At 38.4% G+C, this 144179-nt stretch overlaps 3 protein-coding genes across 5 annotated transcripts; 1 reads left to right on the forward strand and 2 right to left on the reverse strand.

Moving 5' to 3' along the window:
• Positions 1-22072: 22072 nt before the first annotated feature.
• Positions 22073-34577, forward strand: LOC145996870 (uncharacterized). 2 transcript variants are annotated; one of them, XM_083133417.1, is made up of 4 exons: positions 22073-22581; positions 24083-24186; positions 30190-30317; positions 34042-34577. In XM_083133417.1, exons 1-4 carry the CDS (start codon positions 22161-22163, stop codon positions 34205-34207), a joined length of 819 nt encoding a protein of 272 aa, XP_082989543.1. In that variant the 5' UTR covers positions 22073-22160; the 3' UTR covers positions 34208-34577. The 2 variants fall into 2 exon arrangements, with proteins under 2 accessions (XP_082989543.1, XP_082989544.1); XM_083133418.1 differs by having other exon boundaries at positions 24086-24186.
• A 728-nt stretch (positions 34578-35305) lies between these two features.
• On the reverse strand, positions 35306-35959 carry LOC145996690 (uncharacterized). The gene has a single exon (XM_083133209.1). It carries the CDS (start codon positions 35957-35959, stop codon positions 35306-35308), a length of 654 nt encoding a protein of 217 aa, XP_082989335.1.
• A 2997-nt stretch (positions 35960-38956) lies between these two features.
• Positions 38957-113361, reverse strand: LOC145997164 (WD repeat-containing protein 48). 2 transcript variants are annotated; one of them, XM_083133843.1, is made up of 13 exons: positions 113118-113361; positions 103951-104167; positions 101627-101839; positions 93907-94047; positions 91617-91771; positions 86892-87077; positions 76348-76536; positions 70987-71094; positions 63343-63445; positions 54479-54641; positions 47666-47857; positions 45793-45988; positions 38957-39843 (listed from the first exon to the last, which is right to left on the reverse strand). In XM_083133843.1, the coding sequence occupies exons 1-13, from the start codon at positions 113163-113165 to the stop codon at positions 39751-39753; spliced, it is 2004 nt and encodes a 667-aa protein (XP_082989969.1). In that variant the 5' UTR covers positions 113166-113361; the 3' UTR covers positions 38957-39750. The 2 variants fall into 2 exon arrangements, with proteins under 2 accessions (XP_082989969.1, XP_082989968.1); XM_083133842.1 differs by having other exon boundaries at positions 38958-39843; positions 47666-47872.
• Positions 113362-144179: the final 30818 nt, after the last annotated feature.

Below are 144179 nucleotides of genomic sequence, written 5' to 3' on the forward strand. Positions count from 1 at the left end.
TAGAGATGTTGGATGTACAATGCTGATAATTTGAGAGTTGTGTAAAGTAAACTAAAAACTGCCAAAATAATAATAATAATTTGTGGTTCTGTGGTGCAAAGTCGAAATTTTTCTAAATACTGTACTTTCTATCCCAGAACACAAAACATGTGCAAGTGCAAGGTAAATTAGAACAGAGCAATGTTACGATATTGCTACATGATGTTGCTACACGACATGACAATATAAATATATAAGAATTAAGAAATGAAAAATTCAAATACTTACCACAATACAGTAATAATAATAATAAAATATCTTTATTGAGCGGGCGAGTTTCAGCCTACGCTGTTCTCTCGCGAATGCATTTCGTAAGGCATTGAAGTCCCGTAGAAGAAGGTTCCATGCTTTCTCCTTATTCTTTTGTCTTATGCCGTCAGTTCTTTTTTAAGATTATTATTTCTTTACACCCTACTACATCCTTGTACTCGTCGATAAGGTTGATCAGTACATTTCTCAAATTCAGATAAGTTTGCAGCCCGAATTACTTTCTTCTCCTACACGTTGATACTTTAACACATCACACTATTCGGTGGGGTTCTTGATTGTCATTTGTTTTAGCCAACCAATCAGGTATAGCCTTACAAATTAATCTCGGATCATTTGAACGGAATCTCTTGAACGTCGTTTTTCGTTGGTGCAATGCAAATCTTTAAACCAAGTTCATTTAGAGTGGATCAAAATTGATCCCGCTCATCTGAACTTCGAAATAATCGGCGTTGGTGCACTCGGCCATCACCCCTCCCTTGCCTCTCCCGCATCTTTGCTACCCTCTGTGGGTTCCATTTTCCAAGAAGTTTGGGTCTAGCAGTCTATTCGGTTTGCTTTGTTTGTGCTACCAACAATGTCTTTGTCGAAACCAAGTGGTAGTAAACGAAAAATTTCTGATGAACATCGTAGTTTTCAAGAGAAATGGGAGTTGGAGTACTTTTGTTGTGAAGTGAAATATAAAATTGTTTGCTTGGTGTGCAGATCAACCATTAGTGTACCTAAGTTATATAATGTCAAACGTTATTATGAGCAACACAGAGCTACATACAACCAATACGACGGATTAACGAGGCAAGACAAGCTGAGAGAGTTGAAGGCAGGATTAAAACAACAACAAGGTATGTTTACTAAAGTAGCTCAAGAAAGCGAAGCTGCGGTACGCGCAAGCTACGCATTGTCGGAGTTGATAGCTAAACACTCAAAACCTTTTGCCGAAGGCGAGTTTATTAAACGGTGCTTGGTAAAAGCTGCTGAAATAGTTAATCCCGAAAGTGTAAAAGCTTTTCAAGGCATTTCACTATCCCGCAACACGGTTGCTGAAAGAGTAACCGAACTGGCCTGTGATTTGAGTGATCAAATTAAAACAAAATTGTCAAATTTCATTGCTTATTCCATCGCTTGTGATGAGAGTACAGACATCGGTGGTGTAGCTCACTTAGCTCTGTTTCTTCGTGCTTGTGATGAGGAGTTCAACATTTTTGAGGAGCTATTGGACATTGTACCGTTGCATGACACTACTACCGGTGAGGATATATTTATTGCTGTTCGTGAACTTTTGCGGAAGTATGATTTACCTCTGTCAAAGTTATCCTGTGTAGCTACGGATGGTGCCCCTTCAATGACGGGAAAAAACAATGGTTTTGTAACAAAACTGCAAAACGAATTTCGTGAAACCTGCGATAAACACATGTTCCATCATGTGCATTGCATCATTCACCAAGAGGTCTTGTGTTCAAAAGTAATCAACATGGAAAGTGTGATGAAGCTAGTGAAAAAAGCTATCAACTTCATAAGATCCCGTGGCTTAAACCAGCAACAATTTTCTGCTTTCCTAGCAGATTTATAAAGCGAATATTCTGGAGTGCCCTACTACACAGAAGTGCGCTGACTATCGTGTTCTATGGTTCTTGAAAGATTCTGGAACTTGAAAGATGAAATATGTCAATTTTTGGAAATGAAAGAACAAGATACCAGCCTTTTTTCGCAACCAACATGGTTACAAGATCTTTCCTTTCTTGTTGATATAACTAAACACTTGTCAGATTTAAATTTGAAACTGCAAGGAAAAGATCAATTAATCACCAACATGAATGATCAAGTCAAAACATTCGAGCGTAAGTTATTGCTTTGGGAAAAACAGTTAAGAAACGAAGACTTGACACACTTTCCAACTTGTTCTAAATACAGATCAAGTTCAAAGGACCCTGTTTTGTACAAAAAGTACGCCGAAAAAATTCAGCTTTTGAATACTGAATTCGGGAAAAGGTTCCACGATGTTAGTTCTTTCGAAGACGAGATCTCCTTGTTTTCAGCCCTGTTTACGACTGACGTAGAAAAAGTGGCAGCACATTTGCAGATGGAAGTAATTGAAATTCAGTGCGACTCAACTTTGAAACAAAAGTACAGCGAAGTGAGTATCCCTGACTTTTACAAGTACTTGCCTGTACGTTTTCCAGAAACCCGCAAATTTGCGTGTGAAATAATTTCCATGTTCGGTAGCACTTACCAGTGTGAAAAACTTTTCTCACTCGTGAAAGGAAACAAGTCACCAACGAGATCCAGATTATCAGACGTTCATCTTAGCTGTGTTCTGAAAGTAGCTGCTTTAAATAAGATGTCTCCTGATATTGATAAGTTGGTGGCAGAAAAAAGATGCCAGCTGTCAGGCAAGAAGCAATGATCAAGTTTCAATGAATGTTCAATATACTTTATTAAGTGTTATGTTAGTCATTCTTTAAAATAAAGTATTAAAGAAATAATTATTTTTTTCCGTGCGGCCCGCCCTATCGAACACTACTGACTATTTGGCCCAGTTCAGATTTTGAGTTTGACATGCCTGGTTTAGAGTTATGTCACACAATGAGGCAGAAAGGAAATCAAAATAAAGACCTTTCAGCAGCTGCTTGCAATGGTTGAAACATTGAAAATTGTCTTTTAAGAACTTCATAAGCTTTGTGTTATTGAAATCTACATACCTCCATCAACGGCTGCTTGACGCAAATCAAGTGTTACTGTTACTTTCATAATCGAATTGGTAACGAGGGTTTGAGTGCTCTGTCTATTCTGTCCTGTGAGAAGGAGCTTGCAAAATCTTTAGATTTAATCAAGGTTGCAGCTGCCCATAAAAAAAGACGTATACTATCGTAGCTTCTTGCTGTGGTTATTTTCTTATTTGAAAAATAATTACTAGCACTCTTTACATAGAAAGAGTTACATGTAGTATTTATACGTACAGTGGGATCCAAGAGTATTACCGAGCAAATTGTCAATGACTATTTCCATTAATTTTTTTCTTATATCCCATGTGTTTTAAAGCAATGTATTTTTATCTATGCTGGTTCAGAAGTTGTCAACAGCTTGTTTTGAGTTTTCTTTTAATTCTTGAAGCTCTTATTGGGTCAAATAAAGTGCACGAACATGCTGATGGACTATTTGCACGATAATACTGATGGATCCCACTGTACATCCAGCGAGTTAATAACTGTAGTTTCTATGGTGTATTTTGTACAGTGGGATCCATGAGTAATACTGTGCAAATTGTCCATGACTATTTTCAGTAATTTTTCTATCACATCCTATGTGTTTTTAAGCGATGGATATTTATGTATTCTGGTGCAGAAGTTGTCAACAGCTTGTTTTGAGTTTTGTATGAATTCTTGAAGCTGTTATTGGGTCAAATAAAGTACACGAACATGGTGATGGACAATTTGCACGGTAATACTCATGGATCCCACTGTACTGTTCACATGAATAGTAAGTCTCTGATATTATTCCACTAAACAATGGCTTAGGAAAAGATAACAATATAATTATTTGCATTTTATTTAACATAAAAAGATTCATGTCTAAAAGTACTTTTGTATATGATGGAACAAAATGCAACATCTCAGTGATTTATCTTTGGATCTAACTATAAAATGTGTCACTGGTAAATTACACCGTAGTAAAATATCAAGTAAACACTTTTACCCGGTATTAGTTAGCCGCAAGAATTTGACTACGAAATCTGTAGCCCCCTCACACACTGGCGCCGTCCCTGGTCATTTGTCTGTGTGTTTTAGTGGAGTTACAATGTTTCATATGAAATACAGCACGTGTGTTGTTAATTTAACTGCAATTAGCCTATGTTACATTTTACTGAGTTAATACAGCGTAGTGTAGTGTAATGTAGTGTAGTGCACTGTTCCTGGATGGAGATATGGATAAAACATAGCAGTTGTACTATATCCGTATTAATGCAGTTTTATGTTTAATACAGTGTGTTATTTCATTGGTGTATTTTTCTTTATTATTATATTCTGGTTAATCCAAATTTTGGATAACTCGATTTTTTTTCGTAGCTCCTTGGAGATCGAATTAAGAAGAGTCCACTGTATTAAGTTTATGAAGATGAAATCCATGAGCATTCATTATCACTCTAGGAAAGTTTTTCTTGTGATTGTGACATTATTTATTATATATATAAAGAAAGTAAACAATTAGGCGCTGCAGTCGAAGTGCAATTCGAAATATTTTTGCTCCCAGTCAGACTTTGAGCGAGACTCAGGATCTGTCCGAAAGGTACAAAGTACAGACCTGAAGTATATTAGTCTTGACTGAAGTGACGTCACCTAGTACAGTTCGAAAGCGTCAAGTACAGAAGTACACAAGTGCACAACTCGCAGCACAGATCGTTGCTGATTAGTGATTAGATCACGCGATTTCCGCACTCGTTGTGCATTTGTTTAAAATCACGGAGGTAGAAAGCCAGCAACACAGGTTAAATATACGTTATGAGCCAGAAGTTGTTGTTGGTTAAAGTTATTCTAATGTGTGAAAATGTATGTGTAAGAACATTTGAAAATGCTATGTGATTTCTATGGTGAAAAAAGGTGCTTAAAACGCGGAGGAAACAACGTGTCCTCAGTTTTATCTACTGATCGTATTTGGCGCTGCAGTCGAAGTGCAATGTCCGGATTGGCAAGTGCTCCGTCCCGTTCTCTCCCGTTGCTTCCGTCTGCTGTCGAAGTTGTCCGAATCTACATCTCCCCTTCCAGTACGGTTGTCACTTTTCTCGGTAGGTGTCACCCACCGCAGTCTGGGGCGCAGGCGCACAGGATGGAATGGCCAATGCTATAATAATAATAATTCCCTTTATTACATTATTACATTACATACTGAATTTGCATTATCATATAATTTAGACAATTATCAACTATAAACAACAATCATACACAAATATACAGCTATTCAATACATGTAATAAGGGGGGGAACCCCCGAAGTAAGCCCGGCTCCTCCCGCCTACATTCGAGGGTATGGTCTTATTGTCCTGGTTCCTAAAAATATACCAGGACGTCAGTTGCTCCGAATTTGACGGTTCCCCCGACTTTATTTCCTCTATTTATTACTATTTGCATTTTAAAATAGGTATAATAATAATAAATTGTAATGTTATACAGGGAATATATACATGATATAATTGATGTATACAATACTTTATGTGATATTATTTCTGTTCTGGAATCCAGAACAGATGACATTACATTACATAACAATATTAATAATATTATTTTAACAACATCATGAAGAACATCCTCAATAACATTCTCGATAACGTTTCCCTGGCAGTGAGACAAGCATGCATAAAATTGGAGTCGCAGAAGATTCCGTTCCGGCATTCCAGAGCGGTTTGATGTACAAGATTATTTTCCTCATCAAATCCACAGAACCCAACTCACAAGTCCAGAACCCCAGTCTGGCATACCAGAGCAGGGAGCCCAAAGAAAGGCCGCATCCTGCGCCCACACTGATTGTTATTCATTAATTAGAAAGAAGAGATAAAATTAAAATTTTGGAGTGTGATATTTGTATTTGTATTTGAATTCTTTAGGGTCGTTACCGCCGCGTGCACAACTGCTGATCTGGCACACGTCCATGCAAGAGTGCAGCGTCTGCATTCCAGGGAGGGGACAAGGAGCAATGTCCGTGTGAAGAAAGATGCTTTATTGTCGTTGCTTCTCTACATTATAAAATGGCATCCTATCACGCCCGTCTCACTACCAGGGGTCATAACTTTTTGTTTTATTACATTATTATTTAATTATTTAATCAATGTAACGGGAGTGATTAATGTTTATGAAACTAAAAATATCCCTTTATTACCTTCACCTGTTAAAATTATATATGTTTAAAGTACAAGAAATATAAACATTAATATATTACATAAGAAAAATAGAATATGTTTAACCATGCTAAGCGTACAACTTGTGTAAGTTAATTGAACGCAATGAACATATTAGATGTTGTTAAATTATAATCTTAAATTGTAATTCTAATCTCAGTCCCGAGCTCAACTTCCAGGGAGTCCACTGGCTTCCAGCGGTGATTCATTTATTTGATCTAATTTGATCAGATAAGCTTTCTTAAGTAAATTAAAAATCTCCAGAAGGGAAGCTCCCGGGATGTCAGTTTCTTGTTTTGGGATTTATTTTTTTATTTTTTTTTAAATTAATTTTTTAAATTTGTTTCTTTAGCATTTTTTGGTCCTCCCTGGGGATCGAGCTGAGATCATTTACTTAACACTGCTGTTCCTCCTAACGCCGTTCCATCCGTCTCATGTACTTCCTGTGTCGCTCCCCAGGCGTGCGGGGTGGGTGGATTTTTCTTCTCTCGGCCGCCTCCTTCGTCCAGCGGCGACATCGCAGCAGCGACGCCCCGACGCACCCTCCGGCGACTCCTCTTCGGGGAGGGGCTCGGGAGGGGGCGCAGGGATTCCTCTCCTCGGATTCCTTCTTGGTGTTTCGGCGGGGGCTGGGCGGGGCAGGGGGGCAAAAGGTCGCCGGCGATTATCTCGCATGAATATCTTCAGCTCCGCATGGGACACCGTGTCTGCCAGAGCATTTAGTTTATCAAAATGTGGACTCCTTAGCAGATTGTAGACGTCCGTGTGGGGAAGTTCCCGCCTCGCTGCGATGATAATTTCGTCCGAAGCTTGGCAGAAAAATACCTTGTGCTCTGGGGTGTCGATTTCCGTCGTGCAGGACCTGCAGAGATCGTTGTCTCGTCTCTCCGTTTTTAAAAGATGGGTGCCGTATGGGCCGTGGCCCGTGAGAAAATGGATCAAGCCCCTTGAGAACCCCTTGTTTTTATGCACCAAAGGCTCGTTCGTGTTCGGCATGAACTGGTAGAGTCTCCTACCCTTCTCGGAAGAGCTCCATTCCCTCTGCCAATCCTCTCTTACTCTATGCTTTATGTCACGGAATGTTGGGTAGAAGTTTCCTAGGATCTCGGTTATCTTTCTTTCGTTGCCCTTCCTGAAAAAGTAGGAAAGGGCCCGGAGCTTTATAATGTAATCCAACGGCAAGGTGCCCGTTACTGTGAGCAAGGCTTCGGTAGATGTTGTTCTGAACGCCCCGGTTAGCCTGAGCAGAACCTTTCTCTGCGACGATCTGAGTCTATACACGTATGTCGATTTCCCCAGGGATGTCGATGCCCACGCAGATGCACCATACGATACTATCGAGTCATAAATGGAGACCAAGTACGTTTTCCAGGTTGAGGGTGGCAGATGGAATTTGTTGGAGGCTATCGTGGCCACCTTGTTCATTATTAGTTCTGCTTTAGAGGTAATGGTTTCGATGTGCCTCTTGAAAAGCAGCCCCTCGTAGAGAGTGACTCCGAGATATTTTACTTCCTTCACTCTTTTGACGGAATTATTATTTATCTTAATTGTAGGGTTTCTGTTAAAACTTAATTTTCCTTTTAGTAAAACATAGTTGGTTTTATTCGCAGAAAGATCCAATTTGGCTTTGTTACACCATTGCGTCAATCTATTAAGAGCAGTAGAAGTGCGTGATTCAATCTCCCGTCTGGAATTTCCAGTTATCACCAGCAATAAGTCATCTGCATACGCAATACACTTGTGTACTACCTGTAGGCCCTTCATGACTTGGAGACATGGTTCGAAATTAGCATTCCACAAGTGTGGACCGAGGACCGATCCCTGTGGGCATCCTTTAGATGTAAGTTTGTTGATTTTTCCTTCTGGAAGAGATAAAAACACTCTCCTGTCGGTGAGGTAGTCAAGTAAGATAGTGTACAGTGTCCCAGGACAGTCCAAGTTCCGCAAAGTTTGGAAGAGGTGGGGCCACCAGAGGTTGTCGAAGGCCCCCGATATATCCGCCAGCACCGCCACTGCATATTTCTCATCAACCAAGCCAATCGTGTTTAATAGATTGTTTATAGCGTCTTCGGTAGATCTGCCTTTCGTGAAGCCGAATTGAATGTCTGAGCTGTTTGTTAAAGCTGTGAATTCCAAAAGTCTTTTAGTCAGTAATTTTTCGAATATTTTTCCCAATATGTTGATAAGACAGATCGGTCTGTACGACTTGGGGTGCGTTTCCTCTTTTTTCCCGTCTTTTTTAATAATAATAAGTTCAGATTCCTTCCAAATTTTCGGAAATTCCTTAACAATGAGACATTGATTGTACAGAGACATTAGGAAAGGGGCGATTGCCGGGGTTGCCATTTTAATGATTTCGGCAGGAATTTTGTCTGGACCCGGTGATTTTTTGCTTCTTGTGGCCGTGATTACAGTTATGACCTCCTCCACGCTGAAGGGAAGGAGGGGTCTGTTGTTGTTTTTTTCTTTATAATTACTTCTGATGTATTTACGGGTGTCGTTATCTTCATTTACGTTATCATCGGGAAGTAGAGTGTTAAGTAGCAATTCCGCTGTGTCTTGCAGGTCCTTGGTGTAGGTGCCGTCCTCTTTCTGCAGAGTTGTAAAACCAGTTCCAATCTTTATCTTGTCCATTGCAACCCTATAGGGGAGTCCCCATTTGTCATTTTTTAATTTTGATTCGACAAAGCGTTTCCAGCTATTGGTTTTAAAGTTCTTCAGCTCGGCTTCGTATCTGCTCTTGGCCCTCCTGTAGAGATCTAAGTGTATTACCCTCAGAGCGTGTATTCGCGTCCTCTGGTACAGCTTACGCGCTTTCTTCATGACTTGGTTTAGGTTTTTAAGTTTTTTGGGCCAGAGCTTACCAGATTGTCTCCCGCTGGACGATAATTTCGGGGTTGATTGATCTATTGCATTTTTTAGTTCTTCTGTCACGTATTTTGCCCATTCATGCACGGTCTTTGTAAAGTCCACCTGCGGTGGGAGATTTATTGCTTGCATAAGAAGCCTATGATTAGTTTTTCTCCAGTCGTACGTATTTTCGGCATTGCTTGTGGGTTCGTTGATGTCGGTTAATAAACAGAAGGTGATTATGTTATGGTCACTCGTGGTTTCCATGTCGAAGACCTTCCACTCTCGCACTTTTCCTGAGAGTTTGTTGTTTGATAAAGTGATGTCTATGTTGCTGGACGCCCCCGCTCTTCCCCTGTACGTTGGCGGATTTCCAGGAGCATTTTCGACAAAGAGGTTGTGGCTCGCAATAAAATCTTCCATCAACTCTCCGTTAGGATCCGTTGTGTCGCCGTGCCACCAAGGGGAGGAAGAGTTCGCATCCGCAGTTATCAGTAATTTGTGGTTGTTGTAGGCATCGCATGCTTCCCCAATCTTGTCAAGAAAAATTTCGAGGTTAGTGCTGAATTGACAATAGCTATTTATAAGGATGAACGTAAAGTTTTCTAGGGAGAGTTGTACACAATTAATGTGCGAGTTCGAAAATTGAGCGATTTTGGTTGGAATGATGTTCTTGTTCATTAAAATTATAGCAGCTTGTGGTTTCTCGCTGTCATGTAATACTTTTATTCCTGACGGTACGTATGGTATTTTACTATTAATAGTATACGGTTCTTGAATGGACAGAATATCAATTTTATTTATATTTGCGAATTCAAATATTTCCTGGGTAGCTAGTTTTGCACCATTGAGGTTGGCCTGTAAGACTCTTATTTGGCCGTTCATGGATGCCTGACGATCTGGTAACATTGCGGCCATTCTTTATGGTGGATAAACGCGACTCTTCCGTACGCCCTTGCGAAGTCAGCATAAATATCTTCCAGCTCGAAGGGCACTTCCCTTCGTGAGAAAACCTTGTCAAGGAGTTCAAAGAGTTCATTTTCCGTAATTGGTATGTTATTCGACGCTAGAGTTATTTTGTCTATTGCCTCCGGATATGGAAAAGTAATGTTTCTGCCGTTCTTATGTTTATATCTGATTATTAGTCTCAGTGCGGTTGCCAGGTTATCTTTCTGTTCCAGCCGACTGAGGCGTAAAGACGTTTCGAAATCTTTATATATTGTATCTGGATTTATGTTATTGAAAGTGACTTCCGGTGTAGGTGGGTTTAGGAGTGTCGGTTTGCAAAAATTAGGGTATTTACTGGAAGGTTGGAACTCAGGAGCGTTGGGGTTGAGGTTCTTTTCTGAAGCAGAGGTTGTGTTTACGAGGTTTGTTCGCGGAAGTTCTGAGGGGGTGGGCTCCAGGTGCAGTTGCGCAAGGATGTTTGTTGGCGAGGGAGGGGAGGGAGTAGTCCTTTTGAGTTTAGGAGAATAGTAGATAGTGTGAGGTCTCTCGGGTGATTCCGATGGGGAATCGGGTGGGGTCATAAGCAGAGTTAAAAGATTGTTTGTATTAGGTTCATGGACTGGTGAGGCACAAACTGGTGATGGCGGGGTGGATGAGGAAAGTGGAGAATAACTGTGTGGCATTTCCGAGTAGGATGACTCCGGGGAGCCATATGGGGGGTTAAGTGTGGGGAAAATGCAAGGCAATGCGGTGAAAACGCTCATGGGTAGTCCGGGAATGTTTCGACTAATTATTTGGTAAGGTAGTCTCGCTGGAGGGGTGGATTGATTGTTGGTTAGGTAAAAATTTGATAATGGATTGTTATTGCAGTGAGTATTGCAATGCTCTGAGTTAAGTATTGTCGATTTTAGCAGGTTAATAATTAGATCGTCAATCGGTTTCTCTTCTTTAGTAGCTAAGATTAGTTTCCATTCTCTTATCTTTCTTTCTCTGTATGCTGCCGCCCTTGCTGCATCGCGGCGAACGCGACAGGGTGTTTTCCTGTTCTTGGCCCTGGATGACTGTTTGGAGTTTGTCTTATGGTCCATAATCGGTTCTTTCAATTAGTCTTTGTAAATGAATGTTATATGTGGGGCAGTCTTTGCCGTCACATTCTTTTTTCCTTCTGAGGCAGGGTATACACTTCTTTGGTTCTTCGATCCTGGGGCACTTATTTCTGGTATGCCCCTCGCAAGCACAGTGAGTGCAGATTTCGTTGTCCTTGCAGTTTTTGCTTACGTGTCCTAAATTTCCACATTTATGGCAGCTTGACACGGCAATGTAGTCTTTTATAGACAATGACTGGAAGGATATGAAAACCTGGCCTGTTTTTAGTAGGATCTTTCTTAAGTCAGGGGTAGCTTCGAATACGCAATGACAATTTGCCCTGTTGCGTGGTCCTGTTTTAAATCTGAGATTAAACTTTTTCATGTAGTCCTCCCATGATATATGATTCTCTAAATTCAACAAGAAAATCTCCTCATAAAGCTCCGTTTCGGATTTATTTGAAGGGACATCGTAGACAATGAGAAGCGGATTTCTCTTTTTAGGAAATTCGGCCCTGATCTTGAGTTTGGCAAGTTCGCGATGATTTATTATCTTCTCTGCTTCTTCTCTGGTCTCCGTTTCCACTATAAGCATTTTGTTAGTCGTCCGCATTTGCTTTATTTTAATACCATCCCTTGGGGGGTTAATTGCCTTTGTAAATACCTCCTGCACCTTTTTTGAATCTTTTGTTCGATTCTCATCTGATATGAAGACAGTGTGCTTGGGTTTCTGCACTGTCTTCTGTATTTGTGCAGTTTTCCCAGATTGTGTTACCGCCGGTTGGGCCAGCGTTTGAGCGTAGGAGGGTTTGGAGTCTGCTTTGGCAGTGCTTTGCAGAATGTCGCATGCTGTTTTTAGAGACTTGTTCTCCGCCACTGTGTCTTGGTGTACCTGAGCCATTTTAGCAACTATTTCCAGAATAGATGTCTTATTCTCTGATGCGATGTTCCTGTCTTTGGTTATCATCAGGTTTAGCTCTAGTGACAGTTTAATGAAGAGTCCAAGCTGTATATCCGCAGTATCTGGAATATTTTCCATTATGGGGTTCATTGTATCCAATTCCCTTCCCTTTGCCCTTGTAATTACGGGGGGTGGGGGGCTGGACTGGGGGCCGCCCCCTATCTGCTGGTTTCTCTTCTTTCTTGGGTCCTCTAATGTTTCCTGGGAGCGCAGTCTTTTATTAACTACTGTTGTTTGTGAGTGGAGGCCAGACCGATCTGAGACTGGACCGCCAATTTGGAAGGATGGAGTATCATTTTCTCTTGTTTTATTCTGTGTGGGGGTTTTCCGATTTGATTCCCCTTCTTGGGGCATTCGGAATTGTTTTTCGCTAAACAGGTGTGTAATTTTACTGAAATATATTGTCTGCGATTATAAGTTCAAAGTTTATTTTTCATTGTGGTGTCGACGGTTTGCTGACTGTTCCGAAAAGTCACCGCGTGGGAAAACTCGGAGGATAGTTCTCATAAAGCAAATTGTTTATAAAAGCTCAATACTTACGGCTTCCTGGAGAGCTGGCTTCCAGATCTCCACACAACACCAAAAACAAAACAATCACCACACACACCGCACTAACTCCCGGCACTTTTGGACACACGAAACATTTGTTCCAACTTGATTTAAACGGACGAAGACAGAGCTCGCGCGCGAGACGTCTTCTTCCTAGCGCGTCACTCAGCGAATCAATGCTATACCGCATTTGTTACAACCTGTCCCGGTTCCCGCGCTAGCTGATGGCTGGCTTTTCTCGGTGCTGGGGAAAGTCAAAGCCAGGCAGCCAATTAAAATACGCAACGTGGCAACAGCGTCTACGTAGGCGCCTCTCTTCTGGCTTCCATTCGCTCCTCGCTGTCCAGCAGACGATTTTTTCCTCGTTTCTCATTGGCACCGAAACTGTGGAGCGGACAACGGGACAGGTTCTAACAAACGCGGTATAGTTGGAGCGTGCATCTGTCGCCTCATTCGCGTCTCCCCTCCGACGCCATGTCTGCCGCCAATGGAGTCCATTAGTGGTGACGTCACAAGCAGACGACGAGCTGGAGAACTGAGTCTACACAACGAGAAAATGTGTTTTCTTCGTATCCAATTCAATGCTATTTTCCTTCGGAAGGGATAGCTTTAATTATTACTACAGCAGTTATGAAACAAAATTATGATGCGTATCGTACATCAATGTAAAGATGAGATTTCGGAGAATACGACTATATATCACACATACCTCATAGAGAATAAAGTAAGGAATAACCGGAGTAAGAAAATCATGTATTTTCATAACATCTCAGTTCCGAGCACAGGCCAAGCCGACCGTAGTGCCGCCACCGGAAAAGTTTGGCAATAAACAGCCCCTTTCGAAAGACTTTCACTTGCAGCCCACGACACGACTTTAAGAGCCCGTATCGCCGCTGGTGATGATACCTAAAAAATAGGTTCTTGCGTCGACGTTCTGTGCTCGAACAGTCAAGTGTGTCGCATTTAAATTTTACTGAGTTAAAGATCAAATATGAAATTTGTTATGTCGTTAAGCCTTTTTTTAAATACATTATTTATTACGTAGTTTTTCTTATCTCAATTTCGTAAAATTCACTTGCTCGCCAAATGTATGTAATAACTTAAATCAACATTTTAAAGCCCAAGATAGCTTCAACTGTTCTTCTACAGCAAAGAAATGAAACTGATCTTACAGAATTTTCTTTAGAATGTCTGTAGTTTCTCGACGTACAGAGCAATGTATGTAAATTTTAACTTCGACTTTTCTAAGCTGGTCGCGCTAGCCGTTTCCCCCTCTGTACCGCTGGCGCTCCTATTGAACCCCCCTTCTCACTCCTCGGCTGTCCCTTTTTTCTTTCACAATCGGCTTTCCCTTCCTCAAGTGGCAAGAAAACCGCATGCTGAGAGCTAGGAAAAGAAAAAAGAAGGCAGGGAAAGGTTTTGGGGGAAAATCAATGGTTTGGGCGATGCTTGTAAACAGTTCTTCACTACGCTATATCCTAATACTAAATCACGATGGGTTTGTAGTGCAATGACAACAGTGAAGGACGATGGATTTCCCCAGTATATTGTTCACAAATGGGAAGGGCTGATTGCACAGACTGAAGTACACCTTTACAAAAGGTTTGCCCGCGAAAGAAAAATTGTGCCAAATTATAACTTTTTTTTGTGAGAACACGATAGTCCATTACCAAGGGATTTTTTTAGGGGGAAGGTGACTGTAGGTAAATATTGTGTAAATTCTATCTGGTGGTGGATTATCAACCAGTCACGCAAATGAATGACTTTTTAGCTGTCGATCATAAATAAGTTCAATGAACGTTCATTGTCAGTTTGAGATATTTCTGAGGGTCAATGGTAAAAAAATACTTGATGATCTGTTATGGAAATAGTGCTATTTTTAAACATTTTGAAAGTCCGTTCAATTTAATTTTGATTTGACTCCTTTCATGATTTGTAAGTAGGGGGATAAAATATATTTACTTACTACTTGACTGCGTTATTTTTTCACCAATTACATATATATATTACAGTCAGACCCAAGGATAAATCGCAACATAAGATAGTTCTGTGTCATCATATACAAAAGTACTTTTAGGCATAGGTCTTATGTAAAATAAAATACATTAATTATGTTGTTTTTTCTTTTCCAAAGACATTATTTAGTGGAATAATATGACAGACTTACTATTGATAATGACCATACAAAACACACCATAAAAATTGCATTCACTTTCAACTTTCTGGGTCCGGCCACCGTGGGGGAGTGGTTAGAACTAGGGATGGCCAAACGGATCCGGATCCGGATACAAAAGCTACGGATCCGGATCCAAAAGTTACGGATCCGGATCCGGATCCAAAAGTTACGGATCCGGATCCGAAAATTCCGGATCCGGATCCGGGTCTGAAAGTTTCGGTTCTGGATCCGGATCCGGGTCTGAAAGTTTCGGATCTGGATCCGGATCCGAGAGTTTCGTATCTCAATCCCATTATAATATTATCACACCTTAAAAGGTATTATGATCTTCGATTACAAAGAAATTTTTCGTTAGTCCTACAAGAATTTTTTTCAAGTGGTGTTCCTAAAATACTTTGCTACGCATCGGCTAACACACTCGTGCACAAATGTCAGAGGTGTAAATGCCTTTGAAACGAATATGTATTCATTCGAATGTATTGGAAATGAAAACACACATAAATGTGAGACATTCCATTCCAGGATGAAACCTTTAACATATACCAAGATAGAAATGTTATACAAAAATTATACAATTGTTCTACAGTTACAGTTTTACAAACTAAAATAAAACATTACAATATATGCAGTGTTAAATAATTACAAAGTGTAAGACTAACAAGGGAGGTTATCTAAGTGTCCCCCTACGATTTCCATGAAACTTGGCAGTATAGTGGGGCCCAAAGGAAGAATTACGTGTTTTTTTTTTTTGTTTCAGCTAAAATACGGTTTTAGGGGGCAAAATCCCCTCAAATGTCAAGATGAGGACAAATTGAAGTGAGGATCTGACCCCTGTTTCCCCCTCTGATTTCCATGATACTTGGCAGGTGTGTGTATAAACGGGCCCAAATGAAGAAATAGTGTTTTTTTTGTTTCAGCTAAAAAACGGTTTTATGGGGCAAAACCCCCTCAAATGTCAAGATGAGGACAAATTGAAGTGAGGATCTGACCCCTGTGTCCCTCCGATTTCCATAAAACTTGGCAGGTGTATAGTGGGGCCCAATGGAAGAAATGCGTGTTTTATTTTTTCAGCTAAAAAAAACTGTTTTAGGGGGCAAAATCCCCTCAAATGTCAAGATGAGGACAAATTGAAGTAAGAATCGGACCCCTGTGTCCCCCTCCGATTTCCATGATACTTGGCAGGTGTGTGTATAAACGGGCCCAAATGAAGATACACGTGTTTTTTTGTTTCAGTTAAAAAACGGTTTTAGGGGGCAACCCCCCCCCCCCCCAAATGTCAGTATGAGGACAAATTTAAGTGTGCATTTGACTTATGTGTCGCCCTCCGATTTCCATGAAACTTGGCAGATGTATAGTGGGCCCCAAAAGAAGAAATACGTGTTTCTTTGTTTCGGCAAAAAAATTGTTCTAGGGGGCAACCTCCTCTCAAATGTCAAGATGAGGACAAATTGAAGTGGGGATCTGACTCCTGTGTTCCCCTCCGATTTCCATGAAACGTGGCAGGTGTATAGAGGGGCCCAAAGGAAGAATTACATGTTTTTTTTGTTTCAGCTAAAAACTGTTTTAGGGGGCAAAATCCCCTCAAATGTCAAGATGAGGACAAATTGAAGTAAGAATCTGACCCCTGTGTCCTCATCCGATTTTCATGAAACTTGGCAGGTGTATAGAGAGGCCTTATGCCCCCTGTTTCTTCCTATGCCATATTTACGTAGTTTCGGGGTCAGATCCCCACTTCAATTTCTCCTCATCTTGACATTTGAGGGTTGGGGCCTCTATACACCTGCCAAGTTTCATGGAAATCGGAGGGGGAGACTTAAGACCTCCCTTGTAAGTGTATTAATTAATTACAAATCGCGCACGCGCGCACACACACTCTATATATATATATACATAAGCACATTCTTACTTTCCAAAGAAGCGCATGTGGGATGGCAAAACGGACCCGGATCCGGATCTGGCCATCCCTAGTTAGAACATCGCGCTACGACGCCAGGGCTCCTGGGTTCGAATTCCGGCTTGGGCGCGGATGACTGTGAGTGTCCATTCATCAATTTCATCAATTCATCACTCGTCCCTATCTTCGCAAATTGGCCAAAAGTGGCACAAAAAGCGAAGTAAAATGAAGAAAATCAATCAATCAATCAACTTTCTGGATATACGACAAATAACACTATGTAATGTAACACTATTTCTGTATAGGCCTAAGGAATTTTAGGCGTGCTCAGATCCTCCGACTATGGGGAGCAAGGGCCTTGATAAAAGTTAGCTTACGAAATAAAACCCTCATTCCATCTAACTGTTTTTATTACATTGATGGGCACAAAACACGGTCGTGTGTGTCCCGACGCACCTAAAATCACTTTATTAGATGAATTTCAACTTCAGTGGCACCATTGTTCTCTGCTGGCGCTTTATTTTCCATCTCTGTCGTTCAAAGACTAATTTACGTATAAACGTGGATTAGTACCGCAAATTCAAAACAACTACACATAATTTATTCATGTGCAATATATGGACAATTTATTCTGCAGACACATACAGATAATACAACTAAAGAATAAAATATGTGGAGGTGTTAATAAGAAATTTGCTAGTTGGAGAGTCCAATTACATGGGAAGTAATACACTACCCTTCCCCTACGTAGTTACTTGGAACTTTCGTCAGTTTGAAAATAGTATTTACTTTTATTTCTATAAAGCATAAAAGCATAATGTTGTTTAAGAAGGGTTATAAGATTCCTCTGCACTAAATTTCTAAGTGAGACTATTAAGCAACTTCTCCCTCACCCCCTCATTTACGCAGCGTATGCAAAGAGTGTGAATACTTTTTTGCTGAAAATGGAAAATGAACCACAGCAACAGTGGCCGCGGTGGCGTCTGACTACCATGCTAAAGGTCCCGGGTTCGATCCCCGGCCGGTTCAAATCCGGGAACTTTTCTAACGATGGAAGCGGCCCCGGCGCCCACCCAGCGTCGAATAACATGGGTACCTGGGGAAACCTGGGGGGTAAAGGCGGTCAGGGGCGTGGTGCTGATCACATCACCCCCACTCACGACCGGATGAAGAAAGTGTGGGGCGTTACCCCCACACCCCCTATACGCCTTCATGGCGTCGTGCTATGCACAGAGGAGCACTTTACCTTAACCACAGCAACAAACTAATGAAATACGTCTGTTTTTATGAACAGCTGCAGAATTATCTACAAACTTGTTGAAAATCACAATTTTGCTAGCTTGTATTCATTGGACAAAATACGAAGAGCCAGGGATGGCGCTACAAAGAGGTTAGGGGGGGATGAAACCCCCACAACAGATCTAAGCTCCCTTTAGCCCCAGATTTTTATAGTACGGTAGACACCTTGCGATCGAAAATTAAAGAAGTAGAAGCTATCTTACGTAATATTTTCCATTATAACACTTCCCTTAGGGCAAGGCCATTGCAATGATCAAGTACATTTCCTGCTTTTATAAGATCGCAAGATTATTACAACGTGTTGCACGTAAAATCGTGGTTGGAGGTAGCAGCTGCAGATCTGCATGGATCAACAACGGACATTGATTATTTAATACGTACTAAGTGATTGTTAAATCACAAGTCTCCAAACTTGCCAAAAAAAATTGCAGATACTCTGCTGCCTATCTGGTAGGTGGATGTGTTCAGTGGCTGTGGGATTGCTGTTTGGTTGTTGGAGGGTCAAACGATGATGATAATACGATGCCTACGAAGCTAAATGTTAACAATTATTATCCTATGTAAATCATGTCACTATTTTTGGAACGAGTGTGAAAAAATATTTTTTATAAGTTGGAGGATGTTACCAATTCTATTGCGAAGGTAACACTGAGAGAACCAACATATTTTCAGTGCAAATTTAACCTACACTAGGAGACAAAAGCATTGACTATCAATATCATTGACATAAATCAACGGATACAGTTGCAGCTCTCGCACTGGGCAGATGTGATTAGTAGTGAAAATAACTACCAATAGTTTTATATGTGTTTCACATCTGATTCTTCTCCATGGAATAGAAATTGGCCACTCTGCATAAATTATTTTCCAACGTCATAAATAATAATTTATTAACATGAAGACCTAGGCTTACAAGGAATAAAACTGCCCAAGCTTGCTTATTTTTGCACTAAATTGCAATGTTTAGTTGCACAAAGGCTAATCGGGACCAAACCTACAGCCTATAGTGGAATTCGAGATACTTAATTAAATGTGCCTAACCGTGGATCGAACTCGTGACCCCTCGATTACAAAGCATCATTATTACCGCTAACCGAGGCGGGGAGGTTCACTTATAATCTTTCTAATTCTTAATATTTAAGAGTTAGGTAGTTTCTGGAGTCTTTTAATTCCTTAATGTCGTATTTTTGCCTCTCGGATGTTTTCAATAACGATGTAACGATGAAAGGATTGAGAAAACATCGCTGACAATTATGTTCATTGCAAATACTCGAATGAGAAACTACAATCAGAAAAGCTGCCCCCGTGGCGGAGTGGTTAGCACATCGCGCTACGACGCCAGACGTCCTGGGTTCAAATCCCAGCTTGGGTTGGGTGTCCCTTCATCAATTTCATCACTCATCCCCCATCTTCGCAATAAGCCAAAAGTGACAGAAAAGCAATGTAAAGTAAACTAAATCAATCAATCACTACAAACCGAAAAATAAACTTGACGGTTCTTGAGATGTTGAACGTCCTCCAACTTTCAAAAATTCATTTTTCACACCTATTCCGGAAATTGGAAACACCATTTGTAGAGGATAATGATTGTACACATTTAACTCTATATATAACCTATAGAACCAAATAACAATCTCACAGCCACTGAATAAATCCACCTACCAGGTAGGCAGCAAAATATCATGTCAATATCGTGACAAGTTTGGCGACTCATGATTTAACAATTTCTTAGTATCAAATGATCAGTGGCCGTTGTTGATCCAGACAGATAAGCAGTTGCCCTGCCCTTTCACTATTTTAGAACACATCGTAATAAGGTAACATCTTCCTCAAGTAGAAAATGTACTTGAGCATTGTAATGACCTTTTATGAAAGTTTTATCGAAATGCGTCTACTGTACAATAAGACAATATTATACTCTAAAAGGAAATGGCGCAACCACAAGAAGACAGGGGGGCATTGCCCTTTTTGCCTTTTTCCAACCTTGGACGGAAATCAATTATAGGGGGTTGGCATACATTGAAGTAAAAGAAAGCAAGACTAGCAGAATCTACTAGTAGGAGGACAAAAGGATACTCAAGACGGAATTAGTTTTCACGTCCATCTTGCATTATTTCTTACAGATTGCCAGGATCACCTGCAGGGGGCACAGAGGGGCAATTGTCCCCTCGACTTTAAATTTTATACAAATATAAAATACATTTCTTAAAATTTTCTTTCTCGCTTCGCTCGCGGTACCTGCTTTTCTTGCAGTCTTGTCAACTTCCGAACCGTAGCTAGGAAGTAGCGGGAGTTGGTCCTTGGAGCCTAACAATCTGATTGAGAAAAATTGTAAAAGAGAATACCATGGCGTCCCATGAAATGTTTTGTGCCCTATTAAATCGATACTGCTTTCAACTTTCAAAAATTTGGATCGAAAAATTTTCTTGCACGCTTCGCTCGCAGTTTGCCAGTTGCTGCTATAACAGTTTGGTTTGGAGGAAAACGAGGGCTCACATTTCAGAGACAATTTATATAATTTTTGCCGTTGGTTTGTTAAGGGGCGGATGAATAGATTACGTAACGTATTTAAATAATATGTTAATACCTAGGTATATATATACTGTATATATAATATACACACGAATACACACACACACACACACACACACACACACACACACACACACACACACACATATATATATATATATATATATATATATATATATATATCACATCAATGCAAAAAAATAAAACTGAGATAAAATGAGTTTTTTCTTTCCCGATCTGACTTAATTTTCAAGGTTCTTTCCCCCCCCCCCTTATCAGAGGGTCTGCGCACGCCTATGATGTTGGTACCTTCTTCTAATAATAAAAACAAGTTAAAATAACAGTAATATTAAATTAATAATATTAAAATATTAATTAATATTGTTATCACATGAATGGGAAAAGACGGCATAAGAATAGGAATATAACAGCACGCATTCATTATCTAGCTCATAAATAGTTAAGATCGCTTCAATTTGTATAAAAACAACTGACCTGGCAAGGTGATTGTGAAACAGATAAGGAATTGAATATTTATTGAATAACGAAAAAGGATGTTAGATCCATTTGACGAAAAGTAAAGCTCTTAATTTAATATTTAAGCATATTACTTAGGTAGTGGTGTGCTTAAATCTTCTTTGATACAGTCATCCAAAGTTGTATGACCCCAGTGTAATCCTTCCCTTACAATAAGTTTGACGGAAATACACCTCTCTCGATTATACGACAGATGCTAAACAAAACAAGCATATTTATATTATTTAATTTTAGTACTTCGTAAGTCTCTCGTGGAAGAGTCGGACTTCCTGGACCCCGCCTCCCCTAAATAGTCCTTGGCTCTATTACATGTAAGTTGTATTGCGATGTTCGTCAATGTGTGTTTTTCTTCTTTCAGACACTCGGAAAAAGTGTTGTCTTGTTACAGAAAATCTCTCGGAGTTATAAACGTGCGGGCTCAAAAGAAAGTTCTGTTATGGTCACAGTCTGACCTTCCAGGCTGGGTGGGGGTGGGGGGTGAGTAGCGGAAAGGGAACCTTGTCTTCTGTTTCTTTCGACAGAGCAACCCTCCCGCCAGTAAAGTCTCAAAAGGTCTCCACATGCAATGGATTTGCGTTCGAAGGGGGAAATGGAATCAATATTGGTAAGACTAGGAAGAAAATTTGACATCTGTCCGGTGCTTTTTTCGAGTGACGCTGATACGGGCTCTTAAGACCGCACTGCAAGACCATTCAGACGAATTACGTGGCAGGAGCAAATTTGACGCTTATTCTTACTGCTGACATGTGCGTGGCAGCAGACTCGGCCAAGATAATTGTCGAGTGACTTTGTTATGCAGCAGTGGACGATTAGCAACTAAGCAAAATATAAATTTTCATGACTGATCTCGCACGCACTCGGCTCCTCATTTCTTATTTCGATATTTCCAATTATTAGCATTCTTCCACCCTTTCCATGGATTAATTTATTTCAAATTGATGAATAAATACATTATATGTGTGAGAATATATATATGCAAGTGTAATTGCAAATATGTACGCCTACATATCGAATTGTAGTAAAATTAGATTACCATTGGGACAGCAGACGCAAAACAGACAACACATGCACAGCTGATTCTCAAACTTTTTTTCTTTCTTGTTTTTACTAAAATATAAGTATGGTGATTTTATAGTGATGGACTCATCGCAGCTGAAGATGCCGAAGGATTTACATGTGAAAATAATACAGTTACCTTCGGATTACTGCATGACAAAAGTTGAAAATACCACGAAAGAAGTAAAGTCTTCCATACTCAAGACACGCGGAAAGAAACAACACAGTGTTGATGTCAGCACAAAAGTCGATAAAGGTGCCTGTAAAGAAATAAACAGTGATGATGTTACAGCAGAAATAATGGAATGTATGAGCGAGAATGTTGAACACAACGACAGAAAACTATGCTCTACGGATTATTTCCAGTCAAATGATGTAATAAACTGTTTTTCAAATAGACCAGTAGAAATTATACTAGCTCAAAAATCACATGCTGATGGTCAGGACAGCACAAGCAATGAAACCCGCATAGCACAGAATGAGAGTTATAATACAGCCGCAAGTAAGTGATGTCATTAAATAGTTTCTACATAGAACGGTAAAGATTCAGAATGTTTCATGATTTTTCGTAAGTTTCAAAAGAAATTGTCTGTAACTCGTTTGTTCTGTAATTGGTGACATTCGTACTTACTTATTCTGGGTACTTGTTTACTATCCTTCGGACACATTTATTTATTTTTACATAATAAACTACTTACCGTAATAAGTTCCTGTAGCATTGTCGAACATCGGGAAGGTGTTTTGTGTGATGTGGGAATGTTTCATAGCTGAAATTCATGTTTGTTGAAAATTAATTCTCCGACGGAGAATAGCCCCACGAACCAATGGCACGTGGATAGGTTAGTTCTGTTAGGTTAGGAAACATAGTTAAAATTTGGTGTCGTGTTAGTATCAGGATCTAGAAATTGGAAATAATTGCGAACCATTGGCGCTAGCCCCACGAACCATTGGTGCGTGGTTAGGGTAACAGTTTCATACATCGGAGACACATTTCTTCATTTTTACAGAAGAAACTACTTACGGAAATGAGTTTCTCTAAGGTTTCCAACGTTCGTCGAGGTATTTTTTTTCATCGTGGAATCTATTTGACCTGGAAATCATGTATTTTTCAAGAGAAATATCTCACCGACGCACAATTGCCATTGCTTTAATTTGCTTTCCCTATGTGAACCAGATGTTGCATACGTTTGATGACTTAACCCCGTGTCATTGTTTCCAACCCCCCCCCTTTTTTAACTATGCTTGCCTAACCCAACCAAACCTAACCTACCTTATCGGAAATGGTTCATGGGGCTATCCGTGAATGGTTCGTGGGTCACATGTGACGAACACGATAGTAGGTATTTTTCGGTGAAGAAGGTTGGAAACACTGCATACTCACAATGTTAGTTAAGCTGTGCACACCATATTGTGTGTTAAGGAAGCGAAAAAAGGAATAAGAAAAATTACTCTCTATGTGAAAAATTGTGTTTGTTTTCGTGTAAAATGCATACTGGCACCTTGAACTATGTTCTGTAATACACAATTGTTAAGTACGAACCATGCGAAACACAAAATATCCGATTTTAATGTGCCTCCGATCTATGAAACTGGTACCACAAATTTCATACGTGCTCACCATACCTCATGCTACTAGCTTTTTTTAAAAAATGACAAAGATTACGGTACAAAACCAGTTGATGAATTGAAGACAGGCATTGGATGAGAATGCACCCAAATACCGAACGAAATGTTTCTTGATGTTTGCGATTCAATCGCTTGGGTTTCCAACAGTGCCTGGACCAAAACTGTCATCAGTTCAAAAACAGGCAATGTCAAAGATAATTCTTCATGTCCGTAGGTTCTTTCAAAATTTTGAAATTGAACTATATCTTTAAAAAAAAACACTAGCATTATGATCATTCAAAGTGTGCATAATTTTATTGGGACACCCTGTATATTTAATTCAATTTTACAATTTGTATCTGCTGACTATATGAAACTAATACAGATTTCCTTTTTAGTAGATATACCCTATGAAGAAAATGACATTGAAATTCCACTTGATGTGGCACTGGAGACCATAATATCTCAAAGCAAAGAGAATTCAGACTCAGAGGATTATAAAGTAAGTACAAGTGCAGTATTCATATTTTGTACTGTAAATACAGGCATAATTAAAATTCTGATCTCCGGGAAATGGCTCAAATTCGTTTATTTTCTTATTTTTCACATTCGTACTTAACTATTCTGCATTGCTAAGGATTCTTGAATGTGGGATTTCGCTTTTTTTCACGAAAATAGTTCCAATTTTTCACATATCGAATAATTATTGTTCGTTCCTTTTTCGCTTGCGTTACACACAATATGGCGGGCAAATCTTGACTAGCGTCTATGATCAGTGGATATGCAGTGTTTCCAACCTTCTTCACCGAATAATACCTACTTTCGTGTTACTGATTTTGTATTTTTTTCCAGTTTGAAAACCCCACGAACCATTCGAATAGCCCCGCGAACCATTCACGGATAGCCCCACAAACCATGCACGGCAAGGTTAGGTTAGGTAAGGCAAACATAGTTAAAATTGTCATCTTCTTGCAAAACAACGGCGTGGTTGGAATCACTGACCAGGGGTTACGTCATCAAACGCATGGAACATCTGGTTCACGTAGTCCAAGATAATGGATGCAAGGGCTTTTGTGCATCGGAGATACATTAATGTTGAAAAATACATGATTTACCAACCGAATAAATTGAAGGAAGGGAGAAAACATTCCTCAACCTTTCAAAGGTCTACAGAAACTCAGTTCCGTAAGTAATTTATCCTGTAAAATTGAAGAAATACCCTTCCCGGAGATCAGAATTTTACCAACAGCCTTGTTTGATGATATGAACAAGTGACGTTCGGCATTCATTGCACTGTCTACAGCATTGCCACACTGTTCCTTCGTTAGTTGCAGAGCATTAGTTGTTGCTTCGTTGAACCATGGCATTGCGGACTTTGATTAGAGGTAAGTTTGGCAACGGTGTATGAGCATTCTAGAATAATGGCATTTTGCGGAGTGAGGAAGCTGGTGCTACAAAACTTATATTTTGTGAAAATATATGCTCATTGGGAAAATATTTAACTCATATCCTCACGAAACTATTTCCGGCAAGGTTAGGGTTAGAAAGTTTCTTGATTTTCGTTAATATTTGGTAGATTAACTAATTTTGGCCTTCTGATTGGTACAGTAACACTAGAAGCGCCAGGATTATTTACTACCTAGAAGCTCCACCTCCGGTCAAAATGACCGGTATTTAAAATTTGACCATTTCTCAAAATGGCTATTGCCAATAATCATCTTATTACTAATAAAACAAAATATTTTCTAAAAAAAATACAAAAATATAATGAAACCTAGCGATTTTTATTTTCCATGCATTAATTACAACAATAAATATTAATTTTCTTCAAGGAAATAAGTTTCGGTCATGAAATTTCACATATTACATTTTTTTCATTTCAGTACCTTTTCTACACCAGAAACACATTTTCCACAAACATATTTGTTGCACATTGAACAAATGTCACTTGTTTTGTTTTCATTGCACAATACCACCTGGCATTGGTGTCTCTTTCTGGAAACAGAGCCAGTTACATTCCGTGCATGTGATATTGATGTTGACAATATTTTATTGGGCTTTGCATTCAAATGTTCTTCTCTCAGTTCCTCAGCTAATTCTATCAAAAAGTTATGTCTCGTAACGTTCCACCCCGTGACTGCCTTGTAAACTACCCATGCATTTATTGCTGCCAGATCTAAGATATTGTAAAACACATGTACCGGCCATCTACGTGATGAAGCACGGACTGAATATTTGCGTGCCATTTGATCAACAACATCAACACCGCATTTAGTTTTGTTGTAATACTTGATTGTTTCTGGGAGTTTCTTCTGGCTTTGCAAATCTACTTCTACATGTGAATGCACGGAGCTTAGGAGTAGAACATTTTTGTTCGGTTTAGCTTGGTATGCACACAATGTAATGTCCCCCTTTTTAAGCAAACATGTTTCATACACTTGTGTTCTAATGTTCACAATTTCGTTAGGAATCTCCTTTCTATTTTTCTTCATACATAGTGCCAATTAGGCTTGTCTTCTTCTCCTTTGGCTTCTCAGCGAATTTTAGCGATGTGAAATAATTGTAAGTATTTACATTTCTACTCGCATTTAGATAAGGTGAAGTAATTCTCAATACAACATTTTCAGGTACAGTAACATTATTATTCCTTGATTCATCTTTCCCAAGGTATGGAAAGGCATTGCACATGTATTTGGAATGTACCTCCACTAGCATCCAAAATGTTATACAAAATTTTTCTGGTTTGTTTGGCATGTACTGTGTAAATCTACACCTCGCTTTCGAAGGAAACAATTGTTCGTCAACTGTCAGATTTTCCCCCATGAGTGACCCCTGAGGACACATTGTCTAGAAAACATGCTTACAAACTGCAGTGTTGAAACGAAACTGAGTCCTCACTTTCTCCTTCTTATCAGCTTCGACAATATGCCAACATATATGGGCGAGTCCAAAAGAGGAAGGAAGAATAGGGTTGGAAATTGTAAGTGCAACGTTCCAATCCAGAAGTGGTTTTCCATTGAAATACATTAGTGGTCAAAATGACCGGCAACGGCGCTGCTAGGTAGAAACACAAATATTTCCATTAGTGTTATTTTTTTTGTAAATAACACATGGCAGTAATAATGTAATGCAAATTTTAGGAAAAGTCACAAAATTTCAATGCACGAAGAAAAAGGTTTCTGTACAAAGTAGATACTGCAATTTGAAAAACTGTCAAATTGACCGGCTTGGCGCTTCTAGTGTTAAGAATGTGTAGCCGCATGAACCATGCACGGTTAAAATTTTGTTCGTTAAACAGTGCGATTCAGCTTTCAAAAAAAAAAAAAAAAAAAAAAAAAAAAAAAAAAAAAAAAAAAAAAAATCTCAACTTACATCAGCTTTTTTCGCAATTTAGAAGGCCAAATTAGTTAGTATACCAAATATTAATGAAATTGGAGACATTCTGTATATTCTGCATTCGCTCCCAGGGTGTTAAAGGTCCAGCAATCCATACATTCTAATGGGTTCTGCAACAGGATCGCAACCTTTTTTCTCACACAATTTAAATTCGGTCCAAGTTGCATATTGTTTCATGGAAAAAAGTTCCTGGACTGCATTTAAATTCATCTGGGAGATAACGTTCCTGGACCAAATTGAAATATTTTAGAGCGAATGCAGAATATAGAGAATGTCTCCAATTTCCTTAATATTTGGTATACTAACTAAATTTGGCCTTCTAATCACGAATCTGTTGTTAAAATTCAGGGGTCACATCTGGAAATCGTGAAAAAAGCTGATGTAAGTTGAGATTTTTTTTTTTAAAGCTGAATCCCATTGTTTTACAAACAAAATTTTAACTAAGCTTGCCTAACCTAACCTTACCGGAAATGGTTCTTGGGGCTACCTGTGCATGTTTCTTGCAGCTACCCGTTCATAATGTACTGATCAGAAGGCGAAAATTAGTTAATCTACCAAATATTAACGAAATTCAAGATACTTTCTTACCCTAACCTTGCCAGAAAATGTTTTGTGGGGATATCAGTTAAATCTTTTCCTAATGAGCACATATTGTAACAAAATATAAGTTTTGTAGTACTATCTTCTTCACTGCACTCACTCCGCAAAATGCCATTTTTCTAGAAGACCGCTCGAACACAGTTGCCAAACCTACCTCTAATCAAAGTCTGCATTCCACGTGCTCTTCTACCTCGTCCTTCTCATTGTAGTCATCTTAAGTAACAAATGAACAGTGTGGCAACGCTGTAGACAGCTCAACAAATGTCGAACATCACTTGTTCATATCATCAAACATGGTTGTTAAGTTTATGTATGGAGAATGATTGCGGTAATGAAGAACGTAATTTTGCAACATATATAGACATAAGTGTACAATTTTTTCAAGTGACCCCCAAATCTTAACTCCAGACACGTTACCAGGACTGCATTTATTTTGCAATATAAGAAGTAGGAAAGGAATTGGAGACATTCTCTATATTGTGCATTCATACCAATATGTTACAGTTGAAAACTTTCTTTACGGTCCAGAACCCATTTACGCTTGCTTATTTTCTCTCCTGGACCGGAATTGAATTTATTTAAAATTTCCGGACCTTTAATAACCCTGTCTTCGACTATATTTATGCACTTGTCCCAGTATTTCATCAGTGCCTGGAAACCACGTGAATAGAAAATATGTCTCTACACTGGAGCCAGAATTGGAGGACTATAGATTTTCACTTCAGTTTCTAGTTCGACACCATTGTTTGCCATTCTTTATAACTAGTTTTTCAGTACTATTTTTTTCAAACATTTCGTTTTTATTTTAGCCTCCTCTTTAACGAAATATATGCCTATAATTATTCCTTCATTGTGCTTTTAACTTGATTTGAAGTTTGTAGGTCACGTGAACTATCCAGTTTTTGACAGAAGCGTTCCTTTGACAGAAGCGTTACGTTGTTGCCATGTATTCAAGGGATCCCGGTTCGATTCCCGATGGAGGCACATGCCACAGTGGTTTGGATCCCACTTTAAGCTGTAGATCCGGTCCTGATTAGGCCATATGTGCATAAAGTGGACTTAAAAACAAAAACTCAAACTCAGGTTAATTTAATAGCGCCCATAACTGTCTATTTTTTTTTATTTTTTTTTTTTTTAGTGGCTATAAGTGCCTAAAATGTTTCAAAACAGGGACCAAATAAAATTCAACTGTGAAAAGTATGTTTTGTGCCTTTTTCGTTTAGCTTTCCTCACAGGTAGATTCAGAGAGCGCGGCAAGGTGCTTCCCCTCCTTTTGATTACTAGAACTTAAGAATAAATATTCAATAATATAATAACCTGTTGTTCAACAGTCCGTGAGGGGCCTGGACCTACGTACCGACTGCCAGTCTCACTCCCACCTGCCGAGGTGGACGATCATCCAGCCAGTTACAAGCTGACATGTGGTCAGCACGACAACCCCCCATCCTTGATGTAGGTTTCCATTACCAGGTTATGCTACTCGTCCGTAGCTCCCCAATTTCCTCACGATAGTGGGTAGTCAGCGGTAACATAGGCTGAAATCTCAGGAGAAAAGTTGTTAGCTCTCCCCAGGAGACTCGAACCTGCGTGCGTCTCATAGCCTGAGCCCAAAAATTACGCCTTTGACTGCATGGCCACAGTGTGGGACAAATATTCAATAAGCATGAGAATAAAGAGAAATCACCTCCTTGATGTCATCTTCAATGTGCCTTAACAAGAAACCCATCCATCAGTGCTTTTTACCCCATATCTGCCGCTGTAATCAAGTACATTCAATGGTTAACTACAATTCCAATACTGAATTTCGAGTTTCGAATCCTGGCCCAGGCATGACTTCGTTTGTTATTGCCCCATCATCAAGAATGCAGAACAATAGTTGTTATAGCTTTTCTATTATTTTTTCTGTTTTTGAAAATGAATAAATACAATACTGTAAAAAAAATTGTACAATTATTATGCAATTCTGTGCATGCATTATTAAATTACAGCCGTTAATGTTATGACAGTATTAAATATTTGATGAGAGAATCTTAATTCCTTTCCTTATTCACAATGTACAAAGTCAATGCCTATTATATGCCTTTTTTATTTGTAGTGCTCATTTTACACATTTTACTGCCTTTTTGCCTACCTATTTGGGCATATTTTTGGGGGTGTAAAAGGGGCACCCAAATGTCAACCTCACTTCCACATAGTACAGCCTGGCCTGCATTTTGCAGACTTACGAGGCTCTGGCATCTGGATCCATGGTCAGTATAATCCTGTGTGGTGCTTGTGTTGCATGCTGTCCATATGGGTTTGTCATTGTCCTTTAATCAATTTTATCATATCACCATTCATTCTCATCTTTTGCGATTAACCAAAAGTGGCAGAAAAGCTAAGTAAAATAGAACAAATCAATCATATTTTAGCAGTTTTTACTGTCTATAAATCCAAGCTCTAGTTATAAGGTAGATATGCTTTGCATTTGTGTGAAAAGTAATTTTCATTTCCTTCTATCCAATTTTAGCCTGTCCAAGTGAACTACATAAATGTGAACCCCATGACATTGAAAATGTTGCTAGAACATGACGAAAGACTGAAGAGAGAGAGAGAAAGACTTATCAAGAGGAAACAGAGGGAGAATGAGATCTACAGGTGACAGCTTTCTTCGTTCATCCTGATTAGTTTTAACATTTGAGTGAATGACAGATAGGCAGGCAGTCAGCAGAAAGGTTCAGGCAAAGTGTATGGAAATCCAATGAATTGCATCTGAACCCTGTTGCGAAGTCTTCATCCCTGTGTATTGCAAGGGAGAGAGAGAGGGGGGGGGGGAAGAAGAAATACCCAACAGTTCTTAATACAGTTTGCTTTTTGTGTGTGATACATTGGCTTGATTTGGTCAAAATACAATACACAGGGTGTAATATACATCAAATACAACACTTTCTATGATGTCCGGTTTGGTAAAAGCATTCCCGGTCTCCAATCATAGTAAACAACAAATAACCCATGATGCAACAGTTCTTAAGGGCCTTGGCCTGCTCACTCACTGCATTCTTAAGGGCCTTGGCCTGCTCACCCACTGCCAGCCTCACTCCCACATGCCTCAGCAAGAGGTGGGCAACCATCCAACCAGTTTCAGAATGATGTGTTGTCAGCACGACAAACCTCTAATTCTTCATGTAGGATTCTATGACCAGGTCATGAGATTTTGGCCTGCGTATGGGACCGATGGCCACCCACCATCGTGGGGAAATTGGGGAGCTACGGATGAGTAGAATAACCCAGTCATGAAAACCTGCAACGAAGACTGGGGATTCATCGTGCTGACATGTTAACCCAAAACTGGTGGATGATCTCCCACCATGGCACGTGGGAGTGAGGTCGGTAGGTAGACCCTGGCCCTCACAGACCGTTGTACCACGGTTGTTATCATCATGCTTTGTTTCATCTAATCATCATCCATCTATTAGTTTTTTAAAGAAGTTAAAGAGGAGTGGCATTTAATAACTAAATACAACATGTTCAGCTTTTTGTGTTCAATCTATCATGAATTTCTTCAGTTTCAATATGTTTCTGTTACCAAGGTTAACAATAACGTGACGAGGAGACCGAAAAACAATGGAAAATACATACATGATTTAAATATTTCTTCCAAGGAGTGGTCATTCCCAAGGTCCGTAAAGACTTTCTCCTACCCTGCTTGAATAGGTCTGACCATAACAGCACCTTTTCCACGAGGGGCGGGGATCGTAAATTTGTGATGTCACCACGGAAGCAACCTTCCCCTCTGTCTTGACAAATTCATTTGAAAACAACGACGAGGTGTCAATATTTTCCAATAGTTACAACAAAATATTTGACTCATTATATGGTTTATTTTATTTCTGTGGTATGGCAAGGACACAGGCACTTATCTAGATATATATTTCGGGAAGGGTTCTTGAACGTTGGTCAATTGTATCACATATAATAGTATAATATATATCACACAAAAATGTCTTGGTATTACAATATCTGCCAATAATACTATGCTAAAAGACAAAGAATAGCCAGCTCTATGGCCGAGTGCGTAAAGGGTCGACTTTTGATCTTGCCACCGAAGTTCCCGGGTTCGAATCCCGGCCTGGGCAATGGGCATGCATGTTCTTCATCAATTTCATCCAATCACTCATCGTCACGATTAGCCAAAAGTGGCAGAAAAGCGATAAAATAACTAAGTAGAAAGAAATAGATAAAGAATAGGAATATGTAATACTTGTTATGGATGATTTGTGAATAGAGGCAGAGAACTGCGGTGATTAAGTCGGTAGGGCATCTGACTGCTACGAAACCCAAGATTATTATTATTATTGATTGATTGATATGCTTTATTTTACTTCGCTTTTTGTGCCATTTATGGCTAATTTGCGATTGGGGTTTAGTGATGACGTGATGAATGGACACTCAGAAACAACCATTACCCGGCTGGGATTCGAACCCTGGACCCCTGGCGTAGTAGCACGATGTGCTAACCACTCTGGCATGGGGGCCAGCTATTAGTATTATTATTAGTATTATCACATATTGTTCGTCGTATTCTTGAATATGTTAATGAATTATGGTTTCTGACAGCCATCAGTCACCTTCAAATAGTTGCATCAGTTCAAAAACTTTTTATCAGGTTATTATGCACAATGTTTAAAAAAAAATAATATGACCAACATTACTCTGAATGGTTAACACATTTGAATATGTTTACGTTAGAAGAAAGAAGGAAAGTTAAAAGGATAAATTTTGTACAGAAGATCTTAACTTTCCAAATTGAAAGTGAATATATTTTTTAATAATATATCTTATAAAATTCCCAGATATTCCCATAGGTATATCTCAATTCTTACATGTCTAAATAAAGCCAGACGTTTAGTAGCTGATCCTGTTGAAACCTATAATTTGAATTTATGATAATGTATAAGATTGTAGGATCCACTGTATTATTTTATAATTATGTATTCAATTCTGTAATTTTGTATAACCAATTTTCACCTGGTTGTAAAATCGTGCTCATCACTTAAATAATAATAATTATTATTATTATTATTATATTATTGAATCCAAAGTAAATATATAAACACAAGATCTATCACATCTGTCATTTCAGGAAATTAGGTACTCAATTACAACTTAAACTTATAGCACTGACCGAAATGTATTTTTTTTCTACATTTTCGAACCAACCACCGACAAGAGTAAAATTTAGTTCAAGATCTTTCTCCTTCCTCGTTACCCATTGTTTACAAAGTGTAACAAAGAATGTACTTTTATGTCGCAGCAGGAACAGAGTTCCGACAACAAACAGAGTTCCGGAGCATTCCGGCTCACTGGTCATACTGTAATTAAGTATTTTGCTTATTAAATTTTAGTACTTGGCAACTTTTCCGGGGGAGCTTGACCCCCAGACCCCTCCCTCTAATACGACTTTGCATACAAAAATTTCAACAACAATTGCATACATATAGGTCTGTATACTAATTGAAAAAAATTGTGCCTCCAATGCGCTTCCATGTAAAAAGACTGGCGAAGGAAGGCAAGCGCTTCCGCGATGATGTCAGAGAATTCTCGACCGCGGGGGTTGTTAGATAGCCCAGTTATGGTGGGACCTTCTCAGGCAGGGAGGAAGACTACGGACCTTGGTCATTTCCTATGCGAGACAATAAACTCGTATGCCGTTGCTTACTTTTACATGACATGCAGCTTGAGTCACATAGGAAAAGCCATGGGCAACACTTACTGTGGCGCATAAAACCAGAGTAGCACCTCCTGATTTTCACTGTCATTTTGAAACAGGATATGGATGAAAAAAATGAGCGGCAGTGATGCTTTCAACACTGAAATTTCAGCTCTATGGTTGCAACCTTTTCTCTTTCAGTCTAAAAATTGACATATAACATTTCATCATCTAATTGTCATATCGGTGTGTGAGATACAATACCAATGATAGCAGCACAGAATCTTCAGACACAGAAGATGAAATTTCATACTTCACAACACGGTAGTAAATTTTCTCAAGCATAATATTTTGACTATAATTCACATATCAATAACAAATAATGTGGTTTTCTTTTCAGACCGGAAAAATGTTCGCTAACATGTCACAAAGAAAGGATGTGCGTTGATTTAGATTATATTAAATTCTAACATATATTCATGCATCCTAATTTTGCACCAAAGCCAGTTTAGTAATAAATGATCTTTAAGTACCGGTAATACTGACACAATTAAATAATAAAAAAAGCCTTACATAATGGCCACACCCCACTTTTTCATTTAAAAATATTGGCATAACATCTGCGACTATTTATGCGGTGAAATACATCATCCTATATTCATCTCTTCGCAGGAACAAGGAGAGAGAAATCAACAGACTGAAAATGCAGAAGAGAAGACAAGATGAAAGATATGCATCTGCAGAGAGAGCAAGAGAGAGAGAACGCAAGAGGAGGGTGAGAATGCAAGCGCGATTGCAGCAAATGGAAATCAAGAGTGCCGTCAAAGAAGAAAGCTGAAGGAAGCACTGAAAATTATTATTTGCACGTCACCAATTTTATTTGCCCTGTGTGTACACAGAATCCAGGTCAAATAACTTTTTTAACTTGCATGTTTGTGTTCTAAACTTCTGTTGAACAGTTGAATTGAACTGAAATATTAGCATAGGACAAATATATCTACTTTTTTTTTAAAATATATATTTAAAAAAAGATATTGAATTAGTTTTATACTTCCATGATGCATATTAAATCTTATTTTAAAAATGAAAAAACACATTTTATTTTTAGTGTATTTTAAGAGAAACATTAAATTATCATTTTTTGTTTAGCTTTCTCACGTGTTATGATGTTCCAGATTCTATTTCTTTTAATCATTCTTCATGTTAGAACTGAACTTTTTAAAAATATATTTATTTGTTGTGTGTATATGTAAATATTCACTGTATATATCTTTGTACTGATTTTAAGAGCCGTAATAAAATATATAATACTTTTTATTTTTGCAGTTACTAACATTCTTGGTTCCAATCATAGGTGTATTTGGTATCAAAATATTCATCTATCGGTGTAATCTAAATATACAGTTTGCCATATACAGGGTGGCGCACGAAATGATACCCCATTTGTTTTTAGTGTAAAAACTTTAGTAAGCAACATTTTTCAAAAAAACATACATTGCAGTGAACATAGCAATGTGGAAAAATGTTTCAATGCAAAACATGCTCAATATGACCACCATTGCACTGCACAACTGTAGTCAAAAACAGTTAGGTTATTGATCACCCTCCGACACATGTCTTCTGTAATTTCAGTGAAAGCTTGCGTAATTAATGTTCTCAAATCCATGAGATTTTCTGGATGTTTTGGAAAAATCCTTTCCTTCAGGAAATAGTCACAGGGATTAAGGTCTGGACTATTGGGAGGCCAATACTGACCACCATTAAAGCGTTCTGGAAACCTGTTTGAAATGATGCGGAAGTTGAAGATCTCGTGCAAGAAATCCAAGACCACATTGGCAGTATGTGGTCTTGCACCATCCTGCATAAACCATTGTGTGTTAAATGGCAAATCCTTCACAAGAAGCTGAGGAATAAATTGATTACGAAGCATGTCCAGTTAACGCTCACTGTTAACATTTTCATCGAAAAAGAATGGTCCAATGAATCCATGCATTGAAATAGCAGCCCACACTGTAATCCTGGGAGAATGGCTTTCCTTTTGATGGAGCACTTGCGGATTGTCGGTAGCCCAAAATTGCATATTTTGTGTATTCGCCACTCCGTCCAAGTGAAAGTGAGCCTCATCCGAAAACCACGTATTGTTGATAACATCCATATGTCCCTCGGCCCATTCAGCGAATACCAGTCTCAGCTGAATCTTTTCTGGTGTCAGTTTCTGCACAACTGTTATTTTATAGGGGTACAGGTGAAGATCACTTTTGAGAATTCTTTGCAGAGAGCATCTCGATATATCCAGTTGGGTAGCTGCTTTTCTACAGGACTTACTGGGGCTTCTTTGCATAGCGACCCGTACACTTTCGATGTTTTCTGGCGTACGGACACTATTCACTCGCGGCTGTTTCGGTTCCAGTAATGTCCCTTGAACCCACAATTGTTCATGGAGTTTGTGAATTGTTCTCTTGCTTGGAGCCCAACATGTGTTGAATTGGGCACGGAAACATCCCTTTGCACCAACAATGCTTTTGGTTTCCACGAACAACAACACTATTGCTGCACGATGTTCTGGCATGAGCCTTCCTTTGTCAGCCATGCCGCTACACCGGACTGCTAGGGCCACGGTGAAGATTCAGTGAACTACAGCCTCTGGCAGTAAATCTCCATGGATTAAGGTTTCCTAGGAAAAAAATATTTTAAAATTAATACATAAATATTAATTTAATTCAAAAAGTAAATGGGGTATCATTTTGTGCACCACCCTATATGATGGCTGATGAACCCATGGCACACAGTGGAGAGCCATGTGGCTGTAACAGCCAATCCACATCCATTGTATTGAAGCTGCTTTTAGGAAAGAATCATTATAGCTTTTCTTCCTCCACCTGCATGGCTATCATATGTGACAAGCTGTATAGTGCAGGACCAGTTTATATACACACTACTTTATGAGCTTCTTCAATCACAAGATATTCTGCTGGCTTGGTTGCTGAGCAAATTACATGTTGACTTCTGGACTCGCCACCAAAGTTCCAGGGTTCGAATCCCAGCCTGGGATTCCTCATTGTTGCAGTTAGTCAAAAGTGGCAGAAAAGCAAGGGTTCAAGCTTTACAGGTGCATTTAAGTTGGTGCCACTTAATATTATCACAGAGAAATTATGTGCTTTTCAGTTATACAATGCGATGTACCACTTAATTATAAATGTATTTTGCAACACACATCCAGTTACACTGGTCGACAATTGCTAAGGAACAAACATGTTTTGACCAATAACTTTTGACTACGTGATCAGGGTGCAACAAGTGAACAATATATATATATACAGGTATAAGTTAAGGTTTATTGAGAAAAGATGACGGGGATTCCCCATCAACCAAAGAAACAGGACGTCATAAAGCAAAACCAGCAAAACAAAGTGAGGAAAGCACATGAATCTCGATTTGGCATGTATGGAGTGAGTCCAGAGGAAATCAGTATGGCGTGTGGCCATCGTGGACTGCACAGCAAGCTGCACACCTGTTCGGCATGCTGTCGATGAGAGCGTTCAAGAGCACGAGGGGTATATTGTCCCATTCTTCCTGAAGTGCAGTTTTCAGCTCCTGGAGGGTCCGGGGTGGGGGATTCCTTAGTGCAACCCACCTTCCGAGAGCATCCCACGCCCGTTCGATGGGATTGAGATCTGGTGAATATGCAGGCCAGTCCATGCGGGTGATGTTTTCTCTTTCCAGTGTCTCTGTCACTTGGACAGTTCTGTGTGGACGTGCATTATCATCCATATAAATAAGGCCAGGGCCCACTGCACCCCGAAAAAACTGAACATAACCTTCCAGGATCTCGGTAGAATACCATGCTCCAGTAACGGGTCCTGCGGCGAAGATGTGCAGTGGTGTTTTCCCATTTTTCATTATGCCCCCCCTTGCCATGACTCCGGGTCCCCCATACCTGTCACGTTCACGGATGTGCTGTGCATGATATCGTGTTCCACGTTCTCTCCACACCATTTGATGTCCAGAATCACTTGTCACACAGTACCGTGATTCATCGGAGAACATCACATTTGCTCATCTGTCTTGGTCCCAGTTACGATGCTGCACACACCAGTAATCTGGCACGACAGTGAGCTGGTTTTAATGGCAAACACTTAACTGGCTTCCCGGCATGCAACCCATCACTATTCAGATGACGTGTAATGATTTTTGGGGACACACGGACACCTGAAGCACAGACAAGCTCTTAAGCAATTTGGGCTGGAGTGGCAGATCAATTCCTTTTTGCCACCTGGACGATGTACCGATCCTGGCGAGCAGTTGCACACCTTCCACGACCTCCACCATGCATACGCAAAGCTGTTCCTCTGGTACGAGTAGCTTTCTGAAGTCGGGAAATGACACACTTCGATACCCCCATAACACGTGCCACTTCACCCTGACTCCAGCTGACCAACGACTCTGCCCCGTTCATAATCACTTAAATATACTCTTCTCGCCATCTTCCTACACGCTTCTTCTGTTGCACACCAGTATTGCACTGCCAACGGCCTCTACCGTGTTGGACTGTCTCCAGCGGGTACCACCTCCTGCCACAGCACTGCAGTCTTTTCCTGATAAGGATGCTCAAAGCACACACATTCCTTTCTGAATGGGCACAATTATTCCTTGCTGCCCTCTACTGGTCTCTTTCTGGCAACAAACTGACACAGAGTTGTGTATGAAAAAGATATGGGTCAACATGTGTTTGTTCCTTAGCAATTGTCGACCAGTGTATTTTGAAACATGCACTGTATGAATGGTTTCTGAAAATTATGCCACCAATGCTGGCTGTGACTGCAGTTACAACATATGAATCTCCACATTTGAGTTAATCAACTCCCTGCGATGTAATTAAAAAAACAGAAAATTAGATAATTTCCTTTTTATTTTAACAGTGCAAAAGTACTTTATAGAATTGTAACAATCAACAAGTAAATATTTTCGCTTTCTTTATATATCGTTAATCAGACAACTGTAAACCATACAAGTTAAATTGCCCCCTAATTGAAGGGCTCGGGTGTAAAACATGGTAAGTGACATTTTGATCATTTCTAGTTCATTAAGAAAAGAGGTTATTAGAAGCTGTACTATAGATAAATTGTTTTCGTGTTGTGTTTACCAATTTCAGAAGGCTTCACTGAGTCCAATGCAAATTGTATGACATGCCAATTTTACTCAAAAATTGAATGATGGCACATTTTACTTTGTAACTCAAAAATTACCAAAATGTCACCATGTTTTACACCGGAGCCCTTCAATTAGGGGGCAATGCGTGTATAGTGAATGCAGCCATACAACCGAGAAATCTAAGAATAGGTTCCTCAATACTCAAACTAATATTAATTTAATAAGAAGTTAGAATAACATAAACCTAATATAGAACAAATAAACTATACAATTTAAAGGAACCACAATCTACGTAAATTCCCCATCATATCGCCACACTCACCATTCAAGTTGTAAGAGCTACACCGCTCTGTCCCCCGTGATGGATGCCTCAAGACAAAGCCTCCTAGCAGCTCCGAGCATACCAGCCAATCAAATCCAGGCATGACGTCATGCAATTTTACCAATACCTTTGTGGACCGAGGGTTATAGATGCAAACAGCATGTTCAGGCCGAACCCTGCCAAGCAGTATTTTATTGCCCACGTACCCATTTACATGTGGCTGGTTGAACCCCAGAGCTGCTTCATACAGGAACTGCTGGAAATTTCTGACTTTACATCACCCAGTCCCAAGTGGCACTCGGACACGCTACCGAAAGGAAAAATGAACCTACGAATATTAAGTCCGCACTGATTTATTTCAGGCTTGACTCTGTACTATACAAGCAGTATACTTCAAATTACAACAAATGGTACAGGAACAATATCGAGAGATAGATTATCTCCTCTATGCCTAATAAATACATTATAGGAATTACGAAGTATGTAATGTACGTACTTCTTATAATACATGTAATAAAAATATAAAATACATCTTACTCAAGAGTACTTACAATAATTACAGATATACTCACAGAACAGTAAATTTAAGAACAGCAACACAAGTACCTATGTGTTGTGTGGAATTATTTTAATGCTGGAATTCATTCACCAAAAACTGTTTGTGTTTTGGGTAGAAAGTCACACCCTCACACAGCTGCTTTAAATTTCAATCACTCCCATGGCCCCGTTTATTTTTCGTCATTGCACACCTGAAGACTGAATTACGGAATAAATTACGGCTGCTGCTCGTCTCTGCTGCTTCCCATGACGTGCCAACAGCCTGGACCAAATGTTATCATTCGCACTGGACTAGATGCTCAAATGCTTCTCTTGCCAATTAACCAGGAGATCCCTGGGCACCTCTTCCCCTATTTCAAAGGTCTGTAGTGCAACACGAGATCAGCGGATGCTTTCCAAATGAAGTGCCTGACTGTCCGAAGATCCATACTGGCATCAAGAACCTGAAATATGAGAAAAATACATTTTATATTAAGGGGAGGAGGTACAGTTATTGTGCATTTATTTCAATATCGCCCGAATGGGCACTGCTGCTAAAAAAAAAACCCTGGGTGTATCCGAGAGTATGAATTTCTCTCCCTGTTGTAAGTGGAAACATTTTTTTTATGTTGGTTATTAAGCTGGACACTATGTTTGAAAAATACGATGAATAAGAATTTTCGGAATCCCATGTATTCCTTATGGGGAATCAACATTAAGTTACGGCTAATCAAATAGAAGTTTCGACTTTTCCGCTTGTCAAACACATCTTCAAACCACCCTCTTTCCATTGATATCATTCTCTATTCCATCGAAAGTTTGATATTCCCAAAGCAAACAAATCAAATAATATACTCCCCATAAGCCCATCCTTGCATCCTTTGGCCATTCTTGCAGTGTTACCAAACCTGATGCGCATAAAAGAGCTAAATTTCACCTTAAATGAAGTTAAAACTGACTTTGAAGGAGCTAGATTTACGAAGTGTTTCCTACAGTAATGTTAGTTGTCGAAGGGGTGGGGCGCTGCTATTACCGTTAACTCTAAATTGATGACAATTTATTCTTAGTTTTCGCCATTTAGATCTGGCGAATTCACCCATCTCATGGTCGTATGAAATCAAAAATAAAGGATTCACTGATAATAATATTATGTCAATTTCACGTAAACATAGTGCTATAAAAAAGTAGCTGGGGATATAAGAGGGGGTGGTGCAACATAGCCAATATAACAAAATCCCGTTATGTGCAAAATGTATAATCATGGCAAAAGTTGGTCTATGTGGGCCGGAACCAGTGATGGCATCATAGTGAAGCACGGGGCCTGTTCACAACCAAACGAGTGCACGAAAGAGCCAGACCTGGCTCCAAGAGAGCTAAGTTGACAACACTGCCAAGGGGGAAGAGCTTGGGAAGATCCCCATGGAGACTGTCCCACATGCCCTTAAGCCTTAGATGTCGAGCCTGTTTTCGTAGTATTTGCACCAATGCCGGACATGTTTTTCAGTGCACATTTTGACATTCTGTATTGCTTTACATAAAATTTAATATCTTACAAACTACAAATGGTACAGTTTAAAATCATACCTAATTGTGTTCAGTACAAATTGCACTATAAGCCAATAGGTGAAAAAAAAAACAAAAAAACCAACGCTTTTGCTTTATCAAGAGGTAGAAGGAAAACAAGTCATAAAATTTATTATTTCTTTACACATACATACACAAAATATCGGATGGGCCCCACATGGGGGTCGAAAACGGTACTTTATATTGCCCGATATACGAGGGTCACTATTTATATTTTGAGCCTTGGCAACACTGATTGAAGTTAGGTGCGATTTGACGTTTGCACGGAATCGTCTGGCATTATTGACCATAACATACTTCAAATGTTTTGACAATAGCTTCATTTGTGTTGTTTATGTTGCCTTGGAGATTGCGCGACAACAATAAAATGGAATTAACTTGTGAACATTTTCGTGCGATGATTTTTTTACGATTTTCGATGTGGATTATCAAGACAAGAGTGCATCGATCAACTTACTTCCACATTTGGCGATGAAGCCCCATCCTTTGCCACTGTGAAACGCTGGTATAACGAATTTAATCGTGGCCAGCATTCGCTCACCGACGAGATTCGCGAAGGTCGTCCAAAATCAGTTGTTGTTCAAGAAAACATTGATGCTGTGCAAAACCTAATACTGCAAGATCGTCATGTGACATACTGTGAGATTGAGGCAACCATAGGCATTAGTTTCACCAGCATATATAAAATATTACATGATCATTTAGCTGTGAGAAAGGTATGTTCTCGTTGGATCCCACACAATTTGACAAAAACTCAAAAAGACGCTCGCGAGAATTGGTGCAAACAAATGCTCAATAAATACAATCATGGTGCTTCAAAAGACGTATATAAGATTGTAACAGGTGACGAATCATGGATATATGCATATGAGCCAGAACGTAAACAGCAGTCGACTGCATCGGTATTTCAACATGAACCCAATCCAACAAAAGTTGTTCCCGCTCGAAGCACATCGAAACAAATGGTCGCCTGTTTTTTCGGGAAAACTGGTCATGTGGCAACTGTGCCTTTAGAGGAACGTAGAAAGGTCAACTCTGAATGGTACACAACAATTAGTTTGCCAGAGGTCTTCGGTCAAATACGGAAAACAAACAAACGCCGTCGGATCATTCTTCATCAAGCCAATGCCAGCTGTCACACATCTCGTCTAACAACCGACTTCATGAACAGTCAAAAAATCGAATTGGGTCATCCACTGTACAGTCCTGATTTGGCACCCAATGACTTCTTCTTGTTCCCGAATGTCAAGAATAAATTGCGTGGACAACGATTTTCGTCGGCGGAAGATGCCGTTGATGCGTTCAAAAACCATATTATGGAGGTGTCTCAAGAAGATTGGAAAAACTGCTTTGACAAATGATTCGAACGAATGCAAAAGTGTATTGACCATAAAGGAGAATACTTCGAAAAACAATAAAGCAGTTTTCAATGCCAAATTCCTGTTTTTTTATTGTTAGGCTCAAAATATAAATAGTGACCCTCGTATGTGGCACTTTCGGAGAGAAAAAATGGTTTTCCAAAGTAAAGGATCATATCTTGTATATAGCAAAAACTAACAATGCATGCATGTATATATATATATATATATACAGGGTGATTCTAAAGGTAGGGTACAAACGAAAACCACAGATACCTCCCATGAAATAGAGATGGAAGTGCCCCTTCCACTTTGCCGAGAGATGCCTCCGTGAGGAGCTAGACAATGCCGAAAACGTGTGAAAATGAACTTCACACCTCTGTACAGCCAGTACCAGTGAAGATAGAAAGGCGGAACAAAAGAAGTCAAAAGGAAAACCGAAGTCGCCCATCCGAAAAACACCAGGCGGCAGCTGCGCAACGCATGCGCATGGGGTTCCACAAAGGAAATAGAAGTGTCCCACAAGACAAGTGAAGGGAAAGGGTAGTGATCGACAACGGTAGGGACAAAAGAAGCAATGAAGCATGAAGTAACAATTGCACAGCGGCAAACGAACACCATGGCTGAAGCAATGCAGTCGAGAAAAGTAGTGCGGAGTTGCAGAACCACAGGAGGACGACGTAGGATGAAGAAACACACCGAGAATGCAAGGAAAGTGGTCCGTGACACTCGACAGGCAACAGACTCGTACATGGTTCAGCCATGGTGTTTGTTTCCCGCTGTGCAATTGTTACTTCATGCTTCATTGCTTCTTTTGTCCCTACCGTTGTCGATCACTACCCTTTCCCTTCACTTGTCTTGTGGGACACTCCTATTTCCTTTGTGGAACCCCATGCGCATGCGTTGCGCAGCTGCCGCCTGGTGTTTTTCGGATGGGCGACTTTGGTGTTCCTTTTGACTTCTTTTCTTCCGCCTTTCTATCTTCACTGGTACTGGCTGTACAGCAGTGTGAAGTTCATTTTCACACGTTTTCGGCGTTGTCTAGCTCCTCACGGAGGCATCTCTCAGCAAAGTGGAAGGGGCACTTTCGTCTCTATTTCATGGGAGGTATCTGTGGTTTTCGTTTGTACCCTACCTTTAGAATCACCCTGTATATATATAATAATATAGGAACGAATCATATCACATTTTGTTCAGTACAAATTAGGACATAAGCCTGTTCTTGAAAACATAATTTGTACTTTCTCAAGTGGAAGAAGTAGAGAAAAATTTCAACTTCCACAAGCCCCACATGGAGGCAACACTATGACGTGAGGGTTGAAAATAAGTATGTGTGGTACCTCGTTGCAATCGTTGCAATCGTTGCAAATATTGTGCACTTGTTGATCCTTTCTGAGAAAAATAAATGTTTTACGAAGTAAAGGAACATGCCTTGTATACATATACCCTGAACGTACAAAAAAAAGGCATGTAAAAAATCTCTTGAAAGTAAACAACATAATAGCACAGCTACTCAAAGCAACAATAGTAGATGCCAGTCTTGAAATGAGGAAACAACAATTTGACATACTGACCATGGAAAATGTCGCCTGACTCCCTTGCCCTTCAAGATAAGAGCTATTGTACCTTGGAGTTCACAGTTTTTGTACCAGGTGTTTCATACATAATTTGAGGAGTTACAAAAATTTATTGCAAGGAAAGTATTAAACTTATACATATACAGAGTGTCATTTTAATGGAGGCCACGTACCACATAGGGGGCATCAAAACAAACAACTTTTCTCAGTAACATTTTTCTCGTTAGTGCATCATTTCGGCAGTACAGTTGTTCAAAGAAGGCCATTTTGCCACCTGAATGCTGGCAACCACACACAACATTTGATTGCATAAGATACCCCATTTCCTGTGGTGAAGCAATGCATTCCAGGGTTGCCAGGAACACACATATTCTGTGAAAAATGACATGGCTACAATCAGCCACATTATGTACCATAAAACAAAGCGAGTTATCAAGTTCTGTAACCCAACAATAAATAACTAACTCTCTAGCCTTCTTAAACCCAAAGGTTCATGGCTACAGCAACACAGGCCTTCCATCTGTCCCTATCTTGAGCAAGATCTATATACTCTTTTCCATCCCTACCAATTTCCTTTAGGTCCATCTGAATGTTGTCCCTCCATCTTCGTCTTGGCCTTCCTACAGGTCTCTTACCATCAGGTTTCCCAACAAGAATCCTGTAACCTCCTCTTTCCTCTCCCATTCGTGCCACATGACCTGCTCACCTAAGTTTTATTGATTTAATTATTCTAATAATATCTGGACATGAATACAAATTATGTATCTGTAACCCAACAGAAGTGGACAAACGATACGAAAAAAAGGTAGAAAAAAAATAGAATTCAAATGGAAGTGGTAATATTGAATTTTGTCTCAGCTTACATGTCAAATATTTGCAAATCTCGTTGCCGAGTTGGCAACTGATACTCATTGTCTGTGACACACTGAACAGTTGACAAAACAGAAATGAAATGAAAGAACTCAAAATTCCAAAGGTAACACGTAATGTAATGTATATTCACGGCATTATGCGACAAGTGGAAAAATAGTTGAAAATAAGGGGATGTAAGTATATATATATATATACCAGTGAGCCATGGTAGCTCAGTCATTAGGGCATCTGACTACCATGTGAGAGACTTGAGTTCAATCTCCAGCCGGGGGAGAACTGAAATGTTTTCCACCTGTTCTAGCAGCTCCGGCACCCATCCAGCATCGTATAAAGTGGGTACCTGGAGGAACCTCTGGGGAGGGGCGGTAAAGGCAGCCAGGGGCATGGTGCTGATCACATCCCCCCCACCTTCGGCCGTGATCGAGAAAGTGTGGGGCTCTAACTCCACACCCTCTATACAAATTCATGGCATGGTGCAAAAGCACAGGGGAGCACTTTACTTTTCCTAACTTTACTCTAACTACTGGTAATACCAAGCATAGTCCACAACAAATTTAAAATTTCTTGCTAACCTTCATTTAGTACACTACCACAAAAATGTTCATTTTTCCAGAAAAAAAAGCAAATTTCCCTGACATTTGCATGACTTTTCCAGGATTTCCGGACTAGTAGACAACCTGACACAAGAGTCCACGAACGAAGGACAACTGGAGACATAACAAAGACGACTACAGCACACGACAACAGACATTCCATTGAAGGAATAGGCGGGTGAGTGGCACAGGGGTGCCTATCACCTCTGAAAAAAATTAAGAATAGAATGGTGTCACACAAAGTGCACCAGTGCAACTACTGCAGGCTTAAACGAGCGGTGCCCTGCTCAGAGGTGCACATGAAAGTGTGTTAAAATAGAAACTAGAATCTTGTGGAAAAAAGAATAAAAGAAATTTTAGAAAAAAATTACACCAAAAAATCAAGATCCCTACCTATGCATCATACTACAACAAGGTTATGTACTAACCTGTTCATTGCATAGTAACTCAACCCGGTCTTCTGCCAAGGAACCGGTTTCCTGCCTGTCGGGGTCCGGACGCTCCGTTCCTGGTGAACCAGGGCCAGCCACTGATCCCGACTCGGAACCTGCTCCCAGAACTTTCTCGTACACATGCTCTGCTACTTTCCGCACCTGGATGAAGTCGTTGGCTATCAGTCGGTCCCTGGTCAAACAAAATTAATTTTTAAGCAAAGTATAGTTTCCTTCAGAACAATTCTGAAAATAAATATTAGATATGAACCAACCCAGTAGCACAGAAAACAATACGCATGTGTCATCTAGTGGTTGGAATTTGAAAGAAGTGGTAACAGAAAGTCGACGAGGAACGGTCCCTTGCGATTGAAGAAGAACGAAAGCATGACCTTGCCGGCACTAGTGTGGAGGGTTTTGAACTTTTTTGGTGGAGGGGAATCTGCGTGTTTCCAAACACTGAATGACTGGACATGGCCGCTGCTCGGTTAGCAGCCTTTGCGCATACCTTGCCAGGTAGCGTAACACCATCTAGCGGGAAATCATGCAGGAATCAGTTTCGTCACACCTGCACCTCCATTCCGGGCCCATCGACCCATTTCTAACTACCATAGTTTTGGTGTAATATCCTCTGCCTCGTTATTTATTGACTGAGCCTCATACATAAAAATTATAACAAAATGACAAAATATTACCCTGAATTATACGATACTTATTATTGGTAATTTTACCAATACATCGAATTGGCTGTATCAGCTGATACTGCCAGAGTACCGACTAATCTGTCCCATTCCTACCCATATTCTCATTACATACCTTTCTTTATTGAAACTAAAAAGAAAAAAAATATTGTAGTAAACAATAACTGAAAAATGAAAATATTCATATGTTTTTCCTTGTGACAGAAAAAAAACCATGATCTAACATAATTTTTCTGAGATGATTTTATTGCGATATTATCAGACCAAACAGGTCAAACTAACCTGCGATAAAGTAATTGAAAGGGACTTATGTAAACACAAAGAAATCAACAATCAAAGATTACAGACCACAGGTCATGACTAACATATTCTTAGACAGGCACATTTTGTTTTGAACGAAAACAGGAAATGTGAAGTAGCACAAAGTTTCAAGGTTTTGAGGGATGTGAGGTGCGTTTTCCTACCTTGTTTTGTCACAAAATAATGCAAAATGAACTGCAAAATGAGAAATAAAGACGAAATTTAGAGTTTATTTTCCAACACGACACTTTCTGTAGTATGAATTATCTTTTATCCTGGGAGTTATGCAAATCATGGAAAACTGATTAATTCTGCTGGAAATATGTGAGAAGCAAAAATAGACATCTTCATTCAGGAATAAACTCAATACTTTGATAACTACATAAATGTGCTATTACAAGGGAAATGTTTACTTTGTGTAATAAGTGTGGTTAAATAAAATTTATGGTTTTATCCACCATTTTAACACCAAAATGTCATTTTATATACCACTTTTGATCCCGAAATGTGCCCAGTTTCTTGTAGTGAAATCTTGATCTTTTTTTCACCATAATATGTGCCCCCACATATTCTTATTGAAATATACATATATTTTTTAAATGCATGCAGGAAATATGTTAGGAATGCATACTGAAATAATATGAATCTTGTAGCCTCATAATTTCAGGGCAAAAGAAAGAAAGAAGGATTTTGGGATTACATTCCCTATTGCCTGTATCTACAAATCTCAGTGCAATGAATAATGCTGCTTTTCCACCTTACAGGTTAGTCATGACACTAAATAACAAACCGATTTGTCTGGTAACTACATATGCAAATGAATATCCTGTGTGAGATATTTTAATAAAAGAAAAGTTCTTGAAACTTACTTCTTCAAACTCTTGACTCCCGAAGAAGCATGAGGTAAAAGGTAAAATGGAATCTTGATGAACTTCGGCAAGTTCTTTTCCACGACGATGTCAACAACCCATGGAGGTACAGTCTCGTTCAGGAGGACTCCTTCGGTCTCGCCGCCAGCATCTCGGACCAGCAGCCTGTAGAGGGTCCGTCCGCCCACCTCACTGTTAACACACAAACTAACTCCACAAATGACCACAACCTGAACAATTCTTCATATACCTATACATATTTCTACATAAAAGCTTTAGATATACATGCAAAAATTTACTGTAAAGGATAAAACTTTGGCTTGGTACTGATTTCAATGTCGATACTTGAAAACTGAAACAATTTAAAAATATTTAGAACCAAAAATATAGTACTGAATATATCACATCAAATGTTCATAGTTACACAAACATAAAGAATGTAATCACAAAAACTGTTGTTCCATAATGATGTCGCCAAATTAATGTTTACGCAAATACTTTGTGCTTCAGTCTTTGCCACGTTCACAGGTTACATGTTAGTGTAATCCCATTTATCTACAAACAATACATTGTTGCTGTCCACATATTATGTTCTAGACATTGATTTTCTACATATCAACTCACTAACTTAATTGGAACTAGACTATTACTGGTAAAAAAAAGTAAGCTATGGGTATTTATTGTAAGAATTAAGGAAAAAAAAAACTTTCAATAATTTTCCAACACAAGAGATGAATAATGAGCAGTGTAAAGTACCTAGACAAATTTTTGTTATGAAGCAGTTTGTAGCTTGCAAGATCCAATGTTTGATTTTGTTCATTACCACAATACAGAGTGATCATTTTAAAACAGCATCAAAAATGGAATTGTCCCCACAAATGAAGGTCTTAAACCATTGGCAATCCTAACAAGGTCAATTTGTTTCAGTACATGGAAAACTTGCATTCTATGTGGACAGTATTTCAGCATTTTCCTCACTGCAGTGCGGAACCTACGGAAATAAGGTGTTGCAGATATTAAGGGCAAACTCGACAAAGGTTGATTTTATTTTATTGTTGTGTCATATACATTGAAGACTGTAAGAACTCATGCAACGTCTACCTCGCCTCTAATACTCTGAAATTTGCTTTGGAAGAGGACAGACGTTTGGAAAAATGCTGATTCCATCAACTTGTATTTTGAGAGTTCGTCCATAATATACACAAAGTTTTAAATGTTCTTGGCTTAACTGCCACAAAGACTTGTGACAAGAGTTCTCAGGAGCCACCTGAATATCACTCAACACATATTATGTTAAAACAGACCTCGTCTGGATATGTTGCCTGTCCAAGACAGACCCAGTTTCATGGAATTTGTTTTCCAGATGGCAATTACGTTCTTGGCTAGCCACAATTAAAGTTGCCTACTCAAGAGCCCTCTGGAGTCTGTTTGAAGCAGAATTCGAATAGATTGCGCTGAGACTTGGTATAAATGTTATGGAGAGCATGGGGGAGCAGCAAATGCCGAAGAAGAAGAAGAAGAAAAAGTTCAAACTTTCACCACCAGCTTGAAATGTGGCGCTCAAGTAACAACCACCCGTAATTTGAGTTTATGTTGGTACAGCAGTGTTGCATGCACCCTGCCAACATGAATGACCCTTTGGAAGTGCATTCGCTTCGCTGTGGTCTCCGTAGCCTCTATACCAAGTTTCAGCACAATTGATTGCTTTGAACGGACTCCAGAGGTCTCTGGGTAGGGAACCTTTAATCGTGGTTACCCTGTACTTCTTTCCCAACTTTAGCCGAAAATTCTGCACAATACTGTACATTAGAAATTTTCTTCAAATAATGTTCCAATAGAAAAGCACCTTCTTCTACACTGAACCACATGGTTTAACCTGTGGCTGTGTGGTCTAAGGGCATCATGCTTTGGGCTCTGGCTGCAGCATGGACGCAGCTTCGAGTCACCTGGGGAAAGACGATAACTTTTCTCCTGAGATTTCGACTTGTGGCCACCCACCATTGTGAGGAAATTGGGGAGCTAAGAATGAGTAGCGTAAAACGGTCATGAAAACCTACGACAAAGACTTGGGGTTCATTGTGCTGACCACGTCACTCCACAGTTGGTTGGATGATCTCCCACCTCGGGTGAGAGACCAGCAGTCCGTATGTAGGCTGTTGAGCCAGGGGTATTATTATTAACGACAGCAATCAAGACACACACAATATGGCCCAATGGCAGCTCCCTGCACCTGACTCACTACACTAGCTTCTTCATCTGAGGCTTTCATTCCCTTCCCCACCATATGCTTTCTCAAGATAACAAGGCAGGCATCAGGTTGCCACTGCAAACGAACACAATTATTTACTTGTCAATGTGCAGTCCCGTTTTTAATTGAACACACTGTACCTGTGACTGATAGTTACTTTTAAAAAAAATGCTCTAAAGGTGCCACTGAAATTAAGATGTCAAAATTTTCTAGCTTTTGCATATGTAAATGGATCATATTAGTGTGACGTCACGAGTCCAAACAAATCTACCACGTGTTTTTTCCTATCTCTAGCCGTTGAATGTTCCATCAGAAGGGTTACATTTAAGAATCGTGACAGCAATTATGAAGCACAATTGTGATGTGTATCCTACATCAATGTAAAGATGAGATTTCGGAGAATGCATCTAGATATAACACATACCTTACAGATGAGAATGTAAAGAATAAATGGAGTAGGAAATAGAGTAAAGCGAGTAAAGCGAAAGCTCCTAACGATGTCCGATCCGGAATCGCAGCCTGCTGGTTTCCCATCAGCCAAAGCGGCAGCATGACCTACTTGAGATCGGGTGAGCTCGGCCTGCTTCGGAACTGGAATGTCTAGATTTTGTATAAAAATTCATGATTTTCTTACTCCAGTTATTCTCTATCTTAGTCTCAGTAAGGTATGTGTTATACAAAGGCTGTCGCAGAGAAGGTGAGACTAATTCCTGTACAGGAAAACAGCGACCTCCATTGGCTAGCAAATGTACCAGCGTAAAAATTTGGTTCATTAGCTGCCGATTGAGACCAAAATGAGTGCAATAGGTCAAAATGTCGTGTCTGCGTAGCAGTTAAATAAAAGACAAGCATGTACATGGACCCCTCCAAGAATCATTGAAATGAAATACAAAAATTACAAACCACAAAATTTTTATTCAGAATCAGCCATATCGAGTACACGTACATCTTTTGCAAAATATGCACCATTGACAGCTAAGCAAGCATCCATACGCTCCTGACACTTTGTGAATGTCTTTGAAAATTCGTCATCAGGTAGCGAACTGAAGAAAACTTGTGCTGTGGTGATCACTTCTTTGATAGTCATGCAGAGCAAACCTCCTTCATTTTCAAATGATCACGCAAAATTCGGTGGACTGTGTCCTTCGATATGCCCAAATGTGCACTTAGCATTCACACAGACATATCATCACAAATAATTGCTGCAACAGTATTCACTAGCGTCTCATTAATCACGGGACAGTCTTTATCCAGGATGCGGAAGCAAAGTGCCTGATTCGCGCCCATCTTCGAACAACTTGTGCCATTGGTACACTGTGGCTCTACTCAGTCTGTCTTGATCGGCATATGCCTGTTGAAACATTGCATATTTTTCCGGAGCATTTCTCCCTAAACGCCAACAAAATTTTATGGCATGTCGCTGTTCATCTTGAATACTCATCGCGAAAAGCAATGTTATACACAAAAACCTGGAGAGGTAAACTAAACACGTTCCACGTAAATCAACACAGCTGCTCACTAAAGTGGTTTCGCAACATGTGACAACTTGCTACGGAAACAGAATGAGTATCCTACACGATGCGACTAGTGCCAAAACCATAGGCAGTGTTACCAAGCCAGGAAAAAATCTGTCTCACTTTCTCTGCGACAGCCTTTGTATATAGACATATTCTCCTAAATCTCATCTTTGCATTGATGTATGATACACATTTTGTTTCATAACTGCTGTCACAATAATTAAAGCCACCTCTTCCGATGGAAATTTCAATGGATTTGAAAAGGTGAAAAATACATTATCACTTTGTTTAGACTCAACACTGCTCTGTCGTCTGCTGGGACGTCACCACTAATAAGGTCCATTCATCTAGAATTACTGACTTTACTAATACTGGCATAATTACTGGAATTCCACGTCAGTTGACACCTGTTTCTCGGTTAATTTATCATGCTTTGTAATTACTATTTAATCTGGATAGGTAGAAATGTTATTTGAACTATGACATCCTAGGGCATTCCTGATACCACTTTTGAATCGATACTGATTCCCACTGATAGTGATACCGATGCTTGAAAACTAATAATACAAAGTTGTACAAAATATTGATTCCTACAGGGTGTGGCAATGAATCGGGCAATTTTAAATACTCCACACTAAAAACAAAATAATACATAAGGTAAAGGTAAGGTAAATTTCCCCATGCACATAGCACCATGCCCTGAAACATATTTAGAGGATGGGGGGGTAAGGTGTCACACATTCACGATCTCTGCCATTAGCCCAGGTACCCATTGATTTGAGGCTGGGTGAGCCCCAAAGCTGCATTATGAAGGAACAAGGCCAGACAGATCCAACCTTAGATCATGTACCCAGGGAATTGAACCCAGGTCTTACGCGTGGTGGTTAGATGCCCTACCGACTAAACCAACGTGGCTCATAAATAATACCCAAAACACAATAGAAAACATACATAGTTAAGACAAAATGAACGACTTTCTTCATTGAAGAAGAAATACGAAAATAAAATACAATCCTTACATTGTGATTTGGATTTATTAAACTAACATTACTATGACGATCTCCACTACACTCCACACTCTCTCAGTCTTTTGGGCAGGTTACATATCACACCGCAGCATGGCTACAGGAATTTGCACCTCCTCTTCCCGGATCCAATCACTAAGTCCATTGCTTTCAAATACCTGTTTCCGAAATACATACTGTTCGGACATGTAACTATCATTGTTTTTGTAATATGCTTTCACAGTGAATGCACGCTGTGCCCCATTCCACGACTTATCATAACTGAATGGTAAATCAGGAGCTGCAAGGTGGTGGTAGTCACATGCAACAACTAGCTGCATCCAGTGTTTTTCTCTATGAAATGATTTGAGTACTCTTCATAAGAACACAAAGAGAATGAACTTCTATGAAGATCACGTAAAGTTAACCACGGCTGCTGAACATACTACAGTATACATTAATGTAAGTTCGGCATTAATTATTTTTTTTATTTTTACCATCAGCTTGGCAAGAAGGTTTCAGTATTACGTACTGTCAGGGAATTAAAGCAGGGTGTGTGTTGGAGGGGGCACACCAAGAGAAATGTATATTCCGAAGTTCGTAATTGCAGGGGCCCGGATTTTGATGACATTTCATCTTTTAACCGCTGCAACGTAGACATTGCTAACTAGTACAGAAATCCTGAACACCCTCCTCAGGTTGAAGAAATTAATTTTTTGGGGTCATTTTTTACATTTTTTTTATTTTTTGGTAATTTTTTAAAATTTTGTGTCATTTTTAGGTCATTTTTTAAAAAAAATTGTGTCATTGCATGCTGAAACATAAGAAGCTCAACAATTTCAGTTTTGTCTGAATATTTATATGTGACAATTATATTGTATTATTAATATATAAATCAATTATATATTATATTTTTGTTGCCCAAATGTACTCATTTTAGAACATGACAGAATATCATGTATACTCTGACAATCTTCCTGGATAGCTTTGATTCAAATTAACAGAAGTGTGGCTACTTAAAGAGAGAGAGAGAGAGAGAGAGAAGAAAGTTTTAAAATATTAACCTTGATTTTTAATATTTGGAGGATAATTTGAATTTTATGTTGTTTAAAAATTAACAAGATTAATTGTAATTTAATGAAAACTAATTAATTTTTAAATTTTTATGGTCCTTAGTGCAATTAATTAATAAAACATGTTATATATGAATTATATCATGTAGAAATAAATCAACTGCAAAGCATTTTGGTAATTTTTGAAATAACGAGCGAGTTACTTTCTCATATGAGTACCTGTACATATAATTTAGTTACTGTTTAGCGAAATATGTGTAAGTCAATTGTTCTTTAAAAAAAACTAACTTTGCAACACTGGATTAAAGCAGCAGCGTCACAACACATCCTAGTCAGCTTCTTCTGCCCAGAACACAAACAGGCGAGTAAAACTGAGTAACAGACTTTTATATTAGTAATAATGTTTTACGTGCTCCTTGCGTGTAACCTAACTACAAATAATAACGCATCTCAAATTAAAATTTTCATATATTCAACACTACCTGTTGAATTTTAGGAGTTATACTTTTCAAGGACCTGTAGTCAATCTTATGCCCCCCCCCCATTTCCTTTCACGGCAGCTACGCCTCGGATCATTCACAGGTGATAAACACTGTCTTCCCTCCAATCGCAGATGTTCTCATAAAGAATTGTGAGCACGTAAACTCCCTCCTCTATGCAGGGCGGTCAGACTGGTTCAAGACATTAGCTGCGCAGGGTAGGAGGGGTGGGTATTTCTTACCATTAGACCGGGCAGGTCGCGGGCAGGCAATGGATCAAGTTAGAATACCTCTAGGCCCTATCCGCACATCCCCTAAAAATGTGCCTTCCTGGCATGGTGATATACGCATGGGGAACTTTACCTTACTGACACTTTCTAATTCTCATACCATCCAATACACTGGTATTGGTTCAGCCTTACTAAATAAAAACTACATCCTACAAAGCAGTTATCAGTATCAGAAGACTTTGAATTAACTCTTCTCACCGACCTAAAAATAAGCGGCGTGTGGCCAGGAACTGAGAAGTACTCGTTGCCTCCCCGCGTCTGAGCCGGTCCCTGCTGGTCCCCCTGGCTCTCTGCATCTTCCTCCCCCTGCAGGGGCCTCCACCAGTGCTCCAGCAGAGCCTGCAGCAGCAGGTTTCCATAGTTCACTGTAAAACAATCAACAGTTTATCAAAAACCAAATCCTAAGACCTTGCTCTGTGCGAACAAAAAGTCACTGTGCACCTGATGTAATGATGCTGATGTAAGCTTATCCCACTACATTCTTTTTCTGAGGGGCGAAATGAAAAACTCTGTATTTGCGTAATGTTCAGCCTGTGCTTGGCCTATTTAACTCTCAGATGCCAAGATGTGACACCTATGTCACTTCTATTTTCACAGAATATACCGAGACTCAAGTAATGTTCAGAGATGCATGTTTAAAGTACTACATGCACCTTGAGGCATGCCACTAGTAATTAGTAACAATTTCATTATGGATATATTTGGAAGGAGTAGTAGCAACTTCTCCCCCCTCCAAAAAAAATTGCATCTTTTACATTAGAATTTTCTTTATTTTCTGTGAAAATATCAGCAGCAAGTGCGCAATTCTTGCCACGAGAATGAAACACACATCATGCAGCACTGTTTTGAACCTTCACGCATTGGTGTGGCCTACATTCATATTTTGCAAAAAAATAAGACTTTTTTCCTTTAATTTTATTCTTTTTCTATTTGGTAAATGATTTTTTTTTGTTTTACCATAGGCTTGTAGCTTAGACAGTACTAAAAAAATGAGCTAAAATTTGTAACCTAGCATTCGTAGTTGCCAAATTATATATTTTTATTAAAAACCTTGCACAACTTTAAACATCCTGCTGAAAACATGCTTGGCATTTAAGGATTAAGGAAGATTTTTTAAAATTATATGCTATTTACGAGTACATTATGATGCAGACTGTAGCATGCTAGAATGAGTGTTTAAGCATGTTTGGAGATGCAAAGGTCACCTCAAATAACTTATACAGTCAACTCTCGATACAACGACCTTTCACAATTCCTCGGAAAAGGGTCGTTGTTTCGAAGGGGTTGTTATTGGAATTTGCACCAATTTTCAGCTTAAACGGAGCTCAAACGGACATAAAGATGCCTAGGAGATGGTAACACCATGTATCCTGGTAGTTATACAACCTGTTATGCGCATGACGCGTGTTGTGAAAAGGAAAATAGAACATGAAAACGTTTTCATAAAAAAGGATTTAAAATAATGTTACTTTCTTTCAATTGTGCACAGTCGTTGCTCTCCCAGGAAATTCTTACCATTCTAGTTCATGAGAAACCCGTTTGCAGTGAGACCTATGGAAAGGAAAACAATCTCTCGCTTATTGCAAGCGAAACTCAAAGAATCTTGACACCAGTCAGACTGGCGCCAGCAAAAGTCGGAAGATATCTGGCAGAATGAAGGTTGGATTTTATACGGGTCTACCTTGACTTGCATTGTAATCCAGCGTGAAAAAGGAAACGCGCAACTTGCGATCTGTTTTCACTCAGTGCGTATTCTAGGACACATCATTAAACAGGGTCGCAGTCGATAATCATTCGGGTTTGGAATTGGATTTCACTTTAAACTGTATATTTAGTCCCGATTAGCCCATCAGCATAAAATGAACTTAAAACAAGCTTTATGAAACTGCGCATTTTCACGTATCAAAATGGTAGATCGTTATTTACTCTCACCTTAATCGACGATTTAATGTTGGATTTAGGACTATTCTCGATGTCAAACACCCACTCCTTCAAAAGTTTTCCACTTGAATAATGTATTATAATCGGTCTCAGCGAACATTCCTACATTTAACTTTTTTTTTCCTGAATGGTTCTGAAGAAAATGTTGATGGGAGTTAAATTTACAGTTTTGCTTATCAGAACAGAAGGCGCAGAACATGAAGTTGTTTTAACTCTTGTTTTCCTTTCTGGAGATCGAATTTCGTTATCGTCAAATCAAAACAGCTTTGCGAGATTCAAAACAATAACCTTTTCCTGAGTCATTGCTGTTATCAGCAAGCAAGAGCTTTGCAGACGCTAGACAAAACACTGGCGCCAGGTGCAGGGTAAAAACAAGGAGACGGGCTGGAAGTTCGAGCAACTGGTGGCGGAACAGAAAAATAAGACTGAACTTTTAACAGCAGTGTAAAGAAAAAAGAAATGACCCTTGCTTTACGTTTTACCATTCAACAGACAATAATACGGGCAATATTTGCTATGCAGACAACAGCATTAAAAAAAATAGGACCTGAATTCTGCAATTATCAACATTGCCGTGCACACCAGTGGCGGAGAATGAGCTGGGGAAAGGGAAGCACTTTTTTTTACTTGTTCTATGGTTTTTGTCCGTTTTCAAGAATGTATCCAGAACTGGTTGCCCCATTTCAGACGTCAAAGGAAAGGAATAGGGGTGGATCCTCTTCCACCCTCGCCTGTAATCCACCCGTGTGCACACACGAGCAAGAAAATCGTGGCTGAAACAATCGGCATCGCCCCTCCCTCCACGTTTGCTGACAGGAAAAGAGGGAGAAGTCAGTCAGCCAACGGAACATTTTTTTTGGCAGATATTACGACATCGACACAATTAGGAAAACGTATGAAGTGGGATTATGATGCACGTAAAATCGAAGTAAACTTTTATGGAAACCTGGATGACAACGCATTAAGTGGGTTGACGATCTTTAGTTGGCCCATGTGGTTTTGATTATCTCTAACAGTTTCGCTTTTTTATGACGTGTTACAGGGGAAAAAGAACACGTTTTGAATGAAAGCGGTTACCGGAAGTTGTCGGAACCTTCTGAACTCTAGGTCAGAGCTGGACAGACTTCCAGGTGCCACGCGTCTGTATTTTGGAACCTTCCTGCGACCTTATCTCTCAAGCTGGTGAATTTATCGATGAGATCTGCCATACACATAGCAAAGACTGCAAATCCAGCGGTCATTTCTGTCTGCTCACCCCCCCCCCCCCCCCAAGTTTTCGGTAGCTCTCAGAACAAGGAAACAAGTCAAGGTCGATTTAAAATAACATCGAAGCACATTCGATCTTCTCTTCTCGCGTATCCAAGAGCAAGAATGGCAAAACAAGCCTGGCTTGGGTAGCGGCCATCGGGTGCGGAGTAACATTGGTGCTCTTGAGGGAGGGAAGGGCAGAAGTCAAGTGATTGGATATCACTCAAAATGGTGTAGTGGTGTCTATTTTTAGTTCAGACCCAATTGTGAGCGGTAGAGCGCTGTGAAGGGAATGAGTGAAAAAAAAACAACGCATTTTTCGGCCGATTTCCTTCAATTTTTTTAAACTTTTTTCCCAAATTTTTCAACTTTTTTCTAAATTTTTCACGGTTCCGGCGAAAAGGGTCGTTACTTCGAGAGGGTCGTTATACCCGGGGTCGTAGAATCGAGAGTTGACTGTATAAATATTCTGTACAAGAAAAAAACATTTTGCATCAGATGGACAATGTCACCTTTTGACTACACTACAAAACGTATTTGAATATGCATTCACAGTTGTAAAAATTAGCAATTTATGAGGTGATTGCGAATTCAGCATTTACAATCTGCTGTTTATTTGGACCTAGCTTATAGATTAATTTAAAACTTTTTCTGAACACTTGTAGTAGATAGATTATGAAATATCTAGAATGTTAAAATAATTTCATAGGTCGACGATCTAATTGTTTTTTGTTTGTTTGTTTTAAAATACAGAGTTGTGTAAACCTGTATGTTTTCCAGACACAGATTAAAGCAATGCTTTACATAAATTAGAACTAGGGCTGAGCCGATACCGGTGGTATCGGCGAGTATCGGTTGATTTTCTTTTACCAATATCATCCGATACCAAAGATTTTCTGTGGCTAGAAGAGCGGGCGAAGGCAACAGCTCGTCTCAACATTTGTCCTTTTTAAAAGTTTGTTCACCCTTCCTTGTGACAGATTGGGAGACCAGCACAGGAAGTACCATAGATTTTCCTAGAATCATACACCCCCACCCTACTTGGAAGCAGATGGCAAGATGAAAGGCATGGGCAAGTGAAAGCTGAACCCAAACATGACCATGAAGTCATGTAACTGCTTAGTTAACGCTGTGGGAAATAAACCATTTATTGCCAATTCTTGCTTGAAGCTCTTGGTGGTAAGATAGGTGGATGTTTTTAACTCCCGCCGCACTAATTCCGGGTCAGGTAGTTACAGAGTTCTTGGAAAAGAAGGATGAAGGTCACTGTGAAAATAGCTTTGCTTTATCTACGTTCAAGCGCGAAGGGGAATCAACAATTTATACTTATCCTCTTCACTTCTGTCTTTCATGTGACTGCCGGTATCGGCCAATGATGGCTATTTATTTCTGCCGAAATCTGGCTCCCGTGGCAGAGTGGTTAGCACATTTCGCTATGATGCCAAGGTTCAAATCCCAGCCTGGGCCTGGATGTTTGGGAGTGTCCATTCATCAATTTCATCACATCATCACTCATCCCCATCTTCGCAAATTAGCCATAAGTGGCACAAAGAGCAAAGTAAAATAAATCAAATCAATCAATCAATTTCCGCCGAGATTAGATTGGGAACATACGGCTTTGAATAACAGTACTAAGAAAGATAAGCTAATCGGGACTGGACCTACATTTTAAAGTGGGACCCAAACCACTATGTGCCTCCACTGAGTATCGAACCCGTGATCTATGGATTACAAGGCAACGGCGACACCATCAAGAGGCCCCTCGAAAGATTTATGTACACCAGTACTTACAATAATGTACATAAAATATTTATTGGAACTTTACTTTTCATCAAATGGACGTACCATCATTCTTTTTGTTATTCAAGAAATATTCAATTTTTTACTTCTTTGACATAAATTTCATTGGCATGACTGTTGTTTTTTTTTCACAAATTTTAGCGGTCTTAACTACACGTAAGCTAGATGATGAATATTTGCTTTTTTATCTCTGATTTTATACCGTCTTTTTACTATTTATGTAATAACAATATTTTTTAGTCACGATAGAAAGAACAAAATAGTATTAGCATTGTCTTCCCTCCGTTTCTTAGTCTGCGGTTACATACAACAATATTCCAGACGCATAAGAGAAATTAAGTACTAATTAATTAATTCTCACATTATTACAAATAATTATATTAACGTAATAAATAGAAACAATTTTATTATTATATTCCCGAGATGCTTGGCTCGGACTGGCTCCCCAAATGTATTTCTAGAATTGTGCCTAGTGATGACGAGTTAGTATGACTCGGTAACTAGCATTTGTTATTTTGTACTGGAATTATACAAGTATTGGTATCGGTATAGGCATCGGTATTGGCAAAGGGTGTTATCGCCTCAGCTCTAATTAGTATCTATGTGTATTATTATATTACCATGGTTACCATGTTGACAACTATGTATGAGATTAAAGGGCAAATTTGGAAACTATTCAACATGGGAAAAGGTAATACCGACTCACACTTGGAATGATTTGAACAAATCTGTGTTTTAATTGCACTTTATGCACAGTAAGGCTAATCGGGACTGGACCTACAGTTTAAAGTGTGATTCGAAACACTATGTGCCTCCACCGGGTATCGAACCCGGGAGCCCTTGATTACAAGGTGACGACGCTACCATTTTGGCTAATAGCATTCCAAATGAAAAACAAATCAGTCTGTGGAGGAAATTTGTATGATATTTTCGTTACTGCAGATTCTGTTGCTAGTAATAAGTAAAGAGGAATAAAAAAATATATATTGGTGGATCATTTAAAACCTAAGCATAATTTAGTTGCAGAAAGGTACCATTTTCATCTTATGGAGCAAGAAGGCACCATTGAAATAAATTATTAATTGAAATAAATAAATTATGGTGTAGATTTCAGAAAAGAATGTTAACTAATAACACATTTAACAACATATTTTCTACGATTTCCTGAAAAACAGGGAATACTTGATAGTCTCAGTCCTATCCGGAAAGGGTTAAATTATAATCTTCATATATTGAAGATGTGATTGTGATTTTGTCACCAAAGGTTCTAGGTTTGAGTTTTGGCCTGAGCCTTCCCTTGCGGAAGGGAGTTACCAGAATGATTCTGGCCTAGCACACAAAAATCCAATCAGTAGCGGTGAAGCCCTGTTGTCAATTCTCCAACCCTGTTTATTAGGAGGGAACAGAGAAGGGAAGAAGAAAGATCACACACTTCTTTGGTCAGTTTGCGGTTTCTATTAGAGATGGCCAAAACTTTCTGCAATCTGAAAAATTTTAAATCCAGATTCAGAAATTTTACTCTGCAGAGTTTGCAGGCATTCTGGATTTCGGAGGGAGAAGTTTGTAATATTTTCTCCCCATTTTTTCAAGTAGAATTTGTTAGCAAAGGGCTTAATGTGCTTTATTTTAACTTTCGCCTTCCTGAACGGGCACAACAATGTGTCTGTCATAGTGATATTAAAAGGGATAGTCAGAAAAATATCTTCCCGTATGTTTATTTTCAGAAAGCATGAAGATTTTTGATTGGTTATATGTTATGACTCGCAAACTTTTGATGTGGCCTTTTGCCGCGTCTTGTGCACTCGCAGACGTGGTTCGCGTATTTGAAAAGTTTTGAATGTAACGTTATGTGTGTATGAACTCTAATATGGTCAAATATTCAAAATGTTTTAATTGTCCATTTTCTTAATAATAAACTGGGTAAGTAAAAACTGCTTCAAGATAGTTAGTCATCGACACTAAATTGGAAAACCAATATTTATATCTTTCGTCATTTTCACATTTTTAAACGTAATTGAAAACTATTGTTTTCCGTCATTCCCCTCAAAATCCTACCTCTTTACTGTAATAAATTCTGACGCTAATATTCTGAAATACGAAAAGTCTAGCATAATTCACTTACAGTAGTTTTTGGGGTGAAAATAAAGTTAAAGTCCCCTAGGAACGTCCGTTTCCATGTTCAACAAAAGAATGGCAAACTCTTAAATAATTGTTTGTTATTATACCTCTAAGCATTTAATTAAAACAACCACGATGTAGATATTTTCGAATTGAGGATACCAATATCTAATTGTATCTGGACTGAATCTCCTTATGTAGATGTCCCCCTTGTTTGAAGTACCTTTTCTAACCAGAAGTTGATTCATATGTGTTGTTGTTGATCTGTGAGAAACATTATCGCTAGACAATGAGGAATGAATCAAACAATGTGAGCAAAAGAAGCACCATGGAAACGGGTTGCTAAGGATGTGAAAAAAGGGCATTTTGACCCTTAAGAAAGGGCCGATTGAGCGATTTCTTAATTTTCTCGGCACGATTTCATGGGGGGTCGTAATTGGGCATTTTCTTCCTCCGTGCCTTCCGTCATGGAGAACATTTATGTCAGCGAGTGGTGGGATTGGAGCTAAATATATTAGACTCGCGCATTTCGACGTGGCCACGTCTTGTACACTCACATACGTGACCTTCGGCAATGTTTTGGTTTCCTCAATACTCTTAATGTCTTTGAAAATAGGAGTGTATTATTGGAAGAATGGAAACGAGTAAGTATGTTAGCGTATTTGAAAAGTTTAGTCCGTAACGTTGTGTGTGTACGGGCTCTAATATTGTACAAAAATTCCAATTATTATTGTATATTTTCTTAATAATAAATTGAGTAATTAATATCCGTTTCAAAATAGTTAGTTAGATGTTTTTGTGTAAACAACTTCAATAGCGACACTATATTGGAAAACGAATATTTATGTCTTTTGTCATTTTTCACATTTTGCCATTTCACGTACTCAGACACGAAATATATCTACGAACACAAGCCACAAATCTTACGGGATATACTAAACTACTAAAAATTGTTAATTGCATCAGAATTTCAAACTCAAATTTAACTAATCAGCTTCAAGATGCCTTATCTTGCAATAATCTTCCATCTGTCAGATAGTATATTCTGCAAAGGACTCAAAGAAAATGGATTGAGATAATTCTGTTATACAGTGGAACCTTGGGTTTTACATTTTTCAGGGGACTAAGTTGAAAAATTTAAAATGCGGGAAAATGTAAAACCGGGAATGCAAAATCGGGGTTCCACTGTATTTTCCATGCAGGTTTATTTTCCTTCAACAAAAATAAAAGCTAATCTGTGAAAAACGTGCCTCAAGGCATTCATAAATATGTACATATTCAATTGGATCTAGATTAATAAAAGTTGCAATTTTCCACGTCTACGAAGAAAAATTCACACGGAATCCATGCCAATCATTCAAGCATAATTCCCAGAATTCCCAGTGAGTAGCCACCCTGTTCTTTTGTTGTTTGATGCACGATCTTTTAATTGCAGAGGGCACCAGCGTACTGCTGTGTTGAAGACAGGTAGAGTCGAGAAGTGTGTGCCCGGCCACATGGAGAACAGATGTGTTTGCAATCATGGACAAAGAATGAAGTGTGAGCTGTTGTTCGCAATGAATGGGCACGTGGGACTTCCGGTATGGAAATTCATAAATGGCTGGTGGAAGTGTGTGGGCATCACGTAATGTCAAAGTAAATAGCAATATTTGCAATTATCTAGAAGTGGTAGGAAAGTGAAGTAAAATAACCCCAATCAATCAATCCCAATCATACGGCCAAATGCTTAACCACATTCCGAGTTTCTTAGTCGGCATTCCATACTATCATTCATGCTCAGTGTGGTGATTAGTCGAAGAGGCAGAAAAGGGACGCAAGAGAAGAAAAAGCAGAAACAATCAATCAGCTACAAAACACCATAGATTCCACATACAGCAATTACTCAATCACACAATCCTCAAGTATAAAAATTTAATAGTAACCTTACAGCATGAAAAATATTTAATACAGATCACAAACCTTTCTGGTCCACTGTGTCATTTGGAGCTAGTCCTGCTTCCCTTGCCGATACCCACGCAGAGAAGCAGTCGTTCTCATCTTGGCCAAGATGGATAGTGAGCATCTGAAACAGAACGACATGGTATAATTCTGCAGAAATTGTTTTCAGCCATTAGCTTTTGAAACAACACTTACGGGAATGTAACAAAGCCAATGGATGATATTCAGTGAACAACTTCCCGCACAATCCACTGCACCATATTTCCTGCAAACAGATCAGATCCTGCGTTAAAAACATGCCGGATGGGTAAGCATTGTGTGTATGGTCTTTGCTGAAGTGATTCAAGATATGATTATCATCTTCATATCAGGAATCGGTACTTTTTTCCTTTTCAGAAGCCCTACAGCAACCATGAAAAGTGTTTAAAGTGGTTAAATGTGTGAGGAATGAAAGATTTACACTCGTACACTCACTCGTACTCGTTCGAGTTTCCCATCCTCAAGTATGCTATGCTCGTGCCTATACACTCAAATATCATCTTAATGTGATATTGTACACACACACACACACACATATGTAAAACTCAATATGCTGACCAAGGCAGAAATTTATTTTATTATAAAACATAAACTAAACGTAACGTTTCAACCTTCTAGCGAGGTCTTCTTCAGACTCTGCACCAAGTACAAATGTAACAAGGTACAAAACAGGATGATTTATATACACAAACATTACTCCCCTCCAGACTATTGGAAAGTTGTTTTGGAACATTCTATCAGTTCTTCCCTTGTCAACTGTACTTTCACCTAAAAGGCTAAACATATTTACTTCCATCTAAAATGTGGTTGGACCCTTTATCTCATGCTCTTTTTCCTTCATTTTTCTTCCTTCTCCTCTTCTCTTTCTCTCTTGTCCTTTCCACTCTTTCTAACACCTTCTTCCATTCTTTGTTTAACTTCAGTCCCCCATTCCAGTTCATTGTGTCTTCTTCACCTTTCTTCTCTATTTCCTTGACCTCGTGGGATGAGGCTAAGGACATGACAGACATGACATAGAGTGAGATGAGGCTAAGCAGATAGGAAGGGAGAAGAGAATGATAGTGAGAAAATTGAAGGAGGCCAAGGAAATAGAGAAGTAAGGTGAAGAAGACACAATGAACTGGAATGGGGGACTGAAGTTAAACAAATAATGGAAGAAGGTGTTAGAAAGAGTGGAAAGGACAAGAGAGAAAGAGGAGAGAAGGAAGAAGAATGAAGGAAAAAGGGCATGAGATAAAGAGTCCAATGATGACTATGTTCACTTAAGTTTCAATTTCACAGCATCTTTCACTTCATGAGAGCCCATTACGACAGACAAATTACGATTATGTGTGTGCTACTAGGCTTCAAGTGTGTACTGCTCATTTACCTTGTTTGAGCATTATTTGCTCAAGCAATGAAGCTCTGAACTTCATGTGCTATCTTACATCGTCCATGAAAACTATTTGGCACTCAAGCAAAATCCTCTCCCTGTAGCATTCTAATTTACACATAAATAGAAAATTACCAAAGGTCATTATGTGTGCAGCAAGCACTTTGAACATGGCAATGCACCAACACCTGAAAATCCAGATCCCATACCAGTTTGGTATTCAAGTGAAAAAGCAAGTGATTTTTATTCATTTTAAGCAACATTATTTCATTTTACTGTTATAATATTTTGTTGATTTAGGTCTCGGGAGCTTCTGATTTCACGTATGAAGGAAAATGATAAGCAGCTAATGTTGAAATTATGTTAAGCAATTTCTTCTTTTCCGAATGATTACGCGTACCTGCTGCCTTAAATATATACCTATTGATTTAGTATAAAGGTAAGCGGTGACTGCTTGTATAGTTATAATTGGTAGAATGCAGTTTCATATCTATATATTTTTTTCTTCTCTGTTTGCCGGACTTCATCTTGTGTATTCAACCATTTCTTCCAAAAGTGCACTGCATCGTGACACGAAGTTAAATATCATCCATTAGCAATGGAGAATAACAGCTGTCATTTCTATATCAAAACCAGTTGAACCACCATGAGGATCAGCAAAAGCATAGGATATTTGCATCATTTACCAGGTAACCAAGAAAGTTCATGCGGTTTTAGTACAAAGAAGAAAAGGTCCAAAACAAATATGTTTACCTTATATTTATTCTGCAAAATATCCACCATCCGCTTCTACAACCTTCTCCCATCTTTGTACAAGCCTGTAGATGCCATGTTTGAAAACGTCTTTGTGTAGGGCCGCAAAAAACTGCACCACCGCGTTTTCAACCTCCTCGCGAGTTTGGAAATGTCGATTGCGCATATGGATTTCCATAGAGAAAAAAAGATGGTAGTCTGATGGAGCGATGTCGGGTGAATACGCTGGATGTGGCAGAAGTTCCCAGCCGAGAGAAGAAATCACCTCCAGGGTCATCTTTGCTGTATGCGGTTTAGCGTTGTCTTGGTGGAAAAGAACACGCTTCCTATTCACTAATGCAGGTTGTTTTTTTGCAAGCTGTTCGGCCACTCTTTGCAATTGCGCGGAGTACACCTCTTTGTTGATGGTTTTACCACTTTCCAAGAACTCATAATGCACAATCCCAGCCGTAGTCCATCAGACACACAGCAGCACCTTCCGCTGATGAAGAGCAGGTTTTGCAGTTAAAGGTATGGTGTCATTTGACGATAGCCAATGGTATGAGCGTTTCTTGTTATCGTACATTACCCACTTTTCATCACACGTCAAAATGCGGTCCAAAATTGGACAGTTGTTGTTCCTAGTGACCAAGGAAGCGCAAATGTTCAGTCGTTGGAGACGGTTCGCAGCAGTCAGCTCATGCGGGACCCACTTACTCAGTTTCCATGATTTGCCAAGCTCATGCAAGTGCACACGAATTGTTTCAGCACTTACCACAAATCGTTGAGCGAGTTCTTGACACGTTTGACTTGAATCCTCTTCAATTGCTGCCTTCAGTTGGTCCACATCGAGAGATTTTGGTCTGCCCGATCGAGGTTTGTCTGCCAGTGTCTCATCGCCACTCGAGAAGGTCTGAAACCACTTTTGCGCTGTCCGTTCACTAATTGTACCTTCTCCAAATGCTGCACATATTTTTCTTGCTGCTTCCGCTCCTTTTGTGCCCAACTTGTACTCATACAGTAAACACGCCCTGATTACTGCATTCGACACAGCCATGGTTCACTGCGAATACTTGCTCCCGAACTATCGACTGCGACCTGTTATCTACGTTAACCAACGTGCCAAGGAATGAGCTTTCCGCAAATCACACATACATGTACCCCTGGCGGCTGAACTGCGTACTACCCCACGAAAACTACGGGAAGTTGTAAAAACCGCATGAACTTTCTTGGTTACCTGGTAAATAATACTGCCAATTTGAAACATTAATTATAACCGAGTCCAACATTTGAATTCACAACCTCTGAATGCAAAGCAAACGGAATAAATGGTTCAATGGCAGAAATTCCTGGTTCAAAAGTAACAATTTTTTTTTTTGAATCAAGGATATGTAGTTACAATATACCTAGGTACTCCCTCCATTCCAAAATATGATATAGGAAAGTGTAGGATTATTGTGCATGATTGCTTTGCATTGTGTATTGCAGAGTAGGGTGGAGTTAAAAAATGAAAGTTGAAAATTTTAAATTCAATAGCATTTAAAAGTTGCATTTTATTTTCTAATTTCTGAAAACGATATTTCCTCTCACCCCTTGACAACCCAGGAGTATATGATGCCCAGGTGAGTGCAATTCGCATTACATTGGCAGATCAATACGAACCATTAATGAACACATACAACAGAACTTATCTGATGATGATGATATACGAGGGTTGGGGCAACCCAGTAATAATTCGACAATCAAAGGATGTATTAAAAATTTGTTATATACAACTGAAAGAGTATCCATTATGGATATTCTTTCAGTTGTATATAACAATCGAAGAATGCATTAAAAATTTGTTCAGTGAAGAAACTTCTTCCAGACCTGACTGGGAATGATAAGGTAGATCGACTACCAGTGATTGTGTCTGGTGTAGGAGTAAATCAGCTGCTTGGCGTACCAAAGTTGCAGTCAGGTACTGGAGAAGCACAGGCTGGAGCAGTGGCTACTTTGCTTGAAGAGTGGGGACTGGTTCACCAAGTAAGCAACACAGGTCACAGAAATGGAACAGAAGTTGCAAAAGGACCTTCTCTACCTAGCATGTCGTCACTACATACTAGAACTCATTCTTGCAAGTGTGTTCAACGAGGCTATGCAATGTACATCATCTGGTCCCGATATAGCCATTCTTAAATGTTTTAAACAGTCCTGGAATAAGATTGATCAATCAGCTTATGAAAGTGCAACCAATAATGCAACACTTTTGGCAGCATTGGGAGATGACAAGGACACTGTGACTCAATTTGCAGTTAACCAACTTGAGGCAACACAAGTCAAGAGATGATTACAGAGAATTTCTAGAGCTTGCAATTATCTTCTTGGGAGGTGTTCCTCCACGTGGGATACACTTTATATCCCCTGGGGCCTTCCATTATGCTAGATGGATGGGAAAGGCATTGTATTCTTTTAAAATATGGATGTTTCGTCGTCAATTCAAACTCTCTATGTTGGAAGAAAACTGATTGTGTAACATCTGCATTTTTCTTGTGTGTATTTATCTGAGAGCTTGGTTTACAGCTCATCTTCCTATTTCAGCATCCTCTAATGGCTTGAAACTACTGCAAAAACTAAGAGCTTATGAAAAGATTAATTCTGGTGGTATCTCTAAAGTTGCCAGCAAGAAACGTGAAGGTCATCTGTGGTATTTAAGTGAGGAGCTTGTGGGTTTGGCCTTTTTTGATAAAACTGTGTCCACAAGTTCAAAAAAAAAGCTATGCTTCATTCCCTTAAAGAAAGGAATAGAGTCGACGAACCTCTTAGGCGTATCCAGCTGAGTGGCAAGAGTTCCTGTGATATGAAGGTTGAAGATTTTGTGACAAAAAACACCATGAATTTCTTTCATCGCCTTAGTATCGCAAGATATTACTTAAATTTTGAGCCTGAAAAATGGCATCTCTGAGGTGCTGCACAAATTGTATAACGTAAAACTTTGAACGTATTGATCTACCCCTAAATGTTAATTTAAAAGGTTGAAATTTTACACACATTGTTTTTTACATCGAAGAACAATTTTGAGGGGTCAGACTATATAAATTGTTTATTTTTTTATCTTACCATTATAAGGACCACCCTAATGCACAACTACCAGACCAGAGTGCTGCACATCGGCCAGATTTGCTTACTACGACCGCCTGGCTGGTGAGCGAGCAAGAACTGTATGCCTGGATCTTGAACCATCAAGCATCGAAAGCCCACGGGTAACTGGAAGGCCTTGCAAGACCCAGCTCGCTTATCTGCAGCGAAGGCTCATTCCGGTTTTGCACAGTCTCCAGATACACGTGTCATGCAGTCACTGTTGCCAACTAATAGATTGTACACTGCTCCAGGAGCACTTGAAATGTTCATCACGTTTATCAATTTGAAATTGCAGAGATTCATTGTGTGATAGAAAACATTTCTATCACTCACACCCAGTGGTGTTGATTGGGTTCCAAAACTAGGGGGCAAGGTGCAAAAAGTGGGATGGAAAGGACATAAAGTACATAACATTAGCATGATGTGAGGGCAAAAGTGGCAAAAAGTGTATGGGACAGTGGTATCATCATTGTAATAAGGGGTCCCAGGTTTGATACCCGGTGGAGACACATTGTGGTTCAGATCCCACTTTAAACTGTAGTTCCAGTCCTGATTAACCTTACTGTCCATAAAGTGGACTTAAAACACCAAATCAATCAATTAAACTAATTTTCGAACAACTGTGAAAACTGTTGCTCCAGATTTTCTCTCTGGTGTAATTTCTCCAATCCAATATCCGAATTAGTTGCTCAAGATATTACCCCTCCTTTTTGAAAAATTATACTGTTCGTGACTTGCTTAGTGTTATTAACCCTCTATGGCACAAAGACAGCTTATTATGTTTTTGTAAACTTCATTCCAAAGGGAATTTTATACTCAATATAAGTGTAATGCAGTACTTTTTCAACTGCTACATTTCTGATATCACCTGATGCTGAACACTAAAGCAAGGGGGTCCATAAAATGGAACATGAAATCAGAATTTACATTACAAAAGGTTTTGATATATTGTCATATCTTTCAACAAAATCGTCGTTCATTCACGTTGTTGCGACTTATCTAGTTCTACAGACGACATTAATAGTAACACGATGCAAAATATAATTGTTAGCTTGTATCTTCAGATGGGTGCAAATAGCATGCAATGCTATTTACACATTTCAACAAAGAAACAATGCAAAAATGAAACCAAGAGAAGATTTACAATTTCAAGACCAAAGTGGCTTAAAATGAACAAAGCACACAAACCTATTTCAAGACCTTCAAAACAAATTTGAAAAATATGTGGTAGTCGGTTTGACATAATAATGAAACTAACTTGAGAAGTTACAAAATCTAACAGTTATACAACCTCAAATGTCTCTATGCGTATAAATTCAAATGTCTCTATGCGTAGTGAAATATAATGGCCGCTGGCAACACTGACAGTGGTGCTCGTGTCTGACTGCAGGAAGTACATCGGGTCTCATGTGACTTCTTAGAACCTGGGTAAAGATAAAAACCTGGCAGGCATCGAGGCCCGTGGAGGGAAGCTCACTTGTGCAACGTCCAACACCTGGCTTGACGTGCGTGTTGCATATTATTGCAGGCACGATCCCTTGTGGATGGGTTTCTTCCGGGTCTCGTGCAGGCCTCTGTACCAGACTAGCAAAGCACCTCAAGTTCAACAAACACACAGTCAAAAAAGTTTTCACTGAGGCATACATCGCACATGCTGATTGACACCAAAATCAAAGGTATGCATGCAATTATGCATTTTCCTCATGAACTGAGCATTGACTGCAGTCACGTGGATCACATCTGGCTCCCGCTACTGCAACAACTTAAACCCAGCACACGCAACAGATGAACTGACCAGCATTCCTAGCAGCATGCAGGGAAACAACAGGTACCGGAAGCCAGCCCAGCAGTGAAGCAACGAATTCCCAAGCAGATGGTGGCAGGGGGCACAGAAATTAATAGAACATCTACAAGTAAGTTTCGTTGGAAAAAGTAACTTGCTTATGTCTAATTACTTGTTTGCTTACAAATTGTGGTTGCTAGGTTGTTTTGATCAAGATGATTCAATGTTACATTCACAGTAGCAAGACCACAAGAATTGATATTCAGGGCATTAGTCTTATAGAACATTTCAATCTAAAGGGTTTTAAGGCTGTTAACAAATCTCCCGGAATTTTATTCTTTAAAGTTGGCAAGCCGAACGTGAATCAAGTAGTCATCAACAGTGGTGTTCCAGTAGAAGCTCAAGAACCAGCAACTGAAGCACTTTTTTGAATATATAGTAGATGTACACTATATTTTTAAACAAAAATAAATGGTAGATTCTTGTGCCTTCTTTTTGAAATATGGAGCATATCTATATCATACACTGCAGTAACATAAATGACACTTTTCTACACTATGGTTTGAAATGAATGGAGTAATATAACATGTATAAAATCAAGTTGAATGTACAAACGTACCCCAGTTTTCAAATCAACGTTGAACCAGTTTGGGACGTACACCATTTTGAAGCGCTTCTTGGTCTCTTCCTCAAAATCCACTTGCCCCAGATCCTCAATTTTGGAAGCCTAAAAGATGACAAGGAAGCAGAGGAGATTAGCTACAATCTATTTTACATCATTACACATACATATGTAGGTATGCATGTAATAAGTTAAAAAAACAAAAACAGAAAGGAACTCTCTTAGCTATCAGAATAATGGTCATGATGAACACATCATACAAAACAAACATTGAATTTTTTAAAGCTAAATATTGAACATGCCAACTGCCAAAAATGTGACACGAGCATGTTATGACGATCTTTGTCATAAGTGTCTTTATGTGTCTATATTTTGATATTGTTTGTGGGCTAAGACTATATATTTGTCAATAGGATTGTTCTTAAGACATTGAAGCCTATCGAGTACTTTGTTTGCTCACAGGTGGCAGCTGTATATGGTACAGCTGACTGAATTGCTCTTTGGTACCAAGAACACTCAATAGGTGTCATCAGTTCACGTTTGACATTGTATTAGCATAATTAAGTTGTGTTTGTTGAACTGCTTATAAATTGTATTTTAATTCAAGGATTATTAATGTCTAAATAATATAACATATCTGAAAAATATGAACTTCATTAGATTTTCGACATGTGATTGGACAAGATCGAAGGAAAACATTGAAGGTTGGGAGAATTGAATCGTCTTCAATGAACTGGTAAAAGGAACGGATCGAGGAACTCATGGGTGTATCAGGAAAACAATGGAGGTTTGGAGAACGGAATTGTTTCCCAGGAATCGGATAAACAGAACAGATCGAGGAACTCATGGGTGTATCAGGAAAACAATGGAGGTTTGGGAGAATGGAATCGTATCCCAGGAATCGGGTAGATGGAACGGATTCAGGAGCTGGTCAAGAGGAAGCATGGATAATGGGCATTGAAATTTAATGAGCCTGATGAATCCACGGAAATCGCAGTTATTTCTGGATTATAAGTTAATCAGATTAGCTCGTTATGTACACTAAAGATTGCTAAGTGTGATATCCTATGATCACTGATGTGAACGTTTGTGTGACAATGGATAAATGAGCTGAAAAACTGTCATTACGGACTTTGGTGGGAAACAGTTGTGATATGTAAGTACACTTTATTATCTTCCATCTGAGTGACAAACGTGAGATTGCACCTGTAATTTGGATAAAGTGATATATCAACACTTCAATTAATATGCTAGCATCCGTGTGACATTAATCATGGCCATGATTCACAAATTCGCCTAACCGCAAAATGTGGTGGGAACATAACGCGTCGCACAGCCATCTTGGGCAAAATTTATCGACTAGTCAAAAATTAACATAAAAGGACAGTAATTGTAATTTAGTTCAAGTATTAATGCACGGTGCATTTGCATTCAATGTATAATTCTGTAAAAGGGATTCAGTATAAAATGAAGCCAAGTTATTGTGGAATATTTTGATATGAAAATGTCAGCTTTGTAAAGGGGATAAAATTCCTCACCTGCTAAAACCAGTTTTATTTGCCTAATATTTGTGTTACGGAAATTTCTTTGAGAGTGTCAAAATTGAAATCCTACTAGGTTCTTCTCCATTGATAACCAATGCATGTATGTAGATATATGTTTCTGTAGGTATGAAACTTTATTATGTGTTCCATACTCACACAGCACAACGTGCTTTGATTTAAAATTCACACAGCACAACGTGCTTTGATTTAAAATTTCCGTAAGCTATTGCTCATCGTGTAGATGAATGTAATGGTACTGATTGGAAAATGTCACGATTGGCCTAAATGAGTAACATTAAGCGACGGCTGTAGACTTGTAATAAATATATGCACGCGTTCTTAGGGTGACCAGACCCATGCATTCAAAAAAGAGGACAGAGCATGGCAAAAAAGGAGAACAAAGTCATAAAAAAGAGGACACCGCAAAAAAAATGGCAATACATTACCATTACTCATAATTTAATCAATATAAAACAAATCTTTAAAACAATTTGCTCACAGAGACTTTTCAGATTATCTCTTTCAAAAACTTCCTCTTACCTTTAAACAACAATCTCCTAATGTCTATTGGTTAGCACATCGCTCCACGATGCCAGGGGTCCCGGGTTCGAATCCTGGCCTGGGCATGGATGTTTGTGAGCGTCCATTCATCAATTTCATCACATCATCACTCATCCCCATCTTCGCAAATTAGTCAAATGTGGCACAAAAGGTGAAGTAAAATAAATGAAATCAAATCAATTATTCAATCCTAATGTCTGTTTTTAACACTTGACAATCACAACAAAAAATATCTATAATTTCAAGCACAGAATTTTACACCTTTTCCAATTCTTGGATATTAGAATGAAATATCCCAGAAGTGAATGCAAATCTAACAAGTAACATTCGCTTCAACTTATTTCCAAAAACCGAATTAAAATTTTAGGTAGTTTAGTTTGGGTAGAGAAATATGATTATAATGCGACAAACATTTCAAGCACTCTTTGAACAGCAGGGGAAAGTGACAGTCACCTTACAATTTACCTCATATTCGTTTCCTCCATCCTTTAAAAGCTAGTTATTTTCTTGCAAGATCATTGTTGAATTTACACTTTCGCTTGGTTATTTCATGAAAGTAAATATTACTTAATGATCAAAATTCTCACTGCGTGTTTCTGTATCGTGTATGTATAACTCGAAAAGGAACTGGTTGACCTCCGTGGCGGAGTGGTTTGTGGTCCCTGGTTCGAATCCCAGCCTAGGCATTGGTGTTCTTTGCGAGTGTCCCTTCATCAGAATCATCATATCATCACTCATACCCATCTTCACGATTAGTCAAAAGTGACAGAAAAGTGAAGTAAAATAAATCAAATCAATTAATCAAAATGAACTGCACAGAGTGCATGCGTTCCAGCAGTCTCAGAGGGCGAAGCAACGAGTTAGAATAATACTAATTATTAGGGTGCAGAATTTTGCCTATTTGCTTTTTCTTATTCCTTTGTAGTAAAACATAGGCTTTAATGTTTAATGTTCGTTTCATGGTGTTTCTATTCCAAAAACGAAATTTTATAGTGCCTATATACGAGTATGTCTACTTTGCTTAATCGTGCAAAAATTAGCTATTCTGCAATTTTTATGCTTTAGCTTTTTTTTACGTGCCTTTGGCTTTCCCTACATTGAAGGATATAAGGCTTTGTTGATGTTGAACTGACTGAAATCTGGTATCTCTCTCTCTGGTAATTTACAATGCATTACAAAAAACAACCAAAGAACGCAAGCGAAGCGAGCAAGAAAATTTTTAGCTCCAATTTCTTTTGCAGACTGAAAACAAATCTGATTTAATAGGGTGAAAATAATTTCACGGGGTGCCATGGCATTCTCTCGTTTCCAACTTTCTCATTTAGATTGTTCGGCACCCGGGGCCGACTCCCGCCGTCCTCTAGCTGCGGCTCTGAACTTGATAAAATTAAGAGCAGAAGGTATTGCGAGCGAAGCTAGCATGAAAATTTTACGAAAAGTATTTTTATTTTGCATTAAATTTGAAATTGGGGGTAGTAATTGCCCCCTGCAGGTACCCTTGGCCATCAATGTTTGCCCCCCTTGCTCCCCCCAAAAACTCACTTCCATCCAAGGTTGGGGGGGAGGCAAGAATGTTAAGGAATAGATGCATTGTCTATTATCAACATTTAAAATAGAGATGAACAGAAAACCTTTGGTATTTAAGGCTTGGATAGATCTTTGGCTCACGGCAGGGCAACTGGTTTCAAATTTTCCTCTCCTTTCGAAAAACAGCTACGATATTCTAGAATCTGAAAAATTACATATGCTTGGAATTTCTTCTAGAGCATTCATGTACATCTTCGTGTGGTTTGCTTTCACTGTTGCCTACATATTCTCAGTAGTTTTGTGGAAACGTTAGTTTATTAAACTATTGATAATACGTAGATAACAGTGAATGCAAATCACACGAATATGAATGCACCAGAAGGATTTTAAGGACGTGCAGTTTTTCAGAGATTGGAATATCAGTGTTTTTTTAAAGGAGGGGAAAATCCTTAAACAGCTGCCCTGGCATCAGCTAAATTGCCAGCCAAGCCTTAATACAAGAGTGTAAAATGTATTAATAGAATGAATATGGAATATGTGTCGGAAAATATTTGAAAACATGGACATTATAAAAAAAAAATGACAAAAATATATGCCAAAAGCTAATACGTAAAAATATGGAAAATAAAATATCATTTTTCAAGCTTACATACCACAATTCACAAAGATAATACAAAATGACACGGATTTTAATACCATATGAAGATATGTATTGACATACAAGTCCATATCTTGATCATTACTCTAACTGGTTGGAAATGTCAGAACCTTACAGCTTTATCATGTCAACTTACTCCGTATGTGACTACTAGGGAACGGAACTTTATGTGCTAAAAAACTCAGAAATATTTATTTTTTATGTGTCATAAATGTTGAAAATATGTGATAAAAACAGGAAAATATGTGATAAAAATTAAAAACATTTGGTAACAAAAACAAAATATTACATGCATTTTAAACACCTAAAATCAGTTTCTAAATGCTTACCTCTTAGCGAGCTATTTTTTGGAAGAGTTGCAGTGAATCACCATAGTTTTCTCCAAATTCTCCGCTGTAAATCTGTGACGATTGTCTCTAAAAAGCATCTTATATTGTGAGAAAGATCGCTCCACGTCACAAGAAACAATTCTTGCATATTTGAAGCACGAATGCCACTAACGCTGAAGTTTTCAAAAGCTTCCTCTACTTCAGCTTCCAAAACACGTGCAATTTGGCACAAAGTTTGAAAACCTTGGTTTCACCCCCCAAAAATCTGTACATTTAGATATTAGAACTTGTGCGTTAGATCCAGTGGGGTAATATTTTCCCCCAATAGGATCGTAGGCGAGGCGCCAGAAGCCTGTCAGCGAGCGTGTTCAAAGACAAAGCAAACCTAACACTCTCGATATTGAAAGAGGTGCGAGAATAAACATTTTTCCTTCGAGGATATCGAGGTAGCTGAAGTCAATGAGCGATTTTATGTATTTAAAATAAAAATTCGCAAAATATGTATTTACATACGGAAAACTGGAAAATATGTGTTTTTATGTAAAATAAAATTTGCTGAGTTGACATATAAGGCTATGATCAGAATTTTGGCAAAAACGAGGGTCTCTGTCTCATCGCAGAAAAAACATTTATTTACCTAAACTTCCATTCCCTAGTGACTACACTATAATATTCGAAGATATAATTATAAAAACTGCAAATACAACAAAGCCACACAGAACTGTTAAAATTCACTCACCTTGAGCACATCATACACTGCCACATTGTTCTCTGTATCTTTCGTCAATATGTGTCTCTTGTCATTCAGGATATTGTAGTGACGCACAGCTGGGCCTCCTTTGATTGTTAGATCAGGTTTCAAGTTTACTGGTTTCAGAATATCATCTTCCATGGAATCAGATATCTGGGAATCTCTCTTTGGGATAGACTGCAATTCAATGGGAGAAAGTACATTTATATTATTTTTGCTTAATTAGGGCTGCATATTTATGGTCAATAAAAGATCAAGATCAAAATTCTGGTACAAAAACTAGGCACATTTCAGGATGTAAAGCATCAGTGTTAAAATGGCAAATAAAACCACACATGTCATTTTAAAGCTATATTTACTACACAAAATAAACATTTCTCAAATATTTCCAACAGAATAATTTAATTTTCTGTTGGCACCCTATGGTGCTATGAAGCAAGGAGTCTCAGGTTGCAATCCCGACCTGGCTATGGGTGTTTGTGAGTGTTCATTCATTAATTTCATCACAACACAACATTACAGTGTGGTATTTCATGTCTCCGTCAAAAACAAAATATGCATGCCTCTAGTTATGCGTCGAAAAACATGGGTACCTGGGGGAAACCCTGGGGGGTAAAGACGGTCAGGGGCGTGATGCTGATCACATCACCCCCACGACAACCGGATGAAGAAAGTGTGGGGCATTACCCCCACACCCCCTATACGCCTTCATGGCATGGTGCTATGCACAGGGGAGCACTTTACCTTTACTAGTTATGTTAGCTAGTGGTAAAAAAACTGCTTTCACCAAATACTGAGACTGGTACACTTCAGGGCGAAAATTTAAAAAAGTATGAATGATTGCAATTTTTATTTTTCTTCATAGAATTAGTATAAATATACAAGGGGCATTCAATATATAACTAGAATTTTGCAATAAAATCTCCTGTAATAGGTCCACAATCACGAAACGTCATACACTTGTTCTAGGAAGTACCCTTGTATTAACCATGGAAGCCCCGTAGCACGTGACGCAAAATCCCTGTGTTAACTACGGAAGCCCCGTAGATTGGCATCATGGCACCTGTCACAGAGTTTACGAAAGCAGAGACGAGATCAGTGACACGTTTTCTGCATTTTGAGGTTGTAAAAGCGGCTGAAATTTATCAACGAATGACTATAATTTACGGTGATAAGTATTTCGCTAAATGACAAGTGTACGAGTGGGTGAATAAGTTCACAAGCGGTGTGACAAATGTGGAAGACAAACCACGTGTTGGTCGATCGTTCACGGTTACGACTGAAGGCATGCGGAATGCTGTTGAAGCAGTTATTCGCGAAGATCGCCGCATCACCGTAGCTGAGATAGCAAGAGCAATGGAGAACAGTGTTGGATCAATACACAAGATCATCCACGACAGGCTGGGTTTCAGAAAAGTATCTGCAAGATGGGTCTTTGAAAAACAGACGTTTGGATGCGTCCACCACACCTTCTGGAACGATATAGAGCTGAGGGGGACGACTTCATTGGTTGGATAGTTACTGGGGATGAGTCTGGGATAATAATAATTCCCTTTATTACATTATTACATTACATACTGAATTTGCATTATCATATAATTTAGACAATTATCAACTATAAACAACAATCATACACAAATATACAGCTATTCAATACATGTAATAAGGGGGGGAACCCCCGAAGTAAGCCCGGCTCCTCCCGCCTACATTCGAGGGTATGGTCTTATTGTCCTGGTTCCTAAAAATATACCAGGACGTCAGTTGCTCCGAATTTGACGGTTCCCCCGACTTTATTTCCTCTATTTATTACTATTTGCACTTTAAAATAGGTATAATAATAATAAATTGTAATGTTATACAGGGAATATATACATGATATAATTGATGTATACAATACTTTATGTGATATTATTTCTGTTCTGGAATCCAGAACAGATGACATTACATTACATAACAATATTAATAATATTATTTTAACAACATCATGAAGAACATCCTCAATAACATTCTCGATAACGTTTCCCTGGCAGTGAGACAAGCATGCATAAAATTGGAGTCGCAGAAGATTCCGTTCCGGCATTCCAGAGCGGTTTGATGTACAAGATTATTTTCCTCATCAAATCCACAGAACCCAACTCACAAGTCCAGAACCCCAGTCTGGCATACCAGAGCAGGGAGCCCAAAGAAAGGCCGCATCCTGCGCCCACACTGATTGTTATTCATTAATTAGAAAGAAGAGATAAAATTAAAATTTTGGAGTGTGATATTTGTATTTGTATTTGAATTCTTTAGGGTCGTTACCGCCGCGTGCACAACTGCTGATCTGGCACACGTCCATGCAAGAGTGCAGCGTCTGCATTCCAGGGAGGGGACAAGGAGCAATGTCCGTGTGAAGAAAGATGCTTTATTGTCGTTGCTTCTCTACATTATAAAATGGCATCCTATCACGCCCGTCTCACTACCAGGGGTCATAACTTTTTGTTTTATTATATTATTATTTAATTATTTAGTCAATGTAACGGGAGTGATTAATGTTTATGAAACTAAAAATATCCCTTTATTACCTTCACCTGTTAAAATTATATATGTTTAAAGTACAAGAAATATAAACATTAATATATTACATAAGAAAAATAGAATATGTTTAACCATGCTAAGCGTACAACTTGTGTAAGTTAATTGAACGCAATGAACATATTAGATGTTGTTAAATTATAATCTTAAATTGTAATTCTAATCTCAGTCCCGAGCTCAACTTCCAGGGAGTCCACTGGCTTCCAGCGGTGATTCATTTATTTGATCTAATTTGATCAGATAAGCTTTCTTAAGTAAATTAAAAATCTCCAGAAGGGAAGCTCCCGGGATGTCAGTTTCTTGTTTTGGGATTTATTTTTTTATTTTTTTTTTTAAATTAATTTTTTAAATTTGTTTCTTTAGCATTTTTTGGTCCTCCCTGGGGATCGAGCTGAGATCATTTACTTAACACTGCTGTTCCTCCTAACGCCGTTCCATCCGTCTCATGTACTTCCTGTGTCGCTCCCCAGGCGTGCGGGGTGGGTGGATTTTTCTTCTCTCGGCCGCCTCCTTCGTCCAGCGGCGACATCGCAGCAGCGACGCCCCGACGCACCCTCCGGCGACTCCTCTTCGGGGAGGGGCTCGGGAGGGGGCGCAGGGATTCCTCTCCTCGGATTCCTTCTTGGTGTTTCGGCGGGGGCTGGGCGGGGCAGGGGGGCAAAAGGTCGCCGGCGATTATCTCGCATGAATATCTTCAGCTCCGCATGGGACACCGTGTCTGCCAGAGCATTTAGTTTATCAAAATGTGGACTCCTTAGCAGATTGTAGACGTCCGTGTGGGGAACACACGGAACACCTTCTGGAACGATATAGAGCTGAGGGGGACGACTTCATTGGTTGGATAGTTACTGGGGATGAGTCTGGGATCCATGTCTTTTGCCCTGAAAGCAAGAGAGCCAGCATGGAATACCACCATCCATCCTCTACTAGGCCCAAGAAAGAAAGATTGCAGCCGTCTGCTGGAAAAGTTATGTTGACTGTTCTTTGGGACAGGAATGGTGTCATTCTTGAAGATTACCTTACCAAAGGTACGGCAGTGAACAGTGAATCATATTGTGCTTTACTGCGGGATTGTTTGAAGCCAGCAATAAGACGGAAAACGTCCTGAACTTGACTTGAAAGGAATTTGTTTGCAACACAATGCCAGTCTACATACTGCTGCTGCGAGAACTTATGTATGGTAGTTATAGCTCATCCCCCTTATTCACCGGAGTTAGTTCCCAGGGATTATTGGCTCTTTGGACCTCTCAAGGAGGCTCTTTCCGGGAAACACTTTGCATCTGATCAAGAAGTTCAAAGGGCGACACATTCCTGGTTGACAGGTTAACCAAAATAATTTTTCTACAAGAGCATTAACTCGCTGGTGGCCCGTTTGCAGAAGTGCATCGATAGAGAAGGGGACTACTTCGAAAAATAACATGAATGTAGCAACTCTGTTCAACGGTGAGTAACGCTATTACAAAATTCTGGTTATATATTGAATGCACCTTGAATTTCTTTACTGTTCTTTTGAACACATGTACATCTTGGTTGTAGTTAACTTGTACATATAAAATATTGGGCAATTGTTGCCTGTATGCTGGTAACCCAACATAGCATTTAATTACATCAATAACATCTCTTGCTGCTGTGAAACAGTGTGTGCCAGTGTTGCAAGGTACACACATATTTTGCCAAAAATGGCATACTACCATTGTGTTGTACAACGAATGAGAATGAGTTCAGCAACCCAGAGAGAATTAAAGTAACAACGAGAAAAAGGTTGGAAATACAAATAATGTATGCAAAAGGAAGTGGTGCAAACTGAGGTAGAAGGGAAAGAAACAAAACTTAAAACTCAAGCGTGTCCAAGGGTGGAACCAGAAATTGCTGTTGGAGGGTGAGGGTAGGAAGGAATGCCTCTGAGGGCCATGAGGTTTTTTTTAACAATTTTTCTTGCATACAGAAAAATTTGGTTGGATCAGATTTCATCTCTCAGCCTACATGTCATTTACTTGCAAATTAATATTTTCACTTTTATTCTGAAACACATCCATTTGATGCATTATAAACTTACTTCTCTCAAGGATGGGGCCTTTTATCTGCACTTGAGCATGTCTAAAGGCACGTATACCTAGTCATATCATAAATTCTGTTACAAAGTTAATAATGAACTACAGGCAGAGTGAGCAATCCAATGTGTTAATATTTGGATGTTACAAAGTTACAGCTCTTGCCAACACAGAGCACCAATCACTTTTCAAAATGGCCACCTCTGGCCTTCACACAGGCCCGAAGTCTCTGAGGTCAGTCATCGATAGCAGCACGCACGGTCTCGAGGGGAAAGTCCGCCACTGCCTTCACAAAAGAACACTTCAGACTCGCAAGGTTTGGATGCCTCTTCCTACAGACTATGCCCTCCAATACGAACCACAACCTGTAGTCCAATGGGCTGAGATTGGGACTGCTGGTGGGCCAATCAGCTAGAGCAATGAAATCAGGCACATTCCTCTGAAGCAACTCCTGTGTGGTCTTTGCCTTGTGGGCCGGTGCTGGGTCCTGTTGGAAGGACCACGGCTCATTGTTGAACATGGTGCATGCGGGTCAACGATTTCACAACTGGCTCCAACACTGTCGCTTGGTACACTTTTGCACATATTTTCACACCATGTTCACAGAAGTGGAGGTCATTTGTGCCATCATACGAAACCCCCCACCAAACCATAACTGAGGATTCGTGGTGTGTTTTCACGAGCTTCCTGGGATGTCGAGGCATAAACACTGTCGTTTTGACGATTGTAAGACTCTTCAATCATGAAGATTTTTTCGTCTGTGAAAAGGATCCTCATGTGGCCACCGATGCATGAACATCCTGCTGATATTCAGCTTTTTCAGGGTGTTGAAAATGTCCGATGAACATTTGCCAACTTTGTGCAGTGCGATTACTGCCACTCGGTTCTCGTATACACCCCACTCCATTTGACTCGCAGTGAAATTCACCTTTCCGCTACCACAGCCAAACTAACAATGATACTGGTTGTTGTTTGATCCAACATTGTGGGGTTACCTTGCCAACAAGCGTTGCCATCCCTGTCTAAACTTTGTAACAGAATTTATGATATGACTAGGTACATGAGAAAGTGAGGGCTCGGATGTTATGGAAAATGTCCTCTATATGGTCCATGGGTACCATTTTAATAGGCTAATAAGGGTTTCCCCAATGGCATAGTTGTAATGCCATCACCTTGTAATCAAAGATTGGATTGATTGGATTGATTTGTTGTTTTAAGTCAACTTTATGTACAGTAAGGCTAATCGGGACTGGACCTACAGTTTAAAGTGGGATCCGAACCACTATGTGCCTCCACCGGGAATCGAAGCCAGGACCCCTTGATTACAAGGCGACGACGCTACCACTGCCTTGTAATCAAAGAGTTCCAAGTTTAATCAATCTCCAGTGGAGGTACACTGCATAGAAGTTTGGGTCTGACTTTAAACTATACGTTCAGTTTTGGTTAGGCTCTAGGTGCATAAAGTGGACTCAAAAAAAAAAAAAAAAACTTTTTCATATGCTAATTAGCACTTGTCCTACAAGGCAACAACAATGTATATATAAATTGATATAACATCTGGAATATAAACATTATGTTTAAAAAGGTGAGATTTTGGTGTACATGGGGGTGGTGTAATAGTTCCCCATCCACAGTCCTTACAAAATTACAGATATTATCTATCAAATCATTGTATTTCTAATATCTATGGCATGTATATTACTTTAAATGTGTTTTGAAATAAGTAGGGTGTATGTGAATGTTGACTGTTTTCAGGGATATACTGTATGGCCATAAAAGCTGGTATCGTAAAATAACAAGAACACAAGACATACATTGGAAGATTACACACATATTACGAATCGATGGCTTCATATTATCTTTTGAACTGAGAGGCGGGTATTGCAGTCTCCACCGCATGCCAATGCACATACATTGTCACTCACTAGATGGTGGCACAAATGTCACCACATGTGGAGTTTGAGTTGTTCTTCTAAGTACATTATATGCACAGAAGACTAATCAGGACTGGACCTACAGTTTTAACTGGGATCCGAACCACTGTGCCTTCACCAGAATCAAACCAGGAACACCTTGATTACAAGGTAACAATTACCACTATACCATTCACTGCACGTGGAAAACAGCTGATTACTGAATGGGGGATTACTTTCTTTATCATTCTGAACATTACACAGAAAATAGAAATGAAGAACTTCGACAAAAGCAAGTGAATTGTGAAGAAATAATGAAACACACATCTCTCAAATTTAACCTTGTTTAACCTTTAACGTTCTAGTGTTGGCCAGAGCTGTCATTGGTATTTCCACCTTAAATGTCCTATTTGGATTTAGTGTTTAAAGTCCACTTTATGCAAAGCAAGGCTAATTGGGACTGGACCTACAGTTTGAAATGGGATCCGAACCACTATGTGCCTGCACCGGGTATCAAACCCAGGTTGTCTTGATTACCTTAAATGTTCATTAGATCAATTACATGATTTCAGTTGAAGATCAATAACACTCCCCTTTTTTCCATTAATAATTGCATTGTCTTTCAAGCTGAGGACAAAATATGCAGACTAGAGTGATGCAGGAAAAGGATTTCACTCAAGCACCAAATAGTTTGCATAGATGACGTAGGCAGCATACAGAATCAGGAGCTGCTTCACTCGAGCGAATAACGGTTGAACAGGCAAAACTAGCAGTATACGCTCAAAGCCTGTGTACCTGTAATTTATGTGTTAGTGGGCCTTAAATATGGATCGTGATGTGAAAGATTCAGTGAAATTTAAAACTTAAGTAAGCATAGTACAATGAAACCTCGATTTTATGTTTTCAGGGGGACCAATCTGAAAAACCTTAAGGAGGAGAGGGACAATTTGCCCTAGGTTCTACTCTCTTCAGCAGCTGCAGATCACTGTTGCCAGCATCGCTCTTTTGGAGCCAGATCTGGCTCTTTTGTGCACTCGTTTGGCTATGAACTATGGCACCAGCCCCCTGCCCCACCATGATGCCATCACTGGCTTCTGTTTACTGAGACAACTTTTGTCATAAGTATACATTTTGCATGTGACGTGATATTGTTATATTGGCTGCGTCGCCCCACCCCCTCTTACATCCCCAGCTACTTTTTCTATATAGCACCTTGGCTGACGTGATGAGGACGTAATATTGTTATCCGGGAATACTTTATTTTCGATTTCATATGACCATCGCTGGATTATTGAGATGGGTGATGCCGCCGGATCTACACAGTGAAAACTAAGAATAAATTGCCATCACTTTAAAGCTAACGGTATTAACAGCGCCCCCCTCCCCACCCACACTTATTTGACACCTAAAATTACCCCAGGAGGCACTTTATCCAATTTCGTAAATCTAGCTCCTTGAAAGTTTTTACTCCGTTTATGGTGAAATTTAGCTCTTTTATGTGCATCAGGTTTGGCAACACTGCCAGGATGGCCGTAGAAGGCAAGGATAAATGCATTGCTCTTATGGAAGTATTATTTTATTTGTTCTCTTGGGAATATCAAACTTCCGATGGCATAGAAAAATATATCAACGAAAAAAGGACAGACTGAAGTAGTAATTGACAGACGGAAATGTTGAAACTTCCATTTGATTAGCAGTAACTTTAAGTTGAATTGATTCCCCATAAGGAATACATGGGTTTCTGAAAATTCTTATTCATCATATTTTTCAAACATTGTATCTAACTTAATAATCAACTTTAAAAAAATACTTTCACTTGCAACATGTGGAGAAATTCATACTCTATTGAATGCCAGCTTTTTCACTCAGTAGCACTGCTAATTCGAACGATATTGCAATAAATGCACAACTGGTGCGAAATTGTCCCTCATCCCCTTAACATGTGGGCAAATGTAAAATCGAGGAAAATTTTATAACATTTTGCTATGTTGGGAGTATCAAGATTGAATGTATAATGTGGGAAAATGTTATATCTGGGAACATACAGTCATGTTAAACTGTAGTTTGTTCTGTCTTAGGAATACAGTGATATATGGAAATGAAATACATGATTGTGGACTGAAACTACCAGGATGAATATTTTACATTGTATGTGTCTATGTTTATTGTCACATCAAAAATTATATTCCTTTGCAAATGCATGAACGTGAGGGGGGCTCCAACGAGTACGGGTGAGCGAGAGTAAAGGGTGGTGCAAAAGTCTTCATCCTATTTGAACTGACCTTTATTTTGACATCTTCTTTTTGTTTATATCAGTAGTGTTTTGTCAGTTAAATAGAAGATACTCACGAAATTTATTGTGTGCAACAATGAATAAGTATACCCCACAAGAATGTGGAAAAATTGTGACAATTTTGCGTGACACTTTTCCGGAGCAGAGTGATATCCCGTTTTGGTGATTTGCCATGGCCGGCCAGGTCCCCCAATTTGACCGATCCAGATTTTTTTCTTTTGGGGATAATCGAAGTCATTGGTTTATGTGAATAAGCCAGAGACGTTACAGCAAGTAAAGGACAATATTCAGCATGAAATTGAAAACATTTCCCCGCAGATTTCCAACACCATGGAAAACGCAATAAAAAGAGCCCAAATTTGCATCAATTCGAATGGTGGTCATTTATTGGATGTTATCTTTAAAAATTGAGGACATAAAACTTACTTTTTCTTGTATGTACGCATTGCTTGCATGATAGAATTATTTTCCTGTAGTTTACGGTTATTACAAGCATAAGAAAACAGTTTTTTCTTTGTGACGTTTCAGGAGAACACACGCTCCTTTCATCAGACATTTATTTTCATTTTGACTAAAGATAAAATAGACTGCTTTTTTCACAGTTAAGTTGCTATATTACAACAATGTAACATTGACAACATCCATTATATAACAGATTCTTTTTGTTTAAAAATTACTAACCATTGTTATAACTGTATCTTTAGTCAAAATGAAAATAACAGAAAACATCAAGAGACTTTGTGAAAACAATGATGAATTTGAATTACCTGATGATATTTGGGATTCATAATTTAAAAAATTCTAAAATAAAAATAAAATAGACTGCTTTTTTCACAGTTAAGTTGCTATATTACAACAATGTAACATTGACAACATCCATTATATAACAGATTCTTTTTGTTTAAAAATTACTAACCATTGTTATAACTGTATCTTTAGTCAAAATGAAAATAAATGTCTGATGAAAGGAGCGTGTGTTCTCCTGAAACGTCACAAAGAAAAAACTGTTTTCTTATGCTTGTAATAACCGTAAACTACAGGAAAATAAAACTTACTTGTATCAATAAAAGTTTAACACAAAAAAATCTACTTTGTCTAATTTAAAACCCAAGCTATAGGCTAAGAAAATCAGGTGATGACTTTTGGGCCACCTTGTAGTTCCATGCAGTACTATAATGCAGAAAGGTGAATTTTCATAAAATGAATAAAAACATAAAGTCTGGGAATCTAATAATTTCATTAGGCATGGGCTGAAACAAAGTTTTAGCTGACACCAATAAGATACCGATCCGGTATAAAGTAGCAAATGGTCCTTGAAGAATCTGAATAGTTCATTGACCTCCTTAATAAATGTTTGTTTCCAAAGTGACCGCAAAAGAGGTTGTACATTTAGACATTTACTTTTATAAAAAGTAGGACATGGATATTATCCATAAAATTATAAGAAAATGGAAGAGTTATGCACTAAATTATATTTATGGATATATTGTATCGGTAATATAATCGGTAATTTTACCGATAAACTGATACACCATCGTTCCCATATCGGCTGATATCAATAAGGTACTGATTAATATGTTCCATCCATAAATTTTATAAAAACAAGTTTTTCATGAGAAATATACACTGTTGAAAATTCCACTGACACATTCAGTGTGCAAGTAAGATACGCACTACACAAAAGAATGAAGGATCACTTACCCAGTTCTTTATAGAAGACTCCGACGTTGCAACCCAGAGAGAGTTTTGATCCGGCGACATCACCATCTTCAAGACTGGAGCACTCTCTTCGCATATGAGAATTCTCCTCTCGGGATTACGCAAATCTGTCATGTAAATCTTGCGATCCCTTCCCCCTGATATCACATGGCTGAATGACTCGGTAGTCTGGAAAGAAGACACAAAAATAAATTAAACAAGGAAAGGCACACTCATATACATGGGACGGACTGATATGAAATTCTTTCAGCAGTATCTGTGTAGTGATAGTGTACCAACTTAATATAGAGGATCAGTAATGTTGGGAATCACTAACAGTCCAAATATTGGCAATGGTATAGGTTTAACGCAGTCCTAGTAATTATATTTGTGAAACGGTACATTCCTTTAAGGCTTTGGGTTTGAGTGGAAATGAAAAACATGAAAAAATTAAATCTCAACTTACAAAGGTATAAACTGAGCATATTTCGGACAGTACCAACATTTCACGAACGAGGTGTTCCCAAGATGATTAAAATTTGCTATCTGTAACTCCCGGATTAGATGAGTGTTCATATATGCAGTATGGCAAGAAATAAATTATACCAAAAGTTGGTAGAGCCTCCTCGATGGCGTAGTGATTGAGTCGTCACCTTGTAACCAAGGGGTCCTGGGTTTGATACCTGGTGGTTCGGATTTCATTTTAAACTGACAGGGTTCCTACGATCATAATTTTTGCTTTTGAACCTTGCATTTTTCAATTAAATATATAATCCATTAATTATTATGACTATTCACTTTCACAACTTTTCTTTTTTTAGCAAATATCATCCCACACACAAGAACACATGAAAATTCGAAGAATAAAATGCAAAATTACAATCGGCATCAAATGTATTGGGTGCTATAATGACGTGTACCTAGCCTTCAGGCTAATTTAACAGAGGTACATTATTTCACCAAAAACAGATCTCCACAATAAAAAACAACTTAAAAGGTACATAAAAGATACACAATTTTAAATTTTCTGGCGGATTTATAGTGTTGTAGAAAATGCTGCTTTTTGGCTTACATTTATAAGTACACAGCATCCGAAGAAATATTTGTTGCACATAGGAATTCTATAGGAAATGCCAACAAGACTAAGATTTATAAAATAATAGATGATAACCTAATCTTCACCAACCTTTCCAATAATTATGATCAAATTGCCAATGTACTTTAGTTATCAATCAGATATCTGGACTGCAAGTTTTACTTTGATATTCTTTCTATTATTATAAAAGTGAAAATTTATAACAGAAATTCAAAGGAACCATAACTGCACAAGGCTGAGAATCATAAGAATGAAAGAAACAAGTTCCTAAACTGAATCTTTTTGGGAGTGGAATCACAAGAACTGAATCCAGAAGTAGAAGTGAACTGCTTGTTCATTTTGCAGCTTTTTTTCTTGCAGACCATAAAATGCACGTACATTCCAGACGATCTGCAAAATTCCCTGACATTTCAATTTTCCAGGTTCTCCAGACATGTAGCAAGCCTGCTGTAGTTCTCGTTCCGATTATCCTTACTGTGCATAAAATATAGACTTTAAACAGGCAAGGAATGGATACAACAGTGTTGTAGCTAGTGGCCTAAGCAGCTACTTCTATGTGAGTGGCTATAATGCTCAACAACAAACAACTTGTCTCAAATACTCAAGGCCATTGAGGATTGCCTTCCACTACAACTATTCTCTATAAGAACCAATGTCACACTGTAGCTGCAGTTCCTCACTTTCCAGATGATACCAACGAGGTACAGTGTTGCCAACTTATGGTATACTTTATTTCTGGCCATACTGTGCTCCTGAATCATGGCTTACATCAAAAAAGGAAGAACAGGTATTGGAGACCTACGAAAGTGAAGTACTGAATAGAATCCTGGGCCTTAAATCCGAAAGTGGTAAATTGGGAAAGTTTTCAATAACAAACTGTATATACATTAGGGCTGAAGCGAAACTGCTACCAATGTATTGGTATTGTAAAGTATGAGAATTTAATCATCAATATTGGACAATGCTTTTCCAGAGTTAGGATGTCTCACTGGATCAGCAAAGAAACACTTTTGCAATCTAAATATCCTGTAGTTACGTAAAATACATAATGTTTTGCTACTATTTGGTGCAACGTTTTGCTAAAAAACGTCACAATGGACATATTAGCAACACACTGGTCTCATCAATGCTGCCACTTTTTAAATGCATCCTGGAACTTGCTTTCCGAGAGGAGTCAAGCATTTCTGTTTGGTTCATCATGTCAAACTCTTGGCCTTTCAAGTTGATCTTCAGTCAGGAGGAGAAGAAAGAACGTTCACAAAGCACCAAGTCAGGCAAGTAAGGTGGGTGGGGATGCCAGTTGCATTAATTTTCGCCAAGAAGTTCCTGGTGAAGGAAGTGAGAGACAGTGCAGTCACAGAAAAGCGGTCTTTGCCACCCAGTTTAGGGTGTGGTCTTCACACATTTTCACGCAGCTGCTGCAAAAAAAGTCACAGTAGTAGTTGATTGTTGACCCACTGAGAATTATTTGTGCAATCTTTTTGATGTCACAGAAAGAGAAGAGCATGCTCTTCACATGCTTGCTTTTTTTGGGTCTTGTTGAGTTTGCACTGTATCATAAGCTGGAATCAGTCCTTAGGGTAATGTAGCTCAGAGGGTTGGGGGTTTTGCTGTAAGTGAATATATAAAATGCTAAGGTAGAAGCTTATACTAAAGTGGTACGGCGTAGACACAATGAAACACCAAAGAAATAATAACAATAGTTTATAAATATAAGAGAGCGTAATTGATATGCTGGAGGAATTCTCTACTAAAAATTAAAGGTTAGGAAGCACTTGGAAGAAAGGGGTAAGAGATTAGCCTTACTTAAGGAGTTGTAAGAGCAGGTCCATCTTCAATCAGCCTGGACATGGCGGGTGGTTAGTCTCCGGCTACACATCAGATCTATAACTTGACTTCCACACACCTAGTCTTGCAACTAAAGTGTAAATCACCAACCCTGAGACCTTCTGTAAACAAACCGTTTCACCGATTTGATGTATCACTCCACGTCAGCTGAACACAGACCTTTCCACACGCATAGAACTCGCCATGTTGAAAGTGGCACTACTTTCTTGCTGTTCACATGGTTATTTTTAGAAAATAACAAATGTTATAAAATATCATTATGTACACAAATCTCTAAGCTCATTGAAAGTTGCAAGGCATATTCATACACTTATCTTGCCTTGCCATGTCACCAAGTTATTTTACGAAGTGCACTATATTTGGCGGAACAAATATATATATATATATATCGTTATAAGGATGCTTGTCAAAGTTTCCAACCGCAATAAATTTACAAACTTGCTTTATCTTGTTTTGATCATCATCATCAATATATTTATTGGACTTACAGCATTGCATATGGCTGTTTATACCCATTAGATATTTTATTTACATAAGATACAATTTACATAAAATCTACAAACAAATTTCAAATACACTCCTATCTATATCAAACCTTAGAAATATACATTACCATGTTATATCATTTTGTCTAAAAAAAGGCAAGTAAAATATATTCAATTTGCATGCAAGAAAGAAGCCAAATTTATGGGAAATGATTACTGGTGCAAAGAGTTAACCATAAAGGTGAAGCAATAAGTACAAAAGAAAAAGCATTGGGTTTAAAGTGAGACGTCATTTGCGGCAGCATATCCTATACTACAAATTGGCCGTTGATTTACCTTACATAATGAATCCTGTAACAACGCTGGATTTTCGTGTGGATTATTTAACTTCTATGAGTTTGCAATGCTTTCTGCATGCACATGGTGTTGTTTACAGAAGGTCTCAGGGTTGGTGATTTGAACTTTAGGGTATTTATACATCAAGTGTGGACTTAGTAACCTTGTGCTGACCTAATCTTGCATCAGCCTAAGTGTTCTTACTTGTGAAAGCTGTCAGTCACAGAAAGTCTGGAAGGTCAAAGTTGGGTGATGGTTATCCAGTCACAGAAATTCTGGAAGGTCAAAGTTGGGTGATGGTTATCAGGTGACCTTGGCATTGAACGATCAGGGCTGCAGGGAGTGACATCACTCACGGCAACAGCTGGAACAACCTTCAGTAGAGACCACAGCTTTCTGTTGTTATTGACCTCACTGCTCAGAAGGGTATCAAGCACACGTGGACCATGACTGGCGATGATGCAATCCACAGCACCTTGAGTGCTTCAACCGCACCAAGATAGGGTGACCAAGTTCACTGGGTCTATTGTACATGCAAAAACGTGCATGTTACAACACTTTTGCATTGGCATGATTGTTGCTTTTTTTCACGGGCATAACCATAAACAATTCAGGGTATTTCAAAGCCTCAATTGATCAGAGTTTGGCTTCCAAATATTCAAGCGTTACACCTGAATCTTGAAGGACATGTTATGAAATAACACAATACTGGTGCAAAATAAATGGAATATTTATAAATTTTGAAAATTAGACTCTGCAAAAAGTCACATGGCATTTTTGCAGACAAAAAGACCAAAATGACAGAGATGTATCAACCTGTATCAGTAAATAAAATCCAAACGATACTTTCCAATACCAATACCATGGTATCGATACATCTGAATATACTAAGCTCTAGTACTAACCCTGGAAACACACACTCCGTCACAAAAATTATAAACATATAAGAAAATGATCTCTTACCAAGAGAGCCCAGACGCCTTCGTCATGGACTCTAATGGTTTGTATGCACCTCTGTTGTCCTAGAGACCACAACTTCACTGTCCCATCCGAACTTCCTGATAGACACTGTGTACCATCGCGATTCAATACTAATGCCTTCACATTATCTGCATGACCTATGGAAACAACAACACATTCATTACTAAGGCTAGAAAGTTGATAAAAAATCATATTTTTTTCTGAGCCTTCAAAATAATGACAATCATTTTGACATGCAGTGTAGAATTATGCAATTACCACAACCATTAAGCTGCACACTTTTATCCCTCAAATGCATGCAGAGGTTCATTTTACACAACAAGGCCCGAATGCCAAGGGCATTTTCAGAGAAAAGTTCAAAACTGGGAAAGGTTTAAAATAAAAATATTATAAATATGGAGAAACTAATGGTAAGAGACCAGTAGGAAGGCCAAGACGAAGATGGAGGGACAACGTCGAGATGGACCTAAGGGAAATCGGTAGGGATGGAAAAGAGTATATAGATCTTGCTCAAGATAGGGACAGATGGAAGGCCTGTGTTGCTGCAGCCATGAACCTTCGGGTTTAAGAAGGCTAGAGAGTTAGTTAGTTGGAGAAACTAATACTCACTTTATCCGCGAAACTGTTTTTATATAGTACCGCGTCTCTTTTCCCAATTATGAACAAATTTCATATCTAGGTAACTCTGAATCTAGACTTACAAATTATAGCTCATTTCTTTCAGTGCAGACTAGGCTTTAATCCTATGGTCAAGAAAACCAGATTTTCATTTATCAAGTAACAGAAAAATTATTAGGTTTTTTTCCTACTGAATTCATACTTCGTTGGGCTGCCACGTAGGCAATGCTAGGATGTAAGGATTCAAAACGATACCTGCATATTGTCTGATGTGTGTTCCACTCTTGCGTAAAAATTACACACTTCATGATGAGAAAAAAAATATAATTTAACCTTTATTCTCCCAACGATACCATATGGTATCATCAGAGTAAGGTAGTACTGGCCCGATGATACCATATGGTATCATGGTGCTGATTAAGAAATGAATGTGCTTTTTGGACCTTCATACTCTTATGTTTGGGTGGAAACTCTGACACAGGTCTGGAGCAAGCCTGACAAATTCACACTGATGATCAACCTCCCCCCTCTCCACCTTCGCCCACCCCCTCAACAACATATCCATGCCACATTTCTGAACAGTTTCACATTTTGTCTCATTATTCAACTTGTATGGCACCCAGGAACATGGAACATGTTTAATTTTCTTTGGAAATGTCCATTCTTTGAAAAGAATACTAAGGTTTGCACCTTCTCCCCAAAATAGCGGGAGAAGAGGGGGAAAACTCCAGATTTTTATGTTTTTTTCCATTGAAATTCGGGGGTTGTACCCCCCAAACCCCCCTTCCTCGGTTCGGCGTTCTGAATTGTAGAAAGTTGCATGCTCTGATGTTTTATCTGCAAAACAAACCTTATCTGAAGTAGATTGCTCCCCTAGTGCCAGAGTTATAACAATTTTCCTCCAATTTTCTTAAAAAAAAAAAATTCACCTTTTGGCTTATTGTTCAACTTGTATGGCACCCAAGAACATGAAACATGTTTCATTCTCTTGAGAAATGTCCATTCTTTGAAAAGAATACTAAAGTTCGTGACCTCTCCCCAAAATAGCAGGGAAAGAAGGGGCAAACTCCACATTTTTATGTTTTTTTCCATTGAAATTCGGGGATCATGCCCTCCCCCCAAGTCCCCTTCCTTGGTCCGGTGTTCTGAATTGTACCCGGTTGCAAGTGCTGATGTTATAGCTGCAAAACAAAAGTTATCCAAAGTAGATTGCTCCCACAGTGCCCATTTTCCTCTAAAGAGTGTTCGAATTTAAAATTCCCGCAGAGAAGCCCGAGCAAGAATGAGGGGTATTTTCGTAAACCTGCTCGGGAGTCTAAAGGTTAAAGCTGTGATTTTCTTTTTTTGGGTTGTAAATTGCCCTTCCGTCTCTCTCCTCCAAACATAGCCACGATCAATTTAAACATTACTAATGGGATGCCTCAAGGCTGGCGTAGCACTCAAAATGTGTATCTCTGAACATTACCTGAGTTACAGTATGTTTGAAAAGTGGAAAAAAAGTGACATATAACACACCTCAGCATTTAAGGGTTAAAATATAGTTGCATTTTATATTAACCCTAAAAATAACCTTAGTTGTTGTAACATTCAATCTTCTTTCATTATGCAAAGCATCCAAACCAAAAATCACAAAAATCCTAACAATAGTTGTTACCTTTAAGCTTCATTAGTTTTGCACAAGTCCTAGGGTCCCATACCCTCAGCACCTTTTCTGTAGAACCACTTACAATGGCTGTTCCTGGAGGGTTCATGGCTAAACTGTATATGGAATCTTTGTTGCCATTTAGTGACGAAGCTGAAACACAAGCAAGGCATTTCATAGAGATATGCATATTTCATTTTCGAGGAAAACATGAAATGTGAAATAACACACTGTAATATTCAGTTTTAACATTTTTCAAAGATGTGAGGTACATTTTCCTACCTTGATTTCTCAGGGAGAAAAAAAACTTTTACAATAAATTTAGAGTTTACTTATTGACACAGCACTTTTTAAAATCTGAATTATCCTGTGATTTATGCAAATCATGGGTAAAAAATTATTAATTCTGCTCTAAATATTTCAGAAGGAAAAATACTCCTTCACACAGGAAAAAACTAATACTCTGATAATTACATTAATGTGATATTAGAAAGGAAATGTTTATTTTATGTATTCATTTTCCTTGTTCTTTGTGTCAGCATTAAAAAAAATAGCCTACTTCGTGTGGTCATGAGCACTAGTTGGGTCAAATAAGTTTCAAAACTCATCTCATAGTGTTGCCGGTGGTTGCAAAGATAGAGAAAACGCACCCTTTCACCAACCAACAACCTTTCAGAGATGGGAGTCACATTTCCAAATTCCAACACCACCACTGGGGTCACGTTATTTGAGGATTATCTGTTAATGTGACATCATGATAAATTTGTGAGTGTGTGTGTGTGTGTGCTGCAGAAGTGAAAATAAATGCCAAGGGAGAGAAGTAACAGCATATTGTTGCAACAGTGGGTACAAGGCAACGATGCGTTTACCACTGCCGGCAAAGTTATTTATTGTCAAGTACACTCTAAACATGTAGTAATACATTTCACGTCTTTAGAGCAGTTTTTGGCCGCTTATGTAGAAATTTGCAGAAATGCAAATTTACCACTCTCAAACAGAGCTTCCAATGTTGTTAACAGAAAACTTTAGTTGCAGCCTGGACACTGATTTTTATAAACTTATGTTAATTTTTGCACACAATGTTGCAGTGAAGGATCACTCTGTTATTTGAGAAAAAAGAAAAAGAAAGTAGAAACTAAGGGAATGATGAAGATACACACTATGAGCATATTATATTCTTAAATTAGACATAACAAAAATATAATTTAAATATAACTTTTTGGGATTACGTCTGCCAATGGATTGCAGTTAAATATTCAAACATACTGGTGAGGATTAAATATGATTTTTGGGTGATTTTCTTCACGAAAGTAGTAGTGACTTGAAGTGCTTATTTTACTATTATAGTAACGCAAAGAAAAAAGATGGCAGTCATATATAAACTGAGATAGTGTTCGTGGGATTTGTGTACTCACTGATATATTTAATGCTCTTTATATGGGGGTATAACAAGGTTCCTGGTTTTGATAAGAAAAATTGTCCGAATTATATCTCGTATGTAACCTGCAGCACAATTCATGTTCATAAATTATGCTTTTCTTATTCATTGGTCTAAAGCTGTTTGCGGGGAAAAATTAAATATAGTTGTGCATTATTTACTATTAAATCTAATGTGACAAATAGCATTTGTTCAATTCCCATGTTACGATAGGTGCGAACCAGATTCATAGTGCAAACGGTTTGCTGCCTGAGTTCAATATCTGCCTATAATACATTCATCTGTGTGCAAACTCTATCGCCACCAGAACTGCAAGTTAAGGTAACAATCCAGCACTGCTTCCTTTAAATTGACGGTTAAGGTGAGATATTCGCATTTGCAGTGTTTGCAGATTGAATCCCCATACTAGGCTATCCGGATCTTTGTGGTCTCTCTGTAGTTGTACCATGTGCAATTTATGATTGTGTTGTTAATTTGAATCAAAATGTAGTTAATCGGAATCTTAAATGACGTATTAAAAATATGGTAAACTTTCGTTGATAGTTTTGAATGGACAAAGATTAGATGATTTTCTTCTTTTGTCCATCTAATCTCTTTTCGATATTATTCAAAAGAAAATAGTACCAGGAGAAGTTGAGAGAGCTGAATCGGAGAAGCAGTTAGCAATAGCTTCCAGAAACCAAAGTTTGCAGTTCCTGCGAAGGAGAAATTCGGTGTTGCAGGAGGAACTGTCCAGGATTTGCCTGGGTATTTCACAACTGAAATTTATTTATTTATTTATTTGAAAATTCTGAATACAGAAAAAAACTATTTTACATCAGGATATCAACAAAAGAAATAAAACGAACAAATACTGTCAGGTGAATCTTGTGAAATGGAAAGAACATTTTCAAAACAAACGGACTTACTTTCTGACAATCGAAAGTGCCTGCCTGCTACCTGAAAACATTGATAAATATCATCCAGTGTATTGCAATGCAATAAGATATTGATTTATGCAACGAAAAAGAAAATAGTGTTTCCAACAAGATACGTATCTCTATATACAGGGTGTCATTTTAATGGCACCCACGGACCACGGAAACGTATTGAGGACATCAAAACAAACAACTTTTCTCAGTAACACTTCTCTCGGTGCGTAGTTTCAGTGTTACAGTCGTTCAAAAAAGCCCGTTTTGCCGCCTGAATGCTGGCAAGCTCACACAACATTTGATTGCATTTGTGACGTCATATCCCGTCGTGAAGCGATGCGTTCCAGGGTTACCAGGAACACACATATTCTATGAAAAATGACATAGCTACAATCAGCCACATTATGTACCGTAAAAAAAAAATTAGAAAACACATTCTGTAACCTAACAGAAAGTAAACAAACGATACAAAAAATGTTAGAAAGAAAATAGAATTCAAGTGGAAGTGGTCATATTGAATTTTGTCTCAGCTTACATGTCACATATTTGCAAATCTAGTTACCAAGTTGGCATCTACAATTTAGTCTATCCACTTCGTATATCTGATACTAGTTGTCTGCGACACACTGAACAAATGACAAAATAGAAATGAAAGAACTCAAAATTCCAAAGGTAAGCAACACATAATATAATGTATATTCAGGGCATTATGAGGCAAGTGGCAAAAATGGTTGAAAATACAGGGATATAAGTAGTAGTAATACAAGCTCACTGACGATTGTGTTTATGCATGCACCGGATACACATGTAATAGTTTGAAACTGTGAACAGGGTAGTATATTCGTTACTGATTCATCATTACGTTGCTACTGTGGTTGTACATGTTTTAGCTGTAATGTAACAACGTGAACCTCGGATACTTCCGTTATCAGTACAAAAGTACCACAAGGCATCTGGACACAAACCTGTAGATATCAAATTTGCAACTAGATTTGCAAATATTTGACATGTAGCTGGGTGTAAACAGCCCCATAAAATTTATTGTTGTTGATATTTGACATGTAGGCTGAGACAAAATCCGATATTGACACTTCATTTTGAACACTTTTTTACCATTTCTCATATCCTTGGTTCACTTACCCCTTCCCCTGAGATGACTGCTCATCATCTAGCTGGTACGCTATGAAGTTCGGTCTACTGGACGCATTTCTTGCTTCGTTTTTCAGCTAATAATATGGTTGGTAGTTTGTCATTTTCACAAAATTTGTGTGTTCCTTGCAACCCTGCCGTGCGCAGTTTCACCGCAGGAAATTACGTCACAGATACGATCAAATGTTGTGTTGGGTTGCTAGCATGCAGGCAGCAAAATGGCCTTTTTTGAACGGCTGTAGCATCGAATCGACGCACCAATGAGAAAAATGTTACTGAGAAAAGTTGTTTGTTTTGATGTCCTCTATGCAAATCTGTGGTCCGTGGGCGCCATTAAAATGACACCCTGTATATATAAAAATGTATGTATGTATGTATGTATGTATGTGTGTATGTATGTATGTTTGTTCAGCAATAACTATCGAACGCCTTGATTGATGATTTCAACTAAACTTGGTACACGTATCACTTGCAACCTGGAAATAAATACTGTGGGGGTAAAACACCCCTAGGGGTGGGGTGGGAAGGGGTGACATGTAAAAATAATCGAGAACCACCGATATTAAATTCAGCACAAACAGACATCCGTGACTCTATGCAATCCACACAACGATAGTGTTTCTCAGGTTGTCTAACATTCAGGCAGTGTTACGAATGGAATCCATAGTTTTTGTGACACTCCCAATGAGGTTCAACACCAAGTTCATCAACTATCGGTATGGGCGATGAAGGGGGGGTGAAAAATAAAATGCCACAAATGACCTAGATTAGTGTCGAATCCATAGTTTTCGGAGTCACTAAGCTAATTAGTGACATTCATGATCACATTTAAAATTAGTTACATTTTACACTATAGTTAGAATTCATTATTTTCCTGTCTAATACAAGATTGGGATAAATAAATAAATACCCGAGCAACGCCAGGTAATCAGCTAGTATTGTTATAATTGCAGGACCCACTGGAGGCACATAGTGGATCGGATCACACTTTAAACTGTAGGTTTAGTGCCGATTAGCCTTACTGTGCATAAAGGGGACTTAAAACACCAAGTCAATCAATCAACTACTATACGAGTAATTACAATATTGCAGTTTTTAGAGCGAGCCTCCAGAAAAAGAAATGTGTGCAATATAATCATTTTGTTACATGAAACTAAATACATTTGTAAATTAGTATTTTTTGGTGACCCTAAATATCAAAATGTTTCACACTTTCATTTCTATAAAACGATCATTCCATGCCAAATCAACCAATAGTCTGAACCTTGACATCTCAGAAATTGATAATTTTTGGTAAAGTGGTAGTACCAGTAAAGTTGACGAAAACTGCCAAATTTCAGATTTTTCCACTCTTACTTTTTTTAGTTATTGACTTTCAAAAAAGCAAAAATTCCAAAACTTGATGACATTTTGAAATTTTTAAACAGCTGTAGAACCTAGAGAGCTAAAATTGGTGTCATTCTCTTCTGCTTTAAATGGGCTTTCATTTGAAACGCAATATCAGTGTTGTATTTGAATTTTGTAATTTTTAAAAAACTTGGAACAAAGTTTTTCGAAAATCTCAAAAACAGCATTTTTAATTTTTTTCAAAAAAATATATGATTTGAAGTCATCATTTGACTATTTGTGTGCAAAATTTCATAATGGGATGGACATGGGTTCCCATGGAAATTAAATTTTTGTATAGTAATGTGTGTGAAATTTGCTAAATTTGTTAACTTCCATGTTATAACTACAACTATATGCTGAGTGGTTGATGTTGAAGTCTTCATATTAGTATATTTTATAATTTCTGTACTACACATAATATGAAAATACCTCAAATTTATCACTTTCAAAATCAGACAAGTAAGTTTAAAAATATACGAGGAGAAGTCATTAAGTAACAGGAATCTTATTCTAAACTTCATGGATATTAATGCACAATGAAAATTTGTGTTTCGCCACTCAAAATGGTTCCTTAGCAACACACCATAAAGGTGTGACGATCAAACAAACGCCTGTGCAGTAGTTCGTGCAGCATCGACGCTCCACTGTTGACTTGCACCGTAGAAGAGCAACGAAGTAATATTAGTTTTTGCGGTCAGAGGAGTGAAACCTTCTGAATCCATAGGCGTGTGCACTGGAGGTCAAGAGGGTACTTAGGAATTTAGTGCAGAGGAATATTATCACCATTATTAAACGATATTATGCTCTTTACAAAATTAAGTATTTTCAACCCAATGAAAGTTCCAAGCAACTACATATTTCCTATGTAATTGAACTAGCAAATTTCTTATTATTAACACTCGCATGCAGTGTATTCGTTAGTTTTGTTACCTATGTGTTTGCAAGAAAAATTGCCCATATATTAGAAATCGGTAGCTGCGATTGGGTGACAGAAGTGGGGAGGGGCAAGGACAATTTACTTTTTCTTTGAAGACAAGGCTTAACATTAAGAGGCTATAGATTAAGGGCAAAAGGTGAGGGAGCAACCCCCCCTAATGGCCTTCACTGTTGGAAATGAATAAATTATGTGCAGTTGTTTTGAATCTGCTGTATGAAAGCATGTTCATATGTAAATTAGGGGGAATAAAGAACATTGGTGCCATGGAAGTTTGTATTCTTCTAATATAGTGATTTTCAGGGGTTCCGGACACACACTATATACACCCCTTCTCCATACCCATCAATACAATAAAACAGTGAGATGAAATGAGGCTTTTCTTTCTCCAAATAAACTTTCATCAAGGCTTCCTTCCACCCTAATAGAGGGCCTGCGCACGCCTGTACTGAAATCTACAGCAGAATGAAGGTTCAGTATGAAGACAATTGTTTAAGTTAGGGGAGAGTGTACTAAATTAACAGATTCGCTGATCAATCTGCTGTTTCAGTTTCACTGCCTTAGTTGCCATGCAAACTGACCTCCCATTCTGGTGTTCATCACTGATATTTCGTCTTCCGTCTATAAAACTTTCCACCCATTCATATACTCTCCCCTGAATTAAACAATTGTCTCCATACTGAACCTTCATTCTGCTGTAGATTTCAGAAGGTTTCACTCCCTCTTACCACAAAAAACGAATAACACTTTGTTGCTCTTCTACGATGCAAGTCAACAGCGGAGCGGCCATGCTGTACGAGCTACTGCGCAGACACATACTGCTCGATCATCACCACAACTTTATGCCATGTTGCTAAGGAACCATTTTGAGTGGCGAAACACAAATTTTCGTTGTGCATAAATCTCCATGAAGTTTAGAATAAGATTCCTGTTATTTAATGACTTCCCCTTGTATATTTTTCAATTTGCTTGTCAGATCTTAAAAGTGATAAATTTGAGGTATTTTCATATTATGTGTAGTACAAAAATTATAAAATAGACTAATATGAAGACTTCAACATCAACCACTCAGCATATAGTTGTGGTTATAACATGGAAGTCAACAAATTTAGCAAATTTCGCACACATTACAATACAAAAATTTAATTTTCAAAAGTTTCAAGTTTTTTTAAAAATTACAAAATTCAAATACAACACTGATGTTGCATTTCAAATTAAAGCCCATTAAAATCAGAAGAGAATGACACAAATTTGAGCTCTCTAGGTCAAATAGGTTTTGATCTACAGCTGTTTAAAAATTTCAAAATGTCATCAAATTTTGGAATTTTTGCTTTTTCGAAAGTCAATAACTCAAAAAGTAAGAGCGGAAAAAATCTGAAATTTGGCAGTTTTCGTCCTCTTGATAGGTGCATTGTATAATCAAAAACTCTTAACCCTTAAGGTTAAAAAATAATTATTATCGGTTAATTTGGCATGGAATGAACCAATTGCGTTCAGTGAGTTACTGATATATTTACTTTGCATGTAGGTATACAGAACCTTGAAATAGGTGGTTTTGAAAAATTTTAGTGCATATAAATCCGCCCCTAGTGATAAGGATCTGTAGTGATTGTGATAATGCACACAATAGGTAAGAGAAGGTGGAATGTGATGACAATTGTGATGAACGTCAGTGTGACACATGTAAATAAATTTGTTGTATGGTGACAATAGATAGCATATGCAGTGCTAAGGCAATGTTTTTAAAGTGTTTAAGAATCACTGTGTGTAGTACTAAAATAAGGTAATATTTAAAAAGTAACGATGATGAATATATTAGTAAAACCTTTCCTGTACCTCACAGATACAGCACGACAGATCTTGTTACTTGTCCAGGTGCCGGAAGGGTAATGTTATATGAGAGAGACTTACTTGTGACAGTATTATTGCTTGCTGTCAGTGCAGTCAAGGTATTGACATCCCACAAAAATATTGCTCTATCCAGTCCAGCAGATGCAACCTGCTCCCTGTCCCGGGCGTAGGCCAATGCCTTCACATAATCCTTGTGTGTTCTCAATGTGGACATGCAAAACCCTTTATGGGCATTCCACACTTTCACGGTTGTATCTGAGCTTGCAGAAATCACTGAAAAAAAGGTATAATGACATTTAATCACAGTACCAGAGAGATGATAAATCACAAATCAGGAAACCACTAGCAATGGAAGATAGAGACTGCTTAAAGTTAGGGGGGATGGTGTCACCCAGCTAGCAAAATGTTTGCAAAGCATCCCCCTAGCTCGACCAAACATCCCCCAGTAAAAATTGACACTTCAAGCACTGAGGATAGATTTATCCAGGGGAAGACAAAATTAAAAATAATTCAGGAGCCAGCAAGGTGGACTGATTTAAATCAGATGATATTTAAAAAATCACTTTAAGGAAATAATTTATAGAATAATGTACATAAAGGCCTCCCCGGTGGCGCAGTGGCAGCGTCGTCACCTTGTAATCAAGGGGTCCCGGGTTCGATACCCGGTGGAGGCACATGGTGGTTCGGATTCCACTTGAAAACTGTAGGTCCAGTCCCGATTAGCCTTACTGTGCATAAAGTGGACTTAAAATACCAAATCCACAACAACAACAACAACAATAATGTACATAAGATTTTTGTAGGTATCACAATCACTTTTGGTGAAAGTATATTAATCTTGTAATCATTTAATGGTGTTTATTAGGCTCTAAGAAAGGAAAAGGAAGGGGGAAAAGTAAATGTACTGATGGGGTGCAGCTCATTCGAAAAGAAATGTAATATGTAAACTGTAAACACACTTAATTTTCCCTTGATCTAAAATTCAATAATTTTTATAGGCAAAAATAACAAACATTTTGTGTAGAAAAATATACAAAATACTAATGTTAAACTGTAGCACTATTATCATTAAACTGTAAATAAACATGGCAGCTGATATTTTGCAAACTATCATTTAAAAATTGCCAAAAGACTGTAAAAAATATTTTAAGTTACAATTAGACAGTACATCCAGAATGTTTTACTTTCACTGAAAGAAAAGTTTTTATTGCATTTTTCTTTAATTTTGAGGCTTTTTTCCCCTCGTCCCTTGTTGTTTCATGAATTTTAAATGCATTTTCTAGCATAAGTTACACATTTAAATTTACTGATATGATCACCATTAATCGAAAATACGATCATTTATTGCGGAAAATTGATTTTTCCTCCAGCAAACTTGTACTTTGTGTGAAGTCTACTTTGAGGTTCACTAATATCGATTTAATCTGTGGTTTTAAAATAAAAATATATAATCTGATGTATGCGAAACAACCATACTTTCAACAGTTATCTGACTATGATATCGCGGAAGGTCCACTCTGAAAGAAGATGAATGACTGGTACCCTTGACCCTCTGTACCCCCTAGAGAAAGTGAAACATCTTCCATGGTTTATGAAGATTTTGTTGTTTATGAACATTTTCAGTTCATTTTAGCTCTCAGAAATGTGTTATTGTGAAGTAAAGTACGGAAATGTGTATGTGTTATTGTGAAGTAAAGTACGCGTGTTGCCTTAGCATGTTACTTTACTGTGAAGCAGAACACCCCGAAGGCTTAGCGTAAGTGAATATAGCACCCAAAACGACTTTCCACAACAGCAATTATAATTTTACGTAGTTAGGTTAGGATTATTAGGTTTGGTACTGATAGTTATTTTCAGCGTGTTCTTTCGCTATTTTAGCGTACATACAAACAGTTTTAGTAACAAAATGCTTCAAAAATACTCCAAAATTGCCATTTTTCTCTTACGTAGGCCATTCTTTGGGATCAAATATCTCCGTTATTTGTGCTTTCCTAACACTGGAACCACTTTTATATTACGTAAAACATTGAAATCTGTCGACTGAAAAAAAAATTAGATGTAATTTTCGAGGGAGTACAGTGGGTAAACGACCCCGGATGACTTATACAGAAAAACCTTGCAGTATATTTTATGTGACCTTTACGTAAAAATAAAGAAAACATTAGCACTAATGGCTTCTATCCTTTATTTCAGTACTTTAAACCAAACAATGGGTTTTATCAAATAATTCCACTTCTCTCTGTAATTTAAGAAAAATCAAGCTTTCAATACCAGTGAAATTTTTTTAGGTCATTTAAAAATATTTTCAAAGGTCATTCTTTTAGGTCATCAACTTCCGAGCCTTACTTATGACACTTTTTCAAACATCATATTCATAAACTTACAATTCTTCCCGCTGCAGCACAAAACAATATCGTTCACCCAGTCGGTGTGGTGTTCCATCGACTGGATGTAAGGTTCTTTCATGTTCCTGCAGTTCCATATTCGGATGATGCTGTCTCTGCCGGCAGAATACAAGCGTTGAAGATATGAATCGTATTGCAAGGAGTTCACACCAGCTCGGTGACAAGGTTCCACCTCATCTCTTATCACAAATGAAACCTGTAAAATTCAAAATATGCTCGTAAGATAAAATGAATGCAACAATTAACAACAAAACTGCAAGTCAGTCAGTTGGTGGCCGATCATGAACATCAGAAAAAACCTTCAGTGCATTGCAGATGCATTTGCATCAAGTCCCAAGAAATCCGTTTGTATGGCATCACATGACATTGCTTTCCCAAATCCACAGTCCATGATGTGCTTCACAAGTATCTTAAGCTTTATGCATACAAATTACAAGTTTCTTTGCACAGGAAACTATCACTGGATTCACATATCTTGATATGTTAAACAATTTTGTGTTCCCTCTATGTGGGGCACACATAGAAATTTACTGATTGCACAGACAAAACTTCATACCTATCTGTATTCAGTGTTGTATAAATCTTTTGAATGCATTAAATACGTGTGGTACTAGAGTCGGTCCAAATTAGGGCGTTTCAATTTGGACACCCTGTATATTGTTTATAAAAAACAATATAAAAGTTGGATAGGTTAGAGTCTACTCAAATTTCCTCCTTTCAAGTGGCGCTTTTGAATACACTACTGTATACAGGTGTGGAAATCATTTTTCACATGGTAAGTAGAAATTGGATTAAAATAAAAATGCAAATTTACTTGAATGTAAGAAATTATAAATACCTACAAAGAGAACATGTTACTTCTTAACACCAGACAGTGGCACTATTCTGTATACCGAGCAACAGTCAACAAATGCCTTCTTTCTGTGAAACATGTATGGAACGGTCAACTCCCCTGTGCACATCGCACCATGCCATGAGGAACATTCATGCCAGTCACGCACCAGATCTGACATGACGAGTCATTCTTGTCACAAACCATGTCGTGGAAGGCCACACACCGGACAAAACATTTGACTCGAGTCATCTTGCGACAAAACAACTAAGGTCTGTTAAATTTGGAGCAGGTTGCGACAAAACGATCTGTGCAGGCATGAATCCATTCACTTAAAACATACACTAATTAAAGGATGGAAATGGAGGCAACTTGAAGCCAATAATGTATTAATTGAATTTTACATTAAATGGTTAATATAGTATTTTCTAACCAATTATTTGCTAGAAAACATAGCTCAGTCGTTAGGGTGTCTGACTACCATGCGAGAGACCCAGGTTCGATTCCTGGCAGGGGTAAACCGGGAATTTTTTCCACCTGTTCAAGTGGCTCCGGCGCCCACCCAGTCATATAAAGTGGGTACCTGGAGGAAACTCTGGGGGTAAAGGTGGCCAGGGGACTGGTGTTGATCACCTCACCCCCACCTTCGGCCGTGATCAAGAAAGTGTTGGGCCCTAACCCCACCCCCCCTATATGCCTTCATAGCGTGGTGCATAGCACAAGGGAGCACTTTACCTTGTTTACATATATATTTAAACTGATACATGACATACATCGATACATTGATTCAGGCATAAACTGTTATACATGTAATATACACCGATGAGCCATTACATTATGACCACCTACCTAATACTGTGTAGAACCACTTTTACCCTGGAGAACAGCAGCCACTCGGCGAGGCATAGATTCAACGAGGTGGCGGAAGATATCCTGGGGTATCTCATGCCACTAGCGCAACAGCAGACCCTCTAGTTGGCATACAGTGAGGGGCGGTGGTGATGTAGAACGAACCCGCTTTTCCAAGTAGAACCACAAATGTTCAATGCAACCATTTTTCAATCATCCACAGTCCAGTGTCGATGATTTTGTGCCCACCTCATGCACTGCTTTAGGTGAAGTGCAGTCAGCATTCGGGTACGACTGAGTCTTCGACTCCTCAGTCACATGTGCAGAGGTGTTTGATGAACCGTGTGCTGCGAAGCATTGTCCTGGTCACAACTGTTGTACAGTCACGGACACTTCTGGGTTGTAATGATTCCATTGACTTTCAATAGGACCACTCCAACACAGAAGTGTCCGTGACTGTAACTGTGGGCGATTTTACGCATTGTGGCCCTGAGGTCGCTCAGAACAATGCGCGACAGCCTTGGCTGGCCTTTGGCATCAATGAGTCGCTGTCCAGTCGTCATTTATCCATCGTTGCACCACTTTCAATACCTGCTCACAACAGCAGCACGAGAGCAGCCCACAAGCCATGCCCTTTCAGAGATGCTGGTACCAAGGTGCCATGCCATCACAATTTGACTTCTATCAAACTGGGAGCGATTGGCCGCTTTTTCCATTCTGACGCCGGAAACACTAGTAACAGCAAGCCTGTAGACCTGCCCATTACCTATCATGCTGCCAGCATGTTATGTGTTACTCTTAAAGCTAGAGGCACGCTAAATGTTTCCAGCTAGGGGTGGTCATAATGTAATGGCTCATCGGTGTATGGTATGCAGCTGGCCTTAGGGGATGTGGGGACATTTTTCACCTCCAGCCACATTGTAGATGATGTGATTGGCACCATGCTCCAGCCACCTTTAACCCCCAAGTATCCTTTATTTGAGGCTGTGTGAACCCCAGAGCTGCTTTATGTAGGAACACGGCTGAAAAAATTGCAACCTTAGATCACTCACGCCGAGAATCTAATCTAGGTCTCCAATGTGGCAGTCAGCAACTCCAAAATGTGTACAAGAGAAAAATTATTCTGCACGAAATAATTAGTAAACCCCATAGAATATGAGCTTGTAGACATGTATGTAATTCGATTCACATACAGAATGTATAGGTACAATGTCAGAATAAAGCAGTGTGAATTAGAGCAGCACAAGGCCCACTTTAGTCGAAAGCATTTCCTTTAACACTTTTGCTAGCACTAATACTTAAAAAATCTTATAGCACTTTTTATAGCAGACAACATTTGACATCGAAGCAGTTCATGTTACATTCTGGGTAGCATTTGTGATACGTAGCCTGCAGAGAAAATTAGATAATATATACAGCATGAAAGGCATACAAGTTACGCAGTTTTTATTTAACAATTAATTAATTTAAAGAAGAAGAGAAGTAATTTAAAAGACAAAATGTTTACTTCATTGACTAAAACTAGACTATTTTCTTCTGTAGCGATAACAATGTCACCTATATATTGATCAGATATTTCTGTCTGTGAGCCAGTGCCCAGTGTTTACAATTAAAACAACTAATTTATTCTTATGCGCTATAAAGTAGTGCCATTGGTACCTAAAACCTTTTGATAGGAGTTATTCCTCTCGGTTAAAAATTGTTTATATCTCACTTGTGACCTAGAGCTCGCTTCTGATTGGTTATGCTAGATGCAAAGAAAATTAGGACAAATTCTATCTGTGAAAAATGCCACGGAATATGCTATGGCATCAAAATGCTATAAGATTCCTTCAGTTTGCACAGTAGAATTAGATTGCAGCACAAATGTTAACAAAAATGCTTTCGACTAAAGTGGGTCCAAGCCACTAAACATACATAGATTTCAAGAGCGTACAGAAATATTTTGATCCTGGTCTGTGTGTCATATACAGGTTGATTCAAGAGACCAATACCATAGGACAACTTTATTAGTGCACACAGCAAAAAATGGAAAGACACAAAAGTTGTTCAAAATATGTTTGAACTTTCAACACAGCATGCAGCACTCAAAGGGTTGTACATTGGTACGAAGCTACATTTTGCAATCATTTTCTGTACTTTGCAAGGTATCCTCATGCTCCTACAAAACAAAAATCATTAAATATTTGGAACCGTCACCACAATCAACATGTACTTCAGTATACTAATGGCATGAAATATGATGAAATAAAATAAAATATTGTGCAGGATATTTACCTATCTGGTTTATTGGTAAAGATTTACCCCAATGTTACAATAAAAATAATAAATAAAAATGCAATACAAAGTCATAAGGGTTAGACTAGCTCGGTACGCAGTGTTAGAATTTCCAAGCGTCTCTTTACCCTTCTCTCTCTTTGGGAGTGTGTGTGTTGGTAAGGGTTCCTAATGTTTAATGATTTTTTCAAAGTTTCATAGGAGAAAGATGAAGTGAAGTATTGTAGAAATGATTGTTCAAGTAAATCTGAAACTTGGTGAAAGTAACTGCCATGATCTGGAGTTCTAAAAAGTGCAATTTATCCCCGAAAAAAAGTACCTTTGGAAAGCATTCGCCCTTCCCACCGACAAACCATTTTCTTCCATTCATAGAAGAAAGAGGAAGTATCACAGAATAGTTGAAATGATTGTGAAAGTAAATTTGAAGTTTCTTAAAAGTATTTTCCACTGATTGCAGTTAAGAAAAGTCATATTTATCAGCAAAAAAGAAGATGAAAAAAGTACCTTATGCTTCCCATAGACAAGAAAGTCCACAGACTACTGCCGACACAAGGCTCGAAGGGTCCTTGAGACCAGCACCAACACGATGAGATGTTGAAATCATTTAAGGAAATTATTCCAATGCTAGAAGCCCTAAAACTGGCACACTTAAACTAACCATGAAAAGCATTCAGAGACTTTATTTGAATACCAGGAGAATGAAAAACATACTGGCTAACTATGAAATCCCTTTGCACCACACAAACATGATCTAGATGACAGCAGCAGTCCGTAACCAAGATGACGTTACACGAATGGCTAGTTGCAAGAGAAGAATCATACAGTAGTTTACGGAAGTGAAAAACCATTCTCAGTAAGTGATTGCTAAAACTACAAAGTATGTGTTAACAGACATAAATAGAAATTGAACCATGAGAAAAATGCATGTGGAACCCAAGTTCCTTTTGTTTTATTGCAATTTCATCATGCTACAAATGCAATTTTCATGGTTCGATTTCGATTTACTTATGTTAACACATACTGCATATTTTTAGCAATTACTTAAGATTTTGTTCAATATATGCTTTTGTAGTTAGGTTAGGCAGGTGAGATTTGGTTCTTTTAGCATTCAAATGCATACATCTACATTAATTCCCACTAGTCTATGATATTTACAGTCACTTGTCAACAGAAAATACAGTGTCCATGGGAAGTGCACATGCTTGCGTAAAGTAATTTCTAAGTTGTATTTTTCAACGCCCTGTCAGTTTTTCCAATCCTTTTTTTTTTTCTTAACTATGCTTGCCTAATAGTTTTTCTTGTATGTACGCATTGCTTGCATGATAGAATTATTTTCCTGTAGTTTACGGTTATTACAAGCATAAGAAAACAGTTTTTTCTTTGTGACGTTTCAGGAGAACACACGCTCCTTTCATCAGACATATATTTTCATTTTGAATGAAATGAAATGAAAATAAATGTCTGATGAAAGGAGCGTGTGTTCTCCTGAAACGTCACAAAGAAAAAACTGTTTTCTTATGCTTGTAATAACCGTAAACTACAGGAAAATAATATGCTTGCCTAACCTAACCTTATCGGAAATGGTTCAAGCAGCTACCCGAGCATAATGTACAATTTGCACATGTGACGAACATGACAGTAGGTATTTTTCGGTGAAGAAGGTTGGAAACACTGCACACCCACTACGGTAGTCAAGATGTGTCCGCCATATTGTGTGTTAAGGAAGCGAAAGAAGGAATAAGAAATATTTCTATGTGAAATATTGTGTTTGTTCTCGTGTAAAAAGCATAATGGCACCTTGAACTATGTTCCGCAATACACAATTGGTAAGTATGAACCATGCGAAACACAAAATATCCGATTTTAATGTGTATCTAAATACGGAACTGGTACCGAAAAAGGAAATGTGTAGACGTGCGCCTGTCACAGGAATCCATGATGGAAGCCCTGAAAAACCGTAATCACGTTATGTAGGTAAGGAATTTTCATATTCCAAAAATGTAAAATTCGTGGCACGTACATCTCTAAAAATTTCCTTTCGCGCTAGTTAAGAACACCCTTTCTTAGAAGAAACTTCATTTTGGATGAAAAGATTTGAAATGTGGTAGAAATCGAGGGTGTAGGACTTCTGGACGCAGCCCTTCGCTGCTTGTGCCACTTTGGCTAATTTTGGCTAATTTGAGAAGATTGAGTCAAGTGATGATATTATGAAATTGATGAATGGACACTCACAAACATCCATGCCCAGACCAGGATTCGAACCAAAGACCCCTGGCGTTGTAGCGAAAATCATAAAACAATTGGAACCGTTACCTGGCCATGTACCATGATGAAATCAGAATTAAACAATTGGAAATTGGGGCAGTGCATGTGTGTGTGTGTTTCATAGAACATCACCATATTATGACTGAAACAATTGGTTCGCTCCCCGGCCGGTTCAAATCCCGGAACTTCTCTAACATTGGAAGCGGGCCCTGCGTCAAATGACATGGGTACCTGGGGGAAACTCTAGGGGGTAAAGGCAGTCAGGGGCGTGATGCTGATCACATCACCCCCACTCACGACCGGATCAATAAAGTGTGGGGCGTTACCACCACATAGAACACTTTACCTATTTTTTTTACTTTACCTTTACAATTGGTCAGAGCCCCCTAATTGTCAAAGTTAAGATTCTGTAATGATTTTGCACATTGCCCGCGAGAGTAGAAAAAGTATTAATTTGTGAGAAATAAATGTGGCTAGACTGCACAATTGACCCTTGTGTTTTACAGTTTGAAAGTAAAAAAGAATATTGTGCGCTAATAGTACGTATTTAACACTTCCAATTGCCACTGTGCATTTCTAAATTTGAAGTTAAATTTCTATGAAATAATAATAATAATAAAAAAATACTACTACATTACTTGCCATAGCTGGTTTCCTTGAACCTAATCCATGTTGTAAACACACAGTATTGCCAGGTCGAACTTTGGTTTCCAACGTGAATATATATGCAGATTTTCACTAGGATTCAACTTTTTTAAAATCATGTTTTCATTCGTACTTTTTCATGTTTTCATTCAAAGGGACTCTATAGAAAAAGGTGGGTAGCCGGAGCGTAGCAGAGCTGGGGCCATGGTAGCGGTAGGTCAATTACCCCAGGAGCGGAGCAGGGAATCAAGGGGGTCAATTAATACTACTTTTTTTCCATTTCCAATTGTTTCCTCACCTTAAATTTTACATTTCTGGAATCCTTGATTCATTCCCTTTCCAAAGATGTATCATACATATTTCTATTAAGGGGGGTCGATTCGACATCCTTACCATTAATGCTGTGAAAACTAGGTTGTGCAAGTGACGGCATTCGTAAATCGTCAGTCTGAAGCATTTCTTTCACATGGATAGCATCCTACCAATTGCAACAGATGAAGGGAATTGTGGAAATCCTATGTAAATCAATGCTCACCATTCTAAGGCATGCGAAAAGGGTAAATATGCGATATCTCCCTAACGGATTTCTTCAAATTTACAGAAGAAACTACTTACTGAAATCAGTTTCTGTAGCATTGTCGAAGTTCTTTGAAGTATTATCTTTCGTGGAAACTGAAAAATTCACCATAGAATGCTGCAGAAGAAGAAATAATCACTTTTTATGTAAGGAACTTGCATTTTCTTTAAAGCGATAACATTATGCCCTTGTTTTCATTATGTACCTGCAGATGGCACGAGCGTCGAAAGTCACGCGGTCTCGTCAGTGTTTCCAAACATGCCGTTCTTTATGAGAATTTTTCTTCTTTTTTTTTAACTATGCTTACCTTACCTTACCCAACCTAACCTAACCTTGCCAGAAATGGTCCGTGGGGCTATCGTGAATGGTTTTTGGGGCTATCCGTCAATGGTTCGTGGGGCTATCGTGAATGTTTTTTTGGGGCTATCCGTCAATGGTTTGTGATTACATAATGAACACGAAAGTAGGTATTTTTCGCTTAAGAAGGTTGAAACACTGCATACCCACTGCAAATCGACAAAACACAAGCACAACGTGCGATGATCCATGACGAGTGCACGCCATATTATCCCTTACCCAAGTGGAACAAGGAAGACAAATAATGACTCGTAATATGAAAACTTCACACTATTTTATGGAAAAAGGCATAACTTCACCTTAAAGAAACTTCTGCAATGCAGAATAGGTAAGTATCAATGCTAAAATTAATTAAATAAACGAGTGCGAGGTGTTCGAGCTATATCGCATAATTACCGCGAAAAGTTTACGGAACGAGTTTACAATACCGGACCACTCTCCAATTGCTATGAAATTTCGCCTCCTCACTAATTGAGACCTCCTAATCACAAACCTGCATGTAATAATTGGCGGTCGAGTATGGAAATCGAGAAAAAAACTAAATAAACTATGTTTTCTTAACGTAACATAACCCTACCATAAGAACAGTAGTCCATTAACGAATTGCGAAAGAAAGATGGTTCCGAATTGCTGTGTATGGACAATCAACGTGGTAAATTGCAAGGTTATTTTACAAGTTCTACACGTAAATGTACAATTTTAACAAGTGACCACCAAATATGAACTACAGATACGTCATCAGGACACCGAAATTAGTAAGTAGGCAAAATTTTATACAAATTGAAGTGGTCCGGTATTGTAAACTCATGCCAAGTTTACATAGCAACATATAGGAGTGCAATTATAATGCTAAGGACATCAAATCTGGCCTACTAAACTGACCTATACCCAAGCACATATTATGAGATGCAGTAAGAAATTTAAAATCCTTTTCAGTATCTGCTTATAGAAACGCGCGTAATTGAAAGTTATGTAGAAAATGCATGTGTACCATAACAATCCAGGAATTACACAAACGGAACCTGGGCCCATCTCACTATTCCCCATAGCATACCTCATATGTTAAGCCCGAGCTACCAGAAGTTGTGTGTATCGTAATCGGAGATTCTATCGCTAACAATTGAGAGTTCGATTAATTAAAAAGAAAATGAGAGTAAGTAGTAGGTAATAAACAAAAGAAAAATTGGAGCAGTGTACGAAATAAGCAATTTAGGTGCAAATGACGTACCACCGGCATGACAGTAAACGCTACAAATTTGTACGTACTAAATAGTCATTGAAAAGACAATGTACAACTAAACGACAATTAGCAATACAATTTGTATAAGACATGAAGACTCTTACTTGGACCTTCTTCCTCCCACTCTGTCCGCCAGTCTTGTGTGTAGCCATTTTTGATTTATTACTTGTATTTCAAACTTTTGATTCGTAACCACTTGACATCGCTCGTCATAATCCATCCAGCAATTTCACGACATCTAATTTACAAAAATAAATAATATCATTTTAGTCACACACAAAAAAAAATAATAAACTTCATTGATTCAACTAGGATTCGTGTAAAGTGTGCAAGTGTATGTGCTGCCATTCATATGTTATTTCTTTCTTTTTCCCGTCGTCAGGTGGCAGGACAGTTGTGTCACCCCACCCCCTTATGGAAAGGCCTTCCCTTTCGCACAACAGTTTTGCTACCTTGTGCTCTGACGTCAGACTAGTTATGCCTCGAACGTTAGGTTAGGCCTGTTAGGTTAGGTTCCATTAGGATAAATACAATTAAAAAATATTATTTAGGCTAAGAGAACTAAACATAGCTAGCATAACCTAACAACGTAGGCACTTAGCCTAAAATGAAAATCTTTCTTGCATGACGTCGGAACACAATGTTGCTCAAGTGTTGTGCGATAAGCGAGCCCCCTAGGGCAAAGAACGGAAAGCTCCGTGTTAAAAACAGTTGAACCAAACTACTTGCAGTTGCTACTTGCCCCATCTAGTTGGCTGCACTTTTTGACATTCGGTGCAGTGCAGGTGTATCCAGTGTCCGAGTGGTTCAAGGATTAGTTAGCACGCACCACGTGACCATATACTGGTCCGAAAGGTAGTGCCATAGAATAGTTAGGTTATAGAAGGGGAAGCTATATTTAAACCTTGCTTCACTTGGAAATTGCAGTTCCGTAGGTGGTCAACAGATGACGCGGCGGTCTACTTTTGCTGTTTCCAGCACAAATTGGGGGGAGAGCTCTTTCGGTGACAGTCAAGTGGGTTCCAAACGTCCTTATTGGTCAGATCTCTTGTACCCCACGAAGCCGGTTACTAATGGCACCAGCACCGCTGTTAGCTTGGGGAAGGGGGGTGCGATGCGTGCCAGCCACCACAAAACTCGTCCCAATCTTCTCGTGAAGGTTGCCCTTGCCTTTCCTGTGTAATTGATAACAGCTTCTCTGTGTGCTTATTTGAAGGCGAAATTGGTAATATAAAATGTAGGGATTTTCAACTGGGGCCTGAATTTTCAAATTCAGTTCTCAAAAACTTATTTTTTAATATTTCAAGTTCTCTTATGGAAATTTTCATTATAATTTTTAAAATATCGAGTGCAGCATGTGTTTTCTGCAACACGTGTATCATTAAATCAGAATAACAAACATGCCATATAATTCTTGAAATTTACTTGAAAGTATGACTTCGACTATATTCCTAACAATAAACTCCATGATTTCAAGTGCATCGCCATTATTTCCATTTATCCGTTGTGGCGAAATTTGAAACATTTAACAATTCTGTTTTTGCAGTTCTTAAAAATTAAGATCTACTATTGACGAACTGCTATAAACAATACCTCTAGTTTCCTCGATCACTACGAATTAAAAATTCACCATACTCCTAAAACTTTTAAGGTTTTTGTTTGTTTTTATTTTCGAAGAGTGTCAGTAATGTCAATTCACCTCGTATGTGGAGTGAGTTGACCATATGTTCGGGGTCAGTTGACAATATTTGTAGTTCTACCCTTGATATGGTTTGGAATATTTTAGTGGTGTAATCATGTACGTTCAAATTTACACTTGGTACGAGGCCTATTATTTTTATTAATTTAAGCACAATGGTAAACCTATTTTGATGATGTTTTTTGTATTTTATACTATTTCAAATCTGTGTTTTTTTAAATCACACTTCGTACGACTGTCATAATTTCTTACGAGTTAAAGTACGTAACACCCACACCCACCCACGCACACCCACGCCCGCCCACGCAAATTTATTTTCGGTCTACTTCTATTGCATCATGTTGCGCAACAAGTTATTACGCAACATTGCGATGGCCCGTAAGAGTAAATTATTGCATCATGTTGCGCAACAAGTTATTACGCAATATTATGACGACCCCGTATCTGACTTGTTGTTTTCTGATTGGTTGGTTATGACGTAATTCGATGACGTGGTGTTTTCTGATTGGTTGGTTATGACGTAATGCGATGACGTGGTGTCTTCTGATTTGTTGGATTATGACGTAATGAGATGACGTGGTGTTTTCTGATTGTCTCACTGTTTCGGATGTTTTCAAAGCGGTCCGCGCTTAGGTTACTTAATGGGTTTTCGCACTACAGATCAGTCAGTATCGTGAGAGTGTTTGAAGAGTGCGGACGTGTTGTTGCAGTGTTCCTCATAATTTTTTTGTTAAAAGTTAAGTATTTAATTCATTTTAAAGCTACATATTATTTTATTATTTTAATTTTAAGAAGTGTATCAAGTGATTTTTTTCATAGTAATTTCGATCAGATTGAGTTTTGATGTGATCAGATGTTACTTGTCGTCTCCTGAAATTCTGTATAAATAACATAGAAAATTTTATCGTACTAGCTACAATTATTTTATTTTGAAGGTGGTTCAAGTCGTTTTTCACACAGATTGAATTTGTATTTGTATTCAATTTTGTATTTTTTCCCGAGAAAATTTATATATAAATACCAGAGCTGAAAAAAAATATAATTATAACTATTGTTCTTTCAAGTTCCATTCTATCAATTATCGTAAGTTTAAAAGTGTTTCTTTCTAATAAATAGAATCTTATTGAATTTTGACTTGGTTGTGCGTCTTATTGTTATTTACTTAAAAGCGTATTAAAAAATGTCATCTACTAATTTAATCGAATGTGTTATTTGTGGGAAATCAATCTCCAAAACTAATATTAGCAAACATAGGGCAAGATGTAGCGAAACAGGTTCGAAAATAAATCTTTCGTTACCTACTAAGCCTTGTCCGCAATGTGAAAAAATAATTAGCATTGCACATTTAACTAAACACTTGAAATTTTGCAAGGCATCAACCGGACATGGAACATTGAAAACAAAAATTGATCATCCTGAAACTGAAGCTTCTACTTCCAAACAAATTAAGATGTATAATGACCAAAAGCCGATTAGATCTGCATTCAACAACCAACTCCTGGATTTTCTTTTTTACTTCGAAACCAGGCTGTGATATTTCTAGTTTTTTGAGTGAAATTAAAACATCTATCATAAATATTTTCAAAAATAAACTAGAAAACAACTCCATAAAAGTATATGTTTATCTAATCTGTAAATATAAGAACACCGATGGTATAAGAAATATTTTTTTTCACAAAACGAAAAATCAAGTTCTTTATTTGGCAGACATTGATAATTTGAATGTATTTTATTCTAATCTTACTAGTGAATTGATTAGGAAACATGATGAATTCGAGGCTAAGGGATCAGGTTGGTCTTTATGTAGAGGTCCTCACAGATTAATCGCTTATGTAAACAAATTTACACCTTTTTCTGCTTTGAGCTACGTTCCACTTCCGGTAGAAATTCAGCATAAGAGAGCTGTGCTGAACATTTATAACACCGACAATAAGTGTTTTATGTGGTGCATTTTAGCAACACTTCACCCGGTTCATTGTTCAAATATGTTCCGCAACACTCCACCCTTACCGGGCCGCTGCTGGCAGGAAAAACCCAAATAAACAACTAAATAGGCTCGTTAGTCCTGGGTTCCCATCTCGTTCCTCACCAGAGCGCTCGGAACCAGAGAATCAATCACAGGCAAAAACTTACTGAAATTAATGTTGCAAGGTGATTGCTGAAAACTCGAAGAAATGGGCTTTATACATTTATTTACAATTTAACAAAACAAGGCTCGGATTCTTCCAATAATTCTCTAAGTTACATTATATACATTCCTCTAATGTGAGCCCCACGGCAGAACTGCCAAGTGGAAAGCTGAGTATAGGCAGAACTGCCTCGGGATGATTTTTCTCAAGGGAGGCCACTGGAGCCCGAAGATCGCTCTCCCTTCTGCTATCCAGTTCAAAAACACACTCTTCCTGTCCTCTGACACAGGCCATATTTATACTTCCTCCCGCGTCGCATGGGGGAGGGCTGAAAGTTCAAACCTTATTGGCTCTTATAAGCTACACAGAACCATGGAATAAACCCAAGCATACAAAATCATACACAATCACAAGAAAGAAAAGAAAACAAATACTGTTTGTAACAGTATTATACTCCCCTCACCGAAGAAAAAGAGCTTACCCAGGTAAGTCTGTGTGTCCAATGTCCTGGTGAGGTTTGCCTGAAATTAAAAAAAAACACTAACACCGTCCACTTCACTACACTTCACTGACTTTACACTTTCCGGAATAAGTCTCTCCGAATGTTCCTCACTGCATCCGGTGATCTCTGGAACCGGTGACTTATGCTAATTCATCGTCGTAAAGTCCATTTCCAGGTGTGGGCTGTTTGACATCCATGGCAAGGACGTCCTCTTCCAGGCTGCTTCCTTCTTGTGAGGTTCTGGGATCGAACCTCTTCCCATCCACTCCTAGGGTATGAGTAATATCCAGCACTTGAATTCGCGACACTTCTCTGCTTAATTACTACAGAAAGTGCAACACTCGCGAGTAAATATGCCTCTGAATAAAAATAAACTTTTAACTAATGGAGATTTCAATTAGAACTGTCCCTTTAAAGAAACTATTTTGTAAGGGATCGGCAAAGGAGAGAAGACTGGTTTGTTATGGTCTACCCAGCTGTGTTCCCCGGAACTCCATGGGGTGTCTCTGGGTCAGCTGACCGTTCTTCCGGCGCCTTTCGTTTCCACCAGAAACCGTACGTCACGCTTCGGGCATCTTTTCACCTGGTTGTTCACTGCTAATGCGATCAAATCCAAGTTTTTTGAGCACTTGCTGTGTTCCGTGCAAAACTTGGCTATCGCTTTCTTTACTGTCTTAATTGCTGCTTCTGCGAGATCTGCTTGTGGGCGGTATGGAGTAATGTACACGGGTTTGCAGTTGATGGTTTTCAGTACTTGACGAAAAAGACGGCTACGAAACACACTTTGGTTGTCACTGGTAAATATCGATGGGAAGCCGTAAAGGTGACAATATTTCAGTAATGCATTGGAAATGGTCCTAGCCGTCACTGTTGTCAAAGGTGCCAAAAATATCTGTCTTGTGAAAGAATCTTCAATGAGAAATACGTAGCGATAACGCCCCTTAGAACTGGTCGGAAATGGTCCAATCAAATCTCCGTACAATTTCACTCCTGGGCGTGGCTGATTGCAACTTCTCATGAATCCCATCTTTTTAGAAGAATCTGGATTGTATCTCGAACAGGTGAGGCATGATCTGCAGTAATCTCTAACATCAGAGTAGACATTTTTCCACGTAAACTGTTCCAAAATCTTGAACAGTGTCTTAGCTGCCCCTGGATGTCCGGCGTGAACTTCGTCATGGGATATTCGCAGCACTTCCGGTTTCAACGAATCCGGTGTCCAAATCTTTTGCTGCTGTCCAAACACGGGAAACATCCCCTTCCCTTCTTCTATGTTTCTGTAGAGAATCCCATCTTCATCCAGGTAAGAAGTGCTCAGATGAAAATCGAAAACTTTCCTGTTCAATTTCTCATCCAATTGAACTTCCTCTCCCTTAAGGCACGCAATTAACAAAGTCAAATATGGATCCTTCCGTTGCTCTCTTGCCCATAATCGCTTATCTTCCAAGTCTATATTGCCGGTTGTTATTTCATTTACTTCCAACTTCTATGCATTAGGTTCTATTGCTGATTGAGTGAAATTGTTGATTTCGCCACGAGGCTCAGGTGTTACATCACCAAAGAGTTCAACAGAAGCGGTGTCAGGGTTGTCTCTCAAAAGACGCTTGAAGAAAACAGAGCAATACAATTCTTCATCTTCGCTGTTCCGTCCATCATCAACAGAAGTAGCAAGTGACATTACATCCTCCTTAATGTCCACTAAGGTTACTTTCTCTTGATCCGTTTCCCGCGCAGCCGAAGTACCAGGATTCGAACCAGAGTCCTCTCTTCCCAGGCAAGTAGGCTTCTTTCTCTTCCTTTTTTCCTGGAACTTACTTAATTTCTCATCCACATCCTTCAGGTCGCTAATCGGAATATGATCTTCTTTTTCTTTCCTCGCCGATAAACTTTTCTTTTTCCTGACTTTTTCGGCTCTGGGGTTTTGCAACACTTCTTTGTCGCGGTTCTCTTCTACGTGAATGACAGTGGAAGACAGGAGGTTACTAGTTTTCTTCTCTTTCTGCCCAATTGTATCAAAAGGAATAATATCGTCCCTCTCATTCAAAAAAGCCCAACCGTTCAACGCGGGTGCAATTAAAATCTTCGCCCTGGCCATAAAACTTCTACCGGCGATCAGGTCATGCTGGGGATTCTCCAAAACAAAGAATTTCTCTCGGACCCGTTGACCATAGAAAGTAACATTAAAAGAGACATGTCCCACAGTTGTTGTTTTCCCTTCAGCTAACTGTACATTCAGCTTGCTATGACGTAATTTCGCCCCCTTTTCTTCCAATTTCCGAAATAAAGACAAACTCATGCAGGATATATTAGCCCCGGTATCCATATACATAGGGATCTGATTCCATTTATTTCTCCAAAAACGAAAGGTTCCTGAATTTTACTATTTGACATCTTTACTTTTGTCGAATTACAGGCGCGTCTCACTGTCACGCCCTGTCCATTACGTTCTTTTGACTCCGAAACATTATCTTTCCTTGCAGCTTTGTGGAAACTTGCCAGATGTGCAGTTGATTGACAAACGCAACACTTGCGTTCTTTGCCAGACATTCCTGGGTGGTCAGTCGCTTTTGTCTCCCTCGAAACAGCAGGGTGTTCCTTCCCTAACCTAGAATATTTCCCAGGGTCGAGAAGACATAGCAGATGCTCCCCGCAGCGGTACTCGCCCCTCTAACGGCCACCAGTCCCTCGAACTGAGGAGGTGTGGCGCCTCTCAAGGCAAAGTTAATGATTTCCTGTTCTGTCTCATACTGACGAAACGTAGCGTTTTCCAACATCTCTCCCTGTAGCTTCAAAGCATACTCGTGAAGATCTTTCATGCTATTGAAATTCTGACATCTTAAACTCTCACGATACACAGGGTTACATTTACGCCGAATAAAATTAACCTTCTCTTCGACTGTAGCTGTGGATTTAGCCCTCTCGAACCATCTATCTATCTTGCGAATATAGACTGCCAATGACTCGCTCTTTAGCTGAAAGCGAGAATCCAAGAATCGCTCTAATTCCCGTTCGTGATCCAACCCATGAAAATTCATGACCAACAAATCCCTGAATTGCACATATCCTTCAAACGGGCTTGCAAAATGAAATAATTCCTTAGCCTCTCCTTTCAACGCTAACGGAAGGTGATAAAGCAATAATTCCTCTTCATTTATGCCCAAAAGATCCCTGTATGCATCCAGTTCATCCAAAAAGCTATAAACTTCCATCCCTTTTGTTTAGTCGGTAACTGTGCTCTAATGTCGTCTGGAAGAATCCTCGGCCTGTTTGTTATTCTTGCATTATTTTCTGTACCCAATGTTGGCGTCGAACTCGTTTCCCCATTAACGGACGACAACGTAGACTGAGCCCTTGTCAACATTTCGACCCTTTTACAGGAACCGTTTCCCTTTCTTTGCCTGTGTCCTTTCACACAAAAAATCCAAGGACGAGACCCCAATAATTCTCTGTTCCGCAACACTCCACCCTTACCGGGCCGCTGCTGGCAGGAAAAACCCAAATAAACAAATAAATAGGCTCGTTAGTCCTGGGTTCCCATCCCGTTCCTCACCAGAGCGCTCGGAACCAAAGAATCAAACACAGGCAAGAACTTACTGAAATTAATGTTGCAAGGTGATTGCTGAAAACTCGAAGAAATGGGCTTCATACATTTATTTACAATTTAACAAAACAAGGCTCGGATTATTCCAATAATTCTCTAATTTACATTATTTACATTCCTCTAATGTGAGCCCCATGGCAGAACTGCCAAGTGGAAAGCTGAGCATCAGCAGAACTGCCTCGGGATGCTTTTTCTCAAGGGAGGCCACTGGAGCCCGAAGATCGCTCTCCCTTCTGCTATCCAGTTCAAAAACACACTCTCCCTGTCCTCTGACACAGGCCATATTTATACTTCCTCCCGCGTCGCATGGGGGAGGGCTGAAAGTTCAAACCTTATTGGCTCTTATAAGCTACACAGAACCATGGAAGAAACCCAAGCATACAAAATCATACACAATCACAAGAAAGAAAAAAAACAAATACTGTTTGTAACAAATAATCCATGTCGGGTTAGTCACTACACACAATATGTAGACGAGATTGAATATGCTATGACAGGCATCGAATACCCTGTTGCTATTTCTGACATAAAGTTTGAAAACAGGGTACGAAGTCGAGAACTGTTGAACCAACGTAAATAGGTTTTCTGAATTTTATCAATTTTATATCTAGATTAAAAAGTGTTGAATTCTCGTTGTAAATTTTCGCGATTTGAATCTAGGATCAGATACCAATTTTCTACATTTATTATTATCTGAAACCAATTTTATGTCTAAATGCTTTCTGACGTTCTCCATCGTTTTTCCAAGAACGGCAATTTTCATTAGTTTAGAAAAATCTTTATCTAATTCTGAAATGGCAGCTGTTCTGTATCTCGTGTTGGTCTCAATATAAGATTTTAACCATGGAGAGTGTTTGATCTTGAGAATTCTTCTCACATTTACTACCTGAACACCCTTCCCAATCAAAAACTGGAGATTCTTGTAGTGGACGACATATCTCTCTTTTCTCTCCAGAGTTTACATAAGCTTGCTTTGATTAGAATCAGGTGGACATTTAATTTCGGGAGCCGGAGGTAAATCGGAAAAAGTATCATGCAAATTATTTGGAAATTCATTATCTACGTCAATAAACAGACCAAATTCACGATCGTCGAAATTATTAATATCAATTGAAATCGGATCTATCCACTCGAATCCTCCGTATGGAAGTTTTTGTATCATTGCAAATCCGTAGAGATTGTTTACGTCAGCGTAAAATATGTAATTCGATGGTCGATTTGCATTGTATTGATTCTCAGACATGTGAAAAATGTTTGCTTTTGCATGTCTCTGCGAGCATTGCACCATCCCCCCACGTATCCCCCTTTCTATAAAAAGTAACATGTCCACATCCGATTTCAATTCCAACTTGATCCTGGTCTGGAGCAACATAGCAGACCACGCCAAACCAGGAAGACTGAAGAAGTATGCTGGATCTAATTTATAAATATTTATTGTTGTTTTTGTAAATAGCTGAAAAACATCAGCAAGTATTGTTATGTTTAATTTGAGATATGCATCGTGATAATCCCCGAGAGTATTGCATCTCAATTCCTTCCATATTAATTTCGCATGTTCGTATTCTTTATTCGCAATTCCGTGTTTTTTTTTCAGTTGACTGAAGAATTCTTTTTGAGGTGGGAGAGTGTCATCGTCAAATTTAGATTCATCGGTTACATATTCGTAAGGATAAATGCCTTTACGTTTAATCAGTTCTACGTGTATGTTGGGAAAACTAGCTTTTGTAATTTTTAGTTGTTCGTCAGTAAGTTTACTTGCTAAAGCATCGAGACTTGCCGATAGGAATCTATAGAATCTAGAAACCTCATCTCTATGATTTCATTCGTTCGTGGAATTTTAACTTTTTTACTTATAGAAATATAACGTTCTTCGTTTTGAGCAAGAATATCTATTTTTTGCGAATCGTATCCAAGATTCGTAATTAAAAAATGGAAGTCGTAATTAGATCCATTGTGAAAAAATATTGGTACGACTTTGGGTTTCTGGATCTTGAGGTTGCAGGTGTTACAGATTCCACAAATGTAGTTTCCGGTGAAATGATTATGGTGAAATACTTTCTGATTCTCATCCGTTAAATGTTGATCACATACCGGACACGTTTCAATGTTATTGTAAGATTGAAGTTCATCGCTGGATAATGGAAGCATTGATTTCGATTGGCATAAGAAGCTGCCAATGTTCTCGACCTCCTCCACCATCTTTTTGAAAAAGAGTTCAATAACATTCGGTCCGCGATATATATATGGTTTATCTATCCTATCCTGCCAAACAACAACATATCCAAAACTATTTGGATCATGAAGCTGGTACGGTGTTGTGGAAGAAAATTCGGGATCCGGATCGCAATAAGACAATGGTTTGAGAAAAGCCTCAAAGTCTGCAATGATAATGGCCGGATGTTCCAACAAGGCCTTGTGCATTTTAAATTCTTCGAATCATTTGCTTTGGGCATTAACATGCGAGCCGGTCTGTTGACTCTACAGTAGACTTTATGTTCAGCAAGTTTTTGTTTGGCAATTTCTTGATTTTGGAAATGGAAATTACGTCGGCCACGATCATCGAATACAGTTAAACACCTTGGACAAACTTCGATGTGTCCATCACGCTTGGTTGTTTGGCTTCTGACCAAGCGGGAGAGTGAACGAATTAGCGTGTAATGATGAACATTATTGTCAGCAATAAGAAGCAGATTGATTTCTATGTCTTCGTCATGAACAATATTAGTTATCCTAACGGGATGCACAAAATGCTTAATTGAAGTATACGAGTATACATTTATAGCTAATCGTTTTCCTTCTCCATTTCGTACCCTGTTTTCAAACTTTGTTATATCAGAAATAGCAACAGGGTATTCGATGCGTGTCATAGCATATTCAATCTCGTCTACATATTGTGTGTAGTGACTAACCCGACATGGATTATTTGAACAATGAACCGGGTGAAGTGTTGCTAAAATGCACCACATAAAACACTTATTGTCGGTGTTATAAATGTTCAGCACAGCTCTCTTATGCTGAATTTCTACCGGAAGTGGAACGTAGCTCGAAGCAGAAAGAGGTGTAAATTTGTTTACATAAGCGATTAATCTGTGAGGACTTCTACAGACCAACCTGATCCCTTAGCCTTGAATTCATCATGTTTCCTAATCAATTCACTAGTAAGATTAGAATAAAAAACATTCAAATTATCAATGTCTGCCAAATAAAGAACTTGATTTTTCGTTTTCTGAAAAAAAAAAATTTCTTGTACCATCGGTTTTCTTATTTACAGATTAGATAAACATATACTTTTATGGAGTTGTTTTCTAGTTTATTTTTGAAAATATTTATGATAGATGTTTTAATTTCACTCAAAAAACTAGAAATATCACAGCCTGGTTTCGAAGTAAAAAGAAAATCCAGAAGTTGGTTGTTGAATGAAGATCTAATCGGTTTTTGGTCATTAGACATCTTAATTTGTTTGGAAGTAGAAGCTTCAGTTTCAGGATGATCAATTTTTGTTTTCAATGTTCCATGTCCGGTTGATGCCTTGCAAAATTTCAAGTGTTTAGTTAAATGTGCAATGCTAATTATTTTTTCGCATTGAGGACAAGGCTTAGTAGGTAACGAACGATTTATTTTCGAACCTGTTTCGCTACATCTTGCCCTATGTTTGCTAATATTAGTTTTGGAGATTGATTTCCCACAAATAACACATTCGATTAAATTAGTAGATGACATTTTTTAATACGCTTTTAAGTAAATAACAATAAGACGCACAATCAAGTCAAAATTCAATAAGATTCTATTTATTAGAAAGAAACACTTTAAACTTACGATAATTGATAGAATGTAACTTGAAAGAACAATAGTTATAATTATAATTTTTTTTTCAGCTCTGGTATTTACATATAAATTTTCTCGGGAAAAATACAAAATTCAATAGAAATACAAATTCATACAAATTCAATCTGTGTGAAAAACGACTTGAACCACCTTCAAAATAAAATAATTGTAGCTAGTACGATAAAATTTTCAGCTATGTTATTTATTCAAAATTTCAGGAGACAGCAAGTATCATCTGATCACATCAAAACTCAATCTGATCGAAATTACTATGAAAAAGAATCACTTGTGAAACTTTTTAAACTTAAAATAATAAAATAATATGTAGCTTTAAAATAAATTAAATACTTAACTTTTAACAAAAAAATTATGTGGAGCACTGCAACAACACGTCCGCACTCTTCAAACACTCTCACGATACTGACTGATCTGTAATGTGAAAACCCGTTAAGTAACCTAAGCGCGGACCGCGTTGAAAATATCCGAAACAGTGAGCCAATCAGAAAACACCACGTCATCGCATTACGTCATAATCCAACCAATCAGAAGACACCACGTCATCTCATTACGTCATAATCCAACCAATCAGAAAACACCACGTCATCGCATTACGTCATAACCAACGAATCAGAAAACAACACGTCAGATACGGGGTCATCATAATGTTGCGTAATAACTTGTTGGGCAACATGATGCAATAGAAGTAGACCGAAAATAAATTTGCGTGGTTTGGCGTGGGTGGGCGTGGGTGTGCGTGGGTGCGGGTGTTACGTACTTTAACTCGTAAGAAATTATGACACTCGTACGAAGTGTGAGGTAAAAAAACACAGATTTGCAATAGTATAAAATCGACAAAAACATCATCAAAATAGGTTTACCATTGTGCTTAAATTAATAGAAATAATAGGTCTCGTACCAAGTGTGAAGTTGAACGTACATGATTATGCTACTTATTTTATTACAAACAATACACTGCCTTTAAAATTACAGATTACAAAAATGTTATCAAATGAACAGCATAACATGGAAAATAAATGTTTCAAACTAAAGAAAAAAAAACGATTACAGTTGGAAGAATTCACTCATTTTTCTTACCCATTGTTTATTATTTTTATGTTTACATCACAAAAGCAAATGCAATAGGCTGTTCTATAATTGTAATCATAGGCGCCGACTGCATGGGGCTTGGGGGGCTCGAGCCCCCCAATGTTAACGATGTGGGGACAGAACTCTCCAAATAATTTTGCTTAAGATGATCTAATGTATTATTTTGAATCTCTTGCAAAGTTCACTCTGAATTGTGCCACATGAACTTAACTTTAAACATGTGCGCCGACTACGTGGGTGCTCCGGGGCTCGAGCACCCACACAGATAATCTTGTGGGTGCGCCGCACCCACAAAATTTTTAGTTTGATAAAAACAAAATAAAATAAATATTTCTCACTTGCCATTATCAAAAAATAATAAACAATTAAAACATTGAGATGGGAGTTTAAATTTCTAAGCTCTAAAACATAATTGTTTCAAATGTGTTTGTGCAAAGGCAACCAAGCAAAACATTCCTCCCTTCCTTGCCTGTCTCTGGCCAAGTCAAAGGCAGTCCCCACAATAACAATGGAAGTATATTATATTGCCAATAGAATTCCGTCTTTTCGGCTTGCTTTGATGTTTCCTTACAAGTGACACACTACAATACGCCCACTCCATTCGCAAACAATTGTTTTAAAATAACTACTTGCCGATATTGAGCACTAATAAAGAATAAACCGAAACACAAGGAAGCCTATTGTGACCGATTACCTCAATAGTTGATTTATTTCTTATTTTGTTTGTTTCAATCAAGAGCGGCGTGGTTTACGATATCAGTGAAGTTGTTTTCATGTAATCTGGATTGTTATCATTTTGTTTTTTCTTCGATAGACAATGGCTTGGAAGGAAGCGGGAACTTAGATTGTAGACTGGAAAGTTCTCATTTTCAAAAAAAAGGGGTGTTACCGTGTTAATAGTTAGTACAAAGAAGAGGGTCTACTGACCGGATGCGTGGAGCAAAAGCTCTTCGCCGGGCAAAAAATTTTCGCAATTTTCAAACGTGGCACGGGACGCGTGTGAAAAGCTGAAACACAATATTGAGTATTGCTTCTTTACATACTTTCGAATTCGAACAGTAGGTTTGCTAGTCGCTATGGATAAATTCGTCATACGTTTGTCGTCGTCATCACAGGTGGATATTACTGACACTGAACATAATGAAAAGCATGTTCAGTCAAAAAATATGGAACCCGAAAATGTGTCTTCTGCCAGTTCCTGTAGTACATTAGCAACAAGTGTCAAGAAATCGTCAGGCAGGTCATACCATGAAGGATGGAAAAAGACATTTCCTTGGATTTATTACGACAAAGAATTGGACAAAGTGTTCTGTAGTGTGTGTAAAAACGCTTTTGATTTCAGTATAGTGCTTCCGTCGGAACTGCTACTTCTGCAGACAGGGATTCGTGTAATGCATTTGTTCGAAATGGATTTTCCCAGTGGCAAAAGGCAATTGAACATTTCAGGGTTCACGAGAAATGTACACTTCATCTTTCGTCCGTGACTGCTCTGGCAACTACGAAACAAGGAACCAATGTGTCATCTCTTACCTTAACACATAAATTAGGAGATATGAAAAATGCACGCAAGGCGATTTTAAAGATAATAACGTCCCTCCAATTTTTAAGTCAGCAAGGAATAGCAATTCGGGGTCACACCGATGAAGCATCAAATATTCATCAGTTGCTGCTGCTTAGAGCAGAAGATGCTTCTGAGTTGAAATCTTGGCTGCAGCGAACTACATATAAGTGGGTTTCTCACGATATACTAGTATTGAATGAAATTGTCTCTTTATTATCCAGCGATATACAGCAAAATATTGTGAAATCTATTAAGGCGGCACAATATTTTTCTCTCATTGTAGATGAGACTTCCGACATATCAGTGAAGGAACAAATATCCATATGCTTCAGATTTGTCGATGAAAATCTGCAAGTTGAAGAAGTATTTATGGGCTCCGATGAAGTAACTTCAACAAGTTCTAGGACATTGTTTGAAGTCGTCCAGGATGTCATAAGAAGTTTATCTCTCGACATAAAATACTGTCGTGGTCAATGTTATGATGGCGCGAGTAATGTCAGTGGACATTTAACACGATTACAAAGTAGGATTACTCAGTTGGAGCCGAGAGCTATATTAGTTCATTGTTCGGCGCATAATTTGAATTTGGTAGTGTAAGATGTGATGCAAGGTATCAGTGATGTATGTGCGAGACTTTCTGGTGATTCTTTGTGAATTAATATCATTTGTAAGACATTCGCCAAAGAGGCTAGCAGGGTTTCAATCGCTACAAGAAGACAATGAAGATGGTTTTGTAAAAAACATTCCCAGACTGACTTTGCGACCAATCTGCCCCATAAGGTGGTGTGTGAGGTAAAATCACTACAATCGTTGGAAAGTAATTATGACGTTCTCTTGAAATTTTTGGAAGATCTGTCAGAAGAAAAAAGTGAAGTCGGTGGGAAGGCTAGTGAATATTTTTCAAACCTACATTAATTCAGATTTCTTATTTTCCTGAAAATGTTAATTTCAGTTTTCGGCAGGATTGAACAACTTCATTCTTCTTTTGAGAAGAAATCATTGCTATACCGAGAAATCAACACTTTGGTGGAAACTTTGTCTGTAAGTTTAGCTTCACAAAGGGATATATTTTTTGAGTTGTGGAATGAAACCATGAGGAAAGCGGAGGAATTGAACATTGATGAACCAGTTTTGCCTAGAAAAAGGAAGATGTCAAAACGCTACGACGAAGGTAATGATCCTCATACGTATCAAACGCCGGAGGAAATGTACAGACAAATATTTTTTGAAATAATTGATGTGGCTGTGGATTCGCTAAATCGTAGATTTCAAACAAAGGTTTTGAAACTTATTTCACAACTTGAAGTTTTTGCTATCGGTCAAATTGGTGCTGATCGAATTCTGCAGTTCTATGGGACAGACTTTGATAAAGACAAGCTAACATTGCACAGGGACATGTTTCTAGATGTGTGCAGAACGAACAAAGAAAAAGTGGCCAACTTGTCAGACATTACAAATATTTTAAGTAGAGAAAACAGTCGTCCCATGCGTGAAATGCTCACAGAATTTGTGAAGTTTTTACGGGTGATTTTAACTATACCTGTTACTTCTTGTACCTCTGAGCGGTCATTTTCAGCACTTAGACGATTGAAAACGTTTTTGCGGTCAACAATGACCCAAAAAAGATTGAATGATTTGGCAATTTTGCATGTTCATAAAGAAATTACTAAAAATATTGACATTACAAAAATTGCAAACAAATTCATAACTGCAAATGATGTAAGAAGGAATGTGTTTTATATTGAAAGTTAACATGTCATGATTATTATTATTATTATTATTTGGTACATAAAGTTAGTCATTTGGCAGTTTCTGTTCACAACAAAGTCCTTGCATAGTTCTTTCTGCAATACAATTGAAATTATTTGCATTTATGAAGATCCTTTCATTTTAATTTGTATGAATGTGGTATTTTCTTTTAGTTAATATCATTGCCTCTTGCAATCATTGTGCATGTAAGTTGTTTAAAATATACAATACTTGATAATTACAGATCTAACCGCCATTGATATGCACCCACAGAAATTTTGGAAAGTCGGCGCCCTTGATTTTAAATACACATTCGAAATGTTCTAGGCCATCAACTTTGGGAGGCTGAGTCCGCTAAACCATCAATTGGGGGGGGGCTATGACCAGAGACAGCAAAACACATGACTTATTACTATACGTATACTAAGTATAGTAGAATTATAAGTATTGGTAACATTTTTACTAAAAAGAGTTTCAAAAGAGAATGTGCATGAACTAGGGGAGTGGATGGGACGTTCGGGCTACAAATGGCTCTCACATGACATTCAGAACGAGACCATTGATATATTGATATATTAGGGAGATCTGTTTTGCACTCAGTGGTAGCAGATATTAAAAGTCGGGAATATTTTGCTATTATGGTCAGGGACGGCGACAGGGGTGAGAATAGGTGGGCAAGTGCCCACCCAAAAATTCCTGTGCTCACCAGATTGTCCACCTAATCAAATTCACTAAGTACATATACTTAGAGATATGTGAATGTTGCAATAAATAAGTGTATTCTGGTGTTCATTACATGTATATTTTACTAATGAATATTATCTATACTAGAAATGTTCACATATCATCATCCCATAAAAATCTGATTTTACTTTGTCATTAGAAAGCAAAAGGAATTGCTAGAGATTTTGAAACAAGAAAACTGTGACCAATTAAATACTTCTATGATTAGAAGCAGCTAGTGGGCTTAGGAGACGCAAAATGAGATCAGAGTTTCGGGTGAGCTTGAGGGCCTTCACTGGGGAAAAACTGCTTTGAAAATTACCACATAAAGAAAAAATTAGGTACTTCGGATGTGATGAAAAATGTAGAAATACGTATAACTAACCACCTCTTGGTGTTGTAAGCTCCGGGTCTTCACATATATAAATACCGGCCTGAGTATGATTAAAATAATCTCTAAATAAACAAATAAAACCTTAGCGTTGCTTCCTCCAGAAGACCCTATAGATTATTTCGACTTTTTAATTAGGTCTACATTGAAATTCTAGAAGTGTCACTTTCTTTATTTCATTACAATTTTTATATTTATATTTTCCATACCTGTCATTTTCAGATATGCCATGGTATACAAAATAACAACTTTGTATGCGTTCTACTAATAAATACTAATAAGAAGCAATCACAATAACGATATAACAATAATTAATAATAAAGATGGGTGGCGTTTAAGGGTTCGAACCTACGTTATGTTAATTATTAGGCATGTATGTTCGTTCATGTAATGAGAAATTAAAATGAACCATTAGAATTAGACACGGTATTATTCATCGTGTGAACGGTCCAAGATTCGGGCGATGAAAAAGGACGATGAAATTCCTTGTACATCGGTCTTCATTTACTAGCCAAATTTACCATGACAATTGGGGATCAGAAATCGGAAATCAGAAATCAGAACACTGGACACTGAAATATGTTACGACATAATATTTAATACATCACTGTAGAAATACTTACAATTTCGCTCGCCTACTGAAGCACCATTAAAAACAACACACTCTCGCTGACCCGCGATGCACCGGGTCAAAACAAGTTAGCAGCGCAGACCGCTGTTGATCGATGTTGTACATAAACGCTATATTTCAAGCACCATTGCCTAACCAGTTAAGTTAGAGAAGTTTGAAATCACAAAGCTAGAAGTCTAAACTTGGTCCAGAGAAGAGAAAACAGTTTCTCTATGACCTACAAAGGTGCTGAAATTAAAGTCTCTATCTGAAAGTTTTACTGTGAATGAATGTTCCAAAAACTGTCTCTAAGCTGTGAATATCGAACTGCTAAATCGAAGTGTGTCTATCGAACTCGGTATTCCAACTGTCTATCGAACTCTGTATTCCAACTGTGTCTATCGAACTGTCTATATCCACCGCTTCTGCCAAGTCCTTACTTCGTCTTTTCCTTCTTTCCCGGAAGAATTGTCCTTCACTCTATTGGCCGTCGAACTTTTAACTCCGCCCACACGTGGTCACTTCTGAATGTAAGGGCGAGAATCTGTACACACGAGGGGCGATAATCGTGTAGCAGAAAAACACAATAGCACCTTGTTTGAGAGCTGATCTCGAGAATGAAAAGTATCTGTTTTAATTAAATTTTATCGCTAACAACTCAATTTTTATTGCTCGCAACTGGGACACTTCGTTAAAGTTATGCCTTCCTTGGCTGCCAAAATCCCACTGAAGCGAAGAGATACGAAGAGAAATGTTCTGGCAGGGTTGGAGTTCAAGATTCTGTACTAATCACCCTTGTCACTGAGCTGTCACTGAGCCAGATGGGCTGGCGGTGATCGTGGAAGTTATGCGTCTCGTGGAGACCACCATGTGTAGAGCAATTGTCTCGATTCTGAGCCTGGCCACCTGCAAACTCTCACGAGAACAGAGGGTCCTTGTTTAAAACGAGGGAGAAAGTCTTCTTGGGGGTTTTAAATTTTAAATGCCTGAAGTTCCAGGTGATTAGCTCCTTCTCGGCTTGAATTTATGTTGACATCAGATGAATTCGGATGAATTTGGACGGGACAGATATGGGAGTTTATTGCGAGACACACTGTTTCCTTCACCTTGGAGTAGGGGCGGTGATATATGCGGGGCTTCATGGGAAAGAACGCTGGTTTCTTGAGGCAGCTGTATTTTCTCAGAGAGCAGAAAATTGAGATCTTGGGGGAGACGGAAATTGTAATTGGCACATCGGTTATACATCCCCCTTCTCCCGAATAAAATTTGCTGAAATGTAGTGAAGCAAATTTTTCGGCTAGCTGTTGCGTTACCTCCTGCAGGACTTCTGATGTGTCTTGCCTCACGATGTTAACTTAGGTCAGAATGTAACCCTAGCACCCGTAGACTTAAGTGTTCGTGTCACATCAGCCTCTTATTGGCAAGTCTGCCTGCCTCTCTCTTTCTCCCATAGCTGTAGTTCTCTTCTGCTGCTTCTTTTGGTATCCATGGCATCTTCTTCCCTCTTCCAACTGCTAACTCTGGTGTCGAGTGGCTCAGGAATACGGTTGGTAATAAAGGTGTGCCGCCCTCATTGCCTAGTCATCCTGGAATAGCAGTCCGTCCTGGCCTCTTCTTCTGCCATCTAGTCTGCCTGGCTGGAGTTCTCGTACTGGCTGGAGAAATGTGTCCGGGGACTCCTTGGTGCCTCTTCTCCTTCCATCTTATTGTTTGTAGTACCTTATTCTGCGAAAGTTCAAAGGTATTAGAATATGCTTAATTGAAAGTTTTAATTTATCTTCATGCACTTTCTTCGCATGTCACAACTTCAAGTGTCTTTATCACTTTAAGTTCCTTGTCTTCGGGCACTTGACCACTATGTCTCTTGATTACATTTTTACGAGTAATGAAAATTACACAAAAAGAACTATTTTGCTTCTACATAAATAGTATAAGTATGAAAATCAATACAGGAGTTAATAAAATATATAAAAATTTGTTGGCTAGTTTTTTGAAGTTAAACATTGAAAAAGTTGTCAATATACATATTAAGATAAGAAAATTCCCTTTATTTTTTTCTCTTTCTTTCATGCACCCTTCTTTTCAACTTTATCTCATCGTTTTTAGCTTATTTCATATTCCATTACTGGGCTCAAGGCTTTACTAACACTTATTATATAACCATTTTACATATACACTTTACAGGTTAAACCATATTTAATGCACGGGTACGTAGCCCCTTACATGTGCATACTTAAAACTATAATGGCCACTATGGGCAAATCTTATGCTCTATGGCAGGAATTATGTGTGCATCATAGGCACATTCTTTATGCTATGTAAAGCATCGGCCTCCTTGGGCAAATCAAAATTACAAACTTCTCATAACAATACCATCCTTGTTATGTGTTGTTGGCAAGTGTATGTGGTAGGTGTATTTATTCTGTGTCTTATACCTCACATTAAGAAAAAATATGCAACTTGAGCCACTTAAGATGCAAAAATTTAAATATTCTCCTTATCAACATAAAAAGCAAACAGTGAATAATTATTATGGAGATCTAGCCTCCATTTTCTCTTGATCAAAGCTAAATGGTGCATGAAACTAGTCATTATAAAAACATAATCCTTATTTTACTATACAGACCCAACTTAATTAATTATCATTTGTAAGGTTAGAAAACAACTTCTGCAGTACCGTCAGAGTGCACAAATTGCATTCTGTGTAAGAAAATCAATTTTTGAAGCACATCTAAAACTACTGATTCAATTTTAATCAGTATTTTTGTGCATAATATATTCTGAAATAAAATTGTTACCTTCGTAATCGAATTGGCGATATTATGAGCCTTGTATCCTTGTGTCCCTGGTACAGTATCCGGGATCAGGGACGGCGCTGTAGAGACCCTATTGTCTTTTGATTTTTTTTATTGATTTGGCTACGTTAACACTTGAGTTATTTGCACCCATCACATTATACGTGGCCCAGCCCCTACCGTAACTAAACTCAGCACGTGTCTCTGCCAGGCCTTATGTTCTGGCTATGGCACGCACGCTGATTTGATTGAGTTGGATTTTAAAGTCCACTTTATACACAGTAAGACTAATCGGGACTGCACCTACAGTTTAAAGTGGAATCCGAACCACTATGTGCATGCACCGGGAATCGAACACGGGACCCCTTGATTGCAAGGTGACAACTCTACCACTGCGCCATCGGGGAGGCCTGTTGTCCTTTGAGAAAGAGCTTGCAAAATCTTTTGCTCATAAGGACAAATTAATCTTATCATAGTTTCTTCCTGTGGTTCATTTTCTCATTTTAACAAAAAGGTACTCACTCTCTTTACATAGAAATTATGATACGTGCAGTATTTACACGTATATCCAGCGAGTTGATAATGAGTAGTTTTTATGGTGTATTTTGTTCTGTTCATATGAATAATAAATCCGTGATATTGTTCCACTCAGTAATGACTTATGAAAAGAAAATAACGTAATTTTTGTATTTTATTTGACAAAAAAGATTCGTGCCTGAAAGTACTACTTTGGAATATGGTGGAACAAAATGCAACTTCTCAGTTATTTATCTTTGGATCTCACTGTGAAATATGTTGCTGTAAAATTATAAAGTACACTGTAAAAAAAAAATACACTTTCTGCACACTTTTGGAATACTTCCTAGAAACTACTTTTGATCACTTCTTGTACACATTAAATGTGCACAAGAAGTGTTTGGAAGTGTTTAAAAAATGTACAGGAAGTGTTTCAAAGGTGTACAGGAAGTGCTTCAAAAGTGTACAGGAAGTGTACAAAAGTGCTGCAAAAGAAGTGTTGTAGAAGTGTGCAAGAAGTGCTTCCAATATAAAGATGTCCCAAAAGTGTGTAAGAAGTGTACTCCAGAAACTACTTTTGATCACTTCTGGTACACTTCACACATTTGGAACACTTGTGAAAATACATGAGCGGCACTTTCAGAACACATTGCAAACACTTCTTGCAAAACATGAGATATATCGCAATTCAGTACTTATACTTAGTTTCTAGCATAAAAATACAGTTGACTCACATTTAACTTGACAATTGAAGGAGAAAAAAGGCAACAACTTTCAACTTTGAACCAAAATTTTGTGTGATGCTACAGAAATGAAAATACACTGTCAAAGAGGCGGTAAAAGAAACACATTCTTTAACTATATACACCAGCAGTGAAAAATCAGTGGAAGCCTTTGACAATGGACAAAGTATGAGTAATTATATGGAATTAATAGAGACAGATACAGAAAGCTCTTTTACAAGACAAAGGTTATATTTTCCATTTATATGTGTATACACAACACACACACAAACACCCCCCCCCAACACACATATATACATACATTGCTACTAACTACACATTCAGTCTTTGCCAATCTGCAAACTTTTGGCAGAAAATTGTAGCCTTCGGAGACATTTTGTATTTATGTCCCAACAAAATAAACCCCAACACTGCCATGAAAGGGGTGTACGCTTTGGGGTAATCTACTTCAAAAACGTAGTATGCCCGAACAAGTGCATGTAAAAATGTCAGCAGGCTGGAGTGATTTTCTTCGTCCCTCACTTTGAAGAAACCTGCAACGTGGACCACATCTTTCACTTCCTTTCCCTCCACGAGCAGCGCAAGGTAGGGTGCTTCGTTTTCGAAACCCTTTGTAACACCTTGAAAAGTTGATACATCCTGGAAATATATATACATATAACATTCATAAATGCTAGGTTTCTTAAATAATAGAAAACATTACTTGAATATTAAGTTATATTTAAATCAATCAAAAAATGCATATAGTAGTCCAAAATATAAATAACATTACACTTAACTGTAATTCTTTTAAGAGCTTATGTGTGAATCAAATGGATAACAAATTAATTTTTAAAAAACTTCATTATAATGTTACAATATAAAACACACAACACTGGGAGTAATAAACACTAACTCTATGAAAAGATAATGCTGTAGTATAATTGAAAAAGAACTAATAAGAATGTACAAATTGCAACTATAAATATATAAATATATACGTACACAAAGTGTTTGCATATAACAAAATGAAACCATGTTTAAAAAAGCAGATGAAAACTTCTTCTAAGGTTCATTTGTTTCCAGATTCATACATTACTCTCTATATTTTTTATGTGATCATGCTTATACAATATGGATGAAACAAAAAACAACCAGAAGCCTAAGTAATGATTAGTAATTTGATTCAATTAAGGACTCTTGGGGAAAAGACAGTGAATTAAACATGAAGTGCTCAGCCACCAGGGAGGCATTTTTCTTAGTTCAATGGCAAATTTAGTAACGTTTTGGGTTTGTAGTGCCATCTAACTAATGCTAACTACAACATTGGAACTTTCTTGTATGCACTCACCTTTGTGCATCGCAGAAGCAGGCATTCTTCTCTGTGTTGCATTTCTCTCCACAGGTCCAGAAACCCATTTAACATCTGTAGTTGCTGCACAAGAAAGAAATAACATTAATTATGCATGAAACATACCAGACATTTTGTTTATTCAACATATTTTTGACATGGTTGATGGACAGATGATGCCAATGTAATCAACAATAATGACATTTGTAAAAGTAGCAAAGGTGATAGTTCTGGAAGTCCCTGAGTAGGAAACAATAGACCAAAACCAAGTGGGAAAGGGTAATATGGCCATATTATGATTTGTTATTTAGCAGCCAGACTTGTATTTTGGCAAGTTTTGCTGCTTTGATGAGTATTATTTCAAAGAGAATTTAGCCAAATGGGACTCCTGCCAACTGTCCCCAGCCACTCTGCTTTACAGATAATCAGACAATTATTACTTTTAATAATTTATTTGTATCAGCCAAATGCAATAAGTTAAAGGTAATATTAGCAAATTACAATGACACGAAAGAGGAAATTATAATCACAATTAATTTAGATAATGCATGCTATTATTCTATTCATGAACTTGTATTATCCTCTCCAATATAAAAACATAAAAATCTCAAATTTTGGGTCAATATACACAGTTATTTCACAAGATAATGAATGTGCTGTTAGAATGGAAATTCTTATCTTCACCTTTGTGAAACGCACAATACATTACGTTTTTTCTGGTTTAAAAAAAATACACAAAATTAATGTTAAATAGAGCACCTCAAATAGCTTTCATGGCACTGAAGAAACGTTCTGGATTATTCTCAGAAAGTTCAGTGAAAAGAAGTTTTTTTTTTATTATTATTATTATTATTCCTACCAACATCCATACATACATACTTGGATTTTTGTAGACTTTTTCATCACATATTTTGGTTCGGAATCTATTCTACATTGCTTTACATAATTCTTAGGAAAATGCAGACTCCAGGAACTGTTGGGCCTGTAAATAAATTTAAAACTTCTAGTTTAGGAATTTATTCCAGTTTTTGCCCTTGATATCATATCATTGATTATCTCTCACTTTTCAAAAATCTAAAAATTAATAATGTATAATGTTAAATACTGTTTTTCCAAAAAAAAAAATGAAATATGAATGGTCTTACGTGTAAATACATATATGTAGGTACTCACAGAATCATCACTGGTTTGTCCACAATTGACACAATGAATGATGCAAGTTCCTTCAGCTTTGTTTCATTTCATGCATCTTTTCGTTGCCAAACAAGAGTTTCATCTCTTACAGGAACTGAAATAGAATAGAAAATATTAACAGCATCGAAAGGAGATACACAATAAGCTTGAAATTGACGGGCCACAGAAATAATTTTAACAGGTGCAAAATATTTGTTGACTTGTTTGCTTTTCCACTCAGAAGTCTTCGTGACAATGTATTGTCTTACAATTTGAAATATGAACTTCACCCATTGTAGTGTTTAAAATCATAACATAAAGCAAATATAATATTTCTCAATAAAATCAAATCATACTTTGTTCCAAGTGTAATTTTCCATCGTGCTGAACTATTATTTCTGACACATATTTAGGTAGCAGTCACCTTTGGTAGTATCAAATTTACTTCATGATAACAATTTTACTGTGAAAGGTTCATTACCTGAATTGCAATAATCAAATTTTCATTGGTCATAATGCAGATGATAGTATATAAATATACAAGCCAGGTGGTTATAACTATGACAATGAGGCGCTCTACATGCTGGCAAGGGAAGTGGGGAGCGGGGAATAAGCATGAGACCAACCAGACAACAACGGTGGCGCCGAGAGTTACGATGTGGCGGGAGGGAGTTCTACGAGCACCTCGTTCTACAAGGCGACGGCAACACCATCGGAGAGGCCCTTCTAAAGATTTATGTAAACCACCACTTACAATAATGTACATAAACAATTTATCAGGAACTTTACTTTTCATCATTATTTTTGTTATTCAATAAATATTCATTTTTTTACTTCTTTGACAAATTTCCTTGCCATGACTGTTGTTATTACACACATATTAGCGGTCTTAACTACACGTAAGTCAGATGATGAATATTTGCTGTTTTATCTCTGATTTTATAGCGTCTTTTTACTATTTATGTAATAACAATATTTTTTAGTCAAGATATAGAAATAACAAAATAAGTATAAACGTTGTCTTTCCTCCGTTTTTTAGCCTGTCGTTACATACAACAATACTCCATACGCATCGGAGAAATTAAGTACTAATTAATTAATTTTCATATTACAAATAATTATTAACGTATTAAATAGAAACACTTCTATTATTATATTTCTGAGACACTTGGCTCGGACTGACTCCCCAAATTATATATTTCTAGATACGTGCCTAGTGACGTGACGAGTTAGTATGACTCGGTAACTAGCCTTTGTTACTTTATACTGGAATTATACAATTATCGGCATCGGCATCGGTATCGGTGGGTATCGGTCATGGTACCGGCATTGGCGACGGCAAATGGTGGTATCGGCTCAGCTCTAGTATATACTAATGTATATGTGAGCATTTTCAAACCTGAATAACATGAATTACTTCCTTTCGGTCGAGGCCCCATCATGCCACTATGAATTGAAAAGTCAGTCTGACGTGACATGACAGAGTTTTACTTAATGTTAGATGAGGTAAATAAACTCAAACTTACCTTGCAACTCGTTTCTGAAGAAAATATCTCCAAGTTTTTCTAACACACTAAGACATCTGTAACACATCAATGTGCAAAGAAGAATGCTTCTCTTTCTCTCCCTCAACAACGGCTCTCGTCAAGCGTCGGAACCAGATGTGGAAGTGGTTGGGGACAAGGTCCGTCGAAGCCCACTTTCCCCAAAGCGAGCGATAAACACAGGTCAACGGACCTTGGTTGGGGGGTTGCGAGTGGGTTCAAGTTACAGGATGCCTTCAGTTTGACCCAAAAGATCCTGGCATTCCAAACATTTGGAAGTTTCGCTACACATGGTCAAGTCACGGACACCAAAGCTTGCTTTTTTGGAAAGGTTGAACTTTTCCCATTAGTTCGAAGCAACAAGCTTCGTCCATGCATAAATAGTTTCCGTAACTTTCTCCTTCATTCAATCTTAACTCATTCTTCTAATTCGTAATTGTTATCGCGAAAAATATTGCCTTTAATTTTTCACATGGGGGGGCAGATCAGGGTCTCTGGGGGGCAGTTGCCCTCCTGTCCCCCTCTAGCTACGGGCCTGGATTCCGTGATTAAACCCGGGTATTTTTTTTTGTTATCCCTGCCAGGGATGTTTCTATCCCCGCCAAAGGAAATGGAAACCAAATTGTTTGAATTTTGGCAATATAAATTTGGTAGTTTCATATTTTTGTATCCTTTACCATCTTCCATTTTATTTTTCACCATTACAAAGTAACATTATGTGCAACGAAAAATAAATAAAAATATCTGATTTATTCCTAAATTTTGCAATTTTGTAGCAAGAAAATCGCGTAGTGACTCTTGCGAAAATACGTAGTTCCATGGCTGCTAAGACACTATACGTTCTGAAACTTTTCATAAAGATAATAGAATGCTTTATTGTTGTTAAGCAACCTCAAGTTGCAATAGACAGTGTCATTCATGTGCTTTTCTTAGATCACGATTTTATTTTGAAATTACACCAAAATTTAGTTACTATTCAGTACATTAAAACAAACAAGTCATTACATTCCAGAGTAAAATAAAATGATACTCACTGCTTCTTTTCTTCTGTGGTTGGTTCTTATTTTTAATACTGCAAATTTCTTTTCTACAGTCACACAAAAACATACAGACACAATGGTCGTTGAGCACGCACAGACTGTTTCACGACCTAAATTGTCTGTTCCGGTTACTTCCGCAATTTGAAGTTATTCTTAATTCCTCATCGTCCCGATTCCGTCAGGCGAAGTAAGTGGCGTTACATAATAATGATGATGACAAGTTTCCAGCAACAACCAGCCCCCGAAGTTAACGCTCTGCTTTGGTGTGCTTTAAAGATGAATAGTTCGATTTTAGAATATCTATTAATTTCCTCGGAACATTCAACTTGCTCGTTCTTCCATTTTAATGAGATTTATCCAATTATCAAATTGGTACATTAAACAAAAAAGTATTGATAGTTTCATGATGCAATGCGATTTCCATGCGTTCCAGGAAAAAAATAGTTATATTTTGTTATTGTTTAATGTTGCTTGCTTTCAAGTGTGTTACTGCTTTATATAATGAAATTGATTTATGTTCATAAGATATTCATTTGACAAAAAAGTATAAAATAACAATCGATATGACCAACAACACAAAGGGAAATCATGTGCTACAAAGTGTACAAGAAGTGTACAGACTTACTTTAAACAAAAGTGTACAGAAAGCGTTGAAGAAGTGCACACAACTTTTAATGTGTCCCCAAAGTGTGCAACAAGTGTACAAAATTTCGTCATATCGGGTCGCACACATCTAGAACACTTTAAGTACACTTTTGCAACACCTTCAGTACACATCTTGTGCATATTATACGCAAGAAAGTGTACCAAAAGTGTACAAGAAGTGTATTATTTTTACAGTGTAGTAAAGTAGCTATAAGGAAATACCTTTTAGCCAGTATTAGTTACCCCCACCCCCCGAGAATTTGACTCCAAAATCTGCAGTCCCGAAACCTATTTCAAGTGGGCACCGTCCCTGCAGCCCTGTACCCTGTGGAGGCTTCAAGTGCTTCGGATTCCACTTTAAACTGTAGGTCCGGTCCCGATTAGCCTATCTGTGCATAAAGTGGACTTAAAACACCAACTCAATCAAGATGTTTATAACTCCTTTACTAACTGGTTGAAGGTGTCAATTAATTACAAAAATAGTTAAAATTGTTTTATTGTGAACAAGCTTTTTTTCACTTTTTGTTTTCTATTAGTGTAAATCAATTGAATATCATATTCATTCTCGTTTCACTTTACTGTGCATATTTTGTTGGTGTAGATCTGTTAATGATCTCTTAGAAAAGAGAGAGAGGAATAATCCAACACTCAAAACCACACTACATTGTGTGTGTTTTCGATATTATTCTTAGTAAAGTATATTTGAAGTCAAAACTAATTGCGTATGTTTTGTTATAACTAAACAAGTAGTTTTAAAGTGCGTCACCGTGAACATTGGCCGAATTCACTCAAACGGAATACGAGATCAGTTGATGAACGTATCTATAACCGATGTATGAATTCCATCTTAAAAACTCTAAATTTGCTGAAGATATTAGGATATTTATTGTATTTGTATTTACACATAGTTAAATTAAAATATTTACCCTCGTTTGTATTATATTTTTGTTATTTAGCGTTGCTTTTCTGCCACTTTCAGAAAATCGCAATTGATGAAGATATATTCACAAGGAAGACCAATGTCGAACCCGAGAACTTGGAAATCCACTACTTAAGGCACTCGGTCAACGAGTTGGATAATTGCTCTCTCACCTCCTAAACTACACATCATATTTTAAATTTTTATCGAAAAATTGTGGTGCAATAAATGTCCTAAAATTATTACGAGCTTAGTTCCTTACACTCTCAAAATGTATTCGATACAGCCAGTGTTTTGAGTGCAAATGCATAGCACTTATAAATCACGCTTATTATTGGAAATCGGTTTTTCTTGTCCCACCTTGAAATGTGTCGATCTCTAAAATACAATAGCTCATTGAATTTTGAGGTATCTATCTGCATTTTTTCCGGACTTTCTCATCGGACTAAAATGTATGATAAAAAGTCATCCCCTCACATTAGCCTTCTAACACTAATAGTAACTGATGTATTCAACAAACTTCCCATTTCTGTTTTGTGGGTTGAACTGGACCTGTAGATTTCCAGTGGTAACCCAGCATCACAAGATCAATTTTAATTTTTATAATAGTGGACTTCAATATTATTAATAATAATTTCAACAATAGCATTTATTTTCGATGTATTTCATGGACAAGACCTTCTTATATTAATAGATCATCAGTGCTCGAGTTGTGGGTGTGGAGAAGTGCAGAGGGATGCTTTCCCCCCAGTTAAGTAAATTTTCATAAACCATCCCGTCTGCTAGGATAATTTCATAAGCATCTCCCACTTCTTCATTGTCTCTATGTTGATCTACACAAAGATCCTCCTCGACCAAGCATACCAGATAGGAATTTCCACTTCGAGCACTGTAGATCATGAAAGAATAACACACTGGAAAAGAAGGAAATGTCCACAGACTTTCAATATGGAAGAAAAATGAACTTCACAAAATGCCCCCAAATAATGGTAACATTTAACCCCTACGCTGTGAACCCTTAGGGCAAAGGGATAATTCTACTCCAAATCCTACTGAGTTTTGGGGCCACTTTGAAGTAACATGCAACAGGCGCAAACTATTTGAGAAATTTTTTCAGCTCTTATTTGAATATAAAAAGGCTTAGAGCCATCTTGAAAATATTTGATGGGAAGTTACATTCAAATATCGCACGTAAAATTAAAATTAGTGATAAAAGTTTATGATTTATCAAATTCAATTGTTTATATTGTGCATCAACAAGGCAATGACTGGTTGGGTAACTGAATCTTTCCACTACATTCATAACTGTAGACATTTTAATGCATACACTCACCACAAACGGTGTAGCTACAAAGTTATGAGATAAGGGATGTTTTCCTATAGATGTCCATCTGCGAGCAAGGAAGTTAATTTTGCATTTCGGAGGGGACACATATGCCAAGTTACCCGAGTCGCTCTTGGCGAACCAGAACGCCCCTGCTCATTATCGAAGACGTCGTATGATATGTTACTGGGAACCAGACTACTGTTTCGTAAATTCAATTTTTTTATAAGTGACACACTGCCTGTTGAATTTCTAAGGTTTACAAAATTTCAGAAGCATAAAGAGAGAAAGAACATTGGGGGCTGCTTCTACAAACTACACCTCGCCACACCCTGCATTGCCGGGCGGCCACTACGCAACTGGCTCTAATTATCGTTATCAATTGTGATTTCGTAGCTCACTTCAGTAGCTGTTATGTCAATCTTTGCAGGTTTCAGTTTCAAATCTTTTGTGGAAAAATAGCGACGCATTTGCTTCGAGAAGAGGGGGGTAACCTTGATTTAAGACCAGCCACTCACCCATGGCCATGCGTTTTGTCTGTACTTTGCGCTTCACTGTCAAGTTTACATCCCCTACTTCTCGCGGATCTGATTCAGGTTTCGCCAGCTTTTGAAGGTCCTGTCATAACAGGTCTTTTTTCAGCTCTCGTGTTTATAACCCCGCCAGAGTTTCTGTGACGTCACCTACGTAGGTGAAACTTCTTCTGAGGCCATTTCAGCATTGAAAAGAATGCAGGGCTCCTGATTTGAAGCTCACACAAAGCATTGGGGGGGGGGGGGGGCAGATTCGAAAGTGTTGAATGCTCAATTGATTGCATTAGGTTATTTACGTCGTTTTCTGCCCCTTTGGATAATCACGACGATGAGGATTATAGTATGGATCACATAAACGATACATCATGAACAATATCTATGTAAAATATGATCTCCTGTTGTCAAGAGTTATTAGTTTTTATAATCTCGGTATGACTTACATAGTGTTTCTGGATTCTTCTGATCATCCTTTGATGTTAGTCACCGGCGGCTCCAGAGGGGGTACGATGGTACGGCCGTACCCCCTATTGTTTCACGGACGCCGGGGCGACATGAAGGCAGAACGTAGCCGAATCTTATTTACTGAATGCATCCTTTGGGGTAAACTTGTTTTTGCGCATATTTGTTGCTATTCAACTTCCACGTTGCCAAGTTCCGACTGAAACACTTTGGAGATATGTAAGAGGAAAAAATGCCAAAACATCCTT

Source organism: Lepisma saccharinum, chromosome 13 (assembly GCF_977018435.1).
Source record: "Lepisma saccharinum chromosome 13, izLepSacc3.1, whole genome shotgun sequence".
NCBI classification, from domain to species: Eukaryota; Metazoa; Arthropoda; class Insecta; order Zygentoma; family Lepismatidae; genus Lepisma; species Lepisma saccharinum.

Coding starts and splice junctions, on each gene's coding strand:
- LOC145997164 (XM_083133842.1), bottom strand. CDS start 113,165: ATGGCTACACACAAGACTGGCGGACAGAGTGGGAGGAAGAAGGTCCAA. Junction 101,840..103,950: donor GTGCTGCAGCGGGAAGAATT/GTAAGTTTATGA, acceptor CCTTTTTTTCAG/TGATTTCTGCAAGCTCAGAT. Junction 39,844..45,792: donor AGTTACTATGCAATGAACAG/GTTAGTACATAA, acceptor CTCATATTTCAG/GTTCTTGATGCCAGTATGGA.
- LOC145996870 (XM_083133417.1), top strand. CDS start 22,161: ATGGACTCATCGCAGCTGAAGATGCCGAAGGATTTACATGTGAAAATA. Junction 22,582..24,082: donor GAGTTATAATACAGCCGCAA/GTAAGTGATGTC, acceptor TTTCCTTTTTAG/TAGATATACCCTATGAAGAA. Junction 24,187..30,189: donor CAGACTCAGAGGATTATAAA/GTAAGTACAAGT, acceptor ATCCAATTTTAG/CCTGTCCAAGTGAACTACAT.
- LOC145996690 (XM_083133209.1), bottom strand. CDS start 35,959: ATGGCTGACAAAGGAAGGCTCATGCCAGAACATCGTGCAGCAATAGTG.